This window comes from Pristis pectinata, chromosome 18 (genome assembly GCF_009764475.1).
Source record: "Pristis pectinata isolate sPriPec2 chromosome 18, sPriPec2.1.pri, whole genome shotgun sequence".
Lineage (NCBI taxonomy): Eukaryota > Metazoa > Chordata > Chondrichthyes > Rhinopristiformes > Pristidae > Pristis > Pristis pectinata.
Genome location: NC_067422.1, coordinates 7,788,102 through 7,918,899, shown reverse-complemented (window position 1 = coordinate 7,918,899; position 130,798 = coordinate 7,788,102). Strand labels below are relative to the sequence as shown.

Below are 130,798 nucleotides of genomic sequence, written 5' to 3'. Positions count from 1 at the left end.
ACACCTCCCCCTCTCCCCTCTCCCTCCCCCCCAGCAACACTTGCCCCCCTCTCCCTCCCCCCTCAGCAACACCTCCTCCTCTCCCCTCCCCCTCAGCAACACTTGCCCCCCTCCCCCTCCCCTCTCAGGAACATTTCCCCCCTCCCCTCTCCCTCCCCCCAGCAACACTTACCCCCTCTCCCTCCCCCTCAGCAACACCTCCCCCTCTCCCTCCCCCTCAGCAACACTTGCCCCCCTCCCCTCTCCCTCCCCCTCCCCTCTCAGGAACATTTCCCCCCTCCCCTCTCCCTCCCCCTCAGCAACACCTCCCCCTCTCCCCTCTCCCTCCCCCAGCAACACTTACCCCCCTCTCCCTCAGCAACACCTCCTCCTCTCCCCTCTCCCTCCCCCTCAGCAACACTTCCCCCCCTCTCCCTCTCCCTCCCCCTCAGCAACACTTTCCCCCCTCTCCCCTCTCCCTCCCCCTCCCCTCTCAGCAACATTTCCCCTCTCTCCCCCTCCCTCCCCTCTCAGCAACACTTCCCCACTCTCCCCTCTCAGTAACACTTCCCCCTCCCCTCTCCCTCCCCCCTCAGCAAACACCTCCCCCCTCCCTCCCCCTCCCCTCTCCGCAACACTTCTCCCCTCCCCTCTCCCTCCCCCTCCCCTCTCAGCAACACTTCCCCCCTCCCCTCTCCCTCCCCCTCCCCTCTCAGCAACACTTCCCCACTCTCCCCTCTCCCTCCCCTCTCAGTAACACTTCCCCCTCCCCTCTCCCTCCCCCCTCAGCAACACCTCCCCCCTCCCTCCCCCTCCCCTCTCCGCAACACTTCTCCCCTCCCCTCTCCCTCCCCCTCCCCTCTCAGCAACACTTCCCCCCTCCCCTCTCCCTCCCCCTCCCCTCTCAGCAACACTTCCCCTCTCCCTTCTCCCTCCCAAAAATGTTGCAATGCAGGGAAGGTAAATTTGCGCACAGCAGGATCCCTCAAAGCAATGACTGGACAATGAGAGAGGGAAAATGCTCAGTGGGTCTGCCAACATCGGTGGGAGGAAGAATGGGGAAAGGCCTCCACACAAAACATTGTTTTTTTTTTCACTCTTGACGCCTTAAGAATTTCCTTTCTTTTATTTAATTTCAGAATTCCAATATCCACTGTATTTTAGTTTTGAATAAATTGTGTCATGGAGTCATAGAGTTATGCAGCAAGCAGGCCCTTCAGCCCAACTCGTCCATGCCAGCCAAGGTGCCTTCCTGAATCAGTCCCATTTACCTGCATTTGGCCCATATCTCTCTAAACCTTTCCTATCAGGGTACCTCTTCAAATATCTTTTAAGCATTGTAATTGTACCTGTCCCTACCACCTCCTCAAGCAGCTCGGTCCATATACCCAACACCCTCTGTGTCGAAAACTTACCTCTTGAGTCCCCTTTAAATCTTTCCCTTCTCACCTTAAACCTATGCCGTCTAGTTTTAGACTCCCCTACCCTGGGAAGAAGACTGTGGCCATCCACCTTCTCCATGCTCCTCATGATTTTATAGACATTTATAAGGTCACCCCTCAGCCTCCTTCGCTCCAGAGAAAACAGTCCCAGTGTATCCAGTCTGTCCTTATAACGCAAGTCCTCAAGTCCTGGTAACATCCTTGGGAATCTTTTCTGTACCTTCTCTAGATTGGTGACATCCCCTAACACAGCTACCAGAACTGTACACAATACTCCAAGTGTGGTCTCAGCAACATTTTCTACAGCTGTAACGTGATGGCCCAACTCTTGTACTCAATTCCCCATCCAATGAAGGCAAACATGCCATACACCTTCTTGACCACCTTGTCACCACTTTCAGGGAACTATGTACTTGTACCCCTAGCTCCCTCTGTTCTACAACACTCCCCACGGCCCTGCCATTCACTGCATAAGTCTTGCCCTGGTTTAGCTTCCAGAAGTGGATCACTTTGCCCTTGTCCGAGTTGAATTCCATCTGACATTGCTTGTCCCACATTCCCAGTTCATCTAGATCCTGTTGTAGCCTTGAACAACCTCCTTCACTGTCCACAACACCTATTTTGATGTCATCTGCAAACTTACTCATCTTGCCACCAACATTCTCATCCCAATCATTAATATATATGACAAACATCAGGGACCCCAGCACCTTTCTCTGTGGCACATCACAAGTCACAGGCCTCTAATCTGAAAAACAACCCTCCACTACCACCCTCTGACTCCTTCCACCGAGCAATTTTGCAATTTTGTGATCTCGCCTTCTGAATCAGCCTACCATGCTGAACCTTGTCAAAGGTCTTGCTAAAGTCCATGTAGACAATGCCCTGATTCAATTCCCACCACTGTCTGTAAGGAGTTTGTACGTTCTCCCCATGTCTGCGTGGGTTTCCTCCGGATGCTCCGGTTTCCTCCCACATTCCAAAGACATATGGGTTAGGGGCTGTGGGTGTGCTATGTTGGTGCCGGAAGCGTGGCGACATTTGCGGGCTGCCCCCAGCACATTCTCAGTAACGCAAAAAGATGCATGCCTTTCACTGTGTGTTTCGATGTACATGTGACTAATAAATAAATATCTATCTATATCTGTCTATATCCCCTTGGTCATCACTTCAAAAAACTCAATCAAATTTGTGAGACACAATTTCCCCTGCACAGTGCCATGCTGACTATCCCTAATCAGTCCTTGCCTTTCCAAATCCTGTTTCTCCATTAAGTTTCCTACCACTGATGTTAGGCTCACCACCCCGTAGTTCCCTGGCTTGTCCTTGCAGCCCTTCTTAAATAAATGCACGGTATTATCCACCTTCCAGTCCTCCAATATCGCACCCTTGGCTAATGAAGATACAAAAATCTTTACAAGGGACCCAGCAATTTCTTCCCTTCCTTCCCACAATGTCCTAGGATACACTTGGTCATGCCCTGCGGATTTATCAACCTTTTTGTGCCTCAAGGCTGCAACACCAACTCGTTTGTAAAGTCAATATAGTTCAAGACATCACTGTTCTCTTCCTTGAATTCCCTAGCTACCATAACCTTCTCCATGCAAGCAAGAAGTATTCATTTTGTATTTGTCTTATTAGTATTGTTGGTTAATTCAATGCCAGGCAGATTCTGGCACCTTGGAGAGTGCAGCAATACAGGCACTGGGAGGCTGGCCTGGATTAGGACTTTCTTCAAAAATACGTTTTAACATAAGGTTTAGGTTGGACAAACAAGGGTTGTTTTCTTTGGAAAAGCAGAGGCTGAGGGGAGACCTGGAAGGTCTCTTATAAAATTATGAGAGGCATGGATAGAGAAGACAGCCAGTCTCATTTTTCCAGGGTTGAAGCGTATAATACCAGAGGGCATGCATTTAAGGTGAGAGCGGATAAGTTCAAAGGATATGTATGGCACAGAAGTTTTTGACACAGAGAGTGGTGGGTCCTGGAATGTGTTGCCAGGCGTGGTGGTGGAGGCAGGTATGATAGAGGTGTTTAGGAGGTAGGCACGATGAGATGGACTCTTGACCTCACAATCTAACTTGTTGTGACCTTGCACCTTATTGTCTACCTGCACTGCACTTCCTCTGTAGCTGTGACACTTTGTACTGTTATTGTGTTTACCTGTACTACCTCAATGCACTATGTACTAACTAAATGTAACTGCAGTGTGTAATGAATTGACCTGTATGATCAGTATGCAAGACAAGTTTTTCACTGTACCTCGGTACAAGTGACAATAATAAACCAATACCAATACCCAGTACCAATACCAATCCATAAATGTGCAGGGAATGGAGGGATACAGACAATGTGCAGGCAGATTAACTCAATTAGTTTGACACAACATCGTGGGCCGAAGGGCCTGTTCTTGTGCTGTACTGTTCTATGTTCTAACAGAGCTTTCCTTTATAAAGAAATGCTGTGTGTGTTTATATCTGCATGCATATGAACGTGTTTGTGTGCATGCATGTGAGGTGTGGAAGTGTGCACTTGTGTGCCTATGTGTGGTTCAGTCGGGGGCTCTGGGTCCTGAGTGCGTGCCACTGCAGAGACCCCTGTACTGATTTCACCTTGGCAGTCCCGGTGCTGGTCCTGAGGAGGAGCTGCACTGTGGAAGGTGCTGCCTTCCTGGCGCGATGTTTGGCAGATGGCTCCGCCCTCTCAGATGGATGTCCTCACTTCCATGGCACTATATGGAAGAAGAGCAGGGCAGCGTGCCCAGTGACATGAACAATTTTCATTCCCCCAGCCAGCATTAACAGATTTTCTTGTTGCTGATTGTGGGATCTTGCTGAGCGGGGACCAGTCAGGAGAACTGAATGCCGTTTCTCCCACGTTATAACAGTGACTCCAGTTCAGTGTCTCTGAACAACTTCAGGATGTTGTGAGGTTGTGAAAGGTACCCCATTGCTGAAAATCCTTTCTTTATACATTGGGCATTTTGCCTCAGTCTTTCATAAGGTTTCCCCTTTATTGGTATTGGTATTGGTTTATTACTGTCACTTGTACTGAGGTACAGTGAAAAACTTGTCTTGCAGACTGATCATACAGGTCAATTCATTACACAGTGCAGTTACATTGAGTTAGTACGGAGTGCATTGACGTAGTACAGGTAAAAACAGTAACAGTACAGAGTAAAGTATCACAGCTACAGAGAAAGTGCAGTGCAGGTAGACAATAAGGTGCAAGGTCACAAGGTAGATCGCGAGGTAGAGTCCATCTCATCGTATAAGGGAACCATTCAATAGTCTTATCACTGTGGGGTAGAAGCTGTCCTTAAGCCTGCTGGTATGTGCCCTCAGGCTCCTGTATCTTCTGCCTGATGGAAGAGGAGAGAAGATAGAATGACCCAGGTGGGTGGGGTCTTTGATTGTGAACAAACCAGTCAGACCTACAGCTGTGCATTTCTACCAATAGCTCAGCATCTTAAGCTGCCAGCCCCTGAACCTGATGAAAACTTGTGCCATCCCCACTTGTTGTGGGCAACAGCCTATGAGACCCACAAAGAAAATATGATTTTTCAGCTGGTTGGCTCCGTTTGCTTTCTTGTGCCCTTCCTTCACTGTCTGGTTGATCCCTTCAACCATCACAACAGAAGAACTCCATCACCAGGGACCCCCACCATCTGGGCCATGCCCTCTTCTCGATGCTGCCAGCAGGCAGGAGGTACAGGAGCCTGAAGACCCACACCTCAAGGTTCAACAACAGCTTCTTCCCCACTGCCATCAGGTTCTTGAACTGACCTGAGAAACCCTAATTCTACCTTGGGCTTTATTTCCCTCAATTTGCACTAATGTTATTGTATTGTCTTTGTTTATTTTGTCATTTAAGTTATGTAAAATTTATGTTAATTTAAGTTTATGTAATTTATGTTTGTCGTGTCATGTCATGTTTGCTATGTTTATAATTTTTTTGTGCCACTGCTACAAAAAGCTTATATTCATGGCACTTATACCCTGGGTATGTTTGCCCATGACAATAAACTTGAACTTGAACTCCACTGGGCTTTGTTTGTCACGCAGCATGAGGTGCTTCAGAGATCCCAAGCCCTACTTGTCCATGATAGTTCATGACCCACATCCAGACCGAATTATCTGTTTGAAAATAAAAACACAACAGATGCTGGAAATGTGAAATAAAAACAGAAAATGCTAGAAGCACACAGCAGATTAGTCAGCCTCTTTCCACAGATGCTGCTTGACCTGGTGAGTGTTTCCAGCATTTCTTATTGTGAATTTATTGCCCGATGCCTTGTTCAAAAGGAAAGACTTTACAAACGTTTCAGCTATAGTTTTTGTCAGACTCCCAAAAAACACATACATTGTTCTCCTGTGACCTACATCACACCTTTACATTAAAGACCATACATTTCCTTATTTTTTTATAAATATACCACTGCTCAAGTATTAAACTGATGGAACAGATCTCCCACCAGGTATAGAACCCACCCTCGATTTTAATTCCAGTGGTTCATCACCAAACATAGAAGTTATGACTATCTCCCTCAAGATCACATGCTTTCAGTGTGCACTTGCATTTCTATAGCACCTTTAATAAAGTTTAAGCAATTTAAGGGACTTCACATGAGTATTTTCAAGCAGACTCACTATCGAGCCAGAGGAGGTATAAGACAAATACCCCAAAGCCTGATGAAAGTGGCAGAGTTTAAGAGCAAGTTATGGGCTGATTTATGGAGCTGAATTAGAGAAATTAAGGGAATTCCAGAAGGTTTACCTACCATTGCAGAGCAATGTGGATCAGTATGCAGTCTGCCAGAGCACTGTGCCTGAGACCAACACTGGAGAGTAGAGGTCTCAGATGATCAAGAGCAGGTTACAGAGATCGGCAAGAGCATGACGAGATTTGAATGCAAGGATGAAAATTTTAAAATCAAAGTCTTCTCAGACCAAGAAACAATGTAGGTTTAAAAGGTGTCTTAACAGAGAAAGATAGGTAGGAAGGTACAGGGAGGGAATTCAGCAGCTTACGCCCGATACATTCACCAGTGGTGAAGCAATTAAAATCCAAAATGAGCAAGTTTTGTCAAATTGTAGACTTGTGTATGTAAGCGGAGAGTTAATCAGAATCAGGTTTATTATCACTGACATATGTCGTGAAATTTGTTGTTTTGCGGCAGCAGTACAGTGCAAGACATAAAAATTACTATAAATTACAAAATAAATAAATAGAGCAAAAAAAGGAACAACAATGTAGTGTTCATGGGTTCATGGACCATTCAGAAATCTGATGGCAGAGGGGAAGAAGTTGTTCCTAAATCACTAAGTGTGGGTCTTCAGGCTCCTGTACCTCCTCCCCAATGGTAGTAACGAGAAGAGGGCTTGTCCCAGGTGGTGAGGGTTCTTAGTGATGGATGCCGCCTTCTTGAGGCACCACCTCTTGAAGGTGTCCTCGATGGCGGGGGGGGGAGGGGGGGTTGTGCCCCAGATGGAGCTGGCTGAATCTACAACCGAAGCCTCTTTCAATCCTATGCATTGGAGCGTCCATACCAGGCGGTGATGCAACCAGTCAGAATGCTCTCCACTGTACATCCATAGAAATTTGCAAGAGTCTTTGGGGACATACCAAATCTCCTCAAACTCCTAACAAAGTAAAGCCGCTGGCGTGCCTTCTTCATGATTGCATCAATGTGTTGGGCCCAGGATAGATCCTCCAAGATGTTGACGCCAAGGAACTTGAAGCTGTTCACCCTTTCCACCGCTGACCCCTCAATGAGGGCTGGTGTGTGTTCTCCCGACTTCCCCTTCCTGAAGTCCACAATCAATTACTTGGTCTTGATGACGTTGAGTGCGAGGTTGTTGTTGTGACACCACTCAACCAGCCGATCTATCCCACTTCTGTACGCCTCCTCGTCGCCATCTGAGACTGCCAACAACGGCAAATTTATAGATGGCATTTGATTACCATTTTATGAAATATAAAATCGCCATTTTATTAAGCTTCAATGATTGTGCAGTCAATATTTTTACATCCTGGTCTCTTTAAAATTAAACTAAATTCATTTTACTGAGACCTGTACCATTGGGAGATAGAAGAGACTTCTACACATTAGGCTAGCTGGATTTGAATACAGTTTAAAATGTGCATTGAACCATTTTCCAAGTCCAATATGTTTCTTTCAATGAAATATGGATAACAACATTCTGCCCTCCCTTGCAAATTTACTGGTCATAGTCAGATTCTAGAGTTTTAGCACGATACTTAAGGTGCCAGAAAGCATTTAACAAGCTTTAGTTAGTCCTTGTCTATTTATGACACAGATCACTTCCCTCTCCATACTTGAAAAGAGCATTAATAAAACCGAATGCTACTTCACTTTGAAGATTATCTCCAAACTCTTCCAGGTGGCAGTGCCTAGATAATTTGGGAAAAGGAAATGAAACGTAGCTCTGCTGATCAGGCTAATAACTGTCACAAAAGGAATCAAATCTTGCATTTGTAAAGTGTCATCTGTCCTGAAATGCAAAGCCTATTATTAGCAAGACAAATGCAGCTTGCATACACCATGATCCAACAATCTGTTTTTGCTGGTGTTCTGCGGAGAGGATTGATGGCAAAGTCACTGTAAAACTCCTTGCATGGGCATGGAATTTGCAAGACTCATCTGAAATGCAAGCATGGATTGGTGGGATGTGAGTCTAGTGTTGCATTTGCATGAATGCATCTCTAATTGCAGCACTTGAAGGCGCAGGTATGTTTTCCACCATTGCTTCATCTTGTAAAATTAGACTCATTGCTTTTGAGAGGATTAGAAATATGTACTGCATGTACCTTTACGAACTGAGTGTACCATGAGGTATGGCTTTTTTTAGATTGCGTCAGCACACTCTGCCAATAGTTGAGAGTTGACTGCCTTCAATTAGGGATGTTTTGTTGGCAGCACCAGCTTGTTATTTGCTTTAATTAGCCAGTAATGCTTAACAGTCTACAGACATTACAATGGCTATAGATTGGAGATACCGGCAAACCAAAGGTATGGACACCAGCTTCAACAAAACAGTCATGGAAATCAAGAGGTCAGTGGCTACGTGGGACGTGAGAGAAAATAGAATCTGGGTTGACCGGACGCCAAGTCTGTGTTAAAATAAAGGCATATGGATGGAGAGCCGTAATAAGCATCCGAAGTTGAAATTGTTGTGACTGAGTTCACGATATCCAATAATTATTACAGTAACTATTGTAGCTGTTGATTAGAGTTATTAGTCTCTGTTAAGTTTTATGCTAATAGTTGGTGTTCAGAAGATGAAATGCAAAGTTTTCAGAGTCATGCATAGTTATGAAGACTATTCTGTTGAGGTGATAATTGCAGAACAGGATTTGAGAACAGATGTGTATGAAGTCTATTTGGAGAAGTGATCCACTGAAATTACTAGTGCTTGCAGTGGATATTTCACAGATGTTACATCAAGCTTAGTGTGAAGATGAAGAGGCTGGGTGAACTTATGTTCAGTTACATATATAACTGTAATATGCATAAATAGTATAACTTGTATACATAGATAGATAACTGATGATATGATGTAGATAGTTTATGCTTTGTATGGGTTAATTAATTTTTTACAAGGGGAAACAGTGTAGTGTTCAGAAGGATTGGTGGGGGGGTGGGATCTCATTGAAATCTACCAGATACGGAAAGAGCTGGATAGAGTGGACGTGGAGAGAATGTTTCCATCAGTGGGAGAGTCCAGGATCTGAGGGCACAGCTTCAGAACAAAGGGACGTCCCTTTAGAACTGAGATGAGAAGGAATTTCTTCAGCCAGGGGATGGTGAATCTGTGGAATTCATTGCCACAGAGGGCTGTGGAGGCCAAGTCATTGGGTGCATTTAAGGCAGAGATTGATAGGTTCTTGATTGGTAAGGGGGTTAAGGGTTACAGGAAGAAGGCTGGAGAATGGGATTAAAAAAAACAGCCATGATTGAATGATGGTGCAGACTCAATGGGCTGAATGGCCTAATTCTGCTCCTATATCTTATGGTCTACCTTTAAGGACTGAGTGTACTGTGTGGGATGACCATAACTCCCAGATACTGCCATTAGTTGAGAGTTGACTGTCTTCACTAAAGGATCTGTTGCTGGTAGATCCACCTCTATTAAGATTCCACTGTAGTAACCAGCAAACCCGCAGACCCTGCACACACTATGAAATGAAAGCTTGATATTCTTATTTTACACCAAGATCTGGAACTGGTGGCTGACCTAATTTTTAAGACTGGATCATTATGCCTACCATAAATACATGACTCAGATTATTCTGTGGGAAAGATCTTATAATGTTTTGCAAGTTGAGCATCCTTAGAGTAGAAGACAATTATTTACATATTGGCTGATAAAATGAAGATGTGAACAGCAAAACTCCAAGTCACACACCATGCTGACTTAAAAATAAATTGCCATTCTTTTGTTGCTGCTGAGTCTAAACCCTGAAACTACCTATTCAACAGCATTGCGGGAGCACCTCCACCAGAAGAACCACAGTGTTTCAAGACTGCAGCTCACCACCACCTTCTCAAGGGCAATTAGCGATGGGCAATATGTACTGGTATGCTGGAGATCCTGTAAACAGATGTTAAAACAAAATCACAAACAATGAAAAGCAAAAGCATGGCAAAATCTCAGCAAAAGGACCAATTGGAGAGAATGAGTAGCATAAATACGGAATTATTGACTACTTATTCAGAACTAGATTATTTGCTCAAATCTCATTTGTTTTATATTTTGAACTCAGGCACGTGCATGGTATCTCCTGCTGCAGACAACCAAACAAGTCGTCAACTGTAGACCCAAGAGATTCTGCAGATGCCGGGAATCTGGAGCAACACACACAAAATGCTGGAGGAACTCAGCAGGTCAGGCAGCATCTGTGAAGGGTCTCGACCCGAAACGTCGACAGTTATTTCCCTCCATAGATGGTGCCTGACCTGCTGAGTTCCTCCAGCACTTTGTGTGTGTTGAGTCATCAATTATATATGCAGCACTGCTCTATCCAATCTTCACTGAATCCACAGAACTCCTTGTCCCTTCTTCTTCTGTTCGTTCCTATACGATGCTTGCAATTAATTCTTTCAGGGGAGGAGGTACAGGAGCCTGAAGACCCAAACTCAATGATTCAGGAACAGCTTCTTCCCCTCTGCCATCAAATTTCTGAACGGTCCATGAACCCATGAACACTGCCTCATTATTCCTTTTTTCTTGCACTATTTATTTAGAGTCATAGAGCAATACAGAACAGATACTGGCCCTTCGGCCCAACGAGTCCATGCTGACCACGGTGCCTACCCAGTTGGTCCCAATTTTCTGCATTCGGCCCATATCTCTCTAAGCCCCACCCCTGCATGTACCTATCCAAGTGCTTCTTAAGTGATACTGTTGTACCTGCCTCAACCATTTCCTCTGGCAGCTCGTTCCATATACTCACCACCTTCTGTGTGGAAAAGTTACCCTTCAGGTCCCTTTTAAATCTTTCCCCTCTCACACTAAGTCTTTTTAAGGTAGAAATACATAGTTTCCCTTTCAGCAATTTCCTAGTCAACCTTAATCAGTTCTTAGCTTGAGTGTGTCATACAAAGAAATTACTTTGTATTGCTTTTCCCCAGAGTGTGTGCCTGGACAAAATGGCTATTTAGACATTCATTGCAGAAGGCAGGTGGAAGGCCCATTCATTGAGTGTCTACAATGAATTTGGACTTCAACAACTTTCATTTCCCACTGAGTTAAAAGAATACATTTTGTCCTCATGGTTACTTTACTCTGCATCCGTGTATTAGGCAGATGGCATTTGAGCCCCAGAGTCTGATCTTTAGTCTAGCAGACCATTGTACATAAATGGTACAGCGTGGTAAGCCTCATTTATTTGGAGCCAGAGTCATTTACTTTCTCCAGATTAAAGAATTAAAGGCATAAGCCTTGCTCGGTGGTAATACTCTTGCCTCCGAGTCAAAAGGTTGTGGGTTCAAGCCCCACTTCAGAGAGTCAGGGAGATAATCTAGGTTAATATTGCACTGCAGTCTAGAAGGATGCTGTACAGTGGAATATGTTGACAGAATATGCTATAATAAAATATTGTTTGCTCTCTGGGTGGAGGTGGAAGGTTCTTTGTAATATTTGTTGAGTAGTTCTGGCAACATTAATTACTAAAACAGATTATCTGGTGATTATCTCATTGCTGTTTCGTGAGACCAATCTGCGCACAAAATTGTCCAGCTTGTTTTTCCGTGATACCTTTGTTACCAGGCTATCAGACTGCTCTGCTGGCTGTGAAGTGCTTTAGAACATCCTGAGATCTACAAAGAAGATAGATAAATGCTAATTATTACCAACTTGGGAGATGGCACTCCAAACAAAGCAGTTCCTTGGAAAAAAGCAGACTGAAACATGATATGATAGAGGTATATAAGATTATGAAATCCACAGATGGGGTAGTTGGTCGGAATCTGCTTCCTACGGTGGGAGTGCCCAAAAGTACAGGACATATGTGTAAGGTAACAGGAAGGAGGTTTCAGGGGAATCTGAGGGGTAAACCTTTCTCACAAAGAGTAGTTGGTATCTGGAATGAGCTGCCAGAGGAGGTGGTGGAGGCAGGAACAGTAACAATACTTAAGAGGCATTTGACAGGTGCAAGCATAGAGGGACATGGAATTAATGCAGGCAAGTGGGATTCGTACAGATAAACATGATGGTTGGCATAGACGTGGTGGGCTGAAGGGCCTGTTTCTATGCTGTACAATTCCATGACTCTATGACAACACAAGCAGCTCCTTCAGCTTAAATTAACTCGTATTCTTTCTTGTGATATTAGTTCATGAATCCCAGCTGACATTCATCATTGAGACAGTTCTCACAGCGAAGGAAATGTAGCCCCCTCAGAGTAGCCTTTGCACATTCCGTATATGTTTCACATGAAGCTTATAACGAAAGCAACTGGTGGGCAGATATGCAGCATCTGTGGAGAGAGAAACAGAATAAACATTTCAGATCGATGACTCTTCATCAGAACTGGAGAAGTGAAAGAACAAGTGCGATTCAAACTGCAAAAAGGGGGAGATAGAGAGGACAAGGGGAATGCCTGTGATTGGCACAGACCAATGTTGTCCCAATGATGTTATTGCTTTCCATGTCAACTGAGAAGGGGAAATGAATGCTTGGTAAGCATAGCTGATTTTTCAAGATAAGTGTAAATAGAGACAAGTGATTGAGGGCAACAGAGAGAGATAAACACGATGGAACTGAGAGTTGCAGAACACAGCAGTTGCTGGAAATCTGAAATAACAGAGCATACAGGAGATAATCAGCAGATCAGGCAGCATCAGGGAGAGAGAAAAACTGAGTTAAGGCTACAGGTGGATGACCTTACATCAGAACTGGCCAGTCTTGACTCACACAGGAAAAGCTTGTTGAATTCAAGATCACAGTCCCCAGGGCTGCAATGTGCTGAGAAGGAATTTGAGATGCCGTTCCTTGGGTTTGGAATGTGTGTCATTGGAGCAACCAAGGAGGCCAAAGACAGAAGTCAGAATGGGAGTGTGATGGAGGCTTAAAGTGACAGGTGATTGGTAGCTCAGGGTCAGCCCTGCAGACTAAATGGAGGTGTTCCACAAAGCAATCACCCAATCTGCATTTGGTTACACCATTGTAGAGGCGACCACATCATGCGCACTGAATGCAATAGGTTCAGGACATGAGAGTGAATTACTTCACCGGGAAGGACAGATTACTTCACCTGGAAGGGTCAGTTTGGGTCCCTAGATGGTGGGAAGGGATCAGGTAAAAGGGCAGATATTACATTTCCTGTGGTTTCATGGGGCATTAACATGAGAAGGGAGTGGTCGTTGGAGATGTAAGAGCAGACCAAGGAGTGTCAGAGGTCCTTATGAAATGTGAAGGCATAGTGACTAGTGATGGAAATTATTGAATGTGGACGGTGGTGGGTGGAAGGTGAGGACATGGGGGACTCTGGGAGGAGGGGAGGAGAGAAGATATGTAGGAGACCCCTGTCAACTATGGTAGAGGGGAAGGCACGGTTAGGGGAAAAGAAAAACATCTCAGAAGCACTGTCATGGGAAGTCTCATCATCAAGACAGATATGATGGAGATGGAGAAACTGGGGAAATGGAATGGAGTCCTTACAGGAAGCAGGGTAGGAGGAGGTGTGATCAACATAGCTGGGGGATTCTGTAATGGATATTGGTCGCTAAGCTAACCCCTGAGATGGAGATAGACACATCAAGAACAATCAGCGATGGGCCATGTGAAAGTGAGGACAAGGTGGAAATTGGTAGTAGAGATAATTACCCTTTCAAATTCTATATGGGTGCAGAAAGCAGCCCTAGTACAGTTGTCAATGTACTGGAGAAAGAATTGAGGGAGGTGTCTTGAATGGGACGGACGGAAGGATTGTTCCATGGATCCCTCAAGGAAAGGCTACATTTAGGCCCATGCAAGTTCCCACAGCTATTCCTTTGACTTGAACAAAGTGATTGAAGTGAAAGGAGACATTGTTCAGTTTAAGAACAAGTTCAGCCAGGAGAATGAGAACAGTGGTGGACAGGGCTGGTTGGGTCTCAGTACAAGGAAGAAGTCACGAGCTCTCAGACCATCCTGGTGTGGGACAGAGGTGTAGATGGGTGAAGATGAATTGGTTGGGAACAGGAAACTGGAAACTGTCAAAGTGGTGGCGAGTATCAGAGGACTCATGGATGTAAGTTGGAAGGGATTGGACAGGGGAGGAAGAACAGAGTCAAGGTAAGAAGAAGTAAGTTCTGTGGGGCAAGAGCATTGGGGATGAAACAATCGGTCTACTGTGGACTTGAGGGAGTAGATAGAAGTGGGCTGGGGTGGAATTGGGGGACAGTCCGACTGGACACTGTGTAGGGAAGATCTTCCAAGGGAATTAGATTAGTGACTGTTTTGGAAACAATGGCCTGATGATTAGTCATGGGGTCATGCCCCAGAGGGAGGTATAAGGAGGTGTCTGAGCTAACATTCAGCCTCTGTGAGGAAGGGTCTATTTCCCAAAGCACACCCACATCGCCCTTGGTCGCAGGTTTGATGACAATGTTGGCTTGGTGAAGTGCTAGTTCAGAGGGTCACGGGGAGGTTAGAGTGAGTAAGGGCCGTGGCAGTGCTCACTCTTGTGACTGATTATACTGAACAATGAAAATTATCATGCTAAACAAGTCACAAATCTAAAACCGTGTCAAACACTTAAACATAGTATCCATCCATTATCAACAATATTTCACTTGGTGAATAGCAATGACTATGCCTGCCATCTGGTATATTGGCTTTACAGGCATAAACCAAATTAGCTCAGTTCACTCAATCACATTTTAGATATAATGAACTCTCTTTCAAATACTTTACCACATTTATTGATTGTAACTCAACCATCTGGAAGATAAAAATTAAGTATAAAATTGATATAAACAACCAAGTTTATGTTGAAAGAAAGCCATCTAGTCCGGGCAATCTTTTGATGTGTTGATGCGTTTTGTAACTCCAGCTTGTGATTTACTTTATAGCATACGTAAAATTTCAGGACTGCACACCGTATTTAGTGTATTGAAACACAATAAGGATAGTTAATTCACAAATGTAAAGAAATCTGGCAGGAACATGTAGGATTTAATCAGAATTGACAATGAGGACTTACTTCACTGCATTTTATAGAGCAATAGTTAAAACTCGTGTGTATTTCACAACACCAGGCTGTGATAAAATTCTACTATTTATGTGGTAATGTGGAATACCTTAACTGGTGGCAAACTTCCAACATATTATTAATTCATGTTGCAATCTGAGTGTTAGTATTTCGATTGTCCTGATGGCTGGCATAATCTTTTAAGAGTGAATTTCACTCAGTTGACAGTGGGTCTGGTTTCATTCACCACTATTCTGTCAGTTTTGATCCTGAATGATCATTTAGTGTGGCAATAAAGCAGAACAGCACATCATTATGAAAATATAAGCTATTTAACTTTCATTTAATCAGTGCTTCCCACAAGAATATTAAATGCAATTTAGCATTCAGGATTGAAAGTGCTCAAAAGGAACTGAAAGCAATTTTTCAAAGTCTTTGCAACTGAGTACTTTGGCGTATTGGCAGAATCAACAGAATTCACCTATTTTCAATCATGCAGGAATCTCTTCCCATCATAGGCATCATTGTCTAAGGATCCATCCATGTCCCTCTTCTTTTTCCTATCTACATTATGCCTCTGGGTAATTTTGCACAGCGAATTGGTAATCAATCAAAACCCAACCCAATGGCAAGGTTTCTCCAGCCTTAAAAGGCACAGGGCAGTTCTAAGCAGGATCTGCATGGGATGTGGTCAGTGGCTACTTAATAAGTAGGTGGCAAATCGAACATTCCTTTGCTTGTGAATGGGAAAACTCAAATCAATCATTGTCCTACCCTCAACACAGAATCCAGGGTGATACCTTTGAGATAAACTCCCTTCTTGAAAACCCTTTTTGTAAATGACACCAGAAGATCCTGTCCTTTAACAACACTGTCTGAAAATATGACATCACTTTCCATATGCATTCTGTTGACACCCTGATCGACCTCACCATCACCACATCTCTGAGTTATCAGACTGTTTCTCAAACAGCCATTACTGGATGAGGAGAAATTTCCTCCACCTAACTACTGGAAAGATTAAAACCACCATCATCGGTCCATAATATCAACCCGATTCTCCAGCGGTTGATTCCATCCCCCTCCCTGTTTACTGTCAAAAATGAACCAGACTGTTCGCAATCTGGAGCTGTACTCGATTCGGAGCATGTACCCATGCCATCTCTAGCAACCACCCAATATTACCTCAGTAAAATTGCCCATCTCCATTGCTGCCCCAGCTCATCTGCTGTTGACACCTTCAACCCCATCTCTATTACTTGCACACGTGTCCATTCCAACCGTCTCTGGGTCAGGCCCTCTACTTCTGCTCACTACTATCCTGAAGTAATCCAAAAATCTGCTCCTTAGCTCTAATTTGCATCAAATCCCATCCACCACTATCCCTGTGCTTGCTCAACTACAAAGGTACCGGATTGAGTAACACGTCCAATTCAAAATTCTCACCTTAGTTTCAAGCCCTTCCATAGTTTGACCCCTCCCTTTCTCCGTAGTCTCCTCCAGCCCTGTATCCCCGTGTCTTTACCTCTGTTTAATTGCTACATTGTGTGTAAATGTGCCTTTAACTTGAGAATTCCCATCCTTAGCTTCTCCACCTCTCTTCCAACCTTTTATAAGATCCTTAAAACCCACTTCTTTGGCCTAATTATTGAAAAAAACAATAAGATATCAGAGGAACTCAGCAGGTCAGGCAGCATCCATGGAGAAAAGCAGACAGTCAACGTTTGGGGTCCCGAAACATTGACCGCCTGCTTTTCTCCACGGATGCTACCTGACCTGCTGAGTTCCTCCAGCATCTTTTTGTTTTTTCATCTAGATTCCAACATCTGCAGTCCTTTGTTTCTCTGGCGTAATTATTGGCCTTCTGCCCTAACAATTCTTTTGGTGAGTCTGTGTCGGTCTCTGATAACACTCCTGTGAAGTGCCTTGTAGCACTGTGATTCATTCAAAGCTGGATGGTATTAGTAAATAGTGCTTAAGTAATCAAAAGGCCTGAACTAATGATCTGAAGTCATGAGTTCAAATCCTGCTTAATAAATAACTGGTGGCTATTGAATTTATTTTCATATAATTAATCATAAAATAACTATTAAAGAGGTTTATCAGGATGCTGCCTGGATTAGAGGGTATTAGGTCTAAGGTGAGGCTGGACAAATTTGGGTTGTTTTCTCTAGCGGGTTGGAGGCTGAGGGGAGACCTGATAGGAATTTATAAAATTATGGGAGGCCTAGATGGGGGCGACAACCAGAATCTTTTTCCCGGTGTAAGAATGTTGAATACTAGAGGGCATAGCTTTAAGGTGAGAGGGGGTAAGTTTAAAGGGGATGTGTGGGGCAAGTTTTTTTACACAGAGAGTGGGAGGTACCTGGAACAGACTGCCAGGGGTGGTGGTGGAAGCAGATACAATAGTGACGTTTAAGACGCTTTTAGACAGATATGCAGGGAATGGAGGGATATGGATCATGTGCAGGCAGAAGGGATTAGTTTAATTTGACATTATGGTCAGTACAGACATTGTGGGCTGAAGGGCCTGTTCCTGTGCTGTACTGTGTTCTATGTTCTATATAATTAAATAGTCTGGAATTAAATGGCAGTTAGTAATGGTGGCTATGAAACCACTGAGGTCTGTAAAAAACCAGTATGGTACACCAATGTCCTTCAGGGAAGGAAATCTGGCATCATTACCCAGCCTGTCTTACATTTGACTTCAGACCCACAGCAGAGCAATTGACTTTTTAACTGCCCTCTAAGATAAACTAGAAACTCAGCCAGTTAGTAGAGATGAGGAACAAATGTTATCTTGAACAAATGAAAAAAAAGTTGCATTATAAACATTGTTGCTTCTAAAGGGTTAAAGAATTTTCCTTTAGCTAGCATCCTTTTGAAGGAAGGGTCTACTATATTCAATAAGGGTTTGTAAAGGAGTTCTGTCCATCTCACTCCATAGATGCTGCCTAACCCATTGAGTTCCTCCAGCTTTTTTTGTGTGTTGCTAAAGGGTTTGTAACCTATGTTTGTGGAGAAGTATTGCCTCAGAAGATGTTTTTTTTCAAACAAAGCATGTTCTTGTCTGTACACATCTTTTGCAAGGTGACCACCTCTGGTGCTGATAATCCTCCCCTAACAGCATTACACAAAAACCATCAAGTCCCTGACCCAAGGATGAGAAACATATAGAGAGCCAAGTTTCCAGGATGTGGAGGTGTTGAAGAGGGTGCAGAAGAGGTTCACCAGGATGCTGTTTGGATAAGAGGGCAGGTGTCATAAGGAGAGGTTGGACAAACTTGGGTTGTTTTCTCTGCAGCGGCGGAGGCTGAGGGGAGACCTGATAGAAGTTTATAAGATTATGAGAGGAATAGATAGAGTAGACTGCTGGTATCTTTTTCCCAGGGTCAAAATATCTAATACTGGAGGGCATGCATTTAAGGTGAGAGGGGTAAAGTCCAAAGGAGATGTGCAGGGCAAGTTTTTTACACAGAGAGTGGTGGATGCCTGGAATGTCTCGCCAGGGGTGATGGTGGAAGCAGATACGATAGAGTCGTTTAAGAGGCTCTTAGATATTCACATGAATATTGCAGAGAATGGAGGGGCATGGGCCATTTGCAGGCAGAAGGGGTTAGTTTAATTAGGCACCATTAACTTAATTAGTTTGGCACAATACTGTGGTCTGAAGGGCCTGTTCCTGTGCTGTACTGTTCTATATAGTGACAGTGTCAACGTTGAAGGTCTTGCTGCATTTTACCTTCCCTTTCAGGATCTGGGCCTCACTAGCAAGGCCAGCACTAATTGCCCATCCCTAATTGCCCCCTTCGAGAAGCTGGAGGAGGGCAACGTACAACGGAGTGACTTGCTCGGTCATTTCAGAGTCAACCACATGGATGAGTCTGAAGTCACACTTAGCTTGAGGTAAGGAAGGCAGATCTCCTCCCCCATGGAAGAGTAGTGAACCAGGTGGGTTTTTACAACAATCCAGGGGATTTTGTGGTCAAAGAACTAGATGTTTTTTCAAAATTCCAGGTTATGAATGGAATTTAAGTTCCACAGTTGCCCTGATGGGGTTTTGAACCTGCTTCTCTGGACTGTTAGCCTGCCCTCTGGTTAATAGTCTGGTAATTTAACCACTGTAGCACCACCCTAACTACTTTGGTGACCAAACTCATGGGGGTTGATGACTGCTGCTAAAATAAACTTAACAAATTGTTGCAGTTTTCCTCCTGACAGGTACTGTTCCATCATTAAATCAGCTTTAACACTTGGCAGGTTAATGTGAGGTAAATGTGGAACGATGGTTTAAAATGAAAAAGGAAATATAAGTTACATTTACTCAGTAAGTTATTCACAATATATATTCACAAGTTCTGGAACTCCCTCACTGACAGCAACGTGGGAACACTGTTGGAGAAGTGATTACTGGATAAGATCCAGACAGGATGGAGATGGGTGCCACTAGGCAGGCAGGTACTAAAGGAGAGCAGCACTATGAGAAGCACTGTCCTTTAGATGAGATGTTAGACTGCACCCTTTTCCGCCCTCCCAGATGGTTGTAAGGCTTCCATTGAGCGGTATGGAGAGCTAAAGAGGCCCATCAGTCCACCAGCTCATAAACCCATGCTGACTTTATCCAATCCCGTGAATGCTTCCCAACTTTCCATGCTGTTAGGTACCTCCAACAGATCCCCTCTCAGCCTCCTCTGTTCCAAGAAGAACAAGGGCAACTTCTGCAGTGTGCCCTTGTTTTGGATGGAAAGATGGCATTGCCTTTTTTGGGACGTAATGTCTGAGTTATAGACAGAAGTTGAGCAGGTTGGAGTGTAGGAGAATGAGGGGTGATCTTATAGAGGCATATAAAACCATGAGGGGCATAGATAGGGTCAATGTGCACAGTCTTTATCCCAGGGTTGGGGAATCAAGAAGTAGAGGGCATAGGTTTAAGCTGATAGGGGAGAGATTTAAGAGGAACCTGAGGGGCAACCTTTTCACCCAGAGGGTGAACTGCATATGGAGTGAGATGCCAGAGGAAATGGTTGAGGCAGGTACATTAACAACATTTTAAAGGTACTTGGACAGTTACATGAATAGGAAAGGTTTAGAGGGATATGGGCCAAACAGGGGCAAATGGGACTAGTTTAGATAGCAATCTTGTTCAGCATGGACCGGTTGGGCTGAAGGGCCTGTTTCCGTACTCTATGACTCTAATGCAAGTTACTTCTTTCTTTTCTACTATTTCTGAAACGTTGGCATTTGAACCATACACACTTCCCTCAAGCTACATAATGACGTCGATACCAAGGAGCCAAGCTGGCATATTAAGAAACGCAGACTGTCTCAATTTAGATTGACTGTTGCTAATCCCGCACCTGCCCCAAGTCCTGCCCGCATTTCTAAGTAACTGACTCATTTTTGAACACCATCTGCCACCTGCATATAGAGCCCAAAGCATGGTTTTATTATCCCCTGCTCCCAGTAGGAAGCGTCGGCACCATTGGACATATTTTGGAAACTCACAGGTGCACAGGAGCTTATTTATTCCTTCACAAAGACGCACAGGCTGCCCATCTGCGATGGCACGGAGATGCATTGTACCCAACATCGCTGCTTGTTGGCATGCTGCAACTTACAACGAGGTTGTGCCAAAAGCACATACCACCAGGCTCAAGGACAGCTTCTATCCTGCTGTTACAAGACTATTGAATGGTCCCCGAGCACCATAAGATGGACTCTTGACCTCACAATCTACCTTGTTACGTCCTTACCGCTTATTGTCTGCCTGCACTACACTTTATCTGTGACACTTTATTCTGGATTCTGTTATTGTTTTCCCTTGAACTACCTCAATACGCTGTTGTAATGAAATGAGCTGTATAGATGGCATGCAAAACAAAGTTTTTCCACTGTATATGTGACAATAATAAACTAATTTATCAGTTTATACCAGCTGACTCCTGAAACCATAGGTTAGGGGTGTGATGTAGATATTTCCAGTTATCCTTATTTGTCTATTGAGGTGCAATAATCATCAGCATCCGTGTAATATCCAGGAATATGGGACCTCTTACAATGCAGTGGTCCCTCTGTAATGAGCTGCCAAATTCTTGTTTAATGGCACTAGGCTCCCCCTGCTGCCTGGAATGTTACATGGTAGGTAACAGATGATGACCCAGACTTTTCAGTCTGGGTGAAGGTGAAGTTACCAGTATTTGGCGTCGATAGGCTGTGAAACTAACAGCAACCTTGGGACTTTGCAAGTGTGTAAATTATTGCAGAAATCCTGAAGTTGCTGTAATTCAGAGTTCCTTCACACACTGTGCAGGTGAAATCAATTGAACTGACATGAATTTCAGGTATTTTTGAATTAATATCACTGAAAAGTAACCTGAAAATTGTATGTTTAGCTTTGTGAAACCTAAATAGGATTCTAAGTATTATTTAACCAGCTTCTTGCCCTTAAAAATGGCTTTATTTATGAGTGTTTTAATTTCCTCATATGAACATTTCAAAATATGAGGAATTTTTATTTTTGACAAGTAATTTCTAAGACTTCTACTCTTTATCTGGTGCCTTGTGTGATGTTTAAGATAGTAATTAAACATCGTGCATTTTGCTTCCAGGTTTGCTATCTCTGAGAATACTTCAAGGTACTTGGCAGCCCACCCAGAGTCACAGCTGCTGGGTGCCAGAGATCCTTGGAACTGACAGCTTGCGGCAGGGAATCTTTTCACCAAAGAGATTGCTAAATCATTGTGGAGAGTTTTCTTCAAGTTCAGTGGTGAACAAGATTGTAGCCTTGGGGGCATTTGATTCTGATATATTTTTTCAGTGTTTGTGATGCCCTGTACTATAGGTCTGGGCTTTTTACTCATGTTCTCATCTAAAGAAAGGAGAAATTCATAAGGACAGTGATACACTAACGTGCTTCTGACTCCCATGTTCGTTATAATACAGTAAAGATGAGCATTGAGTGGCAGTGATAGGCTGGGATGTTATGTTGACGTTGGTGAGGCCACATTTGGAATATTGTGTTCAGTTTTGGTCACCCTGCTATAGGAAACATGCCACTAATCTAGAAAGAGTGCAGAGGAGATTTACGAGGATGTTGCTGGGACTTGAGGGACTGAGTTATGGCAAGAGGTTGAGCAGGTTGGGACTTCACTCATTGGGGCGTAGGAAAATGAGGGGTGATCTTATAGAGGTGTGTAAAATCAGGAGGGGCATAGATAGGATGAGTGTGCACAGTCTTTTTCGCAGAGTTGGGGAATCGAGAACTAGAGGGCATAGATTTAGGATGAGAGGGGAGAGATTTAATAGGAACCTGAGGGGCAACATTTTCACCCAGACGGCATATGGAATGAGCTGCCAGAGGAAGTAGTTGAAGCAGGTACATTAACAACACTTAAAAGGCACTTGGACAGGTACATGGATAGGAAAAGTTTAGAGGGATATGGGCCAAACGCAGGCAAATGCGACTAACTGGACCGGAACCTTGGTCAGCATGAACCAGTTGGGCCGAAGGGCCTATTTCTGTTCTGTATGACTCTATGACTTTATCATCAAAAATCTAGTGTTGAATCAATATACAAGGTAAATACAATAAAAAAGCTACATTGATACTGACTCCCTATGTGACATTCAAGCACCCAAAACCCCCACACATTGTGAGATTGTGGCCAATGCAGATTTGATCTGCTGGATACATCACCAACCTGAAAGAGAAACTTAAGGACAAAGGAAGTAGAAATAAGTTGTTCATCTCTTCACACCAGGTCCACTGTTCAAAAAGATCATGGATGACCTTTTACCTCAGCACTACCTTCCCTCACTAACCCAGTATTCCTTGAGTCCCTGAAAATCTAAAAACCTAAAAAAAGGCTCATGTTTCCATAGCAAGTCTCACAATCTCAGGATATCCCACACCCAGTTAAATACTGTTGTAACGTAGGAAATATGACGGCCAATTTATACACAGCCTACTCTCGTGGGTTGAACTGTGGTCATGCTGATTAAGAATAAATATCGGCTGGGACATCGGACAGAACTCCCTGATCTTATTTATATTTGTACTACAGGATCGATTACACCCATCCCAAGAGAGCAATTAAGCCTTCAGATTAACACCTCACCTGAAGGGTGTTACCTTAACCTTTCTTGAGGCTGGGGTCGGTTTGATCGTTGTTGGTAACGGTGGGACAGAAAGGGTGCAAGCAGACTTGCTCTCTGTATTAAGGGCAACTGACCTGGCTGGCAGTCAGGTCAAAGTCAGTGTGCTTTATAACAAGTAGTTGCTGAGTATGAGTCACAACCAACACATATCCTTTAAGAAGAAAGGATGCAACTCTAGCACTGCCAAATGCCCATTTTCCTTAATCCATCCCATTACCACAGCTGAAATTTTAAGACTGATTCCTCCCTCAAATTCTGGCATGCAAACTGTTGGAAATAAAAGTGGCTATTAGTGAGAGGATGGTTGTGTTCGATGTGGAGGCAAGATAAGTTAGCCACACATGGCAATCCTCAGAAGAATAAAGTAAATTTGTGTCTGACATGTAATTCGCTTTAAATAGCCAGACAAAATGATATATAAACGCAAAGAGCAACAAACCCAGGGACAGACCATTAGATAGTGGAGAGACTTGGATACAAGGATTTAGGAACATTTGCCTGTGGTGAGTTCACTTTTAAAATTTGTATTTGAAAAATTTGGACTGCAAAGTTTAGGATATTGAGTTAAATAAAAAGTTAGGCGTTAAATAATTCTCATGCAAAGATTTAAACATACTGAGCATTCAGTATCAGAGTTATAAACTGCGTCTTGATCAGCCAATAGATTTAATTTCCTCTGACTGTTGTTTTCAGTGCACCTTTTTAGGTATTTCTACCAATTTCTATTTGTGTTATTTGACAGAGTCAATACCCAGGAATATTAAATGGGTCAAACTATATTTAAAGTAAGGCAAGGAGATATTTGTACTAAAGTATTAGCCTTTGTGCGAACATTACCTCGGTTCAGCATTCATTAACTTAGTTTTATTATATTTAATGTTTGTGGAAATCAGTTCATTCTTAATTACGCAACAATAATAACGAGTGACCAAATGTGTCAGTCAAAAGTAGAATTCTGTTGATGGGAGCAAGATACTTGGAACTGAATGAGAAACTCAAGCCTCCTTTTTGCTTAAATTATATTTACAAAGTCAATTAAAATAGTCTTCATTCTTTCTGATTTTAAAATACTGTAAACTGAATCCAGAGTAAATGATTCCATCATAAACAAATGTGACTGTTAGCTTCGTTCGTTATGTTTAAGTAGCTATTCTTTTGGGAACATTTAAGTATTTAGTTTGGCTTGGCTGGCTGTCATGTATTCTGAATCAGCAAAGTGGACACTGGTAAACCTAACTGTCCCAGGAGTGCAGCATTGGGAAACACCAGCAGCTGCACTTTAAAGCAATCCAGGATGGAGGCAAATTAGTCCTAAAATAGGTGGCCCTCATGCAGGTTAAGTTACAGGATCTACTAGCTGCAATACACCAGCAGTATCATTTTGTTCTGGAGTTCTCAAACTTCTTACCACTGTTTTTCTATGGGATTCATATTTCTCGTCTGGGGGGTCAAGGGAGTCCTTGATCCTAACTCCGAGGAGGAGATGGGTAAGAAGCCCTGGGATATTGCCTTTTGTTGATTTCAACGCAGAGGGTAAAGTTGAGTGGGATGAGTACAAACAGCATTGAACCAGATCTAACAATGTTGTCACAAGAAGGAGCAGCAGAAGATTACCCTGGTCCTTCCAAACTGCCTCGCCGTTCAATATGATCATGGTTGATCCACCCCAGGCTTCAAATCCTTCTCCCTGCCAGATCCCCATAGCTCTCAATCCCCTAATCACTTAAAAATATACCTGTGTCCACTTCAAGTATATCTAATGATCCAATGTTCACAGCTGTCCGGGTCAGAGGATTCCAGAGGTTCACCACCCTCTGAGAGAAGAAGTTTCTGTGTACCTCTATTTTAAATATCCAGCCCCTTATCTTGTAACTATGTCCATTCATTCAAGACTCTCCCATCAGTGAAAACATCCCAACATCTACCCTGTCATGCCCACTTATGATCTTATATGTTCCAATAAGATCACCCCTCATTCTACTAAACTCCAAGGAATACAGACACAAACTGTCCAGCCTCTCTGGATGGGATAACTCTCTCATCACAGAAATTATCCTGGGGAATCTCCTTTGGACTTTTCTATGGGTGACTTAGGTTAAAATTCTGCCCATGCTTCTATTTGTTTTTATTTTACGGGTCTCCAATGTTTGCTGAGTTTGGAATCTTTGCTGCAGGGTTCAATTTAGCAAAAAAGTGAAGTAAAACAGTAAATAATTGGGCAAAAAAAATACTGGGCCAAATTGAACTGACCAACAGCCAGAGATTCTGCTTCCACTGCTGTGCACACTCATCTAAAGCCACACGATGTCATTTGACCTCTCATTCCACCGCTTGACTTACCACTGAACCCGGCAGTGGAGCAATATCGTGCTGAGGAGAGGCTCCGGATGCACTGTATACCTGGCCCCTCAATTGCCAGCAAGGATAGGCAGTATTTGTACATTCATTTGAAAGGATAGCCAGTCCTGTGGTACATGTAAGTGCAGATAAAAGTTTGAATTATTTTACTTTATTTTAAAGTTTTCAATTATTTATTAACATTAATAAATAAATACATACTTAGTTTTAGTTATATTATTTTAATAGCGTTAATTTTCAAAAAATATATTTCAATCAATTGCATAGTTTGTAAATGTCCCAATCAGTTTGAAAACCTTTAGCCATGATAAGCTGTCAAAGTGTGTGAGGGAATTCTGGGCTAAACCTCCACTGTACTCCGCCTGAGGCACACCCACCCCTTGGTGCCTGCTCAACCTCGCCAGATCCCCTGCAGATGTGGACCTTCAGATCGTTTGGCCCTCCACATCTGGAGAAGTTTGGTGCTGGTGGGCACCGCAGGTTGTGAGCCCAGGGAGTGGGCTGGGTCCAGCACGAACTGATCCAGAACATCCATTTCTACTGGAAAGGCCTGTTTTGGGGAATGACTTTCATCACAAATCTTTCTGTTTGTTCCCAGCATTTAATCTAATCCCAGCAGCTGTATTTTTAACAAAACAATATGTCTTTTACATCGAGTACTCCCGTGTGATTAACTGACTCCTAGCTGACAAAGTAATTTGAATGAAGCTACAGACTGATGATCATTATATAATAAGCCAAGAATGGGCCTCTGTACTGTGAACAGTAGTACTACCTCCAGCTCAATAGAAATGTAATTCATTATTAACCAACCAGTCACTTTGTCAATAGCCCAGTTAACAGATGTACAAACCAAAATTGTCACAACAGTACAGTTCACCTGATCGGGCTACCCATTATTCATCCTCTCTGGCTTCAGTTTGGACCTCTGCTAACGGACTGACTAGAGTCTAACAATCATCAGAAGGAGCATACTGTGCTGATTGACAGGGGACTTACCCAATCAGCTTCACTCTGGCTGGTTACAGGGCAGTCATCATGTGGAGCATTTCACACACTCCTACCTTGCTAAGTTTTATTCATTACTATTGCATCAGGTTAGATGTAAGTACAGATATCAACAATTTTACTTTTGACCTGGGTTTTAGTGCAAGGACACAGATGTTGATTCTTTCCCCTACCATTGACCATGCTTTGGGAATCTAACGTTGCTTTATGTAACTTAGAGTCAATGTTTAGATGGAAACATAGAGTTGTACAGCACAGAAACAGGCCACTTGACCTACTACATCCAAGACAAGCATTGCACTTATCTATACTCAACCCATTTAAGAAAAAATAAGATAAAATAAGATTTCTTTATTAGTCACATGTACGTCGAAATACACAGTTAAATGCTTCTTTGCGTAGAGTGTGCTGGGGGCAGCCCGCAAGTGTCGCCACGCTTCCGGCGCCAACATAGCATGCCCGCAACTTCCTAACCCCTACATCTTTGGAATGTGGGAGGAAACCGGAGCACCCGGAGGAAACCCACGCAGACACGGGGAGAAGGTACAAACTCCTTACGGACAGCAGCCAGAATTGAATCTGGGTCGCTGGCACTGTAATAGTGTTACGCTAACCACTGCACTACCGTGCCTTGTTTGATAGCACAGTTATGAAGCACACAGGCCAGGTTGCTACATTAAAGGTGCTGACCAAATACAAGCTTTTGTTATTGCAGCTGTTTTGTGCGTTGTTATGGGTCCACTCAGATCAACGCTTCCAGTTTCTGGTGCTGCCGGTAACCTTCAACCCATCCCTATTTGCAGAACTTTCTGTTCCTTTTGCTTGCTGTCTTTGTTGAGTCTGGACCCTCGGTGTTTTGTTCCAGTGCTGCAATATTCTGGAATGCATTCAGGCACCAAAGACACTGGCATTTATCGTCCATTCATTCACTGATGTGTTCTTTGCCTCTCTTCCAATCAAGGGATTAATGTCCCACAGTGCGAGCTGAAAAGAGATTACAGCATCACAGTATTGTTATAGGACAGGAGTCCATTTAGCCCATAGCTTGTTCATTGTAGAGCAAACCCATTAGGCTCATTCCACACTCCCTAAATTCCCTGAAAATGATTACTTTTCAATTGACTTCCAATTCTCTTTTAAAGCCACATGTTTGAACAGAGCAAGAGGCCAAAGGTACAGAGGTGAGAGTGAGGTAGGATGGAGAGTTAAAGTGATAGACAGCTGGAAGCCCAGGATCGCCCTCCCAGACTAATCAGGAGTTTTGCAAAATGGTCCCCCAATGCAATGTTGAGGTGCCCACATGATTATGGACATGACTGTACTGGAGAGGGTGTAGATTAACTAGGGTGTTGCCTGAATCAGAACCAGATTTACTATCACTGACATATGACATGAAATTTGTTGTTTTACAGTGCAAAGACATAAAAATCCATAAATTGCAAAAATAAATAAATAGTGCAAAAATAAAGGAATAACGAGGTCATGTTCATGGGTCCATGGATCATTCAGAAATCTGATGGCGGAGGGGAAGGAGCTCTTCCTGAATCATTGAGTTTGGATCTTCAGGCTCCCGTGCCTCCTCCTTGTTGGTAGTAAGGAAAGGAGAAAGTAGAGAACCACTGGTTTGGGAAGTGTCAGGTATGACAGAGCAAGAGAAAGTAGGAGAATGGAACAGAGTCCTTACAAGAGGTGGGATTAGTGGAGGTGTAACCAAGATAACTGTGGGAGTCCATGGGCTTGTAATGGATATCGGTGACTAACCTATCCCCTGGAGCTGAGGATAGAGAAGTTGAGAAAGGGAAGGTAAGAGCCTGATCGACACCATGAAAGAAGCAGCAGAATGGAAATTGGCACCAAGAGTGATGAACCTCCCAGTTCTGTACAAGAGCAGGAAGCAGTCATTACTACATCACAGCCAGTGGTAATGAGGCAGAACTAACTGCATATGAGGGTATGGACGCTGAAATGGCCAGTGGTTTTGAAACGAAATTGGATAGGCACTAGATAGAAATAAACTTGGAGGGCTATGGACATAGAGTGATACAGCACGGAAACAGGCCCTTCGGCCCAACTGGTCCATGCCAACCAAGATTCCCAATAGCCAGTCCCATTTGCCGGCGTTTGGCCCATATCCCTCTAAACTTTTCCTATCTGTGTACCCGTCCAAGTGCCTCTTCAATGTTGTTAATGTACCTGCCTCAACTACTTCTCCTGCACTGTACTGCTGCCGCAAAACAACAAATTGCTCTTCATATAAATCAGTGATAATAAAGTTCTTTATCAACACACTTTCATGTTTTTCCATTTTCAAGGTGACTGTATTTCCAACGTCTTCAATGAATTATTTTGAAGTTCCCCTTGCCTGCCTCCCACCTTCCGTCCACAGAATCTCAGCTCAGCCAAGTTGTCAGTGTCTTGGCTCAAATCAAACCCCATCCACTCCTCGCTGTGTCCCTACTGACCTACACTGGCACGCGACCCCACAACACTCCAAATGTAAAATTCTTATCTTTGTTTGAACATCCGTGTGTCTTTGCAAATCCTTCCTTATCTCTCAACTTTTCTCTTGCCTTGCAATCCTCCAAGAGCTCTGAAATAAAAAAAAAGATAACATTGAAAAAGCACAGCAGGTCAGGCAGCATCTATGGAAGGAGAAACAGTCAATGTTTCAGGTCCAAGATCCTTCATCAGAGAGAGGAGAGCAGAGGAGAACTTCGAGATTGATATTCCTGGAAGAGAAATGGCAGTGAAGTCAACCGTAAATGATAATCAAATAAAAAACTGCAGATGCCAAAAATCTGAAATAAATATCGACCTCCGGGGGTTCTGCCTTCTTCCAATTCTTGTGTTTTGAATCCATTAATCCCTTGCGCTTTTGGAATTCTGAAAATGCTAGAAGTACTCAGCAGGTTAGGTGATATCTGGTGAAAGGCCATTGCTCTGAGCAGTTAATTCATCTTCTCTCTCTGCAGATGCTTTGTGATGTACATAAATGACCTGGATGAGTATGTTGATGGGTGGGTTAGTAAGTTTGCAGACGATACCAAGATTGGTGGAGTTGTGAATAGTGTAGAAGACTGGCGATGGATACAGCGTGATATAGATCAGTTGCAGATGTGGGCAGAGAAATGGCCGATGGAGTTTAACCTGGATAAATGTAAGGTGTTGCACCTTGGTAGGACTAATGTCAAGAGGCAGTACACTCTTAAGGGCAAGACCCTTAACAGTGTTGAAGAGCAGAGAGACCTTGGGGTGCAAGTTCATGTCTCATTGAGAGTGGCTACACAGGTAGATCGGGTGGTTAAGAAGGTTTATGCAATGCTTGCATTTACTAATCGAGGTATTGAGTATAGGAGTCATGCTGCATCTCTATAGAACCCTGGTTAGGCTGCATTTAGAGTATTGCATGCAATTCTGGTCACCTCACTATAGGAAGGATGTCGAGGTTTTAGAGAGGGTGCAGAGGAGTTTTACCAGGATGCTGCCTGGATTAGAGGGCTTGTGCTATCAGGAGAGGCTGGACAAACTTGGGCTCTTTTCTCTGGAGCGGTGGAGGCTGAGGGGTGATCTGCTGGAAGTGTATAAAATTATGAGGGGCATAGATAGGGTGGACAAGCAATATCTTTTTCCCATTGTTGAGCGATCCAATACCAGAGGGCATGTATTTAAGGTGAGAAGGGGTAAGTTCAGAACAGATGTGAGGGGTACGTTTTTTTACTGAGAGAGTGGTGGATGCCTGGAATGCATTGCCTGATGGCGTGCTGAAGGAAAATTCATTGGGAGCTTTTAAGAGGGGCTTGGAGGGATATGGCCATTCTGTAGGTAGGAGGGATTAGCTATGTCGGCACAACATTGTGGGCTGAAGGGCCTGTTCTGTGCTGTACTGTTCTATGTTCTATGCTGCCACCCCTGCTGTGATTTTCTGACATTTTCTGTTTTTAGTGAAGATTTTCATCACCTGCAGTCTGTTTTGCTTTCCAAACACCAGAATTTCCTCCATAAACCTCTCTGCCTCTTTCTCTCCTCTACAATGCCCCTAAAACCTCCCTACGACCAAAACTCTTGGTCACTAGCACCTTAATATATTTGCCTGTCTTGGTGTAACATAGAGATTGTGACTGTGTTCATTGCTATGCTGCTGCAACCCCTCTCAATTTGCCCCACATTGCACCATCTTCCACCATCCAGACATATTGGCAGAGGTGAAGACCATTGGCTCAACTCTTAATCAAGTTGATATGCAGAACAATTGCACTCACATGGTTAAATAATTGAACCTAAAGAGTTGTCCCACCTCCAGTGGGCTTGGCGCCCTGCCCAAACTATAATACTTTCCTTTGTTAAAGGCAATGCAGAGGTTTTAAGTATTCATTTTATTGACTTGCAAATAACTTCAATCATCAATTCTGATTCCCTCATAATTTCACAGTAAGACTGACAGAAAGCTACCCGGCCACATTTAGCACGCTCCCCCTGGCCTTCCTTGTTTGCCATGTTCTTCATAACTTTCCCAGCAGGTGAGAATGTAATCATCTCCCCTCAATATCTATCAGCTTTGCCATCCTTGACTCCTTGCCACCTACACTATAGTGGTCACCATTGACGAGAAACTCAACTAGACCGGCCACGTAAGGGCAACAAGAGCAGGCCAGAGGATGGGTATCCTGACATTCCAAAAGCTTTTCCACAATCTGCAAGGCAGAAGTCCGGAGTGTGATGGAATACTCTCTACCTGTCTAGATGAGTGCAGGTCCAACAAGTCTCACAAAACTCAGCACCATCCAGGCCAAAGCAGCCCACTTGATTGACCACCCCATCCACTACCCTAAACTATAAGATCCTAAGACACAGGAGCAGAATTAGGCCATTCAGCCCATCGAGTCTGCTCCACCATTCGATCGTGGCTGATTTATTTTTCCCTCTCAACCCCATTCTCCTGCCTTCTCCACATAACTTTTGATGCCCTTACTAATCAAGAACCTATCAACCTCCGCTTTAAATATACCCAATGACTTGGCCTCCACAGCTGTCTGTGGCAATGAATTCCGCAGATTCACCACTGTCTGGCTAAAGAAATTCCTCCTCATCTCTGTTCTAAAGGGATGCTCTTTTATTCCGAGACTGTTTCCTCTGGTCCGAGACTCTCCCACTACTGGAAACATCCTCTCCATGTCCACTCTATCCAGGCCTTTCAATATTCGGTAGGATTCAATGAGATCCCCCCTCATCCTTCTAAACGCTCCTAATACATTAACCCTTTCACCCCCAGGATCATCCTCATAGACCTCCTCTGGACCCTCTCCAATGTTCATTCAGAACGTTCATTCCCTCCACCACCAGCACAAACTGTACCACCCTCTGGACCACACACCTAGGCTAGTTTGACTGCACCTCCCAAATCTGTGACCTCTACAAACAAGGAGGACGAGGGCTGCAGGCATATGGGAACAGCACCACCTGCAGGTTCCCCTCCAAGTCACACATCATCCTGATTCGGAAATTTATCACTGTTCCTTCATCGTTGCTGGGCCTAAATTCTGATTCCCAACAGCACAGTGACAGCACCTTCACTTGAAGGACTGCAGTAGTTCAAGAAGGCAGCTCATCGTTACCTAGCCAAAGGCAATTAAGAAGGGAACATCAACTGCTTGCCTTCTAAGTGGCACTCATATCCCTGAATGAATAAGAAAAAGCGCTACATAATGCTGTGGAGACTGGTGTGACCTTGTTTCTATTGTACACAGAGAGCATATTTCACTACACAAATAGAACACTGGAAGAACTCAGCAGGACCTTCTCACCAGGGTAGAAATGTCAAATACTGGAGGGCATAGCTTTAAGGTGAGCGGGGGGAAGTTTAAAGGCAGTGTGTGAGGTAAGTAGTTTTACACAGAGAGCGGTGGGTGCCTGGAACATGCTGCCAGGGGTGGTTGTGGAAGCAGACACAATAGGGGTGTTTAAGAGGCACTCAGACAGACACTCCTTGGACTCAGTCTTTACCTCTCACTGCCTTGGTGAAGCAGCCAGCATAATCAAAGACCCCACTCACCCGGGTCATTCTCTCTTCTCTCCTCTTCTATCAGGTAGAAGATACAGGAGGCTGAGGGCACGTACCACCAGGCTCAAGGACAGCTTCTATCCCACTGTGATAAGACTATTGAACGGTTCCCTTATACGATGAGATGGACTCTGACCTCACAATCTTCCTTGTTGTGACCTTGCACCTTATTGCAATGCACTTTCTCTGTAGCTGTGATACTTTACTCTGTCCTGTTATTGTTTTTACCTGTACTACATCAATGCACTCTGTACTGACTCAATGTAATTGCACTGTGTAATGAATTGACCTGTACGATCGGTATGCAAGACAAGTTTTTCACTGTACCTCGGTACAAGTGACAATAATAAACCGATACCAATACCAATGCGCAAGCACAGTAGTCCATTTTTTGGACTAGAAAGCAGAAGCCTGGACTAATGCATTAAAATTCCAGCATGAAGACTTTAAATGAAATGAGTTAAGCTCAGATGAAAAGCTAGTCTTAGTAATATTGACCATCATACTGGCTGATCGTTGTAAAGCTCTTCTGGTTCATCGAAGACTCATAGGGAGAAAATTGAATGTCATCAAACCATCTCACCGATAAGTGTCTCCAGAATCCCTTTCTCCCCCACCCCCAACAACGTGCTAGATTTCTGACTCCATTTACAGTGGTCTAACAAGCTTTCAGTTCATCAAAAACTTATGACGTTATGTTGGGCGCCATTTAATGCTTCAAATCTGCGCCAGACAAAAATGTATGAACTAGTCTGATCCTACAGAGTCTGTAGTCCTGATAGTCACAGCTCTTCAAGGGCACCCCCAGCAGTGTCTAAGTATGATGAGGGTTCCTGCTTCTACCACCCTTTCATGCAGTAAGTTCCAGTCATCCACCACCATTCAGTCATAGAGTCACAGAGAGATACATAGTGAGAACAGCCCCTTCAGCCCACTGGTCCATGTTGACCAACTCCCCATTTACATTAATCCCTCATTAATGCCATTTTTTATTCTCCCCACATTCTCATCAATACCCCCCAGATTCTACCACTCACCCATGTACTGAGGGCAATTTACAGCAGCCAATAACTTACAACTGCATTTCTTTGGGATGTGGGATGAAAACGGAGCACTCGGGGGAATCCCACACGGTCAGAGGGAAAATGTGCAAACCCCACACAGACAGCAGCCAAGGTCAGGATTGAACCCGGGTCTCTGGTGCTGCGGGGCAGCAGCTGTACTAGCTGTGCCACTGTGTCAGTGAAAGTATAATCCTTATTTTCCCTCTAATCCTTTCAGCAATTACTTTAAATCTCTGCTCCCTTAATTTTGACCCCTCAGCTAAAGGAAGAAGGTCCTTCCCCATTAATCAATTTAGGCACCTCATAGTTTTATACAGTTATATCAAACCTGCAGCTCCTTCATCACATGGACTAGAGCTTCAAGGGCAAATAGGGATGGGTAGTAAATGCTGTCTCACCAGCAACATTCACTAGTCTATGAAATCTTAATCCCTATTTCTCACATTTAAATTGATGCCTCTTAATGATCAACATCCAGACAAAAAGAATTAGCCTTACAATCTATTCTAAGTCTATCAAAACCCATAAAACTTTTATTTAAATGCCTGCTAATTTTCTCAAATCTATTAAAGTGGTTCCAGTGTTCCGAGGTGATGCACTGTGAGACTCTCATGTGATCATCACACTCACTGACATTTGTAAGGTTGTGTGGTGTCAGATTAAACTTCCTCTTTATTAGCTTGGGAGAATGAGCCCTTGAAAAACAGTTTGAGATATGTGGAAAATGTGTAATAAAATTAACTCGAAACTCGTTATAACTGGAAAGTCATCATCTTCAGTCACTGTCACAGACTTTGCTCCCAGGTGCCAAATCCATTCCTTTCTTTAGCAACTGAACCAGAGTGATTCACAACCTCGAGACACTAGAGGCTGCGGATGTTGGAAGCTGATGCTTCAGATTCACATCCTCGATGCTCCTGAGTTAAACTTCAGACCACATATGTGTGAAGCATCATTAAGACAGCCTGATTCAATCTCTATAACATCGCTTGACTCAGTCCCTACCTCAGCTGAACTACTGCTGAAACCCTCCTCCAAACCCTAGTTGCCTTTAAATGTTCTAATGCCTTCCTAGTCACTGGCCCTTATGCCACTCTGTGTGAACTTATTACATTGGAGACACAAGAGACTGCAGATGCTGGAATCTGGAGCAACACACGGAGTGCTGGAGGAACTCAGCAGGTCAGGCAGCATCTGTGGAGGGAAGTGGACAGTCAACGTTTCGGGTTGAGACCCTTCATCAGGACTGTACGGAAACAGACCCTTTGGCCCGTTGGGGCTGCCCCAATCATTAAACACTCGCTAATCCTACTTGAATTTTCCCCATATTCCCATCAACTCCCCCCAGATTCTACCACTGACCTACACACTAGGGGCAATATACGTTGGCCGAAAGCCTACCAGTGTGTCACAGGGAGAATGTGCAAACTCCACAGAAAGAGTGCTGGAGGTCAGGATTTGTATTGGAATTGGTTTATTGATTGAGACTTGGTAAATTGGTTTATTATTGTCACTTGTACTGAGGTACAGTGAAAAACTTTGTTTTGCATGCCGTGCATACAAGTCATTTCATCATAAGACATAGGAGCAGAATTAGGCCATTTGGCCCATCAATTCTCCACCAGTCGATCATGACTGATTTATTTTTCCCTCTCATCAGTATGTTGAGGTAGTACAAGGGAAAACAATAACAGAATGCAGAATAAGGTGTTACAGTTACAAAGAAAGTGCAGTGCAGGCAGACAATAAGGTGCAAGGTCATAACAAGGTAGATTGGGAGGTCAAGAGTCCATCTCATCGTACAAGGGAACTGTTCAATAGTCTTATCACAGTGGGATAGAAGCTGTCCTTGAGCCTGGTGGTACGTGCCCTCAGGCTCCTGTATCTCCTGCCTGATGGGAGAGGAGAGAAGAGAGAATGACCCGGGTGGGTGGGGTCTTTGATTATGCTGGCTGCTTCGCCAAGGCAGCGAGAGGTATAGACAGAGTCCATGGAGGGGAGGCTGGTTTCTGTGACACGCTGGGCTGTGTCCACAACTCTCTGTAGCTTCTTGCGGTCCCGGGCAGAGCAGTTGCCGTACCAAGCCATGATGCATCCAGATAGGATGCTTTCTGTGGTGCAGCAATGAAAGTTGGTGAGGGTCAAAGGGGACACACCAAATTTCTTTTGCCTCTTGAGGAAGTAGAGGCGCTGGTGAGCTTTCTTAATTGAGCCCAGGTGGCTGGACCTGTGCGGCAGCAGATCTACTGGCTGCACCACCGTGTTGCCCTTAATTGAACTATACAGCTGCAACCAAACTTGGACCAACACCAGGTCACCCATTACCCCTCTGCTTGCTGATGCTTCATCAGCTCTTGTTTAAGTAACAAATCAATTTTGGAACTCTCATCCTTGCTTTCAAATCCCTTGATGGTCTGGCACTGCTCCTTGTCTCTGTAATCCATTACAGCTCTGTCACCGTCCAAGGTATCTGTACTTCTATATTTCTGGTCCCTTGCTCATCCCCAAATGTGATCACTCCACCACTGACAGCCGTGCTTTCAGCTGTTAGTGCTCAGGAATTCTCTCCCTAAACATCTTCCCCTCCCTTTCAGAAGCTCTTGACTCTTTGATCACATTTTGGATCGCCTGCCCACTTACCTCATTATGTTGCTCACCTTTAACCATTGATTGATAACACCACTACGAGGTGCCTTGCTGGGTTACTGCCAGTATATAGAAAAAAGGTTACAATTGTAAAGCAAACAAACTTTGTGGAAATTGGAATGCAGGAGCATCAGCAGATTATTACTTTCTTCTTTCATCCTTCCTTTCTTTAAGATCACTCATGCAGAGTGCTGACTGTGAGTTTAGAACACAGCCCTTGAATGCTTTGATGTGTGGTTTATTGCCTCATGGAGTTTCCAGGTTCAATTATTTCTCCTTACCCAGAAGAAACAATTAAACTTTCACCGTTCTTGATTTTGGCATAACAACATTAACCACAAACACACCAGTCTTTATAAAACTTGGATTTATATTACAGGGTAGCCCAACGGTTGCTTCAGGAGAATATAGTATTCTTACAGGAAAAGCTGAGGTGATTAAATCCAGCAAAGTCTCTGTTAGTATTAATTAATACAACTCTGTATGATTTAAGTGCACTGTTTGGGACCACATGAAACAGCAGCTTTGGAAAGAAACCTTGGTGGGATGGTTGCTATTATCAAAGATTAGCAATTAATCATTTGTAATTACTATGTGATAATCTTTCAACCTCTAAAGGTTCAAATATTTCCTGAATTAGTACACTGATCATCACCTAATGACAAAAACGAGCCAAATGAAAGGCAAACGATGAAGAAGTAAAATCCTAATTATATTAAACACGGGCCGGGGCTTCAAACTATAAAGTTTCAATATTGAGTCACTAAACTACTAATTAAATCACATTGTCAGATTTAATACTTCATTATAGATTTGACCACTTTTATATTGATAGTAAATGCCTCAATGTTAAACCTGTTTTACACGAATGTACTGCAAATATTGATAGCATCCTGTGGATCATCATTCCTTCTGAAACATAAGGTAGCAGCTGTCAACACAGTAGCTGAGAGCTGGCCAATAGTTTGGTAGTATTTGACATTTAAGGATTTTATGATTGAGGAGAAGTTGTTGCGATTGGACAGATGTTTTTCCGTACTTATCTTCTAATGATCTGGTGTTAGAGTTCACAGCTCACTGAGCCCACTGGCTAATTCCACGCACAACATGCTTCAGAATTCCATCAAAGTTCATTTCCAGGTCAGCGCCCCCTTCCGTCCATGCATCTACGGTTATACAAAAGCTGAAATGAGATATCTGTGTTTCACTTAAACCTGAGTCCACAGACAGCTTCAAGCATCTTCAGCCGACCCTGAAATGATCACCTTCCTTTCAGTAGGGTGCTGGGTGAATTCTTCCTCTGGTAGGTCATTAGCAAGAGTGACAGCCTCTCCCAGTGTAAGTGGCCAGCTGCACTCACAGAATGGCTTTGACAGCCGGTGATGCCCCACCCCCACCCACACATCCTGCCTATCAGAAGTATTATTCACAGTGAATCTTTATTAATGAATTTAACAATAAAAATAATATTAACACGGTTAGCTCAGCTGGTCAGAGTGTGGTGCTAATAATGACAAAGTTGTGGGTTCAATCCCCACACTGTCCAATCGTGTGCTTTAGCGATCCTTATTGGCAGCCGCTGTCTTACGCAAGTGCAGCTAGATGCCTGACTGCTGCAAGCAGTTTGTGACCAGCTGTCACTGGCACTGCCTTTTAAGTGTCTCCCATTTCTTTCTTGTGGGCAGACATGGTAGTGTGTGGGCAGACACGGTAGTGTAGCAGTTAGTGTAATGCTTTACAGCACCAGCGACCTGGGTTCAATTCCAGCCACTGTCTGTAAGGAGCTTGTACGTTCTCCCCGTGTCTGCGTGGGTTTCCTCTGGGAGCTCCAGTTTCCTCCCACATTCTAAAGATGTACGGGTTAGGAAGTTGTGGGCGTGCTATGTTGGTGCCGGAAGCGTGGCGACACTTGCGGGCTGCCCCCAGAACACTCTACGCGAAAGGTGCATTTCACTGTGTGTTTCGATGTACATGTGACTAATAAAGATATCTCATCTCTCTTATCTTTAAAGAGCATGAAAAGAAACAGTCACATTTAGAAACACTTAAACCTGGTGAATTAAATCAATCAGGAAGTTCTACTTGCCCTTTTCTGGGCAGCTGTTCCTTCCCATCGATTTCAATGGGACTGCCCCGTTGGTGGGATTTCCAAGCCTGAGAGCTGGGAAATCTGCGGAATTTGCTGCTGTGCCTTTGGGCTCTGTGAATCGTTCATCGGTGTAGCCCACAGACAGCAACCTAGAGGGTGATGCTGCCAACCTGAGCCTGCACCAACACTGGAACTCCAGCCTTCAGGAATTCCAGGATAATTCCTGGCAGAAGAGTTGACGCCTGACTGGAAGAGTCACCTCAATTGTTATTGATAACCCTATTTATCACACTGGTCCAAACATTCTTTTTAATATCATCTTTTACTGCTGTTTTATCTAAAACAAAACCATGATTGACCCATGGTTTATTTCTTTCCCATGGGGTATAAGATGGTGTAAAGTACTGGCCGTAAATTTGTTCTCATTTCACACATTTGTGCCGGCTCTCTTTTGTTTTAAAGTTTTACTGAACAATTGTCTGTCGTTTCTCCTTCAGCAGGTCAAATCAGAAAGGATGGATCCTTCACATTTCACTGACCATATGAAGCAGGTTGCCCACGCCATGGGCTCGAGTCTGACAGAAGATGACATTGCCCTCATGCCAAGCGAATTGAGACTCAGAGGTAGGACCATCAGCCTGTGCTTTGCCATAGATGTTAATTGCTGATAGTTGGGAATTGAAAGGCTATATTACCATCTCCCTTATCAGCTGGAATGATGACATTTAAAGGTTAATACTCGTAGGGGAACATAGATCTTTACATCTTAGTTTCATATCCACCTCCCAACTGTTAGATACATAATTAAACTAAGATTCCGAAGCTGCACCTACCTCAGTCAGCCAGTGTGTGTCACCTGAGGTCTGAGCTATAACGTATGGATCGAAACTTAGAAATAAAAAACAGAAAATGCTGGAAACACAGCATGAAAAACAGATGCTGGAGGGACTCAGCAGGCCAGGCAGCATCCGTGGAGAAAAGCAGGCGGTCAACGTTTCGGGTCAGGACCCTTCTTCAGGGCAGGATGCTGCCTGGCCTGCTGAGTTCCTCCAGCATCGTAGTGTCTTTCATCTGGATATTCCAGCATCTGCAGTCCTTTGTTTCTCTGGAAACACTCAGCAGGTCAGGCAGCACCTGCGGAAAGAGAAACAGAGTCAATGCTTCAGATCTGAGACCCTTCATCAGAACTGGGTGATGTGACTGTGAGTGAGCCACATCGAGACTGGGGCTGTAAAGGTCTTTATTCAGTACAAGCAGACCTTCAGGAGGAGTCCTGGTGGAAGAGACGCCGCTGGGAGAAACTCAGTAGAACCTCCTCAAACTCAAAGTGCGTAGAGTTTTAATACTCTTAAGAACAAAGGTAACAGCCAGTGTTTGATTGCAATTTCAGTAATTAAATGGTTCCATTGAATTGCCTATTTAAAATGGGGGTGCATCTCAACTGCCAAGGTATCTCAGAATATTCAAACACCTTTGCTGGGACAAAGTAATTTACACAGATGAGGACAGAAACCCCAGACACTCAAAATTAGCATTGTGGGTGCTGATTCTCTGGGTATATAAATGGTATTGGTTTATTATTGTCACTTGTACCGAGGTACAGTGAAAAACTTGTCTTGCAAACCGTTCATACAGTTCAATTCATTGCACAATGCATTGAGGTAGTACAGAGTAAAAACAATAACAGAATACAGGGTAAAGTGTCACAGCTGCAGGGAAGTGCAGTGCAAAATGCTCCCAACTATTGATTGATGGGACAAATATACCCATGATCATATTTTGGTAGCAGTGAGGACCCTTCCTTGATCTCTGTCACAATGCTGCAAGATATTTCAACTGATGATGTCTGATGCCTGGTTTGACGTTGGCCAATTAACGTAGCTCAGTTTTCTTCCATCAAGCCCTTTGTCACTTCCACCCATCACTTCCCAGCTTCTGATATGGCCCCCCCCCCCGCACCTGGATCCACCCATCACCTGCCAGCTCTTGCTCCACCCCTTCCCTCCACCATTTTATACTGGCTACCTCCCCTCTTTCTTTCAGTCCAGGTGAAGGGTCTCGACCCAAAATGTCGACTGGCCAGTTCCCTCCGTAGATGCTGCCTGACCCGCTGAGTTCCTCCAGCGCTTTGTGTGTTGCTTCTTCTGTTTGCCAATGCCTACAAGGACGGCTCTTGGTCATGTTAGTTTACAAACCGTATCACTTGAGCGGCCCCCAACCCCAACCCCCACCATAATCCAGGAGCCTGTGATCTGTAGACAAATAGGTGTCCTTTCAATCCCATCACTGATTACTGCTTGTACTTTACATTTTGCAATTGTTCATGGGGACAGGTTCTTGTTTGTATTAGTGGCTACTTTATCTTAAACTTCTTACTTTGACTATGGCTGCTTTGCACTAACACTGGGAAGGAGAAAAAAACTCAGTTTTACATTGGAGAGAAGATGGGCAAGGGAATATCTCCGATAGGGTGTGGCCGGGGTTGACAAACTGTTGATGAAGCCATTGGATTGATAGGAAGAGAATGGTCCCCTTGTACAATAAAGGTGAACTCTTGATCTCTCAGTCTACCTTGTCATGGCCCTTGCACCTTATTGTCTGCCTGCACTGCACTTTCTCTGTGATTGGAACACCATATTCTGCATTCTGTTATTGTTTTCCCCTTTGTATGACCTTAATGTACTGATGTTCTGGATTTTTATGCGTGGAATGATCTGTCTGGATGTCATGCAAGACAAAACTTTTCACTGCATCTCGTACATGTGGCAATAATAAACCACTGAGTGAGTGAGAGAGAGAGAGTGAGGGGGGAGAGAGAGAGAGAATGAGAGGGGGGAGAGAGGGGGAGGGAGAGAGAAAGGGGGAGAGAGAGAGAGGGAGAGTGAGGGGGGAGAGAGAGAGAGAATGAGAGGGGGGAGAGGGGGAGGGAGAGAGAAAGGGGGAGAGAGAGAGCGAGAGAGGAGAGAGAGAGAGGGAGAGTGAGGGGGGAGAGAGAGAGAATGAGAGGGGGGAGAGAGGGGGAGGGAGAGAGAAAGGGGGAGAGAGAGGGAGAGAGAGGGGAGAGAGAGGGAGGAGAGAGAGAGGGAGAGTGAGGGGGAGAGAGAATGAGAGGGGGGAGAGGGGGAGAGAGAGAGAAAGGGGGAGAGAGAGGGAGAGAGAGGGGAGAGAGAGGGAGGAGAGAGAGAGAGGGGGAGAGAGAGGGGAGAGAGAGAGAGAGAGAAAGCACAACCAACAGAACATGTAAAAGCTATGAAAAACATAAATGTAGGAAATGACCAGCCAATCAAGTGATAAAGAGAGAAAAGCTGTGTTAATATTGCAGGTGGATAACCTGAAGCAAAACTGTCTAATTCTGATACAAGTTCCCTGAAATTGTTGAATTGGAAATTGAGTTCAGTCGGCTCCAACACGTCCGGAGGGAAGATGAGGTGCTGTCCCTCAACTCCATGTTGGGTTTTGTTATAACTGCGCAGTTTGCCACAGACAGATGGGTCCAAGTGGGAACAGGATGGAGAATTAAAGTGGCAAAATTTTGCTTGGAACTTAGACTGACTTTGACCACAAGAGTGTAGAAGTGAGACTTCATGACTTCAACTGGCCACAAGCAAATGAAGTGTGGTCACCAATTTACTGTAGGGTACAGAGCGGCCAACTTGTGCACAGCAAGCTCCCACAGACGGTAGTATGACAATGACCTCATAAATAATAGGCTGAGTTGCACCTCCCGTAACAGAATTGCCAAACATGTCCTCCTGCTAACTAGAGTTTTCATTCATTCATGTGTATTGCAGATGGCACTCTAACCTGCTGCTGGGCTCAGGGGAGGCTCTGAGTTGGGGGGTCAGAAACACTCCTGTAGTGTGTATAAGAATCTAAAAACTGGGTAAACCATATGGCATGATCTTAATGCTATTTTGTACCAGAAAATGCCATTAGTTGAGAAGTACTGCTGTCAATAACTGTTGATATTTCTTCATCTACTATTTGCTTTTTTAAGCAGCAACACAAAAGTTCCCACAGACACTCCAACGACATCACTTTTGCCATGAAGCGACTTGAGGGAGCATTAGAAGTGTGCTCTAAGTAGAGCAGTGACAATGGCAGGCATGGACATGGCTGATAAGTTCGAGGGCTCAAGAGATAAAAGCAGACTCAGCATACTCCTTATATTTGGACTGAGTAGAAATGTTTCAAGTATTGTCACAGTCCCCAGGGAGAAATGAGAGACATACCAAATGCAAGAAGGGGAAGTTGGTGGCGGGGTCAGTGACAAGTGAAATATTGGTGAGTTTACTGATGCCACGACTACAGATGAGGTTGTAGATGAGTTCTGCCTGGGCAGTCCCTTATGATCAAGGGACTTTACTTCCACAGGGGACTGGAAGATGCCCGCATGTGATCATTTTAACATGGGCTCCCCAGTGCTCACCAGCTACCACATGGTCTTGTCGAAGCCAGGTTGCAGTCCAATGGCAAGAGAGTCCAAGACATCTGTACCCCTCATAATTTTGTACACCTCTATAAGATCTCCCCTCGTTCTCCTGCGCTCCAGGGAATAAAATCCTAACCTATTCAACCTTTCCCTGTAACTCAGGTCCTCAGGTCCTGGCAACATCCATGTAAATTTTCTCTGCACTCTTTCAAGCTTATTGATATCTTTCCTGTAGGTAGGTGACCAGAACTGCGCACAATACTCTAAATTCGGCCTCACCAACATCTTGTACAACTTCAACATAACATCCCAACTCCTGTACTCAGTGCCCTGATTTATGAAGAGCAATGTGCCAAAAGCTCTCTTTACGACCCTATCTATCTGTGACTCCACTTTCAAGGAACTGTGGATCTGTATTCCCAGGTCCCTGTGTTCTACCGCACACCTCAGAGTCCTACCATTCACTGTGTAAGTCTTACCCTGGTTTGTCTTCCTGAAGTGCATCACTTCACGCTTGTCTGCATTAAGTTCCATCTGCCGTTTTTCAGCCCGTTTTTCTAGCTGGTCAAGATCACTTTGCAAGCTTTGATAGCCTTCCTCGCTGTCCACCACGCCCCTAATCTTGGTGTCATCTGCATATTTGCTGATCCAGTTTACCACATTGTCATCTAAATCATTAATATAGATGATAAACAACAACGGACCCAGCACCGATCCCTGCGGCACACCACTAGTCACAGGCCTCCAGTCAGAGAGACAACCATCTACTACCACTCGCTGGCTTCTCCTGCTAAGCCAATGTTGAATCTAATTGGCTACTTCATCCTGAATGCCAAGCGACTTAACCTTCTGAACCAACCATAATTTTATTGAATGTCAGATCTGGCACAAGGGGCTAAATGACCTACTCCTGCTTCTACTTCTGGACCAGCCTTGTTAAAGTCCATGTAGACAACGTCCACCACCTTTCCCTCATTGATCTTCTTGGTAACCTCCTCGAAAAACTCTATAAGATTGGTTAGACATGACTTACCACGCACAAAGCCATGTTGACTATCCTTAATCAGGCCCCGTCTATCCAAATACTTCTATATCCTGTCCCTTGGAATACCTTCCAATAACTTACCCACGACTGATGTCAGACTCACCGGCCTATAATTTCCCGGCTTATTTGTAGAGCCTTTCTTGAACAACAGAACAACATTAGCTGTCCTCCAGTCCTCCGGCACCTCATCCATGGCTAAGGATGTTTTAAATATCTCTGCCAGGGCCCCTGCAATTTCTTCACCAGCCTCCCACAAGGTCCATGGGGACACCTTGTCAGGCTCTGGGGATTTATCCATTCACCTCAAGACAGCCAGCACCTCCTCTTCTGTAATCCAGATAGGGTCCATGACCTCGCTATTCTTTTGCTTCAGTTCTATAGTCTCTGTGTCTGTCTCCAGAGTAAATACGGATGCAAAAAATTCCTTTAAGATCTCCCCCATCTCTTTCAACTCCACGCATAGATGACCATGCAGATCTTCAAGAGGACCAATTTTGTCCCTTGCTACCCTTTTGCTCTTAAGATGTGGGGTTAGTGCAGGAAAGTGATGCCAAGGTAAGAGATCAGCCATAATTTTATTGAATGTCAGATCTGGCACAAGGAGCTAAATGACCTAATCCTGCTTCTATTTCTTATGTTCTAATGTTCCTGTGCTGTTGTGATCTGATCCAATGTTCAAATGTTGACCATCACTGCATGTTTGGTTCTTCACTTCACATCGTTCTTCATCCCACCAGGTCCATTTAATTACCTCAAATTCTTCGAGTACATGGCCACCTTCAAGAAATCAGAGCAACAGGAGGAAATAATTCGGAAAGCGTTTGAACTACTGGATAAGGACAAGAGCGGTTACATCGAGTGGAATGAGATAAAGTAAGGTCTTTGCGATTTTTCCCAGTGCTGCAAAACTCCAAACCTGTAAAGTAGAATCCAAAAGCAAAATATTGTAGATGCTGTAGGCAATAAACAAAAGTCTAGAAACACTCAGCAGGCAGGGCAGCACCTGTGCAGAGAGAAACAGAAATAAGTTTACAGACCTGATATGTCATCTTGAGGAATTGGCATATGAATGACAGTTATATTTTCAGAAGGAAATCTTAAGGAAAGATCTTATTTCATTGATGATCCCAGACATCAAGACGATAAGAGGCATAGATTGAGTGGACAGTCAGAGACTTTTTCCCAGGGCGACAATGGCTAACACGAGGGGACGTAATTTTAAGGTGATTGGAGGAAGGTATAAGGGGGGTGTCAAGGGTAAGTTTTTTAAACAGAGAGTGGTGGGTGCATGGAACGCACTGCCTGCAGAGATTGTGGGGGCAGATACATTAGGGGCATTTAAGAGACTCTTAGATAGACACATGAATGATAGAAAAATAGGGGGCTATGTGGGAGGGAAGGGTTAGATAGATCTTACAGCAGGATAAAATGTCGGCACAACATTGTGGGCCGAAGGGCCTGTACTGTGCTGTAGTGTTTCTCTGTTCTATGTATATGAAGAGGTTGCTCTTCAAGGAAAGGTTAAAAGGGTGGGGGCTTACTCATTGGAGTTTAAAAGAACAGGTGATCTTATTGAAATATATAACATTTTTATGGGGCTAGTCAAGCTAAATACTGAGAGGATGCTTCTGCTCATGGGAGAGTCCAGACCCAAAGCACATGGCATCAGAATAAGGGGGCACCCATTTAAGACTTGAGAAGAGCAAGTATTTCTTTTCTCAGAGGGTTGTGAGTCTTTGGAACTGCTTGCTGCAGAGATCTCTGGTGTATTTAAGGCTGACAGAGATAGATTTCTGATCAGTAAGCGAATAAAGATTGTGGGGAAGGGCAGGAAAGTGGACTTGAGGAATATCAGATCAGCCACTGTTCTATTGAATGGCTTAGCAGGCTGGAGGAACTGAATGGTTTACACCTGCTCCTACTTCTAATGGTCCGACACCATTTGATATGGTGTCACCAAAGGTTATTATGGAAAATAAAAGCTCTTGATTAAGGAGATAACACATTGTCATGGATGGAAAATTGGCTGTGTCTTTTTCTAGCTTGCAGGTGGTGGGACACAGGGATCAGTTCTGTGGCCTGAACTTTTTGAAGGATCTATAAATGACAGCTGAAGGCTGGTGCTAAACTTGTTGATACAAGGATAGGTGCGAAAGTAAGTAGGAGCTCCCTTGGTAAACCCAACCATAACCACCCAGCTTTATTAGATATATCACATCTTTCCTCAAACACTTTTGCTGTAAGGAGGACAACTTAATTTCTCCTTGCTAATCTAGTAGCCGAATTCTATCTGCACCATCTCCAGGACTCTAGGTCACTCCATTGAACCCTGGTTCAATCCTGACCTCAGGTGCTGTCTGTGTGGAGTTTGCACGTTCTCCCTGTGACTGCGCAGGTTTCCTCCGGGTGTTCCGGTTTCCTCCCACCGCACAAAGATTTTCAGACTGGTGGGTTAACTGGCCTCTGTAAATTTCTCCCAGTATGTAGATGAGTGGTAGAATCTGGGAGGAGTTGATGGGAATGTGATGGGAATAAAGCAAATTAGGGTAGGACTAGTATAATTTTTTAAAAATGGGAGCTTGATGGTCAGCACAGATTCAATGGGCCAAATGGCCTTTTTCTGTGTTGTATCTCTCTATGACTTCCATTCAAGTTAAGTGACTGGAAATGGATGCAAAATTCCTGTTGCTGTGTTCCCACTGTTTTATAAAGGTTTAATCCCTGGATCATGAACAGGTTCTGTTTTTACAGATGTTCACAAGTTGATTTTGTCCATAAATCAGAAAATACACAAAATTACTCGATATGGTAACCAGACCTCCACAGTATTGTAATGAATGGTGTTGAAAAGGGCCAATTAACGTTAACATATTTATTGTCTTCCCCCGCCTAGTTACAATGGTACAGAATCAGGATGTGCCACACTCAATGGCTGGTTTCGATGAGCTTGAAGTAAAAGTGGACATAACATTGTTTAATCGTGTATCATTGTACAAGTATCAATAGAAGTGACTGCTTGTCAGTTTCCAAAGCAACTCTGTTAAGTGACCTCCCGCAGTAAAACTAGCAGCCTGTGTTCCAAAAAGACAATGGTGTCTGATTACTGCGGGAGGTTACACGTGAACAGGTTTTTTCTCAAGATTGGTTCTCGTTTGAATGTGGAAATATTTGAGGGAACTCGTTTATATGTATGAGGTGACCATAAGTTGGCCACTTGTAAGCCATTTCTGCCTTTATTCATGAATCCCAGGACGCCCAGTGCTTTACTAACCATTCTTTTAACTTGCCATGCCCCTTTCAAAACTTTATGCATGTCTGGAGAAACAAAGGACTGCAGATGCTGGAATCTAGATGAAAAAAGATGAATTATACATGTCTACACCCATTAATTCAGGTCAACACAGGATATTCCTTGATTTGAAGAAGAACAGCTTGGCCTGAGAAATACCACTAAAACACTATAACAGGCAAACTCACCTAATGCCACTAAAACAATTGAATTGATTGTTTCATTTGTTGCTGTATATTGGAACTTGGTGTGTGGAGAACAGCTGACACGTATCCCTGCTTTATGACCAACTCCAAAGGTCTCCTTAGATCATAAAGTACTTTGTGATGACCAACTCTGATTAAATGCAAATTATTTTTCATGATCATATTTTTGTATTTCATTCATTACAACACAAATTATATTTTATGCCTTAGCTACAAAAAAAGTAGATTCCTTCCCATTGACTCTTCGGTAGTGTAGCGGTTAGCATAACACTATTACAGCACCAGCGACCCGGGTTCAATTCTGGCCGCTGTCTGTAAGGAGTTTGTACATTCTCCCCGTGTCTGCGTGGGTTCCCTCCGGGTGCTCCGGTTTCCTCCCACATTCCAAAGACATACGGGTTAGGAAGTTGTGCACATGTTATGTTGGCGCCGGAAGCGTGGCGACACTTGCGGGCTGCCCCCAGAACACTCTACGCAAAAGATGCATTTCACTGTGTGTTTCGATGTGCATGTGACTAATAAAGATATTTTATCTTATCTTAAAAGAGTCTTTGCGTAAACAACTTGCCTCTCATGTTGTGAGGAATGATTAATGCCACTGTTTGTCTACATTGTGCTGCAGGTACATCCTCTCCACCATTCCCGCCAATGTTCCAATTGCCCCTCTGTCGGATGAGGAGGCAGATGCTATACTGCAGGCAGCGGACGTGGATGGAGATGGAAGAATTGACTTTAAAGGTAGGGTTTGTAGCTTGCAACGTGCCGTACCTACATGTGCTGGCTCGGGTGAACACCACAAGGAAGGTCTTCTCCAAAGTGTAGACAGACTTGAGTGCGTCCGCCAGGCATAAACCTGGACAGAGTTTACGGAGGCCCTGGAATATCTCCCTTTATCTCCATAGTTGGGTCCAAAGAAATGCAAGGAAATCCATACTTTCATACAATGTAGAAGGAAGCCATTTTAGCCCATTCAGTCTATGCTGGTTCACAGAGCAATTCCATTCCCTCACATTCTTTCCCCGTAACTTATTCCCCTCAAGCTCCCATTAACTTCCCCCAGATTTGACCAATTTACAGAAGACAATTAACCTCCCAACCTACACGTCTTTGGGATGTGGGACAAAACTAGAGCAGCCAGGGGAAGCCCACTCAATCCCAGGGTGAACAGGCAAACTCCACACAGACAGCGCCAGAGGTCGGGATTGGACCCAGTTTGGTGCCACTGTGAGACTGCGGCACTGCCAGCTGTGCCACTGTGCTGCCCAGATTCGTGGGACTCACATCAAACTGGCTCCCCTCCAGATTTCTTTGTCCAGTTTCCTCCCTTAGCCTTCCTCTCTCTGGGGACACGTGCAAGCAATGGGGCTATTTGTCCACAGTAGGCATTTGACCCTCAGTGCCACAGAGTGCCCACACACTAGCCACATATCTGGGAAGCCAAACCTCTTTTGCCTTCTCCTGCTTTAGTTTAGGGTCACGAGAATCTCAGTTGGATGCTTTCTGATATACAGATCGGGTAATACTCACTTGGTTCTCCTTTTGGTAATCTTGCTGGCCTGAAGCGTAGGTTGAAATTGGGAAGGGCACCAAGATTCCAGCACACAAAAAGTCAGAAGCAAATGACACACCTTCTTCTAACCTGCAGTGCCCTAAGGTACCTGCAAGATGTGAGCATGATGAGTGAAATAGGTTCAATGTGCCAGAAACTCATCAGGCCAGATCTTTTAATCCTATTGTCAACTCCTCTGCATTCCATCTCAGAAGAAATCTACGCCATGTTGACTATTAAACTCGAGGCACATTTAAAGATAAGATACCTCTATTAGTCACACGTACATCGAAACACACAGTGAAATGCACCTTGTTCTGGGGGCAGCCCACAATTGTCGCCACGCTTCCGGCGCCAACATAGCATGCCCCCAACTTCCTAACCCGTACGTCTTTGGAATGCGAGAGGAAACCGGAGCACCCGGAGGAAAGCCACGCAGACACAGGGGGAGAACGTACAAATTCCTTACAGACAGCAGCGGGAATTGAACCCAGGTTGCTGGTGCTGTAATAGCCTTACGCTAACCGCTACACGAAAGTGTTTGAGCCTACTGCTCTTAATCCCATGCCGCAGCAATAAATCATAGCTTGAAATCATTGCATGCAAACTCTTCTGCCTCTGCAGAAACACTTCTAAATAACTCAGCTACATTCTCCCCTGGGAGCCAGATGAAGTCATGTGTGGGCATAAACATACTCTCCTCTGAATTGCAGCACCCAGAACACTTGGGACCAAGCACAGCGTTGTCGTCAAAGCTGCTGGCAAGGCTGCCGCTACTGTTGCTTGTCATTGAAGTCAACAATTTCAGATGGCCAACCTTTCCGGTTTGTACTGAAGTGATGAAAGGTCGTCAACCTGTAAGACTTAACTCTGCTTTTATTCTTTCCATAGATATTGCTGAACGTTTTCAACATGTTCTCTTCTTATTTCAGAATTTCCAACACCTGAGTGTTTGTTATCTTACAAGTCCAGCTGTGTGTGTGTTTTTCCCCTGCTTTTATTTATCTTCTACTTATGCCTCCTTCAGACAGCTCAGCTGTGATTAGCAAGCATTAACCACCCCCTCTCAGCCAGCACCACTAACGTCATTCAGACTCTCTCGGTCACCAGCCCATCACAAACATTCCCTTTGTTCTCTCCATCCCTCCCCTTCCCTTCAACTTAAAATCTGTTTGATTTCTCATTTTCGATCATCAGCACAAAACATTAACTCTGTTTCCTTCTCCACAGATGCTGCCTGGGCTGCTGAGTGTTTCCAGCACTGCTTGTTACCATTTCTCTTTGGATTGTTTAACTAGTTATCTTATTGAGTGCCCTCAGTTGTAATCAAATGTGGAAGAACTATTTAAATGGAGAAAGATTTCTGCTCTTTTTTTTCCAGAGTTTCAAGCCATGGTTAAGGAAGAAAAGATGCCAAGGAAAAAGTAAGAAACAGGGCAATCAAAATGTCCACAAGGAACGTGTGAAGCTGCATATCCAGGGGGCTTCTGCATTCTATTCACAATCCCTTTAACCCAGCCACATCTTTAAGGAAGTAGCCGAAGATGATAACAATTCAGCTGATTGCATTTTGCATTAGCTTTGATCAATAAATAACTACAACTTCAACAGTTTGAAAGGGGGCTAAGGTTACAGTTGGGTCCCGCTGGTGTCAACCTCACTGAAGACGGCCACCCTGTACATTGGTCTGCTGTTAATCTTTGAAATGGAAAACCCAGGGCAAAATAAAAGAAAGTGAATATTTATCCAAAAGTAGGTTGACTGGGGACAGAAAGCTGTACAGCAAAGTAGGCAGTTGGGATATATTTGTGTAATACCTTTATGTTGTGTGAAGGTGTCAATGAATCCACATGATGTGCTTTGAGAGTGCGCAGGTCTTAGAACTGCATTGCCGCTATTGTTTTCTGCTCTGGCATCTCCTCCAAGGTACACTCATTGGTCTGTGTGTCCCATGGAGGAGGGGGAGGCAGCAGGGAGCGCACAACCTCCTCAATACACCCTGCCAACAGCCCTGCTACTTTTGGATGAACCCCCTCTGCATCGACTACCTGCATCCTCCACAACTTGTGTTAACCACTTTTGAAAACCTCTCTATTTTGTGATTGAATAAAGCAGTGTTGTTTGGTATGGATGCCAAGTGAAGCCTTGATTAGTGGGAAATAAACTATTGCAGGTACTTCAGCTATAGTGCGTGTTTCCATAATGGGAATTGGTTATAATGCAATTGATGGATTAGGGAATACTATTTGCATTCCACCAGCCGCATCGGTTACAGCATGATCGTGCTCAGGAACACCTATTTAAGTCTGTGCTTTGAAGGCAATAACAGCCTGTTCTGATATAACATGAGTTTCCATAACGAGAGATTTCATAGGAATGCAACGACCTGTATTTGAAAAACAATCTTGGACCCTGTGGAAACCATGTTCCAAAGTAGTGCATTCATAATTGCAAAGTTATTGTTTTTTTTTAAACCGAAGGGCACATTCTAACTAATGTAGGTTATTAGGAGACCACTTGTCATCTCCATCTTCTGCCGTTTTATTTATTCATGGTCCAGGCATCACTGGTGAAGCTGGCATCTGTTGCCCATCCTTCTGTGCTCTTGAGGAGGTAGTGGTGAACTTCCTTCTTGCATTGTGTAGTCCATCTGGTAGTGGTGGTCCTAGAGTGCTGTCTGGTGCAGAGTTGCAGGATTTAGACCCAGCGATGATTAAAGATCTGCAAAATCTATCCAAATCTGGATGGTGTCCCATTGGAGGGATCAGCTGGGACTCGCCGCTACAGATTGTATGGAGAACACTTCTGCTGCTGCTGAAGACCCACAGTGTCTCACGGATGCCCAGATCTGCGCTGCCAGATCTGTGTCGCATGTTTGTAGTGCCACACGTCACAGAAGGTGTGAAGCCAGGATTTTGTCTCCACAAAGACTGCGCAGTGGTCACTTCTACCAATGACACAGAGCCAGAGTCATAGAGCAATACAGCACAGACACAGGCCATTTTGCCCAACCAATCCTTGCCGACCATGGTGCCCATCCTGTTACAGGACACACTGTTATCAAAAGTCCATCAGTCTCAGATTTTAAAATTAACAAATGACCAGCTGTCTCTTGTCATTTGTAGAAGGGATTGCTGAATTTCTGCAACCCCAGCTCCCCACCTGACTGCCCTAGTCCTCCTTTTTTGACTCTTTTCCCAATCCCAGACTATGTGCAGCAGGAAGTTTCTAAAAAAGAAAATTGCTTTAAAAAAAAAGTTATGTAAAATTGACCTTTGTTGCACTATATATCCCAGATGGTGAGACGGCTTCGCACATTTTAAGTTTGCTCCCAGCGAAAAGTACATTGGTTGCATGCAGATTTTTTCTTCGCACCTTTTTGTGGCATTCGTGATCAGGAACGAGATCACTAATACAGTCATTGAAGACTATATTACTAAAATACCACGTTCACAAAATGCTTCATCTTCAAAATCCACTCCCCGTCCACGCTTATTCAATCTCCAGAGGGAATATTCTGCCCATCTTAACTGGCATGAAAATTCTAATATAATAAAATGTTGACGGCAAGTAAGAATCACTGATTTACAGTGAGCCAGTCAGCTGATTTTCAACTTCATGAAACAGGATGAGATTTTATCATCTGCTTGGGGATTAGATTCTCCTAAACCTTCCAGTATTCTGTGGAAAGTGTAAATTAATGTTATTTTTAGACATGTTTCTTTAATCTTGCTTTCAATTGTTTTCTTACACCAAGTTTACACTCCCGACCCAGCAAGCATGCATGATTGAGCTAGAGAGCTTGATCCTAGCAGTACAAGGAAAAGGTGTGGCTGTGTTGCAGTACAATAGCAGGGCGGGTTAACGATACTAGTTGTGATTTGATCTGGTAATGATGTGGTTCACACTGGAGTTTAGCCAAAACTAGGAAAGAAATGAGGGTCTTTCCATAATTGGTGAACCTCCGGTGGCTATCAGCCACAAGATAAAGAGGAAGGAGCCAACACCATACTGGTACAGTCCCACACATAATCTGTTTCATGAAGTTTCAAGGTGATTTCCATAAACATCCGCTGGCATGTTGTGATTGGTTTCTGCACACCTCCCGCCACATCATTAGATTGGCTCTGCACATCTCACAGGAATCTGTAACATTTATATTTATCTTCCTAAACTACCAACTAAAACATTAGCGACGATCAGAGGCTTTACATTCTAAACTTAAGTTGCTTACCTCATCTAAAAAGGAATTCAGTTTGGTGTGGGGAACCTACTCTGTGCCCATCTCTCCCTCAATATAATCTGTTTTCTGAAGTTTATGACATACGCACATTAGAAGCAATGTGCAGAGATGCTCTTTCATTGCTTGGTCAACAATGGTGTGGGGACAAGTGGAGGAAATGGGTGAGGTGTTCGCTACACTGGATAGTTTCCAGATTTGTTTAGCTTGACTGCAGAGGAGGATTCATTTGAAACCCAACTCACTGATACTTACACCGATACCTTTATTGGTCACATGTACGTCAAAACAAACAGTGAATGCATCTTTTGCGCAGTGTTCTGGGGGCAGCCCGCAAGTGTCGCCACACTTCTGGTGCCAACATAGCATGCCCACAACTTCCTAACCCGTACGTCTTTGGAATGTGGGAGGAAACCGGAGCACCCGGAGGAAACCCACGCAGCCACACGGGGAGAACATACAAACTCCTTACAGACAGCGGCGGGAATTGAACCTGGGTCGCTGGCATTGTAATAGCGTTACGCTAACCGCTACACTAACGTGCCTGCCCCTAAGAAAAAAAGAGATAAAAAACAAAGGACCAAAGAATAAGAAAGGGTGAGAAGAAAAAGTTTAGTACCTTGGAATAGAGAACCAGATGGTAACATGCTTTTGAAATAATAATCAGAAGTAATGCGATTCCTAACTCACAATAAGTCACATCACCCCATGCTTGCTCATTACCCTGGTTCCTCATTAAGCCTTGACCTTAAATTCTCATCCTTGCTTTCAAATTCCTCCATGGTTTCACCCCTCCCTATCTCTGCAATCTCCTCCAAACCTAAAACCCTTCGAGATACTTATATTCCCCAACCCTGGTTCATGACCACCTCAGAATTTATCTGTGGTTCCTCTTGCTGCTCAAACCAACTAGCTACATCGACTCCTCCCTTGGACTGCATCGCTGATTGCTCATCCCTCCCACTCCTGTTCCCCTTTGTAGGTATGAACGAGCCCTATGATCAGTTCCTGGTTGGTCACCCAGGCCCCTCTCTTCTGGTACATTGGTTACTGGAGGTGCTGTCTGCCTATTGTAACTTTGCCACGTATGGCTGGGCTGTTATTTTCTCTCATCTTTGATAAATTCATTGGTGTTTGTTCATCACTTGGCACAGTTCATCACAAACTGAGAGCTGTTTCTTGAAATAACACAGCCACATAGTTTAAGGTTCTTGCTTATTAATTCTCCGCCCCTGCAGTTTAGAGATTTTATTTCTCCAATTAATCATTTGTAACCAGGAAGAACACCCCCACATACAATAGAACATAGAACAGTACAGTAGCGTAGCAGTTAGCGTAATGCTATTACAGCGCCAGCGATCGGGGTTCAATTCCTGCCGCTGTCTGTAAGGAGTTTGTACGTTCTCCCCGTGTCTGCGTGGGTTTCCTACGGGTGCTCCGGTTTCCTCCCACATTCCAAAACGTATGGGTAGGTTCACGTGGGGTTAAAATGGGCGGCGTGGGCTCATTGGGCTGGTAGGGCCTGTTATCGTGCTGTATAAATAAAGTTTTTTTTTAAAAAGTACAGCACAGGATCAGGCCTTTCACCCCAAGATATCTGACCTGACCACGATGCCAGTTTAAACTAATCCCATCTGCCTGCACATGATCTGTATCCCTCCATATCTTGTCTGTTCATGTGCCTGTCTAAATGCCTCTTAAATGTTGCTACCATATCTCCTTCCACCACCACCCCTGGCAGCGCGTTCCAGGCACCTCCCACACTCTGTGTAAAAAAACTTGTCCCACACACTTCCTCCAAACTTTCCCCCTCTCACCTTAAACTTATGTCCTCTTGTATTTGACATTTCCACCCTGGGAAACAGACTCTGACTACCTACTGTATCTATGCCTCTCATAATTTTAAAAACTTCTATCAGGTCTCCTCTCAGCTTCCAATGCTCCAGAGAAAACAACCCAAGTTTGTCTAACCTCTCCTTATAGTTAATCCTCTCTAATCCAGGCAATATTCTGGTGGGCCTCTTCCGTACCCTCTCCAAAGCCTCCACATCCTTCCTGTATAGTGGTGACCAGAACTGCACACAATACTCCAAATGTGGCCTAACCAAAGTTTTTGTTGCTATGAAGCATCAGTCTGGAGTGGATGCTCATCAGAAACTAATAAATTCAATGTCAGGTCGAAAATAGGCTGAGCTGAGGTGGAATTAGTCTGGACATCTCATTTTCAACCAGCACGAATACAGACCAGTCTTTTCCTTGCTGCATATTTTGGATTTAATCAATCCTGCAAATAAACACAGGCTATTCAATCCACTCTTCCATAGCAACCTGTAGTCCCCTAGCCAATCCTTAATCCAACAACCCCTCATCTCCAACGCATCCAACTCCCATTTGAATCCCTCTGGAAGCACAAGAGACTGCAGGTGTTGGAATCTCCATGGACTCTTTCTATACCTCTCGCTGCCTTGGTGAAGCAGCCAACATAATCAAAGACCCCACCCCACCCGGGTCATTCTCCTCTTCTCCCCTCTCCATCAGGAAGATGATACAGGAGCCTAAGGTCACGTACCACCAGGCTCAGGGATGGCTTCTCTCCCACTGTGATAAGACTATTGAATGGTTCCCTTATACGATGAGATGGACTTGTTTGACCTTGCACCTTATTGTCTACCTGCAATGCACTTCCCTGTAGCTGTGACACTTTACTCTGTATTCTGTTATTGTTTTTACCCTGTACTACCTCTATGCACTGTGTGATGAATTGATCTGTACGAACGGTATGCAAGACAAGTTTTTCACTGTACCTCGGTACAAGTGACAATAATAAACCAATACAATACCAATCTGGAGCAACAACAATCTGCTGGAGGAACTCAGCGGGTTGAAGGCACATCTAACCTGTCCTGATGCAAGGTTTGACCCAAAATGTCACAATTCCTCCCCCCCCCTCCTCCCCTCCACAGATGTTGCTCAAACCACTGAGTTCCTCCAGAAGATTGCTTGTGAATCCCTCTGGATTTATTTGTCACCACTTGACTCAGGGACTATTCTGGAGCTAATCATCCTTTAGGCGAAGTGTCTCCTCATCTTGACTCTTCGGCATTTGCTATCACTGCCCTATTGACTTTCTTAACTCAAACTTGGCACAGGAGTATTCTCTGCATGGGATTAATTAGCATGAGGCAATTTTCTTACCTCATACTCTGCAAATATACCCTAGTTCTGTGCTGAAGCACCCCTAGATTGAGTCTAACAGACTTGACATTTTGGAGGGGTAGGAAGGAGGTCACTTCCTAAAGCAAGAAGTCCACTAACAAAACTCAATTGGTCCTTGGCTTCACTCAAATAATTGAGAGGGGGCTTGGGGCTGGTGTAGAGGGGAGGACTGGTAGAGAAAGAAAGTGCTAGCACTTGTCTAACCTCTATTGGAAGATCACCCAATGGGACTTTTCAATTTCGTGATGCCACCTCGCATTGGAGGTGACCCTCAGGCAAGCATTAATGGGTGTCCGACTGTGGGGTGGGCATTAAGGGTTGGGCAGTGGTTTGGTGGTGTGAGGGGAGTAAAGGAGTGCAGAGTGGGGAACAGGAAGAGGTGCTCCACCCAGCCCATGGGACATAGACCCACTCATCGGTGACAAATTTGTGCAAGGTCTCCCTCACCGAGCACCTTCAGAGTCAAGAGATTAAGTGAAATCTGGCAGTGGAAATAAAGAATTTACGGTCCACTCCCAAACCTGAAGCTCAGAGGCCTGCAAGAGGAGCAGTCGCTGCTCCAACAGCCTTCGTCACAAAATCACATTCCTGGGATGCAGAGACTGCATCTGCTCCTTCTGGCCGGGTTGTGGGCTTGCGAGGTGCTAAGTGAGTGAGTGAGTTGTTGAGTGCATTTTGTAAATGGTCCACAGTGGCAGGCACTTGGGGAGTGAGCAAGTGATGGTATGGAATGGTGGAAGGGGTGCCAGTCAAGTGTGCTGCTTTGTTCTGGTAAACGCCAAGTCTTTTGGACACCGAAGCTGTACTCATCCGAGAAGTACGAGATTCCTCCAGACACTGAGAAATAAAAGGCACTTGCCTCTGAACTATTTGCACTTCTGTGTGCCTGATGTGGTTAAGATTCCGGTAAATTTGTTTCACCCCAAGAGATTCTTCACGTGCTGAACCTAAATCTGTGAAAACCACTGCTTGATATACTGTTCACTGTGGACCAAAGCAGTTCATTTCTTACATGCAGGTTAGTTGTTGCAAGTATGACCAATTTATTAACTATATCTGCAAATTCTGTTAGTGTTTGTTCCTGCAGAACAAGGATTACGATCTGTATTACTATTCAAAGAACGGTAGCTTAGCGGTTAGCGTAACGCTATTACAGTGCCAGCGACCCGGGTTCAATTCCGGCTGCTGTCTGTAAGGAGTTTGTACGTTCTCCCCGTGTCTGCGTGGGTTTCCTCCGGGTACTCCGGTTTTCCTCCCACATTCCAAAGATGTATGGGTTAGGAAGTTGTGGGCATGCTATGTTGGCGCCGGAAGCGTGGTGACACTTGCGGGCTGCCCCCAGAACACTCTACGCAAAGATGCATTTCACTGTGTGTTTCAATGTACGTGTGACTAATAAAGGTATCTTATCTTATCAAATGGTTCGGGAAGGTTGGAGGTAGGGGGTCACCATGTCAATGACAGGACTGCTAATGAATGTCGGCAATATCATTAGGTTCCCAGCTTGCTGGAGGTAGGTATTCAAATGTCAGCCACTGTTACTTGTTATACATCCATCCAAGCCTGAATGTTGTCCAGATGTTGTGGACATGGGCTGTTTCATTATCTGAGGCTATTACGAGGCAGTGGAAATATGTGACCTTCTTCACTGATACTCTTACTGAGCAAGGGACCTGTCCTAATTTGACATTTTAACTCATGCCAAGTCTGGGCTTTGGTGCCCAATTAAAATCCAAAATAGCCTCTGTAGCACATCGTGTCATTGCAAACAGCTACATGTGCTGGAGCAGAGAACAGACACATGGACCAAATTTAGTTAACTTTAGAAAGCAGAAGAGTTGCCAATGTTTCCGGGACTCCTCCCACTGTCCAATCACACCAAGTAATCATACTACAGAGACGTTAACCCTTCTATTCTATCATACAAAATGCCTACAATTTGGACGCATTACATTATCATAGTGGTTAGTGTAATGCTATTACAGCACCAGTGACCTGGGTTCAATTCCGGCTGCTGCCTGTAAGGAGTTTGTATGTTCTCCCCGTGTCTGCGTGAGTTTCCTCCAGGTGCTCTGGTTTCCTCCCACATTCCAAAGATGTACAGGTTAGGAGCTGTGGGCATGCTATGTTGGTGCCGGAAGAGTAGCGACACTTGCGGGCTGCCCCCAGTACGCAAAAAGACGTATTTCACTGTGTGTTTCAATGTACATGTGACTAATAAATAAATAAATAAAAATTAGTACATTGAATGTCTGTTGGCATTCAGCTGAGATGAGTTACTTCAATCACAGATTTTCTACCAAGGGATCCTCCTCTATTGGCACACTGCTACGTCACTTGAGTGAAGCCTGTGTTAACAGCTGCATCCCAAGAAATCCTTTAGAGGAATTTTCCAACAAGTTGGCTCCTCTTTAACACCAATCAGTCGTATGTAAGCAGTCAAGACCATGGCTAGAAGACCTTTGAGGTGCCTAGTCAAAGGAGTATAGTCCCAGTTGGATCTGTCTCTTTCCAAAGATACTCATTAACTTACAGGCCCAGAGTTACAATAATCTATTTTGCAGTAATGGAATCATACAGGTTGTATAAAACAAAACAGGCCAGCCTGCTGAGTAGATCTAGGCTTTAGATATGCCTTTACCCGCACACATCCATCAACACACCAGCATAGCCTTAGAGAAAGAAGTTGTGAACCAACATGTTGTTTACTGATCTTAGTTCAGTTCGAGTCCCTGTTGAAACTAGACCCGATTACTTATCTTCACAGCCCAGGCATCAAATGACATTGTCTGCCCATACAATCTATCACTTGGAAAACAATTTTTACTCATGGAAAATATGGACCTTATCCCTCAAAAATTAAGGTCGGGTGGGTGAGGGGAGGAAGGGAAAAGAAATTGAAACTTGGTAATTGGTTTATTATTGTCACAAGTACTGAGATAGAAAGCTTGGTTTTACATGCCTTCCGGTCAGATACATAAGTACATTGAGGTAGTACAAAAGGGAAAACGGGTTGCAGGATTTATTGTTACATTTATGGAGAAAATGCAGTGCAAGTAGGCAAATAAGGTGCAAATGTCATGAGGTAGATTGTGAGGACAAGAGTTCATATTTATCTTACAAGAGGTCCATTCAAGAGTTTTATAACAGCCGGATAGAAGCTGTCCTTGAGCCTGGTGGTACGTACTTTCGGGCTTTTGTATCTTCTGGCTGATGGAAGGAGGGAGAAGAGAGAATGCCCAGAGTGGGAGGGGTCCTTGATTATATTGGCTGCTTTCCCGAGGCAGCAGGAAGTTTAGACACAGTCAATGGAGGGGAGGCTGGTTTGTGTGATGGACTGGGCTACATTCACAACTCTTTGCAATTTCTTGCGGTCTTGATCCGAGCAGTTGCCATACCAAGCCATAATGCATCCGACTAGGATGCTTTCTATGGTGCATCTGTAAAAATTGTGACTTGCTGAATTTCCTTAGCCTTCTGAGAAAGTAGAGGCACCGGTGTGCTTTCTTGTCCATAGTGTCTACGTGGTTGGACTAGGACAAGTTGTTGATGATATTTACATCTAGGAACTTGAAGTTCTCAAACATCTCCACCTGAACACCACTGATACAGATGGGGGCACGTACTCTGCTCTGCTTCCTGAAGTCAATGACCAGCTCTTTTGTTTCGCAGACATTGAGGAATGGTTATTTCTTGACACCATGCTACTAGGCTCTATCTCCTTTTTGTTCTCTGTCTCATTGTTCCTACTCAAACAGTAAGCCTAAAATTTTTTTAAAAATTAAAATATTAAATGGTGAGAGATTGCAGAGCTCTGAGCTACAGAAGGATCCAAGTGTTCTAGTGTATGACCCACAAAAAGGTTAATCCGCAGTGCAAGTAATTAGAAAAACTAGTAGAATGTCAATGTTTACTGCAAGAGGAGTTCAATGCAAAAGTCGGGAGGTTATGCTCAGGTTATATTGGGAATTGATGAGACTGCATCTGGAATATTGTGTACTGTATCATCACCACCTGATGAATCACAGGTGGTGATGAGTCAGCATACAGGAGTGAGGTAGGACATCCGGTTGAGTGGTGCCACACCAACAACCTCTTGCTCAATGGCAGTAAAACTAAAGAGCTGGTTGTTGAATTCAGGAAGGGGAAGAAAGGAGAATATGCACCAGTCTACATTGGGGGAATTGGCAGTGGAGAGAGTCAGCAGCTTTAAATTCCTGGGTGTTGACATATCAGGTGACCTGCCCTGGGCCCAGCTCATTGATGCAATCACAAGGAAAGCACGCCAGTGTCTTTACTTTCTTAGAAGGTTAAGGAGGTTCAGCTTCATAGAATCATAGAGAGCAATTGAGATTTATCAGCCTTTGTTTGCTTCAGAAGTGTCTAAAAGCAAATAATAGGTCAGCATAATCCCTGGAGATTGATTTCCTGCTGGTTTTAACGACTGCCTCTGCTTCTCTAAAGCAGCTGTATAGAGGAAATGATTTTGAGACAAGAACTCCTTTTCTGGTGGATTGGTATGGGGAGAAATCAGCCTCATGTAATAGAGATGTTCTCACAACCAATCAGAAGGGGATTAAATTCAAAGACTGAGCAACTTCACAGTGGGAGAATTTAATGATCAATAGTTAGTACAAATTAACACAAAATAAACCCCTAAAATATTCCAATCATTTTTTGCAATAAGATTCTGCAGAGACTTAGCACAGAGTACACCAATAACAGTAATACTTGCAGTTCAATTCCAGCTAAACTCTATAGTTCTTGAAAAAAAAGTCAGCTGGTTCCTGTTTTACATTGGAAAAATCAATCCGGAACATTCCTCATGTGGATTCATTTTAAATGGTAACCATTTGCAGTCACTAAACCAATTTTGTGCTTTGTAATTTCAGGGAAAAATTGAATAAGAACTTCCATTTTCATTGAATTTCCAAACTGTTTTAACAAGCTATTCACAGAATAGTTTTGGTCCATTTGTATTTTACAGAATGACTTCCATAGTGACAAATGATATTTGCAGCTCTTTACATTATTGTATAGTTGGTTTAGCTAATCTTCATCTATGCATAATGTTTAAAGAGGGTCATTTGGTAAAATATAAATTTCTTCTCTCAAGGGTGTTGGACTTGCTGACACATACAGCATTCAGATACCTGTCTATTTTTCTTCATTGTTAAAAATTCCAAAAATTGCCTCCTGATCTTAACAATCCCAATTGGAAAACCTTGGACACGTAGTGAATTATATCCTTCTTGTTGAAAAGTTGTCGACATTTCCTTCCAAATACTTGTCAAAGTCACACTGAATTTGAGAATGCCAGCGTTTCAGGTGATGAGATGTGGACCACAGCTACAGGACGGTGTCTCCAACAGTGAAAGATGCAGCCTAGTAGGAATACATGGACTGTTGTTTCAGGTAGGTTTAATCCTACCAGTCTGCACAACTTAGTAAAGCAGTTTTGGACCAAATTACTCACCTCACTCTGCACATCTTCAGCAAAGCAAGCTATTCAGTGTCAAAATAACTACAGATGCTAGAAAACTGAAATAGAAGCAAAATATGCTGGAAACAGGTTGACCTAACAATAAATCTGTTTATCTTTCTATGGATGCTGCCATACTTGCTGAGTCTTTCTGTTTTTATTTCAGACATTCAAAAATCACTGTGCATTAGTTATGGACTTAAGGAAGACATTTGATAAAGATGGTAGGCTGATCCAGAAGGCTACAGCACATGGGATCCAATGTTTTGTTCATTGATCCTATCTATGCCTCTTAAAATTTTTTACATACTTGTATGTACCATTATGATGTAAATGTGCACCAATTACACAAGAACATCTTTGAATCTAAAATTTACACCCCAAAATACTGCTATACAAGAAAAACATAGAACACCCCCAGCCCAAGCAAGAAATTTCAACAGTGTAAATAACTGTAAACTATTAAGAAGTCAGCAAGGATTACAGATGGGTTTTAAGTAGTTCCCAGCAGGACAGGGGAAAGGTCAAACCCACCTCCACCTACCAAGTGAAATGAGGCAGTAGTGATTTCATACCACTGTGAACATTCAATGGAGTGTCCAAGATGCCTGCCTGAAATTGGATGGATAACAAAGTATTTAGATACAGAAGCACTGATGTCTAACTTGCATTGATACAATCCAGAGGAGTAACTAGTTGGAGATGTTCATTTGGATCAGGCCACAGTTAACAGTGAAAGGCTGCCCATGAATGCTGAAGAGTTACCCCAAGCAGCCAGGGTGACCAGGTAGCCATCTCCAGGAATCGGACGATGCAAGCCACTCTGCCTTCAACCGTCCCCGCTCTTGTTCTTAACCTGTCCAATATTGTGGGTGTGCAACACTAACAGCAGAGGCCTTGCTCTACATTTGTTACAGGTCTCCCACTAGCAACGTTGGGCTAGCAGTCTGCACAAAATGAGCCCTGTTCCTTGGAATGGAGTCACTTACAGAACGGGTTGGATGAGTTGAATAGTTGCTTTTCTGCTCCAATTTTTTAAGGTATCAAATTCCTTAATTTAATGCACCTTTTTATCTTGGCCATCAGTAAAACATTGGCTTGTATCCAAGCTACAATACAGCTTTCCAAAGTACAGACACTCTTCCTAATTGCAGTTAGCGTAACACTATTACAGTGCCAGAGACCTGGGTTCAATTCCGCCGCTGTCTGTAAAGAGCTTGTACGTTCTCCCCATGACTGCATGGGTTTGCTCCGGTTTTCTCCCACATTCCAAAGACGTATGGGTTAGGAAGTTGTGGGCATGCTATGTTGGCGTCAGAAGCATGGCGACACTTGCAGGCTGCCCCCAGCACATTCTCAGACTGTTGGTTGTTAACAGAAAAAGACATTTCACTGTGTGTTTCCATGTACATATGTCTAATAAATAAATATTACTATTGTTGAGAATGCTACATACACAGGTCTTTTATTCTTTGGTTTGTTCAGGGAAGACATTTAGAGTCAGTTTAAACATCAGATTTCCAACTGATTTGTGATATGCTTTGTGCCTTAAATCAGTCATGGATTCCCCAGACACTCACTTGTCAACTACTGGACTAACCTTACTTTGGAAGATGCCAGTAAACAACAAGGTCCTTTGCTGAAGGATACAGGCAACTCAAACTTAGTAACCATGCTTAACTTTCAACTCCAGTACAGTTAGAATCCAGCAAGAGATTGGATGTTAACTTATGTACACTAGTCAATGCATGATGTTCAAAGAAATGTCAGTTTAGAAAATTCTGTTACAGTAATAAAAGAGACAAAGGCAAGCCTTTCAAAGACTGGAAAAAATAAAAGTAAATTGCTAAACATAGCTAAATAAACATAAATGGAGAGAAGTAAACTTAATTCTTCCCATTCTGTTTACACAACCAGTAGTCCACAATATAGGATTGATTCCCCAGAATTTAAAGGCCCTTGCAACGATGCACAGCACCTCACCTCACCACTCACCTTCCCTCTTTCTGATAGCAGCAAAGAAAAATTTTTACAACAAAATAAAATCACCTTGATCGTATGTCGTAAAAAGAACTTGATCAACAAAGAGATCTGCACCCAGTCAATATCAAATCAGTTCCAATTTCCAAGTGTTGAAAGAGTCCCAGAAGTGAGTATTGGTATTGGTTTATTATTGTCACTTGTACTGAGGTTCAGTAATAATCCAATACCAATACGCACTTAATCCCAGAAGTGAATATATTCTTCAAAACAATTGTATTTCAGGTGGTATCATCTCATCTCGTTCTCACTGTTTTTTCTGGTGTAGAGTTTAATTATTCCAAGTTCATTCAGCCTCTTCCACAATCGCATTTCCATTTTCATGTCATGATTTGAATAGAATGCCACTTTATGGTAGGTCCGGTCAAAATAATGATCCGAATACTTTGCATAATCTTCTGTTATAAAGCCATAGGCAGAGACCTGAGAGCAAATAAGATAAGGCACATTAAGCACAGAAACTTACAAAGTAGAAATTCATCATCTCAAAACCTAAGACTTCAAGGAGTTGCACTCACAAAGGTCCAAGAATGAAGCAAAAATGAAGGTCCAAATTTAATAACTGTGCCTCAGGATTTACCGACAAGATGGTTATCAGTTGACTAATCATCAGCAGCTCCTATGACTGTCCTCCACACTTTTTCCAAGCAGGAGAATGAACCATGGCATTGTCTGAAATATTTGTGCATGCTCTCAGTGAGCTCTTCTGCAGTGCACCAAGTCTTGCAGACCACGAATGCCATTGGGTAATTTGAGGATCATCTCATCATCTACTTTCCTGGCATTTCTTCCAGGATCTGACCTGATTGTCTCAATACATCCTGCTGCCAAAGGCATTTAACCTTGGCTAGCGGTGGATAGGTTATTTCACTGTACCAGTCACACAATGTCTTTCAACACCAAACCAATTCAGTTATTTATGCTAACACTACCACTGAAATACAAGGGTTATTACTGCTAATTGATTGTTATCCCTCACTACACTGATGGAAGTTTGTAATTGGCATATTAGAGGGATAGATCAAGTAGACAGCCAATATCTTTTCTCCCAGGGTCGAAATCTCTAATCCTAAAGGGCATACATTTCAGGTGAGGGGGAAAAGTTCAAAGGAGATATGTGTGAGGCAGTTTTCTATTTTACACAAAGGGGGCAGTTTTTCTTTTGAAAACGGAGAGTGGTGGGTGCTTGGAATGCACTGTTGGGATGGTAGTGGAGACAGGTACAACAGAGGCATTCAAGAGGCTCTTAGGTAGGCATGTGAGTGCACAGAGAATGGAGGGATACGGACAACGTGCAGGCAGAAGGGATGAGGTGTCATTTACTTAATCAGTTGGGCACAACATGGTGGGCCGAAGGGCCTGTTCCTGTGTTGTACTATTCAATGTCCTATGTTCATGCCAGAAGATAAATGCATGTACAGTCCCACTTTGCACATCCTCATCCTGCTAAAGAGCATTAAGTGGTACTATCCCTGCTCTTTTTAGTTGTACCATGGGATCTTAAGTCCACATTGGGTGAGTTGTTAAATTGAGGCCATGCCTGCCTTCTCAAAGTAGGGGTGGGGGGGTGGGCAAAATGCACGTTCTGGAGTGAGACTTGAACCCACAACCAGACAAGACAAGCGCGCTGCCCACTGAATTATGGAGGATGGTCAGAATCTCACAAAGACATTGATTAAGTGAGGCAGGGACGGAGGTGATCAGCTTCTCTAGGAGATCAAACTCTTATTTGGAAAATTGGTTTATTGTTGTCACATGTACAGAGGTACAGCGAAAAACTTTGTTTTGCATGCCATCCATACAGATCAATTCATCACATCAGTACATTGAGGTAGTACAAGGGAAACCAATATAGAATGCAGAAGGAAGTGCAGTATAGGTAGGCAATAAGGTGCAAGGCCATAACGAGGTAGTAGATTGTGAGGTCAAGAGTCCACCTTATCATACTAGGGGACCATTCAATAGTCTTATAACAGTGGGATAGAAGCTGTCCTCGAGCCTGGTGCTATGGGCTTTCAGGGTTTTGTATCTTCTGCCTGATGGGAGAGGGGAGAAGAGAGAGTGTCCGGGGTGGGTGGGGTCTTTGATTACGTTGGCTGCTTTATCACAGCAGCAAGAAAGGCACGTTGTTGTGAAATGGTTATTCGCCACGGAATAGGTAACCACTCATGGGGTGGAAGAGACAAAATTTGGTTTTGGAGCAGTTTATTGTCATAGTCAGAATCATAGAGCACAGAAACAGGCCCTTCAGCCCAACTGGTCCATGCCAACCGAGATTCCTATCTAAGCTAGTCCCATTTGCCCGTGTTTGGCCCATATCCCTCTAAACCTTTCCTATCCATGTACCTATCTAAGTGTCTTTTAAAATGTTATTAATGTACCTGCCTCAACCACTTCCTCTGGTAGCTCGTTTCATATACTGACCATCCTCTGGGTGAAAAGGTTGCTCCTTAAGTTCCTACTAAATCTCTCCCCTCAAACCTATGCTCTCTAGTTCTCGATTCCCCAACCCTGGGAAAAAGACTGTGCATTCGCCTTATGTATGGTCCATAATATACAAGGCTGTCATTGCAGTATTGAGGATTGAGGGGATGGTAACCAAGCCAGTGTGATGCAGTCATAGCTGTTAGCTGCGACTCATTGGGGACACTCTTGCCTGGAACTCAGTCTGCAAAGGAGAGCTGGGATACTACTGTGCAGTATTGAGGGAATGGTGCACAACCACCTGTTGGGTGATGTGTTAAACCAAAACACCATGTGTTCTCTCAATGGACAGGGGAGTTCACCCCAGTGTCAGGTGTCAAAATCAGTTTCAACATTACCATGGTTCCCTGGATATTAACACACTACTGTCTGTGGGAGTTTGCTGTGCACAAATTCGCTGTCATGTCTCTTCCTTTAGAAAATTTAACCACAGTTCAAAGCTATTTTGTTGGTGATAAAATCTTTTGGAAGGTCCTGAAATGTTATTAAATGCAAGTTTTATTTATTGTAGAATGTTCTAAAAATACTGCAGTAAACTACTTGGGATAAAGATTTAGAAACAGATCTGAATTTCTATTGGTTGATGGTATTAAATTAAGCATGCAAACTGATCTTTGTGCCTGTGTGGTACAGAGTTGTACAGATGGTGGAAGACAATTTACCTAAAACGTTGACACTAATTCTGGCTGAGAGCTCCTTTTAGATGCTCCAAACATCACAAAAATAATAATAAGTCTGGGAGGATCAACCAACTCAAACAATCCTCAATCTCCAGCTCTGGGAATCTCATTCAGAAGGGTCAATGCCATTTCCCTGGACAGCTGGTTTAATGCACGTGCAAATTAACTTGGAATCCCTGACTAGAAACAATTATTTTTGTACAGCATTTCACCCAAGAAGTCATGAGCTTCCACTATAAGTTTGTGACTCTATCCAGTATTTAATTTGTCCTGCAAGGGAAAAGGATTATAATGCTTGCCGTGTTACATCTTCTTGAGTACTTGGCTGTAAATGTTGTCTTTGAAAAAGAGCTCTGTGGTAATAACACCACAGGAGATCAAGGCTATCATTTTGTAACTTAAAACTTTGGGGAAAATAATACTGAAAACAAAAGTAAAGAATCAAGTTGGCTGAACAGTCAACAGGTGCCTTGCCAAGTAAGAACAGGACATAAAAGGCAGAGCAGGAATCAATGAGGCACCAGAACAATCAAAGCAAGCTAGAGGAAGAATGGCCAAATCTGAATGAGAAGAGTGGAAAGAATGGATAAATGATTGCACTGACTCTGCGTGTAAACAAAGACAAATTCATACAGCACCGTGCATAATATCAGGTATTTTTGCAGAACAAAGTTGGGCAGCAAAATGCACAAAGGAAGGGTCACACAACATGAAAAATTATCTGTTTTAGTTATTACCTGGGACACCAAGGATAGGTTCCCTAAAAGAGGTCTTTTATATGCACCTGATTTGAGCACATAAGGCCACTAAAATCTCTGGCAGTGCTCGACTCCCTCCATGCCACACTGAGAGGTCAGCCTGGAGTTTCGTGCTCAGCTGGAACATTTAACTTTCTGGTTCAGGGATAGTTTGACATGCTCCAATGTCAAATCTTTGAGGAAGCCAAGTGTCAAAAGATTTAGGAAGGTATTGAATTCATTTGCAGCAAGTGCATGTTGTTCTCAAGACCAGCAACTATTGCCCTATCTCTGTCTGCCCATGAGGAACAGCACAGGAACAGGTCCCACAGGCCAGAGCATCTGTACTGAGCACGATTCCAATCCTTCCTGCCTGTGCATAATCCATATCCTTCCATATTCATGTGCCTAACGGCCTCTTGAATGCCACCACTACCACTCCTAGCAGCACGTTCCAGGCACCCACCACTCCATGTGTAAAATAAAACTTGCCCTGCACATCCCTTTTAAACATTCCCTCTCACCTATGTGCTCTAGCATTCAACTTTCTACCCTGAGGGAAACATTCTGGCTGACTACCCTGTCTACGCCTCTCATAATTTTATAAACTTCTATCAGGTCTCCCCTTAGCCTCTGCCACTCCAGAGAAAACAATCCAAGTTTCTCCAACCTCTCCTTATAGCCAATACCCTCTAATCCAGGTATCATCCTGGTAAACCTCTTCTGAATGCTCCCCAAAGCCTCCACATCACTCCTGTAATGGGGTGACCAGAACTGCATGCAATACTCCAAGTGCAGCCTAATCAAAGTTTTATACAACTCCTGACTCCACTTTCAGGGAATTATGGACTTGGACTCAAGATCCCTCTGTACATCATTGCTGTTAAGGGTCCTACCATTAACTGTTTACTCTCCCCTTACATTTGACCTCCCAAGGTGCAACACCTCACACTTGCCTGGATTAAACTCCATCTGCCATTTCTCCATTCATATCTGTAACTGATCTGTATCCTGCTGTATTTTTTTTTGAAGACCTTCTTCACTGTTCACAACCCCACCAACCTTTGTGTCATCTGCATACTTACACCAACCTTTGTGTCATCTGCATACTTACTAACCCATCCATCCACATTTTCACCCAAGTCATTCATACACATCACAAACAACAGAGGCCGCAGCACTGATCCCTATGAAACACCACTGGTCACCGAGCTCCAGTCAGGACAACAGTCCTCCACCCCTACCCTTTGTATTCTATTGGCAAACCAGTTCAGAATCCTAACCATCAAGTCATCATAGATCCTGTGCATCTTAATCTTCCCGATTAACCTATCATGAGGGACCTTGGCGAACGTCTTACTAAAGTCCACGTAGACAACCTCCACTGCCCTACCTCAATCAATCACCTTGGTCATCTCCTCAGAAAAACTCAAAGAACGTTAGTGGCCCAGTCACCAGAAAAGTCGAGCCACGGGAGACTGCAGATGGTGGAATCTGGAGCAACGCACAAAGGGAGGAACTCGGCAGGTCAGGCAGCATCCGTGGAGATTGTGTTTGTCAGAGAAGTTGTTGCCGTCCTACCACAGTGTCTCACTCGTCAAAACACAGCTGGAAATGGCAGCAGTGCTGAAAACGGGGAACATTAATGGTAAGTGAAGACAACACTCCGTCCTACCTCGTCACAGGAATGGATAGCAGCCATCAGCATCGTTCCGCCAGTGGTTGGCCGATAGATGTTTCGGTGACGGGAACTCAAAATCTTTGCCCTTAAAAACCTGTAGGAATAACATTGCATTAAAAATAGTCCAGGAGTACTTCAAGTGGCAAACTGATGCAATTTATACTGGAGTTCAATAGTTTGAATTTCTCTGCCCCTCTCATGCAAGAGCTGGGGGCACAGAACAGGGATCAAAGAACAACATCCTCTCCATGCACTTCCCACTCCCTTGGAAAAGCAGATAGCATAACCCCTCCCACTCCGGACCCTCTCCCCCCTTCCATCGGGCAGAAGATACAAAAGCTTGAAAACATGCACCACCAGGCTCAAGGACAGCTTCTATCCCACTGTTATAAGACTATTGAACAGACCTCTGGTACAATAAAGATGAACTCTTGACTTTACACCCTACCTCGTTATAGCCCTTGCACCTTATTTGTCTACCTGCACTGCACTTGCTCTGTAACTATAACACTATACTCTACATTCTGTTATTGCTTTTCCTTTGTACTACCTCGATGAATGTACGTTTTAAAATGATCTGTATTGATGGCACGCAAAACTAAGTTTTTCACTGTATCTCAGCACGAGACAATAATAAACCAATTACCAGAATAATTCCCTAATGAGAAAGAAGTATCCCTCTGTTTGCCCCACCTAAACCAGTTATAATCTTGTACACCTCCTCTCAACCTTCTTTGCTCCCAGGAAAAGTTACTTCAGCCCCAGATGTGCTTCTTCCAGCCAAGCTCCACTTCCCTGCACTAATCCCATATCCCTGGCTTCCCCTAAAATCACAAATTCCCAAAGTGATTCGCAGCCAATGGAGTCCTTCTTGAAGTGTGGCCACTGCAGCACCTGCTTACCTTTGGATCACCATGCTTCACATTCGCCAGATTCAACTGAAGACCCAGTAACAATGAAGCAAAAAACAAACCACTGAACCTGATGCAAGAGTCTCGACCCGAAACATCAACAATTCCTTTCCCCACAGATGCTGCTCAACCCACTGAGTTCCTCCAGCAGTTTGTTTTTTGCTCTAGATTCTGGCATCTGCAGTCTCTTGCGGTCCCAATAACATGGCTTTGGTGGGTAGATTCCTTTTATGTAAAATTATTCTTAACACATTGATGTCTTTGGGTCTAAGATCATACCAAAATAGAATGGAAACTAAGCATCAGTTAAGCATCTTGGAGGAAGAGCTCAGGATGGTAAAGATCTTTACTCCAAGTTTACCAAGCAGGAAAATTGTATAATAGGGTGAATGACCTTACTTCAAAAGTGTTGAAAAGGTTTGTTTCAATGCAAGGTCATTGATCAGAAAAACTAACCCAGTTTTCTCTCTCCATAGATTTGAGTCATTGAGACAAACAGTACAGAAACTGGCCCTGCAGACCCCCAAACCCCCACTGACCATCATACACCCACTTACACTAACCTGCCCACATCCCCATCAACTCCCCCACACCCAGATTCCACCACTCAGCTGTGCACCGCGGGCAATTTGAAGTGGCCAATTAACCAAGCAGCTCACACATCTTTGGGATATGGGAGGAAACAGAACCCGGGGAAACCCACACACAGTCACAGGGAGAAGGTGCAAACTCCACACAGGAAGCAGCCGAGGTCAGGATTGAACCCAAGTCTCTGAGGCAGCAGCTCTCCCAGGTTCACTAGTGTGCCACGCCTTGGTATATTTTGCTTTTGGAGGTCAATTACAATGGGAGCTGGAAGATGAAAATAACAAGACTCAAAGTCGTTCAACAGTCACATATTCATCTTCTGTGGCAAAGAACCTTTTGAACCCTCAGCACTGGGTATAGATATATATGGTGCAGTTAATCTCAAATCATTGGTTACGATTTCACTGTTGCTTGGTACTCCTCACGACAACACCAGAATTAAAGTTCCATTTTACCTGTTTCGTAGGTATCGGATGAAGTCTGGATGATACATCTTGAACTTTTCGGGCCTTGCATTTTCTCCAAAATAATTAGGCGGACTGAAACACAAATGTAAAACTAGAAATATTACAATACTTTTCAGCCATTTAGCCACTACTCTAAACCACGCTGGTTTCAGTTTACCACATCAGCACCACCTCCCAACCTCAATACACATTGCTCCTCCAACAACAGCCACTCACACCTCCTCAAACTGCTGACGGTACTGAACTGACCCACAAGAACCAACGTGGCTGCAATACTTCACTCAGTGGCCATTCTTCATGTGATGGCCTGGGACAAGTTGAGGTGAGGGGATTGTACGCTTGCACCTCAAGCATGAAAATAGGAGGGGATGGGTCCCAGACTATCTACCCTGCCAACTTCCATATTGGATTTCTCCACTTGGATCCACCTGTGCATAAATGGACAGCAGCATTTAACTCATCTTCCCATTTCGGAAATGCAAATCTATTTATTGTAGTCTCCACCTTCGTACCAACTCCCGCACTAATGACTCTCAGAGCTTCTCCAATACCATTCACACTACTGACGTAAACAAAAAGAGAAATGCAATAATCAAGAGAGATTTATATCTTCACTATGTTGAAGAATTATTGACCCAAAACATTAACTCATTCTCCTCAGGAATGCTGCAGCATTGTTTACATTTTAGGTAGCCAGCACCTTCAGGTTTTTTGATCCATTTACGTTTCCTGATTCTCTGCAATACTTCAGTGAAAACCAACTCAGATCATAACTCAGGTGATACAGAGTTAGTTGCTGGCATGCAGACGGGTTGCAGTTGGACCCTGACCAGACTAATGTTATTCAGTCTACAAGTTAAACCACATATTTCATTCCCATAGATAGAGTTTCAGATTTGGCTGCACATTATACAATTTTTTTTAAAAAATAAAAGGATTACTGTAAGTCGGATCAGGAGTACAACTGAATAGCTGAAAAAGTTGTTAAGAATGTAAGTGGTTCTTCTTCTCAGTGAACCAGAGTCTCTCAGGGCTTGTAATGGGTATGAATCAGCTGGAATTCCTTCAAGCTAGAGCTGGTCTGGTGACTTTGCACTGCCTGGATACCAATGTGGCTGTTACCTTCCCCTGCTTCAGGTTTGTGTGGGTACATGGTCCAAACACCATGTTTCATGACAACAACCGCTGCCCTCAATGTCAACAAAAGAGATGGTTATTGACTTCAGGAAAGGGGGGTGGTGTACATGCACCTGTCTACGTCAGTGGTGCTGAGGTTGAGGAGGGTGCGAGCTTCAAGTTCCTGGGAGTGAACATCACCAACAGCCTGTCCTGGGTCAAATCACGTAGATGCCACGCCCAAGAAAGCTCACCAGTGCCTCTACTGCCTCAGGAGGCTAAAGAAATTCGGTTGTCCCCTTTCCTTTAACTCTCACCAACTTTTACAGATACATCCTATCTGGATGTATCCATGGCTTGGTACGGCAACTGCTCTGCCCAGGACTGCAAGAAACTGCAGAGAGTTGTGGACAACAGCCCAGCGCGTCACGGACACCAGCCTCCCCTCCTTGGACTCTGTCTTTACCTCTCGTTGTCCTGCTGAAGCAGCCAGTATAATCAAAGACCCCATTCCACCCGGGACATTCTCTCTTCTCTCCTCTTCTATCGGGTAGGAGCCTGGAAGGCACGTACCACCAGAATTAAGGACAGCTTCTACCCTACAGTGATTAAGACTTATTGAAATCAGTTCCCTTATACAGTGAGATGGACTATGACCTCACGATCTACCTTGTTGTGACCTCGCACCTTATTGCCACTGCCACTTTCTCTGTAGCTTGTGACACTTTGCTCTGTGCTGTTACTGTTTTTACCTGTACTACATCAATGCACTCTGTACTAACTCAATGTAACTGCACTTTGTAATGAATTGACCTGTATGATCGGTTTGTAAGACAAGCTTTTCACTGTACCTTGGTACAAGTGACAATAATAAACCAATACCAAACACGTGCTCCTTTCTATTCACATCCTTGTGCTTGTCCACCTCGATGCAGTGTCCATGTCCTTGTGTCAGTGTGTTATAGAGTCAGAGAAAGATACAGTACAGAAATAGGCCCTTCAGCTCACTGAGTTCTTACTGACCATCAACTACACATTTACACTAATCTTACTTTTTGTTTTAATTTTCTCCAACTCTCCTCAGATTATACCACCCACCCACACACCTGGGGCAATTTGCAGCAGCCAAACCTGCACACCTTTGGGATGTGGGATCAGTGGATTAGAGGGTATGAGCTACAAGGAGAGGTTGGACAACTTGCAGTCTCAGAAGGAACTTGTCATGTCACCAAACACTCTTGCAAATTTCTACAGTTGTACGGTGGAGAGCATTCTAACTGGTTGCATCACTGCCTGGTATGGAGGCTCCATTGTACAGGATCGAAAGAGGCTGCAGAGAGTTGTAGACTCAGTCAGCTCCATCACAGGCACAACCCTCCCCACCATCGAGGGTATCTTCAAGAGGCGGTGCCTCAAGAAGGTGACATCCATCACTAAGGATCCTCACCATCTGAGACATGCACTCTTCATGTTACTACCATCGGGGAGGAGTTACAGGAGCCTGAAGACATTTCAGGAACAGCTTCTTCCCCTCCGCCATCAGATTTTTGAATGGTTCATGAACTCGTACCTCATTCATTCCCCTTTTGCACTATTTACTTATTTTTGTAACTTATAGTAATTTTTATGTCTTGCATTGTACTGCTACCACAGAAAAGCAAATTTCACGACTTATGTCAATGATAATAAACCTGATTCTGATCTTACACAAGCATAAACTCCCTACATTTTATTTAATTTCCCCCAGTGATAATAATATTCTGTTATCTTTCTTAATTAATTACTACATCGAAATATTAGCCTTTTGTTAATCAGGCGCAAGGACCACCAGATCTCCCTGAACCTCAGAGCTTTGCAATCTCTTAGCATTTAGATGATTTTTTTTCTTTTTATTCCTGCCAAATGGGTACCCTCTTTCTCCCACATTTGACAGATTTTTGCCCACTTTCTTAAACTATCAAGATCCTTTTGTAGCCACGTTATTCCTTTAGAATTTACTTTCCTACGCATCTTTATGTGATCAACAAATTTAGCATCTAGACCTATGGTACCCTCTTTATAAAGATTGTAACTACTTGAAACTCTAGCACCAATCCCTGTGGCACACGACTCATTACATCTTGCTAACCACAAAATATGACCCGCCGATGCCCACTGTTCCCTGTCAACCAGCTAATGTTACCCATCAATATGTTCTGTTTAATGATGGTCCTCAATGTTGAGGCAGGGGAACTTTGAGATGCTAATGCCATTGAAGGGCAAGAGCAAACTGGTAGCTTTGCTCTCCCTCTTATTAGTCATTACCTGTTTGCGTGGTGCAAACTTTACCTGCTACGCACCAGCCTGTGCCTGAATGTTGTCTAGGTCTTGCTGCATGCACACGTACTGCTTCATTTGCTGAGGAATTGTGAATGGAATTCAACACTCTGCAATCATCAGCAAACATTCCCACCGCTGAAGGTCATTGAAAATGAATGGGCCTGCGACACTGCCCTGAGGAACTCCAGCAGTGATGTCCTGGAGCTGGGATGATTATCCGCCAATAACCACAACCATCTTCCCTTTGGCAAGGTGCGACACCAACCGTTGGAGTGTTTCCCCTTTAACTTTCATTTTACCAGGGCACTCGATGCTGCACTCAAAACCTACCTCAATGTCAAGGGCATTCATTCTCACCTCGCTTCTAGAATTCAGCTGTTTGGCCAACTATTGGACCAGGATTGTGATGAAGTCAGGAGCAGAGTTCTCCTGTAGAAACCCAAACTGGGCATCGTAGAGTTTTTCCATAAACAATACATAGCTGGACAATTTTCCACATTGGGAAGGTAAATGCCAGTGTTGCAAATGAACTGGCACAGCTTGGCCAGAGGAACTGCTGGTTCTGAAACACAGGTCTTCAGTACTGCAGCTGGGAGGTCTTATGGTCCCATAGCCTATAGTATCTCGTGCTCTCAGCCAGTTCTTGACACTTTGTGGAGTGAATCCAATTGGCTGAAGACTGGCCTCTGTGATGGTGGGGATCTCAGATGGAAGTTAAGATGGATCATTTGCTTGGCACTTCAGGCTGGTCTTCATTTATATTACTGATGGCAGCCAAATCACTCTCTAGGTTAGCGCAGTGTGCAATAAATAGTCAATAAATATTTTCTCACACTACTCTCTCTTATCACAACAATGACTCACTGAACCTAGTCACTATTTTTCTGGAAGGGAGTAAGAAAACAAAGGAATTTACCGTTGGGATTTGTCTCGCCCCTTCACTATGGCAGTTTTGGTTATCGCAGCTTTGGCCAGGTAATAATCCCGATCGTGATCTGGGAGAAAAATGTATCTCGTCTCCTTTAAAAGAAAAGTTGCAGGTGGTAATTCAGTTGCAGATTGTATAATTGGTTAATTATTGGCTGAATTCAAAACAATCTTTGTTGTCAAGTACACACAACTCCATTCTCATGGCCGTCTTGCTCTGGTTTATTTTGTGAAGTACCCAAGTCCTACAGAGTCATATAATTATTTGCTCCATATTAGGATGCATTGAATGTGCTTGATACAACTTATTGGCCCAGATATTGTGTTCACCCTTGCAGAAAGCCACCCAGAAAAGATTAGAGATGTTTGTGACAGCACCTGAGATCGGGATTGAACTTGGGTCACTGGAGCTGCGAGGCAGCAGCTTCACCAGCTGCGCCACAGTTCACCCTCTACCTCCAACTGAGAGGGACCCACCAGAGGTGGTTCCACGGGTATGGACGAGGTTGGGGGATGTTCTCTCATCCCAATTACTGAGAAGGCCCACTTTTGCCACGTCCATGATGAGAAATATCAAGAAGCACTTCTGCAATTCCAAAAAGAAAAAACAAACTCATCACAGGGAATTTGCAGGAGCACAAAATTTGGGAGACTTTACCTCAGAAATCGGCAAGGCAGTGTATCCAACACGGTGATATGCATATAAAGAATTCTTCAATGTATTTGTGGAAAATGTATAAAATGATGTCCTAGTTCCCACATCTTGTTCAAATCCTTTAATAATGGCTCCATTCACTCTATACAATGCAAAACAAACAAAATCACTTGAAGCAAAATAATTTTAACTCTAGATTTTCTTCCCAACTCTCTTATCCTTGTGTCTTCATCAATGAATGAGTTTTTTTTTCCCCTCAAGTTCTAGCTATCAATATGACAGAATTTATCCAACCTTTTCTATCCGTCCAATGACTTTATGGAATTACCAAATAAAAGCATGGGCTTCATACAGAAAACCAAACATTAATTGCCTAATTCATGAGCTCAACCATCACCACCCAGGCTTGGGATTGTTCACTGTGGAAAATCAGTCATCCCCATTTACCAAGCCTTGTGCAATCTACAAGATTTGAAATGTGCTTCCCCAAATACAAGTGTAGTACAATATTGACTGGAAGAATTAATTTTAAAGGCATTCTCAACTGGCGTTTGACAGAGTACGAGTAATCAGAACCAAATCTAAATGTGTTCATATTCCAGTTGAGAAACAAAACCAACCTTGGAGACTCTCAATTCTGTTCTGAATTGTTCAATTTCTGAACTCTTTTTGAAAAAAGGAATTGTAATCCATTTCATTTATAGAGTCAGAGTTATACAGTATAGAAATAGGCTATTCAGCCCAACCAGTCCACGACAACCAAGATTGCCCACTCAAGCTGTCCCATTTGCCAGCACTTGGCCCATAGCCTTCTAAACCTTTACAATCCATGTACATGTCCAACCACCTTTTAAGAGTTATTGCACCTGCCTCAACCACTTCCTCCGGCAGCTCATTCCAAATACATACAAAAAAAAAGTTGCCCCTCAAGATCCTATTGAATCTCTCCCCTCTCACAAACCTATGCCCACTAGTTCTTAATTCCACAACCCTGGGAAAAAGACCAGGTGCATTCACCCTATCTATGCCCCTCACAATTTTATACATCTCTGTAAGATCAGTTAATAAATTGAGGATAGAGGGGACAACATTAGGAAAAGATTTGCCAAGTGAATGGACTGAGAGCGTGAAGCAGGCCAAAACAATCTCTTTCACCCAGAATTCCCTCATCATTGAACAAAGTCGGTGACCAGTGGTGTTCCGCAGGGATCTGTTCTGGAACCCCTACTCTTTGTGATTTTTATAAATGACTTGGATGAGGAAGTGGAGGGGCGGGTTAGTAAGTTTGCAGATGACATGAAGGTTGGAGGCGTTGTGGATAGTGTAGAAGATTGTCATAAGTTACAACAGGATATAGACAGGATGCAGAGTTGGGCGGAAAGGTGGCAGATGGAGTTCAATCTGGAAAAGTGTGAAGTGATGCACTTAGGAAGAACAAACATGAAGGCGGAGTACAAGGTTAATGGCGGGATTCTGAGCAATGTGGAGGAACAGAGGGATCTTGTGGTGCAAGTTGATAGGGTGGTTACGAAGGCATATGGTGTGCTGGCCTTCATTAGTCAGCAGACTGAGTTCAAGAGCCGCAAGGTAATGTTGCAGCTCTATAAAACTCTGGTTAGACCACACTTGGAGTATTGTGTTCAGTTCAGATCACCTCATTATAGGAAGGATGTGGAAGCTTTAGAGAGGGTGCAAAGGAGATTTACCAGGATACTGCCTGGATTAGAGAACATGTCTTGTGAGGAAAGGTTAAGCGAGCTAGGGCTTTTCTCTTTGGAGCAACATAGGATGAGAGGTGACTTGATAGAGGTGTGTAAGATTATGAGAGGCATAGACAGAGTGGACAGCCAGCATCTTTCCCCCAGAGCGGCAATGGCCAATACCAGAGGACATCCATTTAAGGTCAGAGGAGGAATGTTTAGGGGAGATGTCAGAGGTAGGTTCATTACACAGAGATTGGTGGGTGCCTGGAACGCACTGCCTGGAGTGGTGGTAGAGGCTGATACGATAGGGACATTTAACAGCCTCTTAGATAGGCACGTGGAAGAAAGAAAAATGGGGGCTGGGGTTATTGGCTGTGTAGGAGGGAAGGATTAGATTGATCATGGAGTAGGTGTTCATAAAGTTCGGCAAAACATGAGCTGAAGAGCCCGCACTGTGCTGTACTGTTCTATATTCTAAAGTGTAAACAAAAGCACACCTGAATACGTAGTCATGTCCATCAATTTCCTTGCCCTTCCGAGAGCCGTTCAGAATGCCACCATTTCCGACCACAGCGCAGCGAATGCAGACCGACGTTTTGTTTGGCCTTTGCTCCCAGTCATCAAAGAGGACAGCATTTGCAGAGGTGTTGAGATAGCTCAGTGTGTCCTTTAGGTCTGTAACATGAGATGGAAGCTAACACACTGTTGGAACGTGATGTAAAATACAGCCAGACAGAAGTACAAGTGCCAGCACAGTGGCACAGCCACCATCTCACAGCCCAGAGACACGCATTCAGTCCTGACCTCAGGTTCCATCTGTGTGGAGCCTGCACGTTCTCCGTGACTCAATGGGTTTCCTCCTTGTGCTCTGTTTTCCGCCCACATCGCAAAAACGTGTGGATAGGTAGATTAATTGGCCGACGTAAATTGCCCCTAGTGTGTAGGTGAAGGGTGAAATCTGGGGAGAGCTAATGAGAACGTTGGGAGATGATATAAAAAGTGTGATTAATGCAGGATTAGTGTAAAATGGATGGTTGATGGTCAGCACAGACTCAGTGGGCCGAAGGGCCCCTCTCTAATATCCTATCACAAGTGTCCTATATATTGCTTCAGAAAAACTGGAATCAAAATTTGGTGAGAATGCCTTTTATAACTTCAACATAACCTTCAAGTGCAGACTCAGTAATAATTGCAGGCACAAGAGACTGCAGATGCTGGAAATCTGGAGCAACACACAAAAGGAGCTGGAGGAACTCAGTGGGTCAGGCAGCATCTGTGGAGGGAAATGGCCAGTCGACGTTTCGGGTCAAGACCTGATAGATAGATCCCTCCAAAGATACTGCCTGACCTGCTCAGTTCCTCCAGTCCTTTGTGTGTTGTTCAATATAATTGCATGCTGGCTCACATTTTCAAGCTATAACCTACACTAATTGTCTTGCAATGACTAAAGCTTTTCATCTCTAGCTTTTGATTTGGTTGTTAAGTGATTAATCTGACCAGTGCACTGTGCTAGTTAATTTATTTCTAATATGTTCTACTGCTGTAGTTTGTAATTTATTCTTCAGTTTTTAAATTTCTGTATGTTTGTAGTGCAAGTGTTGGTGGCAAGGCCAGCATTTGTTCCCCATCCCTAACTGCCCTGCCAGGGGAGGTGGTGAGCTGCCCTCTCAAACAACTGAGTCCTTGTGGTGATGGGATTCCCGTGGGACTGCCCGGTGGGGAGCTTCAGCACTTGGATGCAGTGACGTTGAAGGAAAAGGGATCTGGATCATCCGCAGGTCAGGATGATGTGATATTATACAAAGTATTTAAAACAACTAAAAGGAAAATATTTACCTTCATAATTTATCACACTCAACCCATGGGCCCCATTGTATCTCTTCAATCTCTGTATATGCCTGTTCCGTTACATGTTTACTCCATTGTAGGATAGGTACCGTTCCCAAGAAGATTCCTTTGTAGTCGGATACATTTGCCAGTCGACCTCTTGCAGTTACAGGACATTGCTGACAAACAAAAGTAGAACTCTGCATTAAGATCAAGGAGACTATTTAATCTTTAACTAAAACCTCATGTCAATTAAAAGTACAACAGATGGCTTATGAAAAGGAGAAAGTCTTGCCAATTTCTTCACCTGAATTAATACATCCAAGCATCTTGCTCACAAACTCAATTGGCTCATTGAAGATATAGTGAGGAGCAGGAGTCGAACATCCTCCCGAGTCACGATTCAATGAGATTCCCACCCGAATTTCCAACACCATTCCCATGCTCCCTAGTGTTTGAAGATTGGCTTGTAAGTCAACTGAATACTAGAATGCTCAGGATGCTGCAAGGAATCACAATCTTCAGGTCAAGACATTTTCCTTCATCTCAGACTGTACATCTTCTACTCAAGACTGTGACCTGTTGTTCGCAGAGCCACAGAGGTGTACAATGCAGAGACAGGCCTGTCAGCCCACCTCAGCCTAGGACAACATTTTTGCCAATTCTACTCTAACCCCACATGCCCACATTAGGACCGTATCCTTCTGTGCCTTGCTGATTCATGTGTCTGTCTAAATGCCTCTTAAACATATGAATTCAGATAGAATTACATCTGTTCTAGGCTTTCCTGTCAAGAGAAATCATCTCCCCAACTCTTGCTCAGTCCTAGCCCCATTTGAATTGTACACAGTAATTCCTCAGTCATGGATTGGTCGACCATTCTATTGTTACAATGTCACTTGAATACCTTTATCCTTGTGCTGTTTGCCAATGGGTTAGAGAACCATATACCTGGGGCCATATACGTACACAAACCTGTGTCATCACTAGTATCGCATAGTATCCCCAGCAACCCTCCCATCTTTTAGCCTCACTACGTCACGTTGTGGTACAATGAATTAATCTACATCGTATTTTGTGATTGAATCTCTTACAAAGGCCAATGATCAAGCCTGTCAAAAGTAAGGCAGGGAAAACAAATTAAATTAGGAGGTTTTATGTTTCATTGCCAGAGAATGAGCGGTTAACATCAGGAAAGAAAAGCATGCCAGGGCTATCTCCCAATCTGCGATAATGCTGACAGATATCAAGGTGTTTGAAGTGTAACATCTGTAAGGTGGTAACAACTGATCTTCGTGGGAATCATGGAGGCTTTTTGTCGCCTGGATTGAAGACGCAGGTCAATGTGATTTGCCTCTTAGCGTGATGGTCATTCAAGCAAAAGCTAACGCATCACATGATAAGAATGAACAGGACGAGGTTTTACAGTCAGAAAAGTTCATACAAGTTGCGGTTGATATGAACTTTAAGAGGCGTTGCAATTTGCATAACTAAATGCCAGATGACACAGCTGATTCCAATACTAAAGCAACAGGAAAATACTTGACCAAAAGGAGGCTACTCAATGAAATAATTCTTTTAATGTTCCTTGAGGAATACATTTCCACAGAGAAGGCTGCAGAAGGATCGAAAGCTGACAAAGATCACTTAACGTTGACTTGGTGGGAATGCAACAGAAGATTTCAAGTTTAAGTTTCAAGTCATTAGTTGCTTAACAGTAAGGCAGCACTTTGAAGGGCCATTCTGAAAGAACACTGCAATTTGGCAATCAAATAAACAAGTCTAAGTAACTGTTATCTCCAATTGAAAAGGAATGCAATTCCAAAGAAAATCTCAACTTCAAGATATTGATAATGGCCCAGGTCACCCTATTGACCTCAAATGACTTAACAGAAAGTGTCAAGGTTGTTTACCAGCCACCCAGCGAGACCTTATCGATAATAACCATGATCCATGGGCTGTAATAAAGTTCAAGAATCTTAATGATGTTCTACCTTCTTCCCCATTCCCCCCCCACCCAAAATCAAGGAAACAAATCATGAAGAAAAGCCAATGACTGAGGACTAAAATAATCATGTAAAAAATTCCAAGTATAGCAAAAACATTGCTAGTTCTTGGGATGATGTTACATCAATGTCAGACCACAGGTTCAAAGTAAAATTCAATGTAGCTATGGAGAGTGGCTTTGAAGGAGGTCAAATTGCTCAGGTCCCATGAAGAAGAGTTGTCAACTAAGGATCTAGTGCAACTAGACATACAATGTACTGCACAACATAGAACAGTACAGCACAGGAACAGACCCTTTGGCCCACGATGTCTGTGCTGACCATAACGCCAAATTAAATTAATCCCCTCTGCATTCACACAGTCCATATCCCTCCATTCCCTGCCTGTTCATGTGCTCATCTAAATGCCTCTTAAACATTGCTATCGTATCTGCCTCCACCTCCCCTGGCAGCATGTTCCAGGGCATCTACCACTCACTGTGTTAAAAAAAAAACTTGCCTCATTAATTCCTTAAGCTTCCCCCCCCCCCCCCCCCACCACCTTAAAGCAATACCCTCAAGTATTTGACATTTCCACCCTGGGAAATAGCTCTGACCATCTTTGCCTCTCTCAATTTTATATACTTCTATCAGGTCACCCCTCAGATATTCCAGAGAAAACAATCCAAGTTTGTCCAAGCTCTCCTTATAGCTAGTACTCTCTAATCTAGGCAGCATCCTGGTGAACCTCTTCTGCACCCACATTGTTGAACCACTCCTGTAAATGTTAACAGTAAGCTTTAATGTACTGAAGTGGCAGCTGTGGAAATCTTCATCAAGGACAGACGAAATAGAGAATGCAATTCAGTGAAGACAACAAATGTTACAAGGAGATTTACATGAAAGAAAAAAGCTGTCCAGTCTTCTTTGGATTAGGGCACACTTTCATTCTTGGATGATGACCCTGTCTCTCCCCCCACATTATCACCAACACTCCACTCCACAACTAGCATTGATTTTACTTAAATATATACTTACAGATTTTAAAAGTTATTTAAATTAAGGACATACAGTACAAGCTTATACAAAAATCAAGGAAGTTACAGTCCAGGAATCATTTCATTATACAAAAATTAGCAAAACGAGAAAGTTTCTCATTAGTTTCAACATAAAAATTTTGGTTGTGTTCCAGAGCTCAAGAATTTTGGTCAAAAGTACAAAAGATCTGACATAAGTTCCATTAACAATAATTCTTTTCCTTCCCCACAACTCAATCCCACACCACCCTGCCGATAATTATCCCATAAGCAGGCAACTTAAAACATACTGTTCAATTATCATGTCTTTAACATCATAAATTGTCCAGTGGATTTCCTCTAAAACAACATTAGTGCACATCACAAGATGCTTCAAAGGCAGTGTTGGTATTCTGAGCTCTTAAAGTGCAACTGCAAATCCTTTCCTTGCCAGGAGACACAAGAGACTGTAAATGCTGGAAAATGGAGCAACAAACAATATGTGCAAGAAGAGCAGCATCTGTGGGAGGAGAGGAACTGCCGACATTTTGGGTCAAAACCCCGCATCAGGACAACCCGAAATGTCGACAATTCCTTCCCCCACCCCCGCCTCACAGACTCAGCTGAGTTCTTTCAGCAGATTGTTCATTGCGCTTTACCTTCTCAGTTTGTGTCACTGCACAACAGCTGGAGATATGCTCCTAATCTAAAATGGAAAAGAGATTCCTATGCTGTCACCTTAAAGTCTACTAGCAGGGCAAGGAAATGAGATGAAAGTAAATAACCTCTTTGGAAGAGCTGACCTTGCACTGGTAGATAAATAGCTCTTTGTATCATAATTTCTGAACACCTACAAAAGATTTGTCAAGTTCAAGTTTATTGTCACGGGCATACATGCCCAGGGTATAAATGTCATGAAAGTTAGCTTTTTGTAGCAGCAGCATATCCATTACAAACATGATAACTAAAGTTTGTATTAACTTCTGTTTAACATAAATTATACATAACTTGCATGACAAAATAAACAAAATTAAAATATAAATGATATTAGTGCAAGAAAATATAGTTCAAGGCAGAATTATGGTTTTTCAGGTCAGTTCAAGATTTTCCTGGTAGGGAGGAAACTGTTGTTGAACCTTGAATTGTGGGTCTTCAGGCTCCTGTATCTCCTGCCTGATGGCAGCATTGAGAAGAGGGCATGGCCCAGATGGTGGGGGACCTTAATGATGGATGTCACCTTCCTGAGACAAGTGGGTAAAGTAAGTAACAATCTAATTGGGCAATCATAAAAAGCGGTTCGGAAATATGCTGTTGTACTATTCTAAGCCATATTTCTGCCAAAAAGTCTGGGAGATAATTGGGAAAATGTCAAGGTCAGGATTGATAAATATTCTCTGTCCCACTCGCAGTTTGAGGCCTCCTACACGTGTTCCCACAAAGCCTGACGAACAGCATCTCTGAGTGGGCAAGCTGCAGCCCTGGGACTTCACATTGAATTTAACAATTTCAGGAAACAGATTTAGCTCTCTGCAGTTTCAATGTCAGTTTCTTTTCCATTTCTAACTGCCAAGTTTTAAAGTAATTGTTACCTTGATAACATAGGTCTACATCCTGTCTATTCTCTCCAACCCCCCGAAACTCATCATGCTTGTTTTCTCACTTTCCAGTTCTGATGAAGAGTCCTTGCCCCCAAAACATTGACCATTTCTCTCTCCACAGAAGTTACTGAGCACTTCCAACATTTTGTTTCACAGCGTTATACCACTCGGAAGCAGGTTCCTCAGCCCAACTCATCCATGATGACCAAGGTGCCCACCTGAGCCAGGCCCATTTGCCCTCATTCTAGCCATATCCCTCTAAACCCTTCCTATCCATGTCCCTGTCCAAACATCTTTTAGGCATTGTAATTGTACCCATCTTTACCACCTCCTCTGGCAGCTCATTCCATATACCCATCACCATCTGTGTGGAAAAACTTTTCTATCAGGTCCCCTTTAAACCTTTCCCCTCTCACGGTAAACCTATGCCCTCTAATTTTAGACTCCACTACCTTGGGAAAAATATTATGACCATCTATCCCCCTCACGATTTAATAAAACTCATGAGGTTATCACTCAGCCTCCTTCACTCCAGGGAAAATGATCCCAGTCTCTATCCTTACAAACTCTCACTTTCAAATTATAGATGTTTCTTTTAGTACTGAGCGTTGCAGAACCAAAGCAAATAATAAAAGAGAGTTAAGATCTGGATTGGCTACGACCTAATTGAATGCAAAACAGTTCTGGGAGTCGGCATTCCCCAATACTACCTTCCTGGAATTGGGAAAAAAAGGAGACGGGAGCAAAAGAAATTGCATTTCCACAAGCATAATTTGTCAAGCTATTAAAACCAAATGTCAACAACTCAACCCTTGCTTGAGCCAGCCAGTGGCCAGAAACAAGATTTGTACACAGAGTCAGATATGAAGCATACAATTCATAAGCAAGATAGGGCTGATGCTGGAATTTTAAAGCAATGACAATGCTGGAAATAGCAGGTCAGACAGCACATGGAGAGAGAAAAATATTTTCTGGTCAATGACTTTTTTCAAAAAAAAAAATCAGATCAAGAAGCAGCTGGGAATAAAAGCCAGCTTTCTGCTGCAGAGAAAGGCGTGAAACAGCAGAATGATCAAAAGGTCTATGGTAGTATTTTTAATATCTTGAGGAATCGATTAGAGGCCATCAGAGACTATGTACTGTGTAATGAGAAAGGATTAATAAACAACCTTGTTCTGCAGGATCCCTTGGGGAATAGTGACCATAACATGACAGAATTCTCCATTAAGATGAAGAGTCAAGGATGATGGTCCTGAAACTAAATAAGGGAAACCATGAAAATGAGGCACAAGCAGGCTCCGATAGATTGTGGAACGTAACTTAGGTGGTTAACAATGGGCAAGCAATAGAGTTTTACAATTTAAAGAGCTCGGGGATGAATTAAAATGTTCATTCCTGTCCAGCACAAAAGCAAAATAGGAAGGGTCTCTTAACCATGGACTTCGAAAGAAATTAAGGGTAGTATTTGATACAAGGAATAGAATGTAAAAGCAAGGAGACCTGTGGAGTGGGAGTGTTTAGGATTCAGAAAAGGATTGATATGAAGAGGGAAAATAAGAGTACATGAGTAAGCTTGCAGAGAACATCAAACTGTTCATAAAGGCTTCTCTCGATGTGTGAAGATTAGTGAAGTAGGTCCTTACAGTGAGAAACGGGAATTTATCACAGTATTAAATTCATACTTGTGCATTTTATTACATTTGCAATTTATTTCAATTTTTGTTCTCTTAAATTGAAGCTCCCAAAATGGGGACTCTGTTAAATATCATGAATGAAAATAAAATTAAAATTTTATAGCTTCAGTGCGTAGAATAAAATCCAATAGTGAAATTAAGATGAAAGGAATAGTTTTCAATTCCGTTTGGATTTTCCTTCACCGAATGTATTACTAAAAGTTAAACAGCTACAGAGCTAATCATTTCTGTAATGAAATTATATTACACATCATTATGTCAGAAGCAGCTCTAAACAGTAACCAAAAGCAGTGGGGGAGTACTTAAGATTTTAAAAGGTCTTAACTGTCATGTGGGAAAGGAACTGTGCCAGGTTTCGGTCAACTGCAATTTACACTTGAGAACAATTGGGGATATAAGGGGGAAATGGGACTGATGGGATTGTTCTGTTGGGAGCTGTCACAGACCTGATGTGCTGAGTGGCCTCCTTGTTGGAATAAACAAAAACAAGTCTGGTTCAATCATTTTCTGTAACATTTTGCAGGTACAGATTCCCAATTTACTGTTCTTCAGATAAAGCCAAAGCTGGCAACATCTTGCGTTGCTAATTTTATTTGCGAGATTAGGAGTACGCTATACGACAAGAACACACAGATGAGAAACATTATGCCTAACTGCAGTAAGGTAATGATTGATCTTTGACCTCAGCCCAATTTTCTTAATATCCAAAACATCCACCAATCAGTGTCTGTTTTGATTATACACAGTGGCTGAGCCCTCAAAACTCCCTAAAAGGATTGCCAACCTCTGGCTGAAGAAATTCCATATGTCCCAAATGGCTTATTTAGAGACTAGGAACCCTGGCTTTAGACACCCAAGTCAGAGGAAACCACAACTGCCCAGCTCGATGGAAAGAGCCCCCACCTCATCAGAGCAGCAAATACAATTCCTCACCAACACCTCAAAGGAGAGTTGGCAATAGTGCCAGGGGCAGTGAAACGATTTGGTGCCTCAGATAAAAGGATTTTCTTCTTCTAAAAAAAATGCTGACCTGTAAACAGGCAATGCCTTTGATCAATGCACTTATGAACCTTAATTCAAGATATCATGGACAAATTCAACAGCTATAAAAGATAAATGACACCGGCTGTAATTACAAAGAGGATTTTTGCAAGAGTACAAAATGGCAGCATTGATTTAACAAAGAAGCTGGAGCTTCACGAAATGTGTATGCACTCACCAAACTGAACGAAAAAGCACATAATTGCAAATATTAGACATTGGTCAGAGGATTAGGAATTTTATTTTAAGCAAAAGGTGCCTTTAAACAATTATAGAATATGAAAGTAAGGCGGCAAATAATAAAAAAGACAGCAAGATCTTTGTCAAGTATGTAAAAAGTAACTAAAGTAAATATTGGCGCACCAGAGAACGAGAATGGGGAATTAAAGGAAAACGGGAAAAGTGGGGGAGGTTCTAAATTATTGTGGATTGGTTTTCATAGCAGATGACACCAAAAATATCTTAACAATACTGTAGGGAGGAACTTAAAATAATCACTTGAATAAAAATAGTACTAGGCAACCTATAGGTGCTAAAGACCGACAAGCCCCCTGGACCTGATCACCTGCATCCCAGGGTCTCATGGAGGTGTCTGCAGAGGTGGTAGATGCATTCATTATAATCTAACAATTCAAGATGTCCCAGAGGGATGATCAGGAAACCACAGGCCAGTTAGTCAAACATCCATCACTGGGAAAATGCTGAAATCCATTCTTAGAGAGGTTCTAGCAGGATATTTGGAGAACCACAAGTCAAACAGGATGTTGAGGGTTACTACCTCTACAACTCCTTCAGGCAACAGCTTCCAGTCCCCTACAATTGGTGAAAATCCTTCCTCTCTCATCTAATCTTTCTGCCAATTACTTTGTATCCAAGACCCCTCATTCTGGACCCTTCCTCTAAAGGGAATAGGCCCTCCTAGATACCTCTATCCAGTCTCCCCTCTGCCCTCTTTGTTGCAAAGGAAATGACACTGTCTCATTCAAAACTTCCTCATGGCTACGATTTTCCAATCCTGAGACCATCTTTGTAAATCTACTCTGCACCCTCCCCAGTGCAATTAGATCTTGCCCGTAGTACGGTAAAAAGAATTGTACATGAAGTCAAGCTATAGCCTAACTAGTGCTGTATACAATTAAACAATACAACCTCCCTGCCCTTGTACTCTTATGCCTTGGCTAATAAGGACTACATTTCTAGTCTCCATTTACCCAACTTATTGACCTACCCAGCTGCCTTAAAGGATCCAAGGATACATACCCAGGTCCTGGTAATCTTTCACACACTTCTCACCTTCCTCTTGTTTATTGCATAACATTTTGCTTTATTGTAACCTCATCCAAAAGAGACATTTTCCCCTGAAGCGAAGGAGGCCGAGGGATGACCTCGTAGAGGTTTATAAAACCATGAGGGGCATGAATAAGGTGAATGGCCACAGTCTTTTCCCCTGGATAGGGGAGTCAAAAATGAGAGGGCATGGATTTAAGGTGCGAGGGGAAAGACTTAAAGGGCAGCTGAGGGGCAACTTTCCCACACAGAGGGTGCTGGGTATAGGGAATGAGTTGCCAGAGGAAGCTGTGGAGACGGGTACAATTACATTTAAAAAGACATTTAGATAGGGATATGGGGCAAACGCAACTAGCTCTAGTTGACAACTTGAGATGAGAGATTTCTTTATTAGTCGCAGGTACATCGAAACACAGTGAAATGCATCTTTCATGTAGAATGTTCTGGGGACAGCCCACAAGTGACGGACGAGTTGTGATGAAGGCTCTGTTTTCATGCTGTATGAGTTCACGGCTTTATAACCTCACTTTCCAGTCTACATTGCACTTCATACTTTTCTACTCAATTGACCAGCACATTAATATCCGACAGCAGGATAAAGCTATCCCTTCAACATCAACCATGCAGCCAAATTTTTGTACCATCTGAAACTTTATGCTCCCTACAATTGCATAACCCTCCAACATGTGATAAACTTCAAGGGGCAGAGCCCATCAATTACAAAGCGCTTTTACTTCTTGGACCGAGCTGCCACACAAGCCCTTCTTGTGCAAGATCCAAAAAAAAAGCACACTTCCCTCCTGGTTACATCCTCAAAATGTTCAATCAGTAGTCAGACACAATCCTGCCTTAAACCCACGCTGACAGATCTCAGTTACTCTGTGCTTTTCTAAATGGTGGTTTATACCATCCCTCAGAATCAAGTGCATCAAATTGCCTGCCACTCAAATTAAAATAAATTATCCAGTATATACTTTTTAAACATTGGTATAACAGTAGCCATCCTCCAATACAATGGCACCATCCCTGAAGACAGAGGATTGTCTACCGATATTTCCCTTGTTCCTTCTTTAAACTACCTGTAATATACTTCATCTAGGCCTGGCAATTTATCCATTAATACTTCCTCACTATTTCATATTCTTCCTCCTGAAGTAAAATGTCAATGTCGCTTCCTTCCATTGTGTAGACAGCTACAAAGTAAGAGCCTTTTGCTAATCTTCTAAGGTCCCCAGTAGTCCTACACTTTCCTTAGTTGTCCTCTTGCTCTTAGTATACTTGAAACAAGTTTGGGTTTCCCATGCTACTATCTGCCAGCATTGTTTCTATACCATCTTTGCTTCCTTAATTTATTTTTCAACTTCATCCCTACATTTTCCACACTCTTCTAGGCTTTCTGCAGTACCTCAGTGGCTCCAAAGTTCAAGGGATCCTCAGGGATTCTCTTATGGGTTGGCCACTCTGCCCCATCAAGTCTACACCAGCTGAGCATCCCCATCAATCCCCTTTCCCTCATAAATCTATTCTCATTTCAATGTCCATCAACTCCACCCAGACTCTCCCACCCACCTACAATGAGGGTAATTTACAGCAGCCGATTCAGCTACCAACCAGCACACATTTGGGAAGTGAGAAGAAACCAGAGTAGTGGGAGGGAAACAAATATGGTAACAGGGAGAATGCACAAATTTAACACAGTACCAGAGGTCAGGATTGAACCTAGATGGCTGGAGGTGGGAAACCAGCTCTACCTGCTTCTCCACTGTGCGACCCAAGGGCCTGAATGTGCTAACCCAATACAAAATCTCTCCTTAATACACAGCTGAAGCAACTTACAAAATACTTCTACGACCCTTAGGCATAACTAAGCACAAGATCAAATTTGTGAGGGTGGGAAACCACCATAGCTATTTTGAGGAACTCATCTTATGGTCACAATCTTTTTTTGCCCGAAAGTCCACCTCAGAGTTTCAGTTTCAGCTTTCTTTTCATTGCAAACTCAAACTGAAAACAAAAATCAATCATTTTAAGAGCCTGTCCTGCTTCACCTCTTGCAATTCGAACATCGCTAAGCAACATTGCAAAAGCTTGGGAGAATCTACACACTCTAAACCAGTTCAAAAATCAAAATAGGACTTGCTCTCAAGTGTGAAACAGATGGGTCATCGTAAAAGATAACTCAGACCTGCTTCAAGGAGACTTTTAAACTTTTAAGGCTGTAGAACAAAGGAATGCTGAAACTTATTGATCACGTACACTTAAACATTCACTACATCAATCCAAGTTCCTGCAGCTTCAAAGTTTTCTTACATTCCAAGCTCAGATCAATAATAGACTAGAATTATAAATCCTGATTTTTGTTCTACACAATCTCAGGTAATGCGTCCAGTTTGCCTACAGCCGAAAGAGCTTAAGTGCCGTGATTGTAACAGCAGCAACCTCCCCTTTGCTGGCCACTCATTGGTTTTTGATTCTTTAGCCCCGATCATTAGATCATTGTACATCCAGGCATTGTCATCCATTGGTTTTCCTCCCCCCCAGTCCCTCTTCTAGTAAGGAGAGGAAGATGCAGTTGTCCACCTGGGGATGCACTTTCCACACACAGCCTCCAACATTCCTTATTTAAAAAGCAAGGTAAAAGAGACATTATCCCTCTCTAGCACACTCTACTATTCTGCTTTCTCAGCTGCAGACATCTCTCAAAGGTTCTCAGGATTTACCCAACCTGAATCTCTCCAATTGTCAGAAGTCGATACACTGCTCTAACTCAATAATCAGTGCACATGTTGTAATATAAATCTCAAGCATAATTACATGTGAACCATGTCATCTAAGGGTTCACGTTATAAATGAGCATTCTCTTGATGAATGTACGGACATTTAGTCATCACTTCTTGACCAACCAAAGAGGAGACCATCGTCACTGGTCACTTTCCAGTCATTACAAAACATCAATCAATGCCACATCAACCCAAAGGTCATTTGTATTCAACAGGGCTCCTATTAGTAGCCACATTTTGTTTGGTGATCACCTGTGTTCAACAGGCCTAATGCCTCTCCCAGCACACCAGCTTAAGTTAATTGTTTTAGGGTCAACCTTGTGATACATTTAGTTTATCACCTATAGATTTACCATCGGCTACCATCCAGAGATGAAGTCAGTTAAAGCTTTCCCATATGTGTCTATCTTTATTGTCCTGCTTGGCATGTCCTGATGCTGACCCAGGCACCCAATTGCCATGAACTTTATCACAAAGACTGCTAGAGCCCTGTAACCTGCAAAGGAATGTTATCTTCAAGAGAACAGTCCAGTAGGCTGTTTGCTTGTTGTAGCAGCAAGCTTACCAGCTCAACTACACAAACCAGGTCCAAAGTACTCAACAGAGCAGGAACATTTGAAGCTTTCGAGAGGGGGCAGAGGAGATTTACAAGGATGCTACCTGGGTTGGAGAGCATGCCTTACGAGGCAAGTCAGGGCTTTTCTCTTAGGAGTGACAGAGGATAAGAGGAGACTTGATAGAGGTATACAAGGTAGACAGAGTGGACACCCAGCATCTTTTTTCCAGGGTGGCAATGGCCAATACTAGGGATCACCCATTTAAGGTGAGTGGAGGAAAGTTCAGGGGAGATGTCAGAGATAAGGTTTTTTTTTATATATAGACACACACACACACAGTGGTGGGTACCTGGAATGCACTGCCGGTGGGGGGAGGGGGGGTGGGGGGGGGGGAAGGAGGGGGTGTGGGGCAGGAGGAAACGGTAGGGACTGATATGATAGTCATCATAGTCATATGATAGAGACTCTTGGATGGGCATATGGATGAAAGAAAAATAGGAGGGTTAAGGGAGGTGAAGTAGAGAGGGGTATAGATTGAACGGGGATAAGATTTATATAGGTCAGCACAATATCATGGGCCGAAGGGCCCGTACTGTGCTGTACTGTTCCATGTTCGCTTCTGCAATACTAGCCAAATCTCCATTTAGCAGCTGGTTAAGCCCTTGTGATCAGGAGAAGCATTGCTGAAAGTTGCTGTCCAAAAAAAAACATTAAGCAGTATGTCTCCATCTAGTAATGCTTATTATTTTGGAGGAGAGAAGTGTCATTAGTAACCTCCTGTACATTACTATCCCCAATTAGATACAAACCTCTGTTCAGAAGGGTTTGATAACCCATCAAAAGTTCTACAGCTGATATCAAGTGACACCATTAAATCAGGGAAACTGCGGACTCTGTACCATTGTAGAGTGTAACACACCAGGGAAGAGGGATATAGACAGTACTGCAAGGAAACAGGAAGAATAATGGCTCTAGGAGTCCAGAAGAAAAGGAGACACAAGAGACTGCTGAAGCAACAAACAATCTGTGGAGGAACTCAGGTGGGTCAGGCAGCATCTCCGCGGGGAAAGGAATTGTGGATGTTTCAGGTCAAAACCCTGCACCAGGATTGAGAGTGGAGAGGGGAGATAGTCAGGCTAGAAGAGGGGGAGGGGTGAGACAGGGGCCAAAGGTGATTGGTGGACAGGGGGGGTTGAAGAGGTGGTGTGAAGGATGATGGACAGTCATCCTTCACCACCCCCACCCTGCACCACCCAGTCCACCAATTAAAAGAATAGCAGTCCTCTGCATTGAATTGTTTGAGTAAAGGCAACTTGATGAATCATTCAACTGACCTAGACAGAAGGAAGTCATTTAGCTCATTGGGTCCATGCCTGCTCTCAGAGCAATCCCACCAGTCCCATTCCTCCCTTTTCTCTCACACCTTTCAACTTCCCTTCAATTCTTTTACCATTTACTTGCACAAAATTGTACAAGACGTTGGTGAGGCCGCATTTGGAATATTGTGTTAAATTTTGGTCACCCTGCTAGAGGAAAGATGCCATTAAGCTGGAAAGAGTGCAGAGGAGATTTACGAGGATGTTGGAAGGACTCGAGGGAATGATTCATGGAGAGGAGGTTAAGCAGGTTGGGACTTTATTCATTGAAGCGTAGGAGAATAAGGGGTATTTGCATAGAGGTGTATAAAGGGGCAGAGATAGGGTGAATGCACTCGGTCTTTATTGCCCCCGGGGTTGGGGAAATCAAGAACTAGAGGGCATAAGGTTAAGGTGAGAGGGGAGAGATTTAATAAGAACCTGAGGGGCAACTTTTTCACCTGGAGGGTGGTCAGTATATGGAACGAGCTGCCAGAGGAAGTGGTTGAGGCAGGTACATTAACAACATTTAAAAAGACACTTGGACAGATACATGAATAAGAAAGGTTTGGAGGGATATGGGCCAAACGTGGGGCAAATGAGACTAGCTTAGATTGGAATCTTGGTCAGCATGGAGCAGTTGAGCCCAAGGGCCCATTTCCGTGCTGTATGACTCTAAAGGAGTAATTTATAGTAGCTAATTAACCAATATATCTTTGGGACGTGGGAAGAAACCAGAACACCCACAGGGAAATCTATGTGGTTATAGGGAGAAAGTGCAAACTCCACACAGACAGGGCTCGAGATCAAGATTAAACCCTGGTCCCTGGAGCTGTGAGGTAGCAACGCCAACTACCGTGCCACCATGCTGCCCATCCTACATAATCATGTGACAGGAAATAGTCAATGGAACCCAAAATGCATAGAGTTCACAATTAGTTCTCCATTACATCATCCACACTAGGATGTGGGTAGTACTTCTGGCTGGAGTCAGATCATTGTGGATTCAAGTCTGACTCTAGGAACGGGGGCACAAAAATCTATGCTGACCCTCCCGTATAAAACTGAGGGAACGCTGGGCTATTAGAGTCAGGCCCATCACCCCACCAAGTCTGCACCAACCACTGATTTATTCTAATCCTACATTGATCCCTTTTTTGAAAATTATTCTCCCCATATTCCCATTAACTTGCCCCTCCCACCCCAAATCCTACTACTCGACGACACAAACAAGGGACAATTTACAGTGATCAGCTAACCTACCAACCCATCCATCTTTGGGATTATGGAGGGAAACTGGAGCACCGGGAGGAAACCCACACGGTCACAAGGAGAACGTGCAAACTCCACACAGACAGGACCCGCGGTCGGGATTGAACCCAGATCTCTGGGAGGCGTGAGGCAGCAACTCTTCTAGCTGTGCCGCCCTTTACACCCTTTTGGAGGTGTCAGTTACGGGATAAAATCCCTGGCTGCTTTCTCAGGCAAACGCTCAAGTTCCCACGTCACTTTCTCAGAGCAAGGGAGACATCCTCGTCCAGCCCAATGGTTACAAAGCAGATTATCTGGTTGTTAGTATCTATAGGAGATTGCTGTGCACAAATTGACTACTGCACCTTCTACCTTACAGCAGAGACTGCATCAGAACTACTGCATTACAGCCTATTGTAGAGCCCCAAAAATTGTTGGGACATCATGCAACAGGTACAATACCAGTGCAAGGTTTCCTTTTTGCCCATTATATGTTTTATTTGTTCTTCTTTACACCATCTTCTCTCAGTTGTATGCAATTCCATCACCAGACTGGGCCAATGCTGTAACAAACCACCACAATGATAAGCAATAAATTAAAACTGAAACTTACTGATCGAAGGTAGGTAACATCTGTGGGGTACCAGTCTCCGAAGTACGATGGTGTGGTGGTGATTTTCTGCTCTCGGATTGGTGGCGGGGTCTTAATGTGAGCTTTTAGAGTAGAAGTATTGCTCACCCAACTCCACATCTCTTCCCTTCCTTTGATTTCAGGGCTGTTCCAAAAGATCACTTCCTTGCTGGGTTTGTCCAACTTCTCAGAAACATTGACATTCTTGTCATTAGTGTCGAGTAACTTCGCCTCTCTCGCTTTACTGTGAGGAAAGGACCAACAAGTTAATGGTTAAGAATAGAGAAGCGTACTACACTTGACTCATACATCACAAGAGACCCCATATCTTCAACCTATTTCTCTTTACTACGAACTTAAGACAAGATATCTTTAGTCACATGTACATCAAAACACACAGTGAATGCATCTTTTGCGTAGAGTATTCTGGGGGCAGCCCGCAAGTGTCACCACGCCTCCAGCGCCAACATAGCATGCCTACAACTTTCTAACCTGTACGTCTTTGGAATGTGGGAGGACACCGGTGCACCCAGAGGAAACCCACACAGACACGGGGAGAACGTACAAACTCCTTACAGACAGTGGCCAGAATTGAACCCAGGTTGCTGGCACTGTTTGGAAAAAAAATCGGAGCTCCAAAAAAAGATAGACATCAATTGGGAGGTGTATTTCTACTGTACCTTTAGGTTTGCAACACCTAAATCCATGTTGTGCAAATCTGGGCTTAAAGTTGAATGCAATGTTGTAACGCAATGACACAGCTAGCAGAGCTGCTGTCTCACAGCTCCAGTGACCAGGGTTCAATCCCAACCTCTGATGCTGCTAGTGTGGAGTTTGCATGTCCTCCCCATATTTGGTTTGCTCCCACTTCTTGAATCTTAATGTTCTCAACCAGTTCTTGACCTCCAGTTCTACAGGTCTCAACTGAATTCTGCTCTGATACTTTTTTCATTTGCATAGAAAGTTTCCAGAGTCCTTTACATCCAACATAGTGTGTTAGTTGCCATCGTAATCTCAGAAACACAGCAGCCAATTCACACACAAACTCAAGGCACGACCAGAACACATTAACTGGCATTGCTTCAAGGTTAAATATTTGGCTGTACTACAGAGAGAATGCTCCCGCCTTCCTCTGAAGTGGGTCCTGCAAGAGCAGGTGGTGCCTCAGTTTAACTTTTCATCCAGAAGGCAGCGTCTCCAACTTTAGAGGTTTCCTTCAGTAAAGCCTTGAGACATCAACATAGATTTACGCTGAAGCATTTAGAACTCTCAACCCTGCTGACTTGCTGCCAAGATTGGTAATCACAGAGCAACTGCCAAAATAGGCCTCCAGGATGGTCATTAAAGTTCAATTCTTCCACCAAGCTTCCAGTCAACCTCAAACAGAGTCATACAGCACTGACTGAAGTTGTTAGGGATTCAGGAGTTATGGAATTATGTGAATATACCAGACATTAATTCAAATGAGAATCAGGTCTTCATTTCTTAATGTAAATTGCAAGCAGTAATCAGTTTGACATTAGAAGGACAGCTTTGTAAACAACCAGTACTGTCTACAGAACACAGGCTACTGGCTCACATCAGGGGGCTGGCTGCCGAAGAGATCTGGTTTGCAAAGTGATGTGACCATGAGACATTCTCGTATACATCAGCAAAACTTAAGACAATGGTAGTATGCTAATTGGCCAACATCAAACCAGGTAACACTGGCTACGTTATTTTACACCATTGTGACCGAGCTCGAGGAGGTTTGCGGGCCAGACTGATGTTGTCACTTAGCACAGTGGTTTTCAACCTTTTTCATGCTGCAGCACCCCCCCCCCACCCCCGGAACATGTCCTTGTTAGATGGCAGACCCCCAAAGCCCACAAAATCAAACAATCGATAATTCATGCATACAACACTTAAATTACTGCACATAGGCCCTATTGAAATAGTGACTATTTCAATCACCGATAATTACCAGCGGTGTCTTTCAGTGTTCAGTTCAACGTGAAGGTTGTGCCTGTGTTGCACTGCAGAGTTTGTCTAAGCATGGTGGTATGTGCGACAAACATACATGTATGTCATCCTCAATATTCAGTCTTGATCTGTATTTGGTTTTCATGGCAGTGACCGCAGAAAATGCTATTTCGCACTAGTAAGTGGTTGCAAATGGTAAACAGAACATTGACGGCTTTGCCAGACAGCAGTGGGTACTCCTGGGAACATGCTATCCAGAACGACAACGGTGACATTCGGTTGAACTACAAGCACAAAGTCCTGTCAGATGACAGTTCAGCCAATTCTTCTTGTTCACGTCCAGTTAAATCAGTAAGCATGCATTCAAATGGATTTTGAATCCAATCAAACATGCTCCTGTCATCGTTGCCGAAATACTCATGGAAATAATGTGACAGCTGTTGAATATGGTTCAAAATGGCACCCGCAATGGCCTGTCTTAGTCTCGTTCACTGTCAGAAAGTCAGCCAGCAACGGAAACATATCATAGACGCCTTGCTCGCATCTCCCCTTCCAGATACGGAGTTTTTTCTGGAAGGCATTGATTTTGTCATGTGTTTTCAGAACATTTGAGCCAGGTCCTTATAATGATAGATTTAAGCTGTTCAAAACAGTGAAAATATCTGCAAGATAAGCTAATCTGGCAACCCACGTCTCACCTGTCAAGAACTGTGCCAATCATCCATTATGCTCATTTAGAAAACTGAGCATTCATCTCGCAATTCATATACATGCTGCACAACGCGGCCTCGTGACAGCCATCTGACTTCTGTATGTAGCAACAAATGCTTATGCTCGGCTTCCATTTCACGGCATATGTTTTTAAACAAACGATGATTGAGTGGCCTGGCTTTGATAAAGTTAATGGTTTTAATGCACATGGAAAACACATCCGCAAGATTTTCATCCATATCCTTTGCAGCCAAAGCCTCACGGTGAATCATACAGTGGGTTGCTGCTACATGTGGAGCTACTTCTTTCACTCGTGCGACTAGACCAGACTTCCGTCCAGTCATTGCGGCAGCACCATCCGTGCATACTCCAATACACTGTGTCCACTCCAATGCCGATTGTACAAAAGTGTCAAGCACACGGAAAAGCTCTTCACCGGTTGTACGCCCTGGGAGTGCCTTGCAAAACAAAGTCTTCCAAAGCCTCTCCTTCCCAGCAATATCGAACATAAACCAACAACTGCGCAGCACTGACAACATCAGTACTTTCATCGAGCTGAATCGCAAATCTGACTTGCTAAAGACGTGCTATCAGCTGGCTCTGTATATCTTCCGCCATATCGCCAATTCATCTGCTTACTGTGTTATCAGACAGTGGAATGGCTTTCAGTTTTTGACTAGATTCTTTTCCCGGTACAACTTCACACATATCTACTGCTGCAGGCAGTATAAGCTCTTCTCCAATTGTGAGAGGCTTTCTGGAACGTGCTATTCGTAATGCTACCAAATATGATGCGTGAAGAGCCTTCTCACATACAGCGGCACAGGCTGTCATGTTGCCTTTCTGCTTGAGGTACAGCTCCTTTTGCCGCTCAAAATATTCCTTCGGCTTACTGGCAATATCTGGATGCACTGTTGTTAAATGGCACTTCAATTTCACTGGTTTCATTGCATCGTTGGACAGTGTTTGCAAACACACAACACCGAGGTTGGTCCACATTTGTCCCCACTGATATGAAGCCATATGAAATGTATTCTGGATCGTACTTGCATTGTTTTCTCTTGTGGTCACCCTTATCCCCTTCGTCATCAGAATCTTCCTGTTTCTGGTCAGCTTTTCTCTTCAGAAATTTCTCCATACTCAGCAATACACGCTGGACAGTTTAATTACTGTTACTGATAAACAAAATTATCAAAACTAATCTAAAATTTACACGCTTGTGCACTTTTCGTTTAACAGTGACATCATTGTGGCATAAATGCATGGTAAGTAAGCAGTATTATTAAGGCACACCAACAACGTCACTCAGTCTCGCTAACACTACAGTGCACAACAGAATAGTAGTGAGTAGTGAACACTACTGACTACACAAATTGAATATTAAGCGGCAGCTTACCAGAAGGGAACACCATCTAAGTCTCTAAGATTGTCACCTATAACGGAGAATAGGTATGGCCAATTTTCTGAATAGTGGAAAACTGGAGCAAGCAAGCTACGTCTTTGTAACAGGTCGCTTTTCCATTTTTTTCTTGGCTTGCTCGTAGACCTCCTGGCAACCCGCCGCAGACCCCTAGCGGACCGCAGGTTGAAAACCTCTGACTTAGCACATTAAACGTGGTCGCAGGCACATTTGCTCTATCAATAGTTGCAGTATTTGTGTACTCGGAGTTAGCCCTCACAACATTAATGTTGGGTGCCTGGGCCCTGTTCTCAGGAGCTTTTAGATCATCCATGTGAATTACTTTCTCTCAACAAAGGTGTTTGAGCATTCAGAGATGTCTCCCATTGTAGATATGCAACTCAATTGAAGCATTGTCAGACTCAAAATATTTAAATAAAGAATGTCATTGTAGCTATTGAAATTGTATTGAATCACTTGCTGTTACTTTTGATCTTAAGAGTATAAAAGCTTGATGCACTTTGAGTATGGGAGACTCCACTGAGAAGGTAACACACAAAATGCGGGAGGAACTCAGCAAGTAACAGAGGATTCTCTGATCTACGGGCCTGTTTCCCGGGGGACACAACAGAGATGGACATCAAGCGCTGCTGGAAGGTCATCAACTCGGTGAAAGATGCCCTTTGATCTGCCCAAAACTTGTTGGTCTTCCAGCACTGCAAGATGTCCGTTAGGGAATGCTGCCGGCTGGCACATTCCAGGCTGCAGGAGTACGTGCTGAGGGATGCACTGAAGCTGGGTGTGGCCAATGCAAGGGCTCGGTGGGGAAGGACTACAGTTTAGGGTTCTTCTGCCACTGGAGAGGGAGGGGCGGGGACAGGGAGAAAGCCCCTAAATATTGTAAATACGGGATTGGGGGTAGCGCCCCAGGGAGCCACACGTGTGGCATCGGTGCTGCTTTTTTTATATAAAAAGGTAACACTAATGAACGATCTGTACAAGGATGTAAAGGCTTGCACTGTTTTATAATTGTATATAGTTTGTCTTTTATTGTGAATAAAGTTTATTTTGATAAAAAAACAACTCAGCAAGTCAGGCACGGAGACAGACATCAACTCGGTAAAAGACGCCCTTTAGTCTGCCCGAAACTTGTTGGTCTTCCAGCACTGGCACATTCCAGGCTGCAGGAGTACGTGCTGAGGGATGCACTGAAGCTGGGTGCAGCCAACACAAGGGCTTGGTGGGGAAGGACTAGAGTTTAGGGTTCTTCTGCCACTGGAGGGGGAGGGTCAGGGTCAGGCGAGAAAGCCTCTTAAATATTGTAAATATGGGAATGGGGTAGCGCCCCAGGGAGCTACACGAGTTTTTTTTATATATGAAAAGGTAACACTAATGATTGATCTGTACATGAATGTAAAGGTTTGCACTGTGTTATTGTTGTAGACAGCTTGTCTTTTTAATGATGAATAAAAAGTTTATTTCCGAATTTAAAAAACTCAGCAGGTCAGGCGGCATTCACGGAGGGAAATCAACAGTCAATGTTCAGGCCGAGACCCTTCATCAGGACTGGAAAGGAAGAGGGCAGAAGCAAGAATAAGGTGGTCGGGGTAGGGGGAGGAGCATGAGCTGGCAGGTGATGGGGAGTCCAGGTGAGATGGGGAAGGTAGAGGGAAGTGGGAATGGCACAAGAAGCTGGGAGGTGATGGGTGGAAGAGGCAAAGGGCTGAAGGAGGAATCCGATAGGAGAGGACCATGGAATAAAGGGAAGGAGATGGGGAACCAGAGGGAGGTGATGGGCAGGGGAGAATAAAAAAAAATAGGGGAGGGGGTTACCGGAAGTAACGGAGAGGGTCTCCAGGAGAGTACCTGCCCGTTATGATGAATACAGACTATTCATATCACCAGCTTCAGTGTCTCCTGTAACTCAGCTCACAGTCACATGAAAGTAGCAGTGCAGAGACCACAGTGCTCCACACAATGTCTGTTAGGTGTACTGCTGAGACAGCTCCCTCACCCAAAGTGGCCAGTGCATTAGTTAGGTCCTCAGCAGCAATTCCCCAATCCCACCAATTCCTTCTCCAGCCAATGCCACCTTCCATCAGGCATTCTCCAACTTGACATGCACACTGGTGCAAAGAGGAGACTTGTTTGCCCAGGCCGCTGGCATAGAGGCCACGATATTCTCCCTAATCAATAGCGCAACTCACCCTCTTCTCTTACCTTCACCTCTTTCACACCCGTAGCATCCGTACCCCAGAACACTGAGCTGCCAGTCCCACCCATCCCTCAACCACATTTCTGTGATAGCTATAATATCACAATCCCATGTGTCAGAGTTTGTCTGCTTTATCTGGGAGGCTTCTTGCATTAAAGAAAATGCAGTTTGACCTTCCACACTACCTTGTCCTGGCTACTGGACTTGCTTGCTCCAACTTCCATATTTGCTTCAACTTTCTCATCCAATACACTACTACCTAGGGTCCCACCCACTCCGGCAGACTAGTTTAGACCCTCCCAAGTAGCATGAGCAAGGATAATGGTCCCCCCCTCCAGTTCAGGTGCAACCCACTCCTCTTGTACAGGTCACCTCTGTTCAAGAAATCCCAATGATCCAAGTAGCTGAAGCCCTCCTGCCTGCACCAGCTCTTCAGTCACACATTCTTTGCTCTTATTTTACTAATCCTACCCTCACTAGTAAGTGGCACAGGGAGTAATCCAGAGATTACAACGCTAGTGGTCCTGCTTTTTAACCTTCTGCCTAACTCCCTATATTTTGCAGGACCTCAGTCTTCCTGCCATCATTGACCTCAGTTCTCATGGTAACCTTCTCCAATACCCTGTCAGAATTATTACAACACTTTTTAGGGTATTCCCGTCAGATCCATTGTCCTGTACTTTCCCACAAGTTATTCCCCTCTAAGGCACTGTTTGGTTCTACTTCCACAACCCCTACAACACATGGAATCAAAATCATCACAGATTAGTTGGTTTAGTTTGTCATATACACCAGAATGCAATCAAATTCCTTGCTCAGATGAAGCTCACAGACTAAACAGTCCACGTGGTAATAATAAATACAACAATGAGCACAAAATAGCAGAACGGTACAGACTGTAGTGCAATTTGAAGTAGTGCAAAAAGAAATGCCAAAATGACAAAAAAGGGAATAACCAAGAGAGGTGGAGTTAAGAGTCCGAGAATGGGGCAAAACCAGTGGGAAAGAAGTGATTGATCAGAAGTCTGATAGCAGTGGGGAAGAACTGTTCTTGAGTCTGGAAGTCTGGGCTTTCAAGCTCCTGTATCTTCTCCAAGAAGGTAGAAGAGAGAAAAGAGAACGGCCAGGGTGGCAGGCATCCTCGATGATAACACTAGCCTTCCTGAAGCAACGTGGAAGGAAGTGACGGGCCTGTGAAGACTGGGTAGTGTTTACCACTCTCTGCAGTTTATTTTAAGTAAAAGAAGTTTTCAGAATCAGATTTATTATCACCAACCTAGATGATGTGAAATTTGTTGTTTTGTGGCAGCAGTACAGTACAAGACAAAGACATAAAAATTACAAGTTACAGAAATAAATTAAAAGTGAAAAAGAGGAATAATGAGGTGGTGTTCATGGGTTCATGGACCGTTCAGAAATCTGATGGCAGAGGGGAAAAATCTGTCCCTGAAATGCTGAGTGTGGGTCTTCAGGCTCCTGTACCTCCTCCCCGATGGTAGTAACAAGAAGAGGGCATGTCCCAGGTAGTGAGGGTCCTTAAATGATGGATGCAACCAGTCAGAATTGTCTCCACCGTACATCTGTAGAAATTTGCAAAAGTCTTTGGGGACATACCAAATCTTCCCAAACTCCTAATGAAGTAGAGCTGCTGGTGTGCCTTCTTTGTGAATGCATCAATGTGTTGGGCCCAAGATAGATCCTCCGAGATGCTGACACTCAGGAACTTGAAGCTGCTCACTCTTTCCACCCGACCCCTCAATGAGGGCTGGTGTGTGTTCTCCCGACTTCCCCTTCCTGAAGTCCACAATCAATTCCTTGGTCTTGCTGAGGTTGAGAGCGAGGTTGTTGTTTCAACATGCTACTTGCTTTATAATGGCAAGGACACAGTATTCTACTGGAGGTACAAATACACTCTCCTGTGTAGGACTGGTCTCAAACTGTGGTGAGAGGAGGCTGCCAGAACAGGCCAAGCTCACTCAGATCCTCTCAGCATGCAGGAGAAATCATGACACAGGTACACTGAGACCACCAGCCATAAGCAAGACTGAAGAATTACTTTATGCCAAATACTCTTGGAAACCATGGATAACAGTCCACAGATACCAAACAGAAGCTCAGTGCAAAATAAGAAATAGACTCAGTCAATCTGCTCACGACTATAGAACTGCTACCTTGGACACACATTTTAGACTTGAAATCCCCCATGTTCTTGAAAAAGCACAGTAGTGTAGCAGCTAGCGTAACACTATTACAGCGCCAGCGACCCGGGTTCAATTCTGGCCGCTGTCTGTAAGGAGTTTGTACATTCTCCCTGTGTCTGTGTGGGTTTCCTCCGGGTGCTCCGGTTTCCTCCCACGTTCCAAAGGGGTACGGGTTAGGAAGTTGTGGGCATGCTATGTTGGCGCCGGAAATGTGGCAACACTTGCGGGCTGCCCCCAGAACACTCGACGCAAAAGATGCATTTCACTGCATATTTTGATGTACATGCGATTAATAAAGATATCTTCTTTATTCAATAGGTCATTACAGCATACACTTCAGAGAAGAACTGTGGAATATAGACAGCAACACAAGCTCAAAATATGGAGTTCAGACAAAGGGTCTCTGACCTGAAATGTTAACTGTATCATCCCTGTCTCCCATGTGCTTTCAGCAGCCGGTACAGCACTCCCACTGGTGACTTCTCACCTTTATTCTTTCTCACGAGAAATTTAACCAGGATGTTGCCTGGACTTGGGGGGGGGGGGGGGCCAGGCGGGCGGGTTGGCGAGGGAGCCAGAGTTACAAGGAGAGGTTACATAGACTAGGACTTTATTCCCTGGAACGTAGGAGATTGAGGGATGACCTGATAGATGTAAACAAGATCATGAGGGGCACAGACCGGGTAAAAGCACATAGTCTTTCCCCCCCAGGGAGGGGGAGCTAAAGACAAGAGGGCACAAGTTTAAGGTCAGAGGCGACAGATTTAAAAGGGACATCAGGGGCAGCTTCTTCACGCAAAGGGTGGTGCGTATTTGGAATGAGCTGCCAGAAATAGTGGTTGAGGCGGGCACATTAGCAACGTTTAAAAGCCACCTAGATAAGTACATGGATGGGAGGGGTTTAGAGAGACATGGGCCAAACGTGGGCAGATGGGACTAGCTTGCTGGGCAACACAGTTGGCATGGACGAGTCGGGCCAAAGGGCCTGTTCCTGTGCTATACAACTATGACTCGTCCCCTGTTGCTCACTGCTTGCGTGTTTAATCATTCATTGCACTTCCTGCTCCAGACCCTTGACCAGGAGGCCAACAAGTCTTTGGCCTTCGAAATGACATCAGTTTAGAATGGAGACACAAGGTGGCCAACATCATCCATCACGGCCAACTACTTGTACAAGTGGAGACTGCACCCAAACCCACAGACTCAGCTTTCCATTTCTACAAATACAAATAAAAGTTATGCAACACTGTCAGCCTCCCCTCCTGTCTGTCATGACCTGACCCCCACCCATCTCAAAGTCACCTTTTACCCCTCTCTGCCTCCTATTAAGCAGAAAGCAGCAATGACAGAGATAACTTCAACAGCCACCCAGACCTCCTCATCCACCAACACTTTACAGCATGATGTAGATCGGTTGAAAAGTCAGGCAGGGCAATGGCAAATAGAATTTAATGCTGACACGTGTGAGGTGATGTTTTTTGGGAGGACATACAAGGGTAGGATACACAGTAAATGGTAGGGCCCCAAGGAGTGTTGATGAACAGCAGGACCTTGGGGCACATGTCCACAGATCCGATATGGCAGAAGCGTAGGGGCAGGCACGGTAGTGTAGCGGTTAGCATAATGCTTTACAGCACCAGCAACATGGGTTCAATTCTGGCTGCTGTCTGTAAGGAGTTTGTATGTTCTCCCCGTGCCTGCGTGGGTTTCCCCTGGGTGCTCTGGTTTCCTCCCACATTCCAAAAATGTACGAGTTAGGAAGTTGTGGGCATGCTATGTTGGCGCCAGAAGCGTGGCGACACTTGCGGACTGCCCCCAGAACACTTGATGCAAAAGATGCATTTCACTGTGTGCTTCGATGTACATGTAACTAATAAAGCTATCTTATCTTATATGGTATGCTTGCCTTCATCAGCCACGGCATAGTATACAAGAGCGAGGACCTCATGTAGCAACTTTATAAAACTTTGGTTGGGCCACACCCGGAAGATTGTGTACAATTATGGTTGCCACATGATAGGGAAGATGTGATTGTGTTGGTGAGGGTGCATAGGAGATTCACCAGAACGTTACCTGGGTTGGAGCATTTCAGTTATACGGAGAGACTGGGTTTGTGTTCCCTGGGGCAGAGGAGTGATCTGAGAGGGGTGGACAACATTATGACAGGGTAGACAGTAAAGACCATTCTTGTCCCCATGGTGGGAATGTCATAGACAAGAGGAACTAGGTTTAGTGTAAGAGGTGGGAGGCTTAGGGAAGCAAGGGGGAATTATTTTCCAGACAAAACGTGGCTGGAATCAGGAATGTGTTGCCTGAAGAGGTGGCAGAGGCAAATACTGAGGAAACATCTAAATGAGTACTTGAATCTCCAAGGCTTTGAAGCTATGGCCCTATTGCTACAAGGAGAGGTTGGACAGACTTGGATTGTTTTCTCTGGAGCATCAGAGGCCGAGGGGAGACCCAAGTTTATAAAATTATGAGGAGGCATAGATAGGGTAGAAATTAGAGGGTATAGTGTTAAAGCAAGAGGGGCAAGTTTAAGGGAGATGTGTGGGACAAGTTTCTTTTTTAAAAAAAAGCAGAGAGGGGTAGATGCCGGGAACATGCCACCAGGGGTGGTGGTGGAAGCAGGCATGATAGTGGTGTTTAAGAGGTATTCAGGCATACAGAACATGAAGGGAATAGAGGGATATGGATCACATGCAGGTAGATGGGATTAGTTTCATTTGGCATCATGGTCAGCACAGACACTGTGGGCCGAAGAGCCTGTTCCTGTGCTGTACTTTTCTGTGCTCTAATCAGAGTAAGTGGGATTAGTGTAGAAAGGTATAATGGGCAGCATTGACACTGTGGGCTGAAGGGCCTGTTTCTGTGTCGTACTGTGACTCTACAACCTCCCAAGTCGATGCACGACCTCACAAGGCCCCTCATGGGTGCAAAGCTTAACCACCTCCCGCCCCACCACAGAGAATCCTGAAGGAAGCCCGGATACCTTTACAAACACCTTGGATCTGACCAACAAACTGGCCTCAGCTTGGTCTGGAGCATGTAGAACAAGGACTAATCGTGGCTGACGTGGGCAATTTGTCAAATTCCACCCCATGCAGATGTTATCATACCTTTCTGGAAGTAACCACTGGATTTATTGATTTTTTTTAGAAAAAAGAGCAGCTTTTGACACACAGTTTTGCATTCGAAACCACAATGTGCTGAACAGTTTTCTTCTAGCTTCCTTTTAATATACCTGAAACAGTTTCAAACAGTTCTCTCTCCCTCACCTCCCCTAGAAGATACAGGAGCCTGAGGGCACGTACCACCAGACTTAAGAACAGCTTCTACCCCACTGTGATAAGACTATTGAACAGTTCCTTTATACAATGAGATGGACTATGACCTCATGATCTACCTTGTTGTGAACTTGCACCTTATTGCACTGCACTTCCTCTGTAACTGTGACACTTTGTACTGTCACTGTTTTTACCTGTACATCAATGCACTTTGTACTAACTCAATGTAACTGCACTGTGTAATGAATTGACCTGTACGATCAGTTTGTAAGAAAGCTTTTCACTGTACCACGGTACAAGTGACAATAATAAACCAATACCTCCTTCTAACAGATAGGAACGTTCACTAGTTCGGCAATCGTAACTCAGCGAGGTCGAAACACTTGTTGCTTAAGACAAAGCACCAGGTGAGAATGGCGGAAGCAGGTAAAATGCTTCTCCATCTAGAACCAGGAGTCACTTTCTCAAAAGAGGAGACAGTTATTCAAGACTGAGGTGAGAAGAAATTTTTTCACCCAGAGGGTGGCGGACTTTTGGAATTGTCTACTCAAAAGCTCTAAAGGCTTAAAATCCACAAAGTATTTCAAGACTCCCAATTGTCCTGGGTGTGCTCCTCCATTTATAATACTTATCCACCTACTTATGCACTCAGGTCAGGCTCCCTCCTTTGATTTTGCGCCCTTTCCAGTTTCATGGCATTCTTCTTACAGCTAAGTAACCAGAAATGCACACAGTACTCAAAGTTTTGTGCCTGCTTCCACCACCATCTGACCCACATCTTGTACACTTGTAACATGGCTTGGTGTTGGCAATAAATATCCCACTTCATTTACATAGGGCTTTTCATAACTTCAGGATGCTACAAAGCACTGAAATCTAACCACCTCAACTGATGTGTTTAAAAAGAACACAAATTGCGTCAAGAGTTTTCAAACAAAAATGGTGCCAGGTCACACAAGATGTTAGGTACCCAAAAGCTTGCTGCGGGAGATGGATTTGCAGGAGTATCCTTACACAGTGGTCAGTTGTACAAGTCAGAGCAAGATCCATTAATGCGCTTATAATGGCAAACTAAAGAAAGTGAAGCAGGAAGAGGCTATTTGGCCCTTTGAGTCTGTCCTATCATTCAATGTAATCTAATCCTGTTCTTGAACTCACCTACACAAACTTAATCCTACCTCAACAATGGAACACTACAGACCACCTCTTGCACTACTATGGACTTGTCTTTGATTGTGAAACAAGACATTAATACAAAAAAAGTCTTTTTTTTCTTCACCATCTCATATAATTTATGTACAATTTATGCTCTGTGCATTGTCTGAATCTACGTGCCTGTGATGCTGCTGCAAGCAATTTTGTCATTGTACTTATACCTCACCGTTCTTGGGCACATGACAATAAACTCATACAGCAATTCAAATGCACAGGAACGCAAGAAGCTGCAGAGAGTGGACTCTGCCCAATACATCACAGGCACATCCCTCCCCACCATCGGTAGTATCTACACGAGGTGCTGCCTCAACAAGGCAACATCCATCAAAGATCCCCACCCTCCAGGCCATGCCATCTTTTCGCAGCAGGAGGTACAGAAGCCTGAAGTCCCACACCACCAGGTTCAAAAACAACTACTTCCCTTCAACCATTTGGTTCTTGAACCAACCGGCACAATCCTAATCACTACAGTTTAGCAACACTATGACCACTTTGCACTAAAATGGACTTTATTTTTGTTCTAATTGTGTTCTTTCTTGTAAAAAGTGTATAATTATGTTTAATTTATGTTTTTCTTGTGAATGCTGCTTATGTGATGCTATGTGCCTGTGATGCTGCTGCAAGTTTTCCATTGCACTTGTGCACACACATACTTGTGCATGTGACAATAAACTCGACTTTGACTTTTGAACTTGACTTGCAACTGGACAGAAAGTGGACTTCATTTTCAGATTCCAAAAATCTGTTTGACTGAACATCCATGGCCTTTTCTGAGGTAGAATATTTCGAAGTTTTACAGCACCCTGCATAAGGAAATATTTTTAACCTCTGTCCAGAAAGGCTTGCCCTATATCGTGAGACGATCATCTTATCTTCTTAGCTAATCTCCCAGGATACGCACCCACTTCAAGAACCTCCAGCCGAGCAAACAGTTTGATTTTTTTTGGCCATCTATTTTTAAAATTTTTTTTTAAAGTTTTATTTACAGTGTGGTAACAGGCCCTTTCGGCCCAAAGAGCCCATGCCGCCCATTTTAAACCCCCAAATTAACCTACCTGTACGTCTTTAGAATGTGGGAGGAAACCGGAGCACCTGGAGGAAACCCACGCAGACACGGGAGAACGCACAAACTCCTTACAGACAGCGATGGGAATCGAACCCCGATCGCTGGCGCTGTAATAGCGTTGCGCTAACCGCTATGCTACTGTGTCTGTCAAGACTTCTCAGAAATTTCTCTCACAATGATAATAGTCTGCTAAATCTATTTAAGTCAGTGCCCCGTAAACCTTGGCATGGTAACAAGACATTTTGGAGGATGAGCGAGGGTGATAGTAATGGAGAGTGGGACATGTAGACGGGAGGGGGTGAGGGGGCGGGGAAGAGATACTGCCAGATGGACTGCTGAAGGTCAGATGGTTGACATTTTGAAAGCACAGATGGAAGTGAAACCAGGGCCAGGCGCACACAGTGAATGAATGCCAGGGCCTTGCAGAGTATAGAACAGAGAGATTTTGGGGTACAAGTACACAATTCCCTGAAAGTGGCAGTGCAAGTGGATAGGATGGTAAAGGCAGTGTATGGCACACTTACCTTCACTGGTTGGGCATGGAGTACAAGAGAGTTGGGACATCATGTTACAAATGTACAAGACATTGATGAGACCACACTTGGGGTATTGTGTACAGTTCTGGTTGCCTAGCTATAAGAAGGATGCCTTTAAGCTAGAAAGGGTGCAGAGAAGATTCCAAGGATGTTACTTGGACTGATGGCCTTGCATTATGAGACTGGATAGGCTGGGGCTTTTATCCCTGGAGTGCAAGAGGCTGATGTATGACCCAAGAAGTGTATACAACCATGAGGGGCAAAGATAAGGTGAATGGTCACAGACTCCCTACCCTGGGGAAAAAGACTAAAACGAGGGGGCATAGATACAAGGTGAGAGGGGAAAGATCTAACTGGGAGCCAAGGGTCAACTTTTTCCACACAGAGGGTGGTGGGTACATGGAACAAGATGCCAGAGGAAGAGGTAAAGGCAGTTACAGTTACAATGGTTAAAAGAATTTGGACAGGTACATGGATAGGAAAGGTTCAGAGGCACATGGGCTAAAAGCAGGCAAATGGGACTAGCTCACGTAGGCAACTTGGTCAACATGGATGAGTGGGTCGAAGGGCCTGTTTCTGTGTTGTACATCTCTATGACTTCAAGTCTTGTTGAAAGGGAATTACTCAAATCATCTCTCTTTGCACCAGAATTGTTGCAATACATGCAACCTTTATAAGAAGGTTCAAGTAATCAAACAGGACAACCAGAAGCGACAAGAAAACACAAAATGATGATGTTACTTCCAACCTCCAGCATCTACAGTTTTCTACTTTTCAATTAGAAGGGGATAGATCATTTCCCATGTTAGGCAATGAAGTCCAACACCAAACCAACTGACAAAAAACATTTCAAGAGACAACACTTTTTGACCATAGTGCAAAATTCAGCATTTCTAGATGTTCCACTATTTGTGTTTTCCCCAAATTGAACTACACTCTGCAGTAAGCCAAGATTCCTTGATCTCCATCTAAACATGTTTCCCTGATCACCACCTAAACATGCTTCAATGAAAGTGGCAACACAGATAGACAGGGGGGTGAAGGCGGCTTATGGCACGGTGAGTATAGAATTTGGGATGTTATGTTGTAGTTGTATGAGATGTTAGTGAGGCTGCATTTGGAGTAGTGTTCAGTTTTGGTCATCCTGCTATAGGAAAGATTACATTAAGCTGAAAAGAGCATAGGGGAGATTTACGAGGATGTTGCCAGGACCCAAAGGACTGAGTTATGGAGAGAGGTTGAGCAGGTCAATTTTTTTTCCATTGGAGCATAGGAGAATGAGGGGTGATCTCAGAGGTGTATAAAATTATGAGGGGCACAGATAGGGTACATTCACCCCATCGTTTTCCCAGGGTTGGGGAATCAAGAACTAGAGGCCATAGGTTTAGGGTGAGAGGGGAGTGATTTAATAGGAACCCGAGGGACAACTTTCTCACCCAGAGGGTGGTCAGTATATGGAATGAGCTGCCAGAGGAAGTGGTTGAGGCAGGTACATTAACAACATTTAAAAGACAAGGAAAAGTTTAGAGGGATATGGGCCAAACCCAGACAAATGGGACTAGCCAAGATGGGAATCTCAGTCGGCATGGACCAATTGGGCCGAAGGGCCTGTTTCCGTGCTCTATGACTCCGTCTAAACTATTCTTCTTAATGGGTTCGGCTGAAGATGGAGAGATGAACCAGTCTCCCGCCCTACGCCGTGTCGGAGAGCTTCCTCTGGGCTACACCCCACCAACTCCTCACCAAAACAAAACATTCGCCAGAACGGACCGGAGAGCCAGAACAAAACAAAGCAATATTTTTCCTTTCTAAAAACACCCGTGGTTGCTTCGAAACATTAAATAGCTGAAAATAAAGTTCAAACTTAGTGAAAAGAGAGAGTATAACAACGCGGGCAGTAAACTTGGCGCAGAGGTCTGCGTGTCGGGGATTGTGTTCCACACTAATCATCACCCCCTCCGCTCAAGGAGCTCAATTGGTTTATTTGGGGACATTTTTCTTTAGGAATACTGTTTCACCCACCACCCCTCGCCCTTGACAGCCGAGACATCCTCGTCTTTAAAGCGGGTTTCAAAATAAAACATCTTTTGGTCCCCGGCGGATTAACAGTTAAAAGCAAACTACGTTGCCTTGGATCAGTTTTGTATGAAGACATTTTTTCCTGTGGAAGTTGCCACAGAAGAATAAAGAGGCGGGCGGTTGTTAAAGGTCAGATTCCCCCTTGTCCTGGGGTAGACCCTGGCAGGCTCGGTGAACTTGCAGTTGTTTATCTGTCGCCTCGGTTCTTCACGGCGGGTTGCGGGAGGGAGGCGGATTTATTATTAACACTAGCTTTTAAAGCTGTCGCTAGTTTATCAAAGTCTCTCGGGGTTTATCCGAACAAAAAGGGACAATCCCCCTTCCCCTTTAAGAGAAAAAATAAAGGCCTATAAACCAAAAGTTTCTAAACTAACAGTATTACAAGTGATCCACGTAAGACGCAACGTGGTGGAGAAACTCTTTCGATGAAAGGGAAGGATGATCGTTTTAAATCTAATAAATACATATTATTATGTCTCAATTTACGACAGAATTGTAAATAACAGGCCGGGGTGTTCGCTGCCAGTTTCCTGGAACAGTTAGGGGGAGGAAAAAGGAGAAGAAAGTCGTTGTGAATAGAGATAGGAAGGGTTGGCGGATACGGAGTTCTCCAAGTCGGTGGGGGGTGAGTTTAAGTTTAAAAGTAGCTTCGCGTTGTGGCTCTAGGACAGACAAACAACACAAGGGTACCTGTTCGCAGGTGCAGGCTCCAAGTTGGAACTTAATTGACTGTAGATCACAAGTAAGATAAGTAAACTCGCAGCCAGAATCCCAAACTTCAAAATTGTCGCAAATTTCCTCATTTTAATCCCACCGAGATGTCAGCGGCTTCCAAGAGAAATAAAACCATGGTTATGAATGCAGAGCGGTAGAGAGAGGAACACGGTTTTGTTCATTATCAACCAACGCCTGTGACTGTTCACTCCAGCCAAACTAAACCCACCCCGATTCGTTTATCTTTAGTCGGGAAAAAACTCGAAACACCCACTTAATTAAATAAATTCGCCACGCCGCTCATTAAGCCATTTAACAGAGCGTTGCAGCCTCTAAAGTAGTTTGAAAATGATCTCTTGTCAGCATCGTGAGAGAAGTCTCTTGAGACCCAACCTTTGAACGTTTCATTGTGAACAACATCCTTCGATACCGCACCACCAGCATCATAAAATGTCCCCAGGTGTAGAATTAAACAATACATTGATGCCTAGACATCTAACGAGGTATTAGCAGATCAAAGAGATTTTTAAGGGGGTTTGTCAGCAATAGTAGTGGGAGAAAATGAATCAGGTGGCAGGGTTAGAGGAGCATCTGGGGACTTTACAGGGCAGGGGTAAGGGAGGGTTATAGAGCAGGGGTAAGGGAAGGTTACAGGGCAGGAGTAAGGGAGGGTTATAGAGCAGGGGTAAGGGAAGGTTACAGGGCAGGGGTAAGGGAGGGTACAGGGCAGGGGTAAGGGAGGGTTACAGGGCAGGGGTAAGGGAGGGTGAGGGCAGGGAGGGATTTGAACTTGAGGGAGAGAATGTTAAAACTGAGCCTTTCCTGAACCAGGAACCGGTGTAGATCAGTGAGCATGGGGGGCAATGGGTGAATAGGACATGGGCAACACAACTCGTAGAGTTGCTGCCTCACAGCACCAGAGACCTGGGTTCAATCCTGACCTCAGGTGCTATCTGTGTGGAGTTTGTACGTTCTTCCTGTGACCGTGTGAGATTCCCCTGGTACTCAGTTTCCTCCCACATCCCAAGGACAGTCCCAAGCTTGGATAGGGCATCTTGGTCAGCATAGGCCAGTTGGGCCGAAGGGCCTGTTTCTGTGCTGTATCTCTGACAGGCAGGTTGGTAGGTTAATTGGCCGCTGTAAATTGCCCCTAGTGTGTAGGTGAACAAGAGAATCTGGGGGAGTTAATGGGAATGTGGGAGGAATAAAAAATGGGATTAATGTAGGATTAGAGTGAATGGGCAGTTGATGGTCAGCATGGACTCAGTGGGCTGAAGGGCCTGTTTCTGTGCTGTATGACTCTGAGTATTTTGAATGATCTCAAGTTTACCGTAGGAGGATGGACAGCCAGGAGTAGAAAGAACCATGGATGAGGGTTTCAGCTGCAGATGGATTGAGGTGGGGGCAGAATTGGAAGATGGAGGCAGAGGTAGACAGTCTTGGATAAGCTGTGGAAATGTGCTCTGGAGTACAGCTTGGGGTCAGATATGGCACCAGACACAGGGGACTGCAGACGCTGGAATCTGAAGCGACGAACAATCTGCTGGAGGAACTCAGCATCTGATGCTGGGTTTAACCTGAAACATCGTCAATTCCACCCCAACCGCCCCCCCCCCCCCCCAACAGATGCTGCTCGACAGGCTGAGTTCGTCCAGCAGATTAGTTGTTGTTAACTGTCGGGTTCAGTTTCAGGCAATGGTCAGGGAGAGGGACACAGCCTAGTAGGTAGAGAACTAAGTTTTTAGCAGGGGAATGGTTGGTGTTGGGATCAGCTTTCTAGTAATTAGTTGGAGTAAATTTCAAAGTGGGCTCGATGGGCCAAATGGTCGATTCTTGCTCCTACTTCTTTTATGTTCTTTTCTATTGGACGTTGACGCCAGCAACTTAGAGACAGTGACGGTTCAAAGAGGTCGTGGTGTTCCTCTATTCTAACATTCCATTTTAGGGTGATGTTGTCAAAAACAAGTTAGACCAGAAGAGACATGGTGTGCGTGGTCCACCAGAGGAAATGGGTTTTTTAATTGATTCATTCATGGGACTTTGGTCTCACTGCCAGTAGCCTTTATTATCCATTTCTATTTGCCCCTGAACTGATCAGGCAATTTCTTTGGTGAGTATGGCGGCATTGCCGAATGATCAGCATACTTTCTTCCCTTATGGGTTTCTACATCAATCAGTAGTTTCACAATTACTTGTAATTGAGAACAGCTTTAAAAGGAATCCAGATTCATTTAATTATTTGTATTTAAATTCCTCAGCCGCCCTGGTGGGATTCGAACTTGACACCTCTGGATCAATGGTCAAGAACTCTGGCTGACGGTCCGTTAGTCCTTACACTACCATGTGTGGGAAGAGGAGATTGTGATTCTATGGCAAAGACTGGACCAATGAGAATGGAACCAGGTGAGTACAGCCACACTAAATGGGTGAGGGTGGAGACAATTTGAAGGAAATTGTGTAGTCATCCATGGCAGGTAGGTCACAAAGGACAAGGATGGATAATTTATCTTTGTAATTGAGTCATAGAGTAATACAGCATGGATACAGGCCATTTAGCCCAACTCGTCCATGCCGACCAAGATGCCCATCTAAGCTAGTCCCATTTGCCCATGGTTGGCCCATATCCCTCTGAACCTTTCCTATCCATGTACCTGTCCAAATGTTTTTAAGTGTTGTTGTTGTACCTGCCTCAACCATTTCCTTTGACAGGTCATTCCATATACGCACCACCCTCTGCGTGAATAAGTTGCCCCTCACGTCCCTTTTAAATCTTTCCTCTTTCACCTTAAACCTATACCCTCTAGTTTTTGATTCCCTTTCCCTGGGAAAAAGAGTGTGTGCTTTCACCCATCTATACGCCTCTATAAGGTCACCCCCTCAGTCTCTTATGGTCCAAGAAATAAAGTCCTAGCCTGCCCAACCTCTCCTTATAATTAAGGCCCTCTAGCCCCGGCAACATTCTTGTAAATCTACTTTGCACTCTTTCCAGCTAAGTGACGTCTTTCTTAATAACCAAAACTGCATACAATACTCCCGATGCGGCCTCACCAATGTCTTGTACAACTGTAACATAATGCCCTAACCTCTATACTCAGAGCCCTGACTGGTGAAGGTCAACATGGCAAACACCTTCGTCACCACCTCTCTACCTGTGACGCCACTGTCAAGGAACTATGTACTTGTATTCCTAGGTCCTTCTGTTCTACAACACTCGCCTGGGGCCCTACCATTCACCGTGAAAGTCCTACCCTGGTTTGACTTCCCAAAATACAACATCTCACACTTATCTCATAATCAGATGGGATGTCATTTATCCAAGAGTCATTTCAGAAGTGTGACCAAGATCTTATCAGTGCCTCACCTCCCAACTCCCAAAAACCTTTCTGACATGTGAGGCATGAGTTAGGATTATGATGGATTACCTCCTCTTGCTCCCTAGTCTAGCTCCATCAACGTTCAAGGCTTCAATACCATCCAGGACTAAGCGACCACCCAAATGGACTCCATCCAATGCCCTAAATGTTCACTACCTCCATCACCAATGCATTGCTGCTGCAGTCTGTACCATCTATGTGATGTCCTGCACCTGGACATCCCAAACCCACAATCTCCACCACCTAAATGCATGTGGACAACAGGCACTGGGGAACAAGGTCCCATACAAAGTCTCCCAAAAAATTACACATAATTCTAGAAGGACAGCACCATTCCTTTAGTGTCACTGGGAATTCTCTTTCCAACAGCATTCTGGAAGTGCTGCCATTCAAGTGGGTAGCTCACCACAACTTTTCCAGGGCCACTAGATGCTGACTTACCACTGAATGAACAAAAACACAAATATTCCATTGAAGACACGAAAGATTTGGGAGGCGTGGCATGTTGGTGGCCTTTGGGTGGTCACAGATGGGGAGGTACTTGCAAGGGGCTCTTTGAGGAAGGTGACGAGAGCAGATTTGAAGGGCAGGAATGCAATGTCTGAGAGAGGAAACAGACCCAGAAAATGCTGGAGCACTCAGCAGATCAAGCAGGATATATGGGAAGCAAAACAATTCACCTTTCAGGTCCAAGACCCTGTTTTTAGAACTGGGAAAGAAAGAAAACGAGTTAGTTTTCAGTGACAGAGAAGGTGGGGGAGGAATGTGTAGATGAAAAGGAACATCTCTGGTAGGGTGAGACCAAATGAGTAAATGTAGGAATGACTTAATGCAGCTGCCTGACCTGCTGTTTTTATTTCAGGTTTCTGGCAACTGCAGTTTTTTTTTCATTTTCATTCAACATTGGGAAGGAACAGTTATCAATATTGGCTAATGTTATGGTCCAGAAGTCAAGTTGGCTGCTAAACAGTTTAGAATTGAGGTAAGGGTGTAGGAGGTGGGTGACCATAGAAGGACCTTGAGAAAAACAGGAGTAAGATCAAAATTTAGAGCTGGGACTAGGCAGAACATTAAGGGAAGAGGCAGCTGATAAGATGGTTTCAATCTTAATGACCAGGAAGCCCATTAAAAACTCACTGAACTTGCCATTAGAAAGGGTGGATGAAAAATTCATTGGAGAGAGGTTTAAGGAGAAAGGAAGCCGGGGATTTATTTTTGCATCCCAGGATGATTGTGGAATAGTGAACAGTTTTAATAGAGTGCAGAGGACCCAATGTTGCTATGTGTGGTCCAGCCATACCTGACAGTGAATGACTAAACCAGCTCTCTGACATATGCACTGAAGACTGTGTCACTTAGCCCTGTGGGGGTGACTCCATAGGGAGCACAGAGAGAGATGGTTTCAATGAAGACTACGACATCAGCAATAGTGCTGAGTAGATTGGTTACTGTAGGAAAGTGGTAAATGGGCTAAAGGTTCATTAGATTTTGAAAGTAGTAAGTGAATTGGGGAAGTTTCCTTATCCAGGGCACACACTGGGTTTGAGGAGGAAAGTAAGAGTCTATCTGAAGTGATTAGTGATTATCTAGGATGGAGACAGTGTGGGTGGTGAGACCATGGGAGCTGGTAAGGGCAGGCATGGGAGTGGAGGGGGTTACAGGAGGATAAACAAGCTCAGAGAAAATAGAGCTGAAATCTTCAGATGGGGTCTGAATCACCAAGGATGAAGGGTAGTTTGGTGCAGAGGCTGAGGAAGGGTAGCACTAAGGATATCCTGAGGAGGAATTTGTTAGTGGAGTTGGTGGAGAAGGAGGGTTAAAGTGAAAAGTGAGAGGGTTGGAACAAGGTGGAAAAGGAGGAAAAGGTAACAGAGGGTTAGAAGGACAGGCCAAACTGTGGTCCAGCAGCCAACTTAATCAAAGACCCCTCCCACCCTGAACATTCTCTCTTCTCCCCCCTTCCATCGGGCAGAAGATACAAAAGCTTGAAAACACACCGCACCAGGCTCAAGGACAGCTTCTATCCCGCTGTTATAAGACTCTTGAACATACGATAAAGATGAATTTTTGATTTCCCAATCTACCTCGTTGTGGCCCTTGCACTTTACCTGCCTGCGCTGCACTTTCTCTGTAACTGGGACACTATATCCTGCATTCTGTTATTGCTTTGCCTTTTGTACTATCTCGACGTACTTATGTATGGGATGATCTGTCAGGATGGTACACAAACAAAGCTTTTCACTGTATCTCGGGACATGTGACAATAATAATAACCAATTACAGCAGGTGGAAATCTGAAATAAATTAGAGAACATTTAGCAGTCAGGCAGCAGGAGTAGAGCAAGAAACAGAGGCAATGTTTTAAGTCCATGACCTTTACCTGAACTGCTGAGTAATCCTGGCACTTCCTGTTTCTATTTTAGTGTAATTTAGAGAGAAGAGCCAAACAGCCTCTGCTCTGGCCCAGCCAGGGGTGTGCAGTTAAAGATGTATTTGGGCTAGGAATCATCCTTTAGGAGAAGGTAACCACACATCTTGGCCTATTTTCTGTCATGACTGTGATGCTGAAGCACAATTGGTCATGGATCACGATGCTCTCCGATCACAAGAGAATGGACAATCTGGAGAGAGGAATAGTCACGGTTGATCCATGGGCAGAGTCCGTGAGGCCAACACTGGGCTCCCTGGGAAGAAAGGTTGGTGAGGCAGAGGGATAAGGTAACTGGAGTTGCTTCTCCTAAGAACCAAGAGCCTTCATGGACCCCCTGGTGAATTCCCTGGCCAGCACAGAGAAAAGCTGGAGGTTTATTTAAGAAGGACTTGGGCTACAGGGACAGAAGTAGAAGGTCAAGGAGCACAGAAAGTTTGGGGGAGGAATTACCCCCACTTCTGTCTGCTCTAACTTTGTTGACCAGCTTCCTGGACCAGGACCTAATGAAAACCACCTGAAAATCCAGATACACCACGTCCACTGGTTCCCCTCTGTCAGTTCTACAAGTCACATCCTCGAAGGTCTCCAGCATAAATTTCCTTTCATTAGTTCACACTGACTCAAACCAATTATTCTATTCAAGATGTTCTGTCATTGCATCCTTCGTTACAGATTCCATCATTTTCCCTACCATTGACATCAGGTCAAAAGATCACCAGTTCCCTGTTTCCTCCTTTCTTGAATAGCGGGGATCCCATTTTATATCCTCCAATCCACAGGAGCAATACTATAATCTATAGAATTTGGAAAGTTCCATCAAGTCTTTCAAAACTCTGGGATATGGATTATCAGATCCTTGGGATTCATCAGCTGTCAAGTTCGCTGGGTTCTCTCGTACTATATTTTGACTAGTACTTATTTTCCTCCATCCTTCATTTTCACTAGGTCTTTCATTCTCCAATATTTCTGGCAGATTGTTTTCTCTTCTGTAAAGAAGGATGCAAGCTAGTTGTTTAATTCCTCTGCCATTTCTTTGTACCCCGTTATAAGTGCTCCCGTCTCTGTAAGGTTCCCTCACTGGGCTTTTCCTTTTTTCATACCAACAGAAGCTCTCCTGCTGGGTTCTTCTGTTTCTTGTCAGTCATGGTAGGGGCGACCTCATAGAAGTTTATAAAATCATGAGGGATATGGATAAGGTGGACGGTCATAGTCTTTTCCCCAGGGTTGGGGAGTCCAAAACTAGAGGGCACAGATACAAGGGGAGCGATTGGAGACCTGAGAGGTAACTTCTTTACACAGAGGGTGGTGAGTACCTGGAATGAGCTGCCAGAAGAAGTGGTCGAGGTAGGTACTATTGCAACATTTAAGAGGCATTTGGATAGGTACATTGAGGGGAGGGGCTTGGAGGGTCATGGGCCGAATGTGGGCAACTGGGATTAGCAGGGAGGTAGCTGGGCCGAAGCAGCGGCGTGGAGCAGTTGGGCCAAAGGGCCTGTTTCTGTGCTGTATTACCCCATGACTCTTTCTTGTCATTTTTTAAAATCAGGTTCTCAGTCCTCCTTCGCTGAGGCCAAAATACTCCCAGTCCTCAGACTCTGCTATTTCTTCACCACAACTTTATAAGCCACTTCCTTTGCTTTAATCCTATCTTTAAGTTCCCTCCTCAGCCTCACTACTAGATGTCCAATGGTAGAAAAACAGTTGGCACAGAGCTCGTGTGGACCATCAGCTAAACTGTTTGGGGGTGAGTGTGTCAGCCAGGGTGAGGGAAATCCGGAGTAATGACAAGAGGAATGTTTTGGAACAGGAACGGGTGGAAAGACTTTCCATTGTGGAGCAGAAGCAACATGGTGGCAAAGCCGGGGATCCAGAAATGACTGAGAATATCTTGGCAGGTAAAGGATCCAAAGTGCAGATAAAGAAGCCACAAAAAATGGTTTCAGCAGATAAAAACATCAGAGTGGTGAGAGGTGTGAACTGATTGAAAGAGCAATAATACTTTAAAGCAGTCAAGCACCCGGTCAGAGATACAGCTGCTGGTGTTAGTGTGCAGTCCAGGAAAGAAGCATTGTTTGACGTCCAGAGAAGCCCTTGAACTTGGGGATGGATCCAGTGCTCACACAGGAAAGCCTTGAAGTAGAATTGCTTGGGGAAGTGGGCTGTGCGGGGCTGCTTTATAAAAATCGTGGTGGCATACAGCATGAATCTGTGCCAACTGTCAAGCGCCCATTTGCACCAATCCCATTTTATTCTCCTGGTTGAAATTACAAAGGAAGATCCATGGAATGTGGGTACTAGAGGGATGGAAGATGAGGACCGGGGAACCCTATTATTACTCTGGCTGGAAGGAGAGTGTGGGAAATAGATGGGGATGTGGTCAAGGGTTCCATCGACTATGAGAGAGGGGAATCCACGGTCAAGGAGAAAATGTGACATCTCAGAGGCACCTGTTGGAAGATCTCCTCATCAGAGTAGATCTGACAGAGAGGGGAACAGAAAGAATGGAATGAGGCAGATTAGGAGGAAGTACAATCGAGGTAGCTGTGGGAGTCTGTAGGCTTGTCATGGACACTTGTCATTAATCCATCTCCTGAGACAAAGAGATCATAAAGAGTAATACAGAGAGTAATACAGTCACAGGCCCTTCAGCCTAACTTGTCCGTACTCACCAAAGTGCCCACCTAAGACTGTCCCATTTGCCTGCCTTTGGCCCTTATCCCTCTAAACCTTTCCTATCCATATACTTATCCAAATATCTTTTAAATGTTGTTATTGTACCTGCCTCAACCACTTCCTCTGGCAGTCTGTTCCACATACGCATGAAGAAGTTACCCCTCAGGTCTCTTTTAAATCTTACCCCCCCCCCCCCTTAAATCTATGCCCTCTAGTTTTGGACTCCCAAACGCTGGGAAAAAGACTGAGTGCACTTACCATATCTATACCCCTCATGATTTTATACGCCTCTGTAAGGTCACCCCTCAGTCTCCTATGTTCCAAGGAATAAAAGTCCTAGCCTGCCCGGATTTCAGATCCTGAAATCCAGAAAGGGTCAAGTCGGAGATGGACCATATGAAAGTGGAGAGAGAGGTGGAAGCTGGCTGCAAAAGTGATGAAATGTTTGAGCACAGGAAGCAACAGTCGTCAATAAACCAGAAAGAGTTGAGGGAGGGGTCTGAGCAGGACTGAAACAAGGACCATTCCATGCATCCCACAAGGACCACTGTAGCTGAGGCCCATGTGAGTTCCCATCTTTAATCTGGAGAGAGTGGAAAAGGAGCTGCAACACCTGCTCGTTCCTTCCCACCATCCAGGAACCCCGACTCTCCATCCAGGCAAAGCTGTGACTCAATTGCACTTCTTCCAATCTAGTGTACCGAGTCAGTTCAACCAATGTAGTCTTTCCTACTCTGGAGAAACCCAGTGCAGATTGGCCGACCAGTTTATGCAGCATCTCGGGTGACCCTGACCTTCCAGTTGCCTGTCACTGTAAGGTTCTCCAACTGTAACATTAACTCTGTTTTCCTCTGTCCACAGACACTGCCTGACCTGCAGGCTACTTCCAGCTTCATGACCAGCACTTCACAGCTTCACTCATCTCTTTGTGTTCTCTCTATTTGCCCTCATTAACCAGATGGGTTATAAGAGCAGGGAGGTTATGGTAGAAGGATCAGAGTGAGATGAGGAGATCTTTCTCCCCTTGAGGGTGGTGGGGGTTGGAAGTGACTGCCTGAATGTGTGGTGAAGGTTAGCACCCTCACCACCTTTGAAAAGGACGTGGATGTGATACTGTAATCTACGAAGCCATGGATGGCATGTTGGAAAGTGGAGAAACAAAGGGGGTAGACTTTACCCCTCTACACAACAATTTGTTGGGAAGCTAAAATCTCAGGCACCTCAAACCCAGAATGCACTTGGTAGTAAGCCTTCATTGGACAGATCATACCCAATGGATCAACTGGCATCCTTCTGTGATGTAAACTTCTATGACTGAAGTAAGGGCCAATCAAAAATACTTTTGACTTGCTTTATCAGAGCCGGTTGGTTGCAAACTCTTTCTCTTTAAAAACACAGTTCAAGGCAAGTGGTATCTAGGCTTGAGGTAACTTAGATCTTAACTTCCCAACAATCCCAGACCCTGTTGTTCCGTAGAGGGGTAAATTTACCCCCTTTGTTTCTACATATAAATATTTATCATTTATCTATTTTTTAGGACATAGAAAGAAATCATTTGGCCCATCTAGTTTTATGTTGGCTTATTATACTGGAATCCCTATCCCCCACTAATTTTTCCCTGTAATCTCTTCCCCTCACATTCCCCCAGATTGTACCACTCATACAGGTGTATAAGATGATAAGAGGCATTGATTGTGTGGATAGCCAGAGGCTTTTTCCCAGGGCTGAAATGGTTGCCACAAGAGGACACAGGTTTAAGGTGCTGGGGAGTAGGTACAGAGGAGATATCAGGGGTAAGTTTTTTACTCAGAGAGTGGTGAGTGTGTGGAATGGGCTGCCGGCAATGGTGGTGGAGGCGGATGCGATAGGGTCTTTTAAGAGACTTTTGGATGGGTACATGGAGCTTAGAGAAATAGAGGGATATGGGTAAGCCTAGTAATTTCTAAGGTAGGGACATGTTCGGCACTAGTTTGTGGGCCGAAGGGCCTGTATTGTGCTGTAGGTTTTCTATGTTTTATCCACACACAGCAAGGGGCAATTCACAGTGGCCAATAAACGCCATCTGCACGTCTTTGAGGTGAAGGAGGAAACCAGAGCAGCCAGAGGAAACCCAGGCGCTCACAGGGGGGATGTGCAAACTCTCCACAACATTTACTGAAGGTCAAGGTTAAACCCAGTTGCTGGAGCTGTGAGGCAGCAGCTCTGTCACTGTGCTGCCTTAATCTGCTAAAGTGTCAGCCCAAGTTCATCATTTGACTTCCTGTTACTAGTGAAACACACAGCAGTGGGAGGTCTAACACTGAGCTAACACTTAATTTCAGTTAACTTTGTCCTTTAATGAAGACCTGAAACTAATAAGCAGTTACAATTGTTGTCTTGTTCATTTTCAGCCATTTGGAAGATATGAGGTGATCTCGTTGTGTAGTTATTGCATTTGTTTTCTTATTTGTTACCAATGTTCATTCTGAATCTGCTTTCCCAATGGAAATGGATATGAATGAGGACAGGGAGCCATTGGGGTGCAGGAAGCTGTTGACAGCTTTGGGACATCAACTTAGCTGATCCATTGAGGTAAAACTTGTAAGTGCTTCAGTAATAAAGGCAGCTCGTATCTGGAGAGTGCCTCTAACGTTACAAAACTTCTTACCACAGTTTCCAGGAACATTATCAAACATAATTGAGGTGGAGAGGATGTTTCCATCAGTCCAATCAGCCTCAGAATAAAGGGACGTCCCTATAGAACTGAGATGAGGAATTTCTTCAGCCAGAGGGCGGTGAATCTGTGGAATCCGTTGCCACGGATAGGTGTGGAGGCCCAGTCATTAGGTGTACTTAAGGCAGAGATTGGTAGGTTCTTGATTGGTAAGGGAGTTAAGGGTTCTGGGGAGAACGCAGGAGAATGGGGTTGAGAAAAAAAAATCAGCCGTGATTGAATGATGGAGCAGACTCGATGGGCTGAATGGCCTAATTCTGCTCCTAAGTCTTATAACTTGTCACAGAAAATGCTGGAAATACTCAGCAGGATGGACAACCTCAGTGGAGAGAGAAACAGAGTTAATGTTTCAGGTTAATGACTTTTCAACAGAACTGCAAAGCAGATGTTATTTAATTAGAGAGCAAGTTCAGCCTTGGGTAGTGGTGGGTGGCAACTAGGGTAGCCTTCATTCTCAAAGAGCTGATGGCTCTTGGGCCAAATTGGTGGTAGAATTGAGATGTTTCCTTTTGGCTGAACACTCCTCTCTCCACAGATGCTGCCTGACCTGCTGAGTGCCTCCAGCACTTCTGATTTTTGATAATCTGCCGTGGTGCCACTACAGGAGATGTTAGGGTAAATGAACAGAAAGCTTGTCGAGTCTTAAAAACTGGTAAGAAAGGAAAGCAAAACAGAGGTTTCCAGAGGGAATTCTAGAACTTGGGACCTTGGTAGCTGGTGAAAGTGATGAGATTTAAAAGATTACAATAGAAGTAATGAGCAGATCTGCAGACTGCGGCTTGCAATGAGTTGGCCACACTCTGATGCCATCTCGCCTCATCCTGTCTACACTTCTCACTGCCTCGGTAAAGTAGCCAACATAATCAAATACCCCACCCACCCGGATGTTCTCTCTTCTCCCTCTCCCATTGGCAGAAGATACAAAAGCCTGAAAGCATGTACAACCAGACTCAAGGATAGCCTGTATCCACTGTTATAAGACTATTGAACGGTCCCCGTATGATAAGGATGGAGTCTTGACCTCACAATCCACCTCATTATGGCCTTGCACCTTATTGTCTGCCTGCACTGCACTTTCTCTGTATTCTATGTTCTATTATTGTTTTCTCTTGTACTACCTCAATGCACTGATGTGATGAAATGATCTGTTTGGATGGCATGCAAAACAAAGTTTTTCACTGTACCTCAGTACATGTGACAATAATAAACCAATTTACTAATTTACCAAGTGATTACACTCGGGGATGAATAAGAGGCCAGAAGTGAAGATCTCAGCAATCTTTAAGGTTGACTTGTGGCCTAACTTGTGTTCAGTTCTGGTCGCCTCATTATAGGAAGGATGTGGAAGCTTTAGAGAGGGTGCAGAGGAGATTTACCAGGATGCTGCCTGGACTGGAAAGCATGTCTTATGAGGACAGATTGAGTGAGCTGGGGCTTTTCTCTTTGGAGAGAAGGAGGATAAGAGGTGACTTGATAGAGGTGTACAAGATGATAAGAGGCATAGATCGAGTGGACAATCAGAGACTTTTTCCCAGGGTGACAATGGCCAACATGAGGAGGCATAATTTTAAGGTGATTGGAGGAAGATATAAGGGGGACGTCAGGGGTAAGATTTTTTTACACAGAGCATGGTGGGTGCATGGAATTCACTGTTGGCAGAGGTTGTGGGGGCAGATACACTGGAGATATTTAAGAGACTCTTAGACACATGAATGATAGAGAAATGGAGGGCTATGTGGGAGGGAAGGGTTAGATAGATCTTAGAGCAGGATAAGAGGTCGGCACAACATCATGGGCTGAAGGGCGTTTACTGTGCTGTAATGTTCTATGTTCTATGCCCTCTCCAGCTTGATAATTTTTATAGGTTCCCTGATCTGTCAATCCCTCTATTTTTCAATGAGGTCACCCCTCATTCTCCTAAGCTCCAGTGAGTTTAAAGCCAACTTTACTCAGTCTCCCCTCACAGGACAACCTATTCACCTCAGGTATCAGCTTCTATTCAACCACCACCCCTGTGCTCATTGATCCATGTCTGCTCCTAGTTAAACATAGAACATAGAACACCTTTTTAACAACCCTATCGACCTGCACGGCAACCTTGAGGGATCTATGGACGTGGACCCCAAGATCCCTCTGCTCCTCACACTGCTAAGACAGCAGTGTCCTGTAGAAAAGATTCACAGGAATGCTCTCTGGACTGGAGGCCTTGAGTTATAGTGAGAGACTCAGAGAGGCCAAGTTGGGCCAAAGGGCCTGTTTCCCTGCTGCATGTCTCGATGAGGCTGGGACTATTTTCCCTGGAGCAAAAGAGGCTGAAGGGTGACATTAAGAGGTTTATAAAATTTATGACAGGGCATAGATAGGGTAGATATTCACAGTCTTTTTCCAGAGTAGCAAAGTCTAAAACTAGAGGGCATGGGGTTAAGGTTAGAGGGGGAAGATTTAAAGGGATCTGAGGGGCAAGTTTTTCACTACAAAGGGTGGTGGGTAAATGGAACGAGCTGCCAGAGGAAGTGATGGAGATGGGGACAATCACAACATTTGGACTGGTACATGTATAGGAAAGGTTTAGAGGAATGTGAGCCAAATGCCAGGCAAATGGGATTAGCATAAATAGGAACCTTAGTCAACATGTTGGGCGAAGGGCCTGTTTCTGTGCTGCTTAACTCTATGGACCTTGGCGTTATCTTTGGATAAGGCTGGGACATTCAGGACCAAGAGGAGGAGAGATTTCTTCTCCACGAAGGACAGTGAATCTTTGGAACTCTGTACCCCAGAGGGTTATGCATGCTTGAATCTTTGTGAACATTTAAAGCTGGGGTAGATTTTGGGACTCTGAGTGAATCTAGGTTTGTGGGGATTGAGGGGAAAGTAGAATTGAATTATAGATTCGGCATGATCTTGTTGAATGATGGAGCATGCGTGATGAGTCACATGACCTACTCTTGTTACTACAGGCTGTCCCCTGATTACAAGCGCCTGACTTTTTGGACACCTGTACACATAACACGTTTCCCATTTAAATTCAAAAGGCCGACGTACATGGGTATGTTTTTCCTTCGGGCAGCCAGAACAAGTCTCCTCTCTCTCTCTCCACTTTTAGTAATTGATCTTTCTCATCAGTCTTATGTGCTTTTGATGCCATTCATTACAGTACTGTGGAGGTATGTGGTACCATATATTTCAGTGTATTTTCTGACTGATGGACAGAATCAACTTAAGTACATCTGTAAAATGAAACCAGTTCATTACCCAGGAACGGCCTGCAGTTTTGTTTAAGCTGCTCCGGAAGTGGTTTTAGAAAACGGAACTAGAACATTACAGCACAGTACAGGCCCTTCAGCCCAAAATGTTGTGCTGACATTTTATCCTGCTCTAAGGTCTATCTAACCCTTCCCTCCCACATAGCCCTCCATTTTTTCTATCATTTACACGGCTATCTAAGAGTCTCTATAAATGTCCCTAATGTATCTGCCCCCACAACCTCTGCCGGCAGTGCGTTCCACGCACCACACCACTCTCTGTGTAAAAAAAAACTAACCTCTGACATCCCCCTTGTACCTTCCTCCAAATCACCTTAAATTATGCCCCTTCGTGTTAGCTGTTTTTGCCGAGAAAAGGTCTCTGACTGTCTACTTGATCTATGCCTCTTATCATCTGTACACCTCTATCAAGTCACCTCTCATCCTCCTTCTCTCCAAAGAGGAAAAGCCCTAACTCACTCACCTATCCTCATAAGACATGCTCTCCAATCCAGGCAGCATCCTGGTAAATCTCCTCTGCACCCTCTCTAAAGCTTCCACATCCTTCTATAATGATAAGATAAGATACCTTTATTAGTCACATGTACATCGAAACATAGAGTGAAATGCATCTTTTGCGTAGAGTGTTCTGGGGCAGCCCGCAAGTGTCGCCACGTATCTGGCGCCAACATAGCATGCCCACAACTTCCTAATCTGTACGTCTTTGGAACGTGGGAGGAAACCAGAGCACCCGGAGGAAACCCCACACAGACAGACCAGAACTGAACACAGTACTCCAAGTGTGGTCTAACCAGAGTTCTATAGAGCTGCAACATCACCTCGCGGCTCTTCAACTCAATACCCCGACTAATGGCGGCCAACACACCATACACCTTCTTAACAACCCTATCGACCTGCACGGCAACCTTGAGGGATCTATGGACATGGACCCAAGATCAAAGTTTATTTTTACTGTTGAACATGATTTTTTAATGCATTGAAAATTCTACATGGTTTTCCAATGAACTACTTCCAAAGTACTGGGTCTGAACAATCTCCAGAACACGATGGAGGCCGAGGGTGATATTATACAGGTTTGTAAATTATGAGGCCCATAGATAGGGTAAGAAGCCAGATTCTTTTTCCTAGGGTGGTTTGGGTAGTCTGAAACTAGAGGGAAGAAACTTAAAGGAGATCTGAGGTGTAATTTTTTCACACAGAGGATGGTGTTTATATGGAACGAGCTGCCAGAGGAAGCGGTAGAGGCAGGAATAATTACAACATTCAAAAGGCTTTTGGACAGGTACTTGGATAAGAAAGGAGGAGGGAATGTGGGCATATGGGATAGTGTAGGTAGCCTTCACAGTCAGCATGGACAAGAAGGGCTGAAGGGCCTGATTTCTCTGCTGTACAGCTCTATGACTCAGTGACACCGTAAATTTACTGGATTGTTTAAATGTATCAATGTAAATTTTTTGTTTAGAAGTGGATTTTGCCTCTTTTTGGCATCACTGCTAAAGCCATTTAAGGTCCCCTCAAACATTTGTACAAGAAACAGTTTGAAGCAGAGGTGTTGGGGTGTCTTATACCTTGCGAGGTTGTGCCAACGGGGGAGCTGTGCAGATCCCAACAGATGAACCCAGCTTCTGACCGTTTGGTATGCACCGACTTCAGAAGGGTATCGTCCTTAAAAGGCACACTCACCATGGCAGCTGGATAGCAGCAATACACACTTTGGCTCCCACAGAGGAGAGGCTGTGGGGGACGGGGAGAACGCTCCTAGATTCAGTCAAAAGGACATTATAGTTCTGGCTAATAAGATGCATGTCCAAAAGGAGATTCAGAGGGCCAAGAGGACTAGGGGATTGGTCAGGGCAACCATAAGCAGGGAGTGATCCAGTGTTTTCTTGAAGTGTGATATTCCCACTTATTGGAACAATGCACAATGACATTTTATGTCCTCACAGGATGTATTGGAGTGAACTAACCACAGCAGACCACTGAACATGGTTGTACCAAACTAGTTTAGCCTTAAAAGCCTGTTTTATCAGAAGAAACATTTGACACATCATTCATGTAACATGATGTTTAATCAATTTTCCATTAGGATATTTAAAAGTCTGCTGTCGGCAAATCAATCCCATATCATTAAGGAATCTCTCGACTTAAAATTCTCATCTTCATTTTCAAATCACACCTTAGCATCACTCCTCCCCAGAAGTGTAACTCCATCTCCTGCAGGTTCCCCTCCTGGCTGTACACCATCCCGACTTGGAAGATGTACTGCTGTTCCTTCATGGCCACTTGGTCTAAAATACTGGAACTCCCGAATGTGGGAGCACCTTCACCAGCAGGACCGCAATGGTTCACCACCACCTTCTCAAGGGCAGTTAGGGATGGGCAATAAATATTGACCAAGCCTTCAATGCCTACTTCCCAATTTCTATGCTCTTACAAAGAAAGACTCTGACAAATTTCTATGGGAGAGCATTCTGACTGGTTGCACCCCCCCCGGTATGGAGGCTTCAATGCAAAGGCTGCAGAGGCTTGTAGACTCAGCCAGCTCCATCACGGGCACAACCCTCCCCACCATCGAGGACATTTTCAAGAGGCGGTGCCTCAAGAAGGAGACATCCATCATTAAGGACCCTCACCACCCAGGACATGCCCTCTTCTTGTTACTACCATCGGGGAGGAGGTACAGGAGCCTGAAGACCCACACTCAACTCTTCTTCCCCTGTGCCATCAGATTTCTGAATGGTCCATGAACTCTACCTTGTTATTTCCTTTTTTTTTGCACTATTTATTTATTTTTGTAATTTATAGTAATTTTATATCTTCCCACTGTATTGCTGCTGCAAAACAACAAATTTCACGTCATCGAGGTCAGTAATAATAAACCTGATTCTGATTCTTCTAAGTCTGGGCTCTTAGTCATCCCAGAATTTATTTGCTCCCTCATTATTATCCATACCTTCTGCTACTAAGTCCAGAAACTCTGGCACTCACTCACTAAATCTCTCCACCTCTCACGCTGCCTTTTTTTTGTACAAAATGTTTATTCGGTAAAAACACTACAAAAACCAACCAACAGCAAATACACTACACCTAGTACAGAAAGAAACAACCCAGCCAAAACCAATACCCACGCAACACTACGCCTCACACTGCCTTTCCTTCTGCCTTCAACATACTCCTTGAAACCTAATTTGGCCAAAGTCTTGTTTATCTGATCGAGATGACTTGACATCAGTTCCTCCTGTGAACTGGCCTGGGATGTTTTGCTACATCATGTTGAAAGTAAGTATTCACTGACCCCAAGGGACTACTGAAATAGAAAGCATTCAAGGGGCTATATCGATACAGGTTGCTGTTTGCTATTTTGGATAAACCGCTCATATATCAACTGGAAGAAGTTATAAATATGAATAATTCATGATGAATCGAATATTTCACCTATTAACATCTCTGAAGCTCGGTGTGAAGCCAGAGGAAGATTGCTTGTTCTCTCAACATTTATCTGTTTGATGAACTTTAACAGTACTATATAAATACAGCTCGCTACTATCAATGCATTTGTTTCATGTATTAAGCTGGACAAGCCGTGGGCTTAATATCAGGTGTAAAGAATTCCTGCGTAGCTACAGTGTATGTAATGCACAGGAACTTGTTTTTCCTGTCTTTGTTACTAT

General features: G+C 44.0%; 2 protein-coding genes across 2 annotated transcripts; one reads left to right on the top strand and one right to left on the bottom strand.

The window, feature by feature from the left end:
• The first annotated feature begins 39,014 nt into the window (after nt 1–39,014).
• LOC127580107 (parvalbumin-like EF-hand-containing protein) lies at nt 39,015–50,448 on the top strand. The gene is made up of 4 exons (XM_052033319.1): nt 39,015–39,123; nt 44,714–44,849; nt 48,094–48,209; nt 50,402–50,448. Exons 1-4 carry the CDS (start codon nt 39,015–39,017, stop codon nt 50,446–50,448), a joined length of 408 nt encoding a protein of 135 aa, XP_051889279.1.
• Nucleotides 50,449–61,147: 10,699 nt separating this feature from the next.
• Nucleotides 61,148–129,404, bottom strand: LOC127580106 (alpha-N-acetylgalactosaminide alpha-2,6-sialyltransferase 2-like). Its single transcript, XM_052033318.1, is given in 10 exon segments — nt 61,148–64,421; nt 69,575–69,674; nt 71,535–71,618; nt 75,898–76,001; nt 76,567–76,705; nt 78,764–78,941; nt 80,103–80,157; nt 80,159–80,272; nt 95,271–95,532; nt 129,304–129,404. Coding segments are annotated over 10 exon segments (1,329 nt in total). The 3' UTR covers nt 61,148–64,229.
• Nucleotides 129,405–130,798: the final 1,394 nt, after the last annotated feature.

Coding starts and splice junctions, on each gene's coding strand:
- LOC127580107 (XM_052033319.1), top strand. CDS start 39,015: ATGGATCCTTCACATTTCACTGACCATATGAAGCAGGTTGCCCACGCC. Junction 39,124..44,713: donor AAGCGAATTGAGACTCAGAG/GTAGGACCATCA, acceptor TCATCCCACCAG/GTCCATTTAATTACCTCAAA. Junction 48,210..50,401: donor TGGAAGAATTGACTTTAAAG/GTAGGGTTTGTA, acceptor TTTTTTTTCCAG/AGTTTCAAGCCATGGTTAAG.